Source organism: Podarcis raffonei, chromosome Z (assembly GCF_027172205.1).
Source record: "Podarcis raffonei isolate rPodRaf1 chromosome Z, rPodRaf1.pri, whole genome shotgun sequence".
Lineage (NCBI taxonomy): Eukaryota > Metazoa > Chordata > Lepidosauria > Squamata > Lacertidae > Podarcis > Podarcis raffonei.
The window spans coordinates 19,445,006-19,571,061 of NC_070621.1; the positions used below are offsets into that span (position 1 = coordinate 19,445,006).

Below are 126,056 nucleotides of genomic sequence, written 5' to 3' on the forward strand. Positions count from 1 at the left end.
GGTTGGTGGCAATCACTGCCTCCTGTTGCAGTGAGTTCCCCAGGTTAACTACACACTGTGTGGAGAAGTACTTTCTTTAATCTTCCAACTTTCAACTTCATTGGATGCCCAATACTTCTAATGTTATGAGAGAGGGAGAAAAACTTTTCTCTGTCCACTTTCTCCAAGCCATGCATAATTTTGTAAGCTTCTTTCACCCAACAGCAGGGGGCTTTTGAACCTTTCTGTGGATGCCCCCCCCCCTGCCATCCCACTCCTGAAATGGCCCGGAGACTTGCAATCCCTTCCTCTGAATCAGTCAAGAACTCCTTGACTGAAACTTCACTCCAAACATGCAAGCAAGAGACTGGAGCTCTCCTTAGCAAGGGCTTGATAGTGTTAGACAGATAATTATTGATCTGGCCAGAGTTTATCCCGGCTGCCTAATTTCAATAAATGGTTGTGCTGGGGAATTAGCAAGGGATCTTGGTTGCCCTATTTCTTGGGGATCTGTCACAAACGTGATTTATACATGCTACAAAAAATTCATACTTACTGGTTGGCTGGGCAACTTTAGTTGGCAGAAGCTGCTTAGAAATGTTTTAGCATGTAAATATTTCCTCCTGGCTCTTAACATGCTGAGCAATGCCTTGAATAATGCCAAAGGCTTCTCTGCAAAACACGATCACTGAATTTCAATGTTGTCCCAGCTTTGTTTATACACACACACACACACACACACGCTAAAGGAAGAGAAATTGCCAGGAAAGAAAAAGAAGCATTTCCAGGTTCTCTTCCAGATGGGAAGTCTTCTACTGCAGTTACCAATGCCCCACTGAGAGAGGCCCAGAGGAAGCCACACCATGACTTTTGGCTATTTGAGTTGGGCTCTTCCTTCCAGCAGTTTGACTTGCCAGTAGTTATCAAAGAAACAGAACAATAGAGTTGGAAGGGACTCCAAGGGTCATCTAGTTTGACCTCTTGCATTGCAGGAATCACAACTAAACCATCCCTGACAGGTGGTCATCCAACCTCTGCTTAAAAACCTCCAAGGAAGGAGAGTCCAGCTCCTTCTGAGGGCGTCTATTCCATTGTCAAGCAATGGCTTCTCTTCTCCAGGCTACACATGCCCAACTCCCTCAACATTTCCTCACAAGGCTTGGTTGCTAGACCCTCCATCTTCTTGGTAACCCTCCTCTGCACACCTTCCAGCCTGTCAGTAGCCCTCTTAAAGTGTGGTGCCCAAAAATGGGCACAAAACAGGACATAGGTTAGGAAGTCATAATAGGTGCCAATGTGTACCTTCCCTTCCCAGAGTGACGCTGGGCATCTCTCCAGAACGTGGCAAGCACCCATCTTGGGACTTAATAATTCAGTATCACACAAGAGCGTTCATGGGAGAAAGAAATGCTCCATCAGCTCACAATAACAATGCAATAAGCATCAGGACACCCTTCTTGGTTAACACCTACAGGTGGATCTAGGCTATCCAAATGCCTGTAGAAGTCTCCAAGGAAGGTGGCCTGTATACAAAGTACGTCCAATTGTAGTAAAGGGCTTTGGACCTTACATAATAGATCCAGGCTCAAGGGGTAAGCCTCCCATCGTCTTTAGTTGCCCAAAAGCACTCAGTACCTTTCTGCAGATTTGTGTCTCTGCCTGGAACAAGTCTGTTAAGTAGCCTCTGACAGCCCGACTCACCCTTGAGGGCAACCAAACCCACAGGTGAAACAGGATTCTGGGCTGGAGTGAAGACAACTGCACTTTGGGCTCACACCTCTAGCACACTCCTTGCGGCATCCTGTGAATAAGTGGTGGTAGTGATGCTAATGTTTGCAGGATCCTTCCTTGGAAAAGAGGTCAGTCTTTATTAGCATGATTCACTTGGGGCTATAAGAAACCTTTGCAGAGTCAGGACCACCCAGAGTGAACATTTTGAAGCTGCTTTTGGTTAACAAGACTCTCCTCTGTGATTTAATGGAAGGAGGGCAGCCCTGTTATTACCATGCCCTATTTAAAGCTGTTACGAACGTTTCTTTCTTTTTAATTCTTCTAAAACAGAAAAACACACAAAACCTGTAAAAGGAGCTAAAACCTGAAGAAAATCAGGAGGAGATGCAGGAACCCCATTGCTGGAAATCACGAGCAAATTATTTCCCAGATGAGAGGCCTTTTTGGCGCGGCGGAGATATGGCCCATTTTTCACAGCAGACAAAAACATTTTCCAGCGGATCAATTTAACGTCGCCAAGTCGGCTCTTTTCAACCCACAATCCATCATATTTCCCCTTCTGCAATCTGCCAGTGTCCAAGTGTTTTAAGTTTCAAATGAATTATTTGATCACGCACAAGCAAGGGGTGCCTTTTCTCCCCACCGAAATTAGGACATTGCCGGCTTGCCCCATTCGGGTCACAGGCCATTGGGGGGCTGCGTGGAAGAGCCCCCCACCCACCTAGGGCTTCTGTATTGGCAGCCCCGTTAGCCGGCTCATCTGTCAAAGAGATCCGGCCATCAATCACGGGGCCGCCTGATCAATATGCAGCTTATGCATTCATCGCTCCTTCTGGGAGACTATTAGGATGAAGTTGTCAGTGGAACAGGAGCAAAGGGGGGGAGGGGAATGTGTGTCTGTGTGTCTGTATGTCCACATGTATGTGTGTGAGAGAGTGGTCAGCAGCAGGAAGCATAACCCCAGTGGGAACCCCAAAGTGAGCTGCTTTTTGAGCAAAAGAATTTTTTTGACAGATTTATTCGGAGGCTCCAGAATGCACTGCTGGAGGTGAATCATCCTTCAACAAGGCAGAACTGGGGGTTTTGGGGGGGAAAGGGGGGGAGACCCCACCCTTGATTGGCCTGTCAAGGTGATTTGTGAGCTGCACCAGCTCAGGTAATGGGTGAATCCTAGAATAATATAGTTGGAAGGGATCCCAAGGGTCACCTATTCCAACCTGCTGCAGTGCAAAAATCATAGCTAAAGCATCCAAACCCACCAGTGCAAGGGCACCAGGGGGTGGGGTGGGGGGTGGTATCCAAGGCAGATCAGAGCAAGGGGGCTTGCAAATGAAAGAATCCACCAGTGGAAGAGCGGGGGGCTAGGCTCAGATTCTTACTAGCATCTGACTCCTTCTTTTTAAACACCTTTTATGCTTTGATTTACCAGTGTTAATGAGGAATGGAGCAGGTGCATCCATCAGGATCAGGAGTAGCAGAGGCTGGCAGCTGCAAGACCTGTGGCTACATTTCTAGGGGCTTGCTTCTGTCTGCCTCTGGTGGGCTTGCTTCTGTCTGCCTCTTTTCAGTTCTGGGGGGCTGTCCTGACCACCAAACCAGGTGACGCTCACAGTACCTTTCAGCTCACCTCATCTTTATGTCTAAAAGAGATGCAGCACTTGGTTTGTTTGTATTGTTTGTTTTTATATCCCACCTTTTCTCCAGGGAGCTCAAGGTGGCGTATTTGCCTCTCTTACTCTCTTGTTTTCTCTTCACAACTGCCCTGTGAGGTAGGCTAGGCTGAAAGACTGTGACTAGACCAAGGTTACAGCCAGTGAGCTTCATGGATGACTGGGGATTCGAACCCTGGTGTCCCCAATTATTGGGACAGCATACTATGATGGTGATGATTGGGGAAGCTAGGAGAATACAATACATAACATCTAAACACAAAGCAAGTGTATTTGTTTTCTTTATCATATGCAAATGTATACAGATACAGTCAATTAATTGACTTAAGCTTAATCAATTGAGGCAGTGATGCCAGCAACTCGGATAGTATTAAAAAAGAACTAGACAAATTCACAGAGAGGCTATGCTCTGCCTCCCCAGCTGGAGGCAGCAGAGCTTCTGAATCCCTGTTGCTGGAAACCACATGAGAGGTGCTTGAACCCTACTTGTGGGTTTCCCTTTAGGGCAAGACAATGGACTAGATGGGCTACTGGCCTGATCCAGCAGGCTCTGCTTACATTCTTATGTATGTGTGTGTGTTGGTGGGGGTGTTGTTGAGCCTTGATTCCTGACACTAATCACTTTGACCTCCATGGCTGGCTGCTTAATCCAAGGCTGCTGACCCTGTGACCCCAGGGGCCTTCGATAATGATGCAATAAAAGCTATTGGGTGGGGAATGAGCTTTGCCTTTGCACAGGGAGCCCTGGCATACAATACACCCTTAACTAATTTGGGAGAAACCTGGGAACACATAGACTTATTGCATTAACTTTAATCTCCTCTGTTTACAAGACACGAGTTCCTTCAGAGACCTCATAAAAACATCCCTTCACCTCTGACCTCAGAGGGAAGCCACTGTCCACATGCAGGCCAAGAGCAAAAAACACCTGCACACCCCTCACTGTTCATGGGGTGGACACCATTTTGTCCTTTTCCTCAGGCAGGCAGCAAAACATAATGGGCCAGACCTCAACATGGGCTGCCATTTTGAGCATGCTGGCAAACTCTGTAGAAACTTCTCCATCCACCTGAGATTCTGTTGTTTTTTTTCCTTTTAATTTTGTTTTATTTAAGTGAACTGTGGTACCCACCAGACTTTGAGGGAGAGGTGTCCCCCCCCCCCCGTCCCTCTCTTTTCTCCTGCCCTCCTCTTCTGGGCACTCCAGCTCATGTTACCTCCTCCACCAGGCCATCTGCTCCGCAGGGCCAGGACTTGTGCATAATTCACTAGTGTTGAGCAGTGAAGTCCTCGTGAGCCATTGTAAGCCAGCTATTCATGAGGAAGTTGCCTCTGAGGACCAGATCTGGTGACGGGAAATCAGACACCCTCCATGGCTGACTCCTGATCTCTTGTCCTTTTGCCCTCCTGCGCACATTATGCAAGGGAGAGGCTGAAAGGGAAGGAGGTCGATTGGGCATTGGAGAGGGGGAGGGAGAGGTGGGGTGTCTTCTCCATGCAGGAATCAAACACCTGTGCTAAAATGCAGACACGGAGAAGTACTGGTTTTCGTGACAACTGAGTTAGTGTCGCTGCAACTGCGTGGCCATGATGGGTGCAGTTCAGCCTTAGGACAAACTGTGTCATCTCTTTCCAAAACGTTTTGATAGGAATATCATTCTGAAGGGCCGGCCCTAATGTTAGATGGGGTGAGGAAGCAGCCTCAGGCAGCAGAGGCTGGGGTGCAGGGAGGATGTTGAAGTGTCAGAGGCTGAAGGTGGTATTCCAGCATTGTGGAGGATGCAGGCCCCTTGCCAGACTGGAAGGAAGACATTGAACCCAACCCAGCCATACTCTGTGGGTTAAGTCCAGCATTGCCCTGAGGAACATGTCTGGTTAGTGCAAGCATGCATTGGTGGGTCCTGGGATCATCAGAAGACACCCACACCCACCCACCCACCCACCCACTTTGTCTTGCAGGCATTTGTCTCTTTATGTCACTAAAATGCAGTCTTGGGTAGCTGTTGGGTGTGTGTTTGTCTGATGCCTCCCAGAGGCTGACACAGCCATGTGGCCCCAGGTAACTTGAGGATCTGCCTCCTTTCTCAGTTTCCGCCAGCATTCATTTTTAAAAGATATCCCAGCATGAATATTTAACAGGCACTATTAACAAAAGATCTGTAGCTAACATTTGGCAGGCATCATTTTGGACACAATGGGCAGGGGCAAAAGCTGGGCTTCTGGGGGCGGGAAACAAGGCTGAAATGGAAAAGTCGGTACTATAAGGCTGCCGGCCCATTAAATAATATTAGCTAATTAATCTCTGAATGGAATAAAACCAACTTATTACCAAAACCTCGGGAAGGGTGTGTTTTTGTGGTATAGGTACCTTATAATTCAATAAAACAGAACGTTTTCACATCCTTTTTTTCATCCCAGGTAAAAGCAACACTCAAGAGTCCAAATAAGCAGTCAATGATCAATTATCAAAAACTTTATTGTTGCCTTTTTTATGGGGAGGCTTGTGGTGTATGTAAGTGTGTGTGTGTGTGTGTGTGTGTGTGTGTGTGCAGGTGGTGCTTGGAAGCTGGTCCCCAGCTCTGCATCCTCTCCAAAGACACTAAATAAGTGAGATGGGGGAGGCCTTGGAATTTGCACCTTCTTCTTGGTTGAGGGACCAGGTTCCTATGTTCTCCCTCCATTGTCAGAGGCAGTGATGCTTCTGAATGCCAGTTGCTGGGAACTGCAGGAGGGGAGGGTGCTCTTGTACTCAGGTCCTGCTTGGGGGCTTCCAGTAATTGGCATCTGGTTGGCCATCGTGAGTACAGAATGCTGCACTTGGTGGGCCATTGACCTGATCCAGTAGGTTCTTCTTATGTTCTTATGGAACCTCCATGTCCAGAGGCAGTCTATACTGATTCCTAGGTTTATAGGGGCATTTGGCCATGGTAAGAAGAGGATGCCAGGCAGGATGGGCCCTTTTTGGCCTGATCCTGCAGGTTCTTCTCATGCTCTCATGTTTCAGCACTTAAAATGTCCCAGCAAAAACATTAGAGCTGACCGAACTTAACCCACCCCTGTCCTTTTGCCCCTGTAGTAGAAATGAAAGGACTGAGTGTGAACTGTTCAGATGTTGGCACATTTCCAAGACTGATGCAGTCTAGAAGCAGGTGATCACTTTGCATATTTTCTATCATGACCTTTAAAATAATTAACTTGCAATCATTACAGCGGAAAAAGGGTAAAAAAAACAAAGCAAAGCAGCATTTCCCGCTTTGTCCAACCTTGACCCCAGGAACTCGTTACCAAAACAGTGGCTGGCAGGATTACCCAGTGGAATCGGATTCCCTGACTGAATTGAAACCAGTAGCTCCTTTCCTGCCAAAACTATGTGTGCTAACAAACCCTTAATTGCTCTGCAATCCTACATACAATAGATGGGATTTGGAGGACGGGAAAATTGAAAATTGGAAGCGGGTTAATTTTCAGAACACCTGCAGGACAAGAAGGCAAATTTCCCATTGCTGAAATCTGCTCAAGCTCTCAAATCCAACATCTGCATATTCCATGTTGGTTGTGCAGCCATCTCCCTTCTGTGCAATTAGGACAGGCAGCCATGACATGGTCAGAAGGCAGGAACAGTCACATCAAAGATCCACTTCTCTACGGTTTCCACCACCCGCCCCTGTTCCAGCTAATATCACCTTGCATAGCCCAGGTTCATAAAGAGGCCACTGCTGGATCAAGCCAAAGGGAGCCCACCATGCCCAGCAGTGCCCAACCAGGTGCCCACAAAGGGAAACTCATGAGCAAGCAGAACATGAGTGGAGCAGCTTTATTTCTCATTTATGATCCACAGCAACTGATATTCAGAGGTAGACTGCTTCCGATCCTTCAGGCAGTACATAGCCATCGTGGCTAGTTGCCACAGATAGCCTTCTCTCCATGAATTTGTCCAGTCCTCTTTTAAAGCTGTCTAGGTTGGTGACCAGCACTGCCTTTTGTGGGAGGGAGTTCCACAGTTTAACAATGAATTGGGTGAAGAAGTCCTTCATTATTATTATTATTATTTTCTGTCCAGCATTTCTGTCTGACATTCAGCTTCATTGGACAACCTGGTTGTGTATTAGTGTTATGAAAGAGGGGGGGGGGGAAACTACCTCTCCTCACACCACACTCTATCTTCTTCCCTTCCATCATTATTTTGTCCCTTCCCAGACTACCAGGGAAGAGCAGCCCAATTCCTTGTGGAGCAAAAGGCCTTATAATGGAGCCTCCCAATTGGCTATAATTGTGTAGCCTGAATTTGCTGGATGTGACTGACTTTCCCCAGCAATAGTAAGAGTCTGGAAGCCCACCCCACCCACTCCTTCACCCCCGTGGATGGTGCCCAGCCTTTGGAGACCTTTTGCAAGGAAGGGGTCTTGGGGAAGGCTGTTCTGAGGAGCATCCCATCATCATCACCACCACCACCTGTGCCCATTAATCCAAGATAGCTAGCCAGATTAATGCACACAGTAGTTACAAAATCTCATTCCACTGCCTCTTCTGGGTGAGAAGGATTAATGGCAGGGCTGTCATATCTACATATTTACATAATTACAAAGAGGTGGAGAGAGAGGAGCAGCTCCCAAGGGCTCATTCACAGGCCCTTCTTCTGACCCTGTGACATGGGGAAAGTGTCAAATCACTTTTGTTGGCACCCGGGAGGGGGAGGGTTGCCTTCAATGATTCTCTATCTGGTTTGCTGCAGGAAGATTCCCTCAAATACCTCCTTTTACTACTGGAAGATCTGTGGGCTGACATCAAGTAGCCACGGGCAGGGGTAGGTGAGACACCCAGAGCTTCGCCTGAGACAGATTTCATGGATGCAACAATAGAGAGCATTCTGGTTGACAGTAAGAGCTGTTCAGTGGTGGAACAGACTCCCTTGGGAGGTTCAGATGCTCCTTCAGTGTAGGTTTTTGAACAGAGGTTATGAATGCTTTAGTTGAGATTCCTGCATTGCAGGGGGTTGGACTAGATGTCACTTGGGTTCACTGCCAACTCTACAATTCTATGATTCTATGACTCATTTCTACCCTTTCATAGTTTGTTTAACAAATCTGAAGCTAACCACAAGAAAACCATGACTATGTTCCTTAAAATGTGGAATTACTATCAGTAGCTGTGCTTTTTAGATTTATGTCCAGTCAAAACAATTGTCAGCTGAAGGTCCCTTTGTTGCTGCAACACACATGAGCTAACTTTGCCCCAGTGTGAATTCAGGCAGAGATTTACAAGGAGGCTTTTAACAGATGATCTGTGTTGTGCAAGGTGGATCGATTATTGGCAGCTTTCACTCATTTGGGTGTCAAAATCTAGATTTACCTTTGTTTGGTCACTGGGATTGTGTGCTGTTTGTTGCATGTGTGAGAGGGCCTCTGCATAAATATGGTGGCGTGATCTGAATCTGAGTCCCTCCAAAAGTAGTGCTAAGACCAAGTCTCAAAGGTTTCCCTCTTAAGGTGCCGCAACATTCATTTGGCCCTACTTTCTGGGGATCCCATATTGTGAGCCAAAGTTATTCATCTCCCTCCCTCTCCGCCTTTATTTGGCTGGTAAGATTGACACCCCCTCCTTTGACATAACCACAACCACATCCTCTTTTCATTCCTAGGCATGACCATAAGGCCCCACGAGCCGGCACCATGATGACCCCTGATGGCACCTTTGAAAAGTCCCAGCAAAGATTCCCCCCAAACTCCATAATGCAGAGAAAACTGTTTGCTCTTCCTGCTCAGTTTCACTTCACATTGGCTTGCCCATTTAATGGTCCTTAATATAGATGAGGTTTCCTTAGTTCCTGACCCCCACCCCAATCTTAGTGTAAAGCAGGTTGTGGCTTCTCCTCCTACTTGCCCATGAAGCACACGGCCCAGTGCGTCATCCACTCCCCTGCCCTCTACAGGGCTGTGGCAAATTCAGTGCTTCCCTCCACCCCACATAAAACCCACATTCTCCCCATGCCCTGGTGACCCTTCTCCTGCTTTCTGCTCCAGAGCCAAAGGATTCCCATTTCACTGGGCTTTGTGTGGTGCCTCCTCTTGCTCCCATATAATTCCCTTGAAGAATCTGTGGTGTTCTTAGTAGATTCCATAATCACAAAAGGTAATTAAAACTGCCAGAGTCTAATTAAACCACTTAATTAAACACCCCATTGGCAGCAGCTTGTGACTGCAGAGCCAAATAATCACAACTGCTTGGGTCTCTCCTGCAGAGCCTCCTCCCTCAATTCTTGGGGCAGGAATAGGCCGTAAATCAGAATAAAAGGAATCAATACTCACTCTTTGGGAAAAGATAATCAAGGCCAAGCAATCTGATCACTAAGCATTGCAAGGACCAGCCTTAAACCAGAGTTGGGCAGCCTGCAGCGTGGCTCCATTCCTACCTATACCAGCCCTAGGGGAAGCTGGCATGACTGTGGGATCATGGCTATGGATCATGTGCAGAGTACCTACAGCAGGCCTCTGGTGCTGAGGCAGATGCAGGCATGCAGGATGGCCGACCAACATTATTCTGGTGTGAGATGAATGAGGGTGTGGGGCTTGTCAATAAACTCATAAAGACCCACAGCCCGATAATGGCCATTCAGAAGGGAAAGGCCATCTAGGAAGCAAACAATTGTGACCCTTATTGATAATTGCATTGGCTCCCAAAGCTATTGGCACCTCAAATCAGCTGGGCAAGGCAGGGCCCACTGGGAGCAATGACTGAAGGAGCCAGCAGGATCCTTCCAGAGGGAGGATGGAAGCTTGCCCGCTCCTCACACAGGGCCATTTTGCCAAATGAAAATTGACATTTTGGACTGAACTTTGTGACCTCCCATCATTACGCTAATGGCCTCCTCTGAAGCAGAATCTCTGAGGTTGGGCTTGGGAGTCTATATGGATTCCTTGGGTGGGGAAACAGGCAGCAGCGGGCAACAGAGGCTGTCTACACACACAGCTTAATCCAGGCAGGAGGAGGTTGGAGAGAGAAAGGTGCTTCCTCTCATTCTCACATAGGGTGGCCATTGTTGAAAAATAAAGGGCAGAGATCTGCATAAAATTTGTACGGATGCAAAACACCACCACCACTACTGACCTGTGTTTTGGGGTAGATGAATGAGGGGACTCAAACATCCTCTTGTTTTTTAAAATAATTACCTTGTGCAAATATCACTACACACACACATATATATTGAGATGCGTATAGCTAAATGCACCCCTGCATATACATCACACACATTGTGACACAGTGTTTTGGCTGCAATGTGTAGGTGTGTTGTGCGAGCACTCCCCACGTTCCTCCCAGGACTGGAAAGAGGTTAGTTTAACTTCCAGTTTGCTAGTAAAACTGAATTACTGTGTTGCAAAATGATGCATGTCTAAAAAGTGTGTCACCAACATGGAAAGTTTGGAAAGCTCTAGTCTATAGTGTAGACCAGTGATTCCCAATAAGGGGCCCAGGGACCCCTGGGGATCCAGAGAACATACCCAGGGGGTCCATGACCCCTTTCCTTGCACCCCCCCAACTAATTTTTTGTCATTTTTGCATGGTAATATCACAGATTTTATTGTCTGATTTAGTGCTGTGTGATTTTTCAATATATTTTGCCAAAATCCGTTTTGAAATCACACTGAGTTGATGATTTTGACCTGGCAATATGCAGCAATACATGGCTCCTGACGCAAAGGATAGCAGGGCAGCCAATTCTAAGGCACCATATCTCACGATGATCTCAGCCGATAACAACACTGATCTACCTTCCCCACATGCTGAGGGGAAACAGGGCAGCTGATTGCCCTCACTGCAAGGCACCATAGCACTACCTTCCCCTGGCACTGAGGCGGAGCATCTTTTCTCAGTCAGCAGGAAAGCAACAGCAGCCACAGTGGACATGCATCTTTGCTGGCTGCCATCACTGATAGCGGGTTGATGCACCCAACCCCCACTTCCATTATATTTGCCTGATGTTCTGTGATGATTTGGGTGGTAATTCTGCCAGGAGGCCCTCACAAAAGCAAAAGTATAAAATGTCAAACATGCTTTTGTTTAGCTTTCTCTGCTGATTACCCTGTAAGGACCAAGTTACAAATGTAATAAATGGATCAAAGTCTACTGGCTGCTATTGCTTTGGTATTCTTGGTTGTATTGCCTCTGTCTTTTCTCTGACCATCTAGCAATCTCTTTAACAGGCTCCTGCATCTTCTGTGGTGTGTGGGGATCCCTCAAAGCTCCCTGCCTCATATATATTTTTTCAAAAATCTGGCAACCATGAAGGGGCGACAGCTTCCCCGTTTTGCGAAGTCCACTGGGGTCTGACAATTTAACCAGCACCAGGCCAATTTGCCGAATCGGGTTCAGACCCAAAGGGAAGTTCTGGGCTCTATCTCTGTCCTGTGTCTGCCCAGTCACACCAGTACTGACTGGGGCTCCTCAGATTGGGCATCCAAAGCAAGGGGGCAGGCTCTGTTTCCATCCTCTTTACTATCTCCAGTATAGCCACACCTGTTGCCTGCAATCGCTTCAGGAAGCAAGGGGACCATTCTTTTCCCTGCACTATCATCGGATTGGCCGCACTGACATTGCTAAGGGAGCAAGCATTCATAGAAGGTGGCCCTTGTTTCCTTAGCTTGTAAGAGGCAGAAGGATTGCCAGGGAAACACTCTTCAGTGAGGAAGTGGGAAGAGAGGGACCGGGACACAAACCACCCCAGAAGGCTATAGGTGCAAATAGGAGGGATGGAATCCAGATGGTATCAGGTGGGAGAGCTGTCATGACAAAGGCCATGGTCCCAAAATGTGCCCACATTCTACCACAACTCACTGGAGAGAGATGAAACTTTCTGAAAGTATAAAGAGCTTCTAAGAACGGTGCAACCTGTCTGGGATTTGACATTTCCCAAGGAAGTTCCCAGCTCCATGCCAGCAGGTCAGGAACATGATGGAGGGTTAAAGATGGGTCAAACACCATTGCCTGAGCCATCACAGTTCACCCTGTGTACAATATTGTGACTTTTGGTTGTTGAGTTCCATTCATAAATACACTATTTCATCCATAATTTTGACATTTACATTCATAAAACACAGAGCAAGGTTTGTATATTAATTATTTCTGGAAGGCATGCACTTTTAATTATCAACAGATATGATCAGTTTAGGGCAATGGTTTCCAATCTTTTTGAGTCCACAGCTCCCTTGACCAACCACATCCTTTCTGTGGTTCCTTTGTGGAAACCGCTTACATTGGGGTTCTGTTACAGGACGAGCTAAGTGGAGATTTCCCCATTCTGCCTTGCCCCTTTTCAGCACGATTTTTGGTGCTCGTGTAAGTGGGAGTGCATGTGTTGATGGGAACCCAAGCAGGGCTGAGCTGACACACTCCACATGGCAGCCCCAGCCTACCTTCCCCAAAATGAATGTGCACATGGTGGGGCAGGGATGGAGAGGGCAAAACAAGATGAAGAACAGAAGCAGAAATATTTTGTTACTGCGGTGAAGGAAAGCAAGAAACACACAGCAATGGACACACAGGCAGAGATGGTACTTTCCTGCAACATCCTCCTTGTCCCCATAAAGCTGGGTGACTGTTAAGAGCGAGTTGGGTTGCCTGTGGGGAGAGGAAGAGAAGAAGAGGGGTGGGTGGAGTGTTGAGGGTAGAAGGAGAGAGAAACACACATGACACTCCTCACTTTCAGGGTTATTTGTAAATCCCTCCTTATAGAGCACACACACAGCAAGGCACACATCATCAAGCTACTTTGCTATTTTCTTGCATTTCTCAAGCCCTCTTTGTAACAATAAGGAACTGTTAGTTACTGGAGCTGGGGAGGATTTTTGTTTGGGGGGGGGAGAGATTTTAAGAAAATAAACAGTCATGGAAAAAGTGTTTCCCCACTTTTTGCCGCTGTTTTATTTTGGGAAGATATTGGCTGTAAGTTAAGGAAAGGACAGCGCCCGCCCGCCTGCCGCTCCCCTGAATGCCCCTCAAGTCATCCCAGGGTGCCATGGCCTACTGGCTGAAAACCAATGGTTAGGGCACTTGTCATAGCGCCTCTAGTGGCTGGCCCATTTGACAGCTAGCACACTGACTTAAAGGCCACTTTTTTGTTTGTGAACTCATGTGTGGGTTTCTTTGTTTGTGGATGGGTATTAATGCACTTATGTACATGCACTTATTTCATGTACATATTTCTTATATCACGCTGATGGAGGCAATGTGTTTTGAGCATTTCTGCAGGATATTAATAAGCAAACCTTTAAAGATCGTTCCATCTTATTCCAACCCTATGACTCTATTACTTTATGATCTCACCTTTTTCTCTGAGAAGCACAAGGTGGCATACATGGTTCTATCTCTCTCCTCATTTAATTCCTATGACAACCCTGTGAAGTAGGTTAGGCTGAGAAGCAGTGAGCTTCGTGGCAGAGTGTGTATGTGGGGATTCGAACCTTGGTTTCTTCCAGGTCTTTGTCCAATGCTCTAACCATTACTAGCTACCTATATCCCCCAAATACATTTGGATCTTCTAGGTTGGATGTTGTTGTTGTTTTTAAATTTCTCACTTAGAAGGTTAATATTTGCCATTCTTTCCTGCCACTCTCTGGACATATATGTGGTCCCCAAGCCCACACAGATGTTTCTGAAGCCTGTAATCCTGACAAAGGACTTAACTTAGTGTTAAGGAAAAATGGGTTACATAAAGACGCCTGATCTTCTTAAGAAAGCGAGGGTGCCCCCCCACCCTGCCCTGCGGGCATATTGTACGCCAAACAAGACTAAAAGAGGGGCACGGAGGCACCAAGGCCACTTGGCAGATGTCTCTCCTTGTAAATCCAGTTTTATTTTTTCTGATTTCTTAACGTCTGGTGGAGAAACACCTGCAATATGGACAGGGACTGATTCTCAGAATCACAGCCTTCCTTTTATTTGGAGAGGTCCTTTCCCTTTAAGATGGGAGCCCACATCAGGACTGAGCTCAGATATGTGCCTCTGTCTGTAAAGCCTGAAAAACACACTTCTTGGAGGCTTCCTGTACTAGTGCAGAAAAGGACTCTTCAAGCGCCTGGCAAAACCCCTTTCCTTCTCCCATCGTTTAGTGTAGCTGCACATACACTTTGGAACCCCCTGCCAAAGCAGTTGCCTTTGCTGTACTCTTTTTGTCATCTGCTAAAAACATTCCTGTTTAGATAAGCCTGTCCAGATACTTGGAAAGCTGATGTGAGTTTTAACCTGTTTTCTAGTATTATAACTCCTTTAACTGAGCTGGCCTGTGTAAATTACCCCAAAGAGTCCCACAGTCCCCTGGAGAAGGTGAGGGGTTTGGTTGCTGAAGCAGTCACTCTCGTAGTTTTAATGAAAAGCTTTGATTAAAAACATTGGGAGCCTTAATATAGCTGGTAATTGGTCTTACTTTCTGAAGAAATTCTATTAAAAGAGATTATTATTTCTCATTTTGAGCTGGGCAACTGCTGGGGTAAGGGTGTGTGTGTGTGTGTGTGTGTTATGGCACTGGTGCCTCCCTTGCCTCATCGTGCCATCTTCACAGCCCTTAGTGCTCTCAGGAGCAAAGCAGAAAGCACAAGAATAGTTGTGCAAAGACTACAAAAGTGTCTCACAAATCCATCACCGTGTCTGAAGCTTTTGTGGACTGCATCTCATCAGGCAAATATGGAAAGAGAGGGGAATAAACAATAGCAATTTCCTCAGGGTCCCTGGCCACACCGGTGCCACCTAACAGAGAGGAAGGACACTGTGTACCAACAAGGCCACACAGGGAAGGCTCCAATCATCACATGGCACAATCACCAGGAAGAAGTCTTCCGCCAACCAAGTCATACATAAGAACATAATAAGAGCCCTGCAGGATCAGGCAAATAGCTCATTTAGCCAAATATCCACTTCTCACAGTGGCTACTCATATGCCCTCAGCTGGAAACCCACCAGCAGGACCTGAGCACAAGTGCACCCCTCAATGGCTTCCAGCAACTGATATTCAGAAAGAATACAGAATCCAACTGCGGAGGCAGATCATAGCCATGGTCATTAGTAGCCATTGACAGCTCTTTTTCCTCCATGAATTTGTCTAATCCTCTTTTAAAGCCATCCAGGTTCATGGTCATCACTTCCTCCGGTGGGAGCGAGTTCCACAGTTTAACTATGTGCTGTGTGAATGACTTTGCCCCCTCTGTCCTAAATTTTCCAACATTAAGCTTCATTGGATGTCCACAGATTTTCAGGGTTATGAGAGAAAAACTTCTCTGTCCTTATCATTCATATACTTCTATCTTGTCCCCACTTAAGCATATTTTTTTCTAAATTAAAAAGACCCATTAGGGAATTGCTCCCTAACTTCTTGATCATTTTTGTTTCCTCTTTCTCTGCACTTTGAGGTGTTCATCGCTTGAGTAATTACAAGTTGGTAAGAATGACCTCACACCATTTAAAAACAATGCGAGAGTAGATCCCCACCTTTTAGGAGCAAATTTAATTCTTTTCCTTTTAGCAACCCTATTGGAAGGAGCTATCTTCTTGCTAAGGGCTCCTCCTAATGGCCAAACATCAGAAGCACGCCCAAGAAAGAATTCCTCCGAAAGAGCTCCAGGGAAGGTTTTATGGGGTTGGCACAATGAATGGACCTTACTGTAAACAGGGGAAGATATACTACGAAACTAATGAAGCTCAAGCTTCTGGGCCCCTAATCCTGGAAGGGCCCCAGAAGTGGCCTTAGTCCACATTGCTTAAAAAAATTAAGTCTAGTAGACCCAATTTGAGTCACATGCCTAAAAAACAATAAGACATAAGAATTTTTTATTTACGTTGGTGACTTTGACATGTGACATAATCCAGTAAATTACAGCAATTTTTTAAAATGGACATATAGTACTTTTTTTTAAAGTGATCTGTCGTGGAACAACCCCATTGAAGAAGATAACAGTGGTTACCCAGACCTTGTTACTGGTTGCAAAGGGCCCCTCTTGTAAGAAGTTCAAGCTTCAAGATCCCAAAAATGTAGGTCTGCCACTGACTTTAAAAGCTGTTTTGAAAATAGTTCTGCTTTGTTCCATAAGGGAGCATAGGCAAATAAAACCCAAGAATAAAGGGCTCCTCAACAGTAAGGGCTCTTAGAATACCAGCAGCTGTGAGCAGGTGTGGGTGTGGAAGGTTATTAGTCCTTATTTTGAGCAGGTGTGGGTGTGGAAGGTTATATTAGTCCTTATTTTGAGCACCCCAGTTGCTAGAACACCATTAGTTTCTAGCTCCCTGTAGGTGGAAGAGGGCCTTTTGTTAGACCTTGCTCAGAATAGATCCTCTCTGTGTCTGGACTGCTGTCTTCTGCTGCTGCTCCAGGATCATATTTCGGACTGAGATTGCTTGTGCCTGATTCTGTTTTGCCTCTGACTTTACAGGTTAGACAGTTGTTTTGTAATTTGGTTTGGTACCTCCCCACACATTGTACCAACTGGAGTAGGACTGACCGTCTCCTGGCCTAACCTACTTCACGGGGCTGTGGTGAGAATAAAGGGAGCGGGAAACCACATAAACATCATTGAGACTGATGGTTGTCCCTGGGGATTCTTCCTCTCTAACCTCCCCCTCCCCACACATCCAAGTGGCAAATAGGTGTGCATGAGATGTTTGCCTTTTCCTAAGGCCCATGGCAGTGAGGGAAGGGTTAAATGCTCCCTTCTCAAGTATTACTCTCCCAATTAAATTTAGAGTTCCTGTTTTGAAGATGTAGAGTTGGCATAACTGGTGACAAAATCCTGAGTTATCAGAGGTTCATTCTCTCCTCTCCCACCTCACCCTAGCTTGGGCTCAGGTGTCCAGAAGCCCCTTTCCTGCTATTCTGTGGTTGCTTTGCTAAGCAATGCTGCTCTTATGAATATTCCAGCTGGGTGGATTTTGTTGCTGCTAAGCTGCCACCTATTGGAAAGGTTTGCTCATTATGCTGTCCAGCATTTCTCACTGCAAGTTGTTCCCACCTGCTCTTTCCCTTCTGCCTCTTAGTGTTGAACCCTCTTGTAATTCATCACTCCTGGTGATCCAGTTTATTCTTACTGTTGATTAAATTAGTAAATGCAATCACAATCTGAAGTGATTTAATTGAGAGGATTTATTTGAACATGACAGTTTAATGCATGTTTGATAAACTATTATAAGGTTTAATTTTGATTTTGCATAATTTAACTTTTAAATCTGCACAGGAGGGTCCCCCATCAACTATTAATGACCAAAATAAACTCTTTTAAGATGCATATATTTATAATTTATTTTGAAGACCAGGTTTTTGCCTCCTTAGTGTTGTTCTAGTGACAAAGTGACAAATATATTGAAAATAATATTTGGAGCTCTTCAGCGGTGCTATAAATCTTTAGGAATGCATACAATTTATTAAAAGTTTGGAAAAGAAGTACAAGTTAGCATTTATATGGCAACAAGTGACAAACAAATGTGTGTGTTTGTCTTCCCAGGTGACCATCAAACACCCTGTCCCTTGCCAGCGACCCCTGGGGGCACGGCAGCTCCCTTGTCACAGGTAGCAAAAAGCACAGCACTTCTGCTTATATAAATTCAGCATTAACTTCAGTAAAGGTAATTCCATATATAATCCACAATTATTATTTTTTGCAGTGTGGTGGATACTGCTTGAAGAGGTTCCCTGAACACACGAAAGCAATTTCAGGTAACTATTTGGGCTAATTACAGCCTTCATTTCATTTTTTACACACATGAATGCAGGCCAAAACCTCCCTGGTGATGACTTCATGCCACGAGAATGCAGCAGTTGGTGTGTGTGTGTTATCCATTCATGGCAGGGAAAGAAAATTTCATTGATACAGATGATTGGCTCCAGAAGTGGGTGTTTGCCCACCATGACAATTTATTACTAGATGGCCATGGGCCAGCCCTGGTCTCAATTATTTCATTATGTACATATGTACGGCTACATATTAATACATATGTATTAAACTCAGTAATATACTAACTTCTCTAGCAGGGGTGGGGAATATCGGGCCTGGGGCCAAACAATCTAACCCTTGGCACGCTTGCCAGGACACACATGCCTATGCCAGAGCACCCCCTATCTCCTGAGTGCCCTGCTCTGCACCTTCCTCAAGTGCTTTTGCCAGGCTTAGGGTGGTTCCCAGGAAATTTGCAGGACAAGCAAAATATCCCGGGCAGTGTGGGAAGCCACATATTACCAGCAACTGAATTTATGTGGTTACAGGTAGGTAGCCATGTTGGTCTGCCGTAGTCGAAACAAAATAAAAAAATTCCTTCCAGTAGCACCTTAGAGACCAACTAAGTTTATTATTGGTATGAGCTTTCGTGTGCATACCAATAACAAACTTTGTGTTCAAAGAAGTGTGCGTGCACACGAAAACTCATACCAATAACAAACTTAAAGGTAAAGGGACCCCTGACCATTAGGTCTAGTCATGCCCTACTCTGGGGCTGCAGCGCTCATCTCTTCGTTTTTTGAGTTGCTTCGCAAGACGAATTTTCCTATGGGCTTGCTTCGCAAGACGAAAACGTCTTGCGAGTTTGTTTCCTTTTTCTTAAAACCGTTAATACCCAGGGAATCCGTGCTTTGCAAGACGAAAAATTCGCAAGACGAAAAAACTCGCAGAACGAATTAATTTCGTCTTGCGAGGTACCACTGTACTTGCACTTTGACGTGCTTTTGAACTGCTAGGTTGGCAGGAAATAACTAACTTAGTTGGTCTCTAATGTGCTACTGGATGGAATTTTTTTATTTTGAATTTATGTGGGAGATGGAAATAAAAATCCAGTGCCACAGATAACAGCATAACAAAATAATGGTTGATTTCCCAATCCTATAGAAAAGGGCTTCTTTTACTACAGTTAAACAATCGACAGGGCAGTGAATTTCCCCAATGTGGGAGTTGTTATCAATGGGATTAGTTGCAAAAATCGAGAAAAAAGTGAAAAAAGGAGAGCTTACAAGGGTGAGGAGCATCTGTGCCACTCCAGATGTTGTTTACCCCCAGAGGCTCCCATCAGCATAACCGCTGGAAGGCTAGAGACCCCATCCTGCCTTTCATTTTTCCAACTTTTCCTTTCCAGGCAGGAGAAAGTAAATCAATTGTATGTTCACACTATGCACCGAAAGCGCTGAGAGACCACTTTAAAGAGCCCTGGCTCCCCCCTCCCCGCCCCCGCTCCATGAATCCTGGGATCTGTGAGCTGCAGTTTGCAGAGTGGTTTGGCAATCAATCCCTTTTCGCAAGGAACTCCGGGAATTTTAACTGTAGAGCCTCGTATCCATCTCCAGTACCTTACACAAGCTACATTTCCCAGTATTCTTTTCTTATTGGGGGGGGAGGTGCAGAGCCACGACTGGCTTAAAGCAATATGAAGCCACTTTAATGCATGCCATTGAATGTAGCCCAAGGCCACAGCAAGGCCTTGGACTTTCCTCTCCGTTGCTAGGTAACCGCTTCCCGGTTCGCACTTCCGCCTTGGAGGCCGCGGCGGATTGGCGCCCTGCGATGACGCCATCGGCCCGCGCGGCTCTTTCCTCGCCGCTGCCCCAAAGGAAGGAAGGCAGAAAAGCTGAGGGGACGAGAGAGATCAGTCGTGGTGCCGCCGCCGTCCGTCCGTCCCTTCCTCCCGTCCCTTCCTAGCCATGAATAGTCTCCGCCGCCTCCGCTGGTCCCCGGTGAGTCCACGGAATGCCCCGCGGGTGTGAGGCGGGAGAGCCCCGATAATGCCTGGAAGGGTTGGGAGTGGCAAAGGGCTTCTGGAAGTCCCGACGGCGATGGGGTTCAGCCCCTTGAGGGAGTTCAGGGCGCTGCATGTGGACCCGGTGCCCTCCTCCCCGTAGTTATAATCCCCACAACAGCCCTGCGGAGTAGGCTGGGCGGATTCGTTGGGGCTCGCCCGGCTTCTGCCTGCCGCGCCCCATTCTCCCCCCCCCACCCCCACGCAGCCAAACAAACGGGTGAATGGATGACCGGCCCTTTGGGCAGTCTGGAAGAATTGAGGCCGCCTGCCTTTTGCACGGCAAAAAATGCCCCTGCCTGGCGACTGCTGATGACTGAGCTGCTCTGTGGGACAGCTTCCCAGCGCACCGTCCATGGGGTCACCAGAGCACCAGCCATTCTCCTGCTGTTGCTGAGTTTCCCTCCTTTGCCTTGTTCTCCCCTGTGAATGTGAGGCTTAGGAAAGGCCCTGCAGAGGGTGGCAGGAAAGATCTCTGTTTTGGTTAGTGGTAGAGCGTGGTCTGCAGGTAGCATCTCCCCCAGGTAGGGCTGGAATCTTGCCTGAAGCCCTGGAGAACTGCTGCCAGTCCATGTGGGTGGGCAAGACGGATCAATGGTCTGACCCTGTATTGGTCACCTTCCTATGTGTGATAGTTGACAGGGAAGCAAGAGACATCTTTTATGTTATACTGTCCCGGTAAATTCAGATGGAAGACCTTTGTAGAAATTTGTTGTTGTCGTTTAGTCGTTTAGTCGTGTCCGACTCTTCGTGACCCCATGGACCAGAGCACGCCAGGCACTCCTGTCTTCCACTGCCTCCCGCAGTTTGGTCAAATATGTAGAAATAGACGGTGCTTTTTTCCCCTGGGGATACGCAAAGGTATGCAGTACCAGCACTTTTTTTCCTAGAAGAAAAGCATTGGTTAAAAGTGTGGCATTTACTGTAAAAACTTCATGGTGAGTACCAGCACTTTTTTCTCTAGGTGAAAAGCGCTGCTTATCAATAAACCCACACCTGAGTGAAAGAAATTGCTACATCATAGCAGAAAAGTTGCTTAGTGAGAAATAAGATGCAGACAATATTCACTCATTTGTGCATTAATTGTTTATATTCAGACATGCCACTTGAGTAGAGGTCATATTTGCTTCCTGGGATTTACTTGTGCGGAATAAATCACAGCTTGCATGAGTGGGAAATCTGAGCTGGATTCTTGATCTGAAGCTGTAGTGCGCAAGTGGCAAAAGAGGGTTAGTGACCTTCATGAGAGGTCATCGAGCATGATGATAATAAACTCCCCAAATCCACATCTTGTTCATCTCCACATATAAGGTATAAGCAGAGATTTTAAATTGATGACTGTGTTTCATATTGTAAGTGGCAGGTAGGGGCTATGCTGTGGAGGCAAAGTAGTTTAAGAAATTGTTGTGCTCAGCTGTGGTATCTGGAAGACAGGATACCCTATGCTTTAAGAACAAAGATGCTATTTCAGTGATTTTTAATAAACTAAGAAGGTTCCCCTGGCTCAGCAGAGGAATAATTCCTTTTCCCTTTCTTGGGTCAAGAGTCAAATGCAGATACTTTACAGTGTCCTTGGAGGCAAGGATACTTTTGTAGGAGAGAAGTGCAGTCATAATCTACCACTGACTGGGCTCTTATCTTGTATTTGTATTTGTTGCGTCAGAATGTTTAGGAACATTGTGTGTTTGTCTGGGCAAATTTGTCTCATAGTTAACGTTTTTCAGTTACTTTCCTTTCACTGTTGTCAGATTGGAGCTGTGCATGGCAAGTAGGCAGTGGTCTGGACTCATTGCTGCAGTGTGGATAGTGAGTATTAAACGTGTCTTCTGTGATGAATCCTCTGTGCTCTCAATCAGCTATCTGGAGATCTAGTGGGTGGGATTCGTTGCAGGGGTGTTAGTTAGGCAGGATTGATTGATCACAAAATCAAGCCCTCAAACATCCCCTGGTGTAGCAGTTAAGCCATGGGCTTAAAAAAACTCCTCTCATAAAAAGCCTCATAGCTTGAAGTACTACTGTGTGTTTAAAACATGACAGATGCAGGGGAAATGTTACAGGTAGCCTCTCTGAAAGGGTCCTTCCAGATGCAAATGAATGTACATTTTACATACGTGATGGTGTAATGTATGTGGGCTTTTCCCTGTGCCTGTGACAAAATGTCATATGTAAAATGGCCTTTAAGAATTCTCCTATTACAGAAGAAACCATCCGGGTTCTTGACCAGCCTGTCTATCCACCTTCCCTTTTTTTATCACCCGGATAGAGCTCTTTCTGGTCATACACTCCCTGGCTTTCCATCATCCAAACCAACCTACTTCCTTACCAAAGCTAAACTGCTTTTTGGCATTTTATTGATGACATTCTAGTCTAGTTGCTGAATTTTTTTTTGACTTTGCAGCAACTCAGCCAATGGTTTGGGATTCACCATCCGTCAGTTTTTAACCTACTTATATGGTGTGAGAATTTTGCGTAAGCTGTTCATCTGCGATTCTCTTCCTAATGTATTAAGATCTCCATAGACTTCCCACCAATAGTTGTTCTCTTGCACTTGTTCCATTAGTAATTTTCCAGGCTTGGCGATTGGCTAGGAAAATCTTAGAGTGAGTTGATCAGTTAAAATCTGGAAATGTTTTGGAGCATTCATGGGCCAGGCCAGGTTGACTTTACATATAAGAGAAACCTGCAAGCTGAACTTGAGTGCAACAGCGCTCTCCCCACTTGCAATTCCCAGCAACTGGTACTCAGAGGCATACTGCCTCTGACAGCAGAGGGAAAACATTGCCCTTGTGACCAGTAGCTATTGATAGCCTTGTCCTCCTTCATGACTTTGTCTTGTCTTTATAATACATCCAGGTTGGCCTCCTGTGGGAGCAAGCTATAGTTTGCACTGTGTGACAGGTGGCTCTGGGTGACTCTGCTTTTGGCTGCTGTCTGGGAAGCAGCCTTTTGGCCAGCATGGGTGCAGATGGGCCCTGGTTTGGAGCCAGTCTTCCAGCCCTCCCCATGGTCCTCCTTGCCCTCTCAGGTTTTTTCTCAACCTGACTCTCCTTCTGTTCCTTCCTGCAGGCAGCCTCCATCCCGGCAAGTGCTTGTGCTCCTGGGTCGCCGGTCTTCCCCTCCATCTCCACCTTCACCTTCATGGATGCTGCCTGGGTCCTCCCAAGCAATCCCTGCTCTCTGGCTCTGTAGAAGGTGGGGTGGTGCCTGATGCCTGTCATCCCCATCCCGCGGCGGGTCCGCTCTTTCCATGGCCCCCACACAACATGCCTGCACTCTGCATGTGGGCCGGTCAGGACCACCCACTTGGTGCGCACCAAGTACAACAACTTTGACATCTACCTGAAGTCCCGGTGGATGTACGGCTTCATCCGTTTCTTGCTGTACTTCAGCTGCAGCCTGTTTACCTCCATCCTGTGGGTGGTGCTGTCAGTCTTGTTTTGCCTCCAGTACCTCAGCATCCGGGTCTTTCTCCGTTTCCAGTACAAACTCACCATCTTCCTGCTGTTGCTGGGAAGGAGGCGTGTGGACTTTAGCCTCTTCAACGAACTGCTCATCTATGGCATCCATGTCACCATGCTGTTGGTGGGGGGGCTGGGCTGGTGCTTCATGGTCTTTGTGGATATGTGAATAAATAAAAAACCAGTGCATGCCGGTCAAGGAGGCATGTTGGACTCTTAACTTGGGTTAGGTCTTGTATGTGTGAATGCATCCTCTTCTCCCTCACTTTGTCCTGCTGCTGAGGTTTATAAATTAATGGGTACTCGCTTAGAAGTAAGGATTGGAAGTTGACTTGGAAATTCATTTCTAATTCTTCATTGCCCTTGGTTGGTAATATGTGGAAAACAAATCGTATTTTTATCTGCTTCATTTTTTACCAAAAGCACCTGCCATATGTGGCCAATGGCCCATTTAGTCCAGTGTCCTGTCCTCACAGTGACCAGCCAGATGCCTCATTGGGAAGCCCACAAGCATTGAAGCACAAGAGCCCTCTCCCCTCCTGTGGTTTCCAGAAAATGGTATTTGGAAGCGTTGCTGCCCCCAACTGTGAAGGCAGAGTATAGCCATCATGGTTAGTAGCCTTGTCCTTCATGAATTTGTCTAATCTCTTTTAGATCCATCCATCTCTTTTGGAATCTAATGGTATTTAAGTGGGCCCTGCAACAAATTGTTTCAGTGCATTCCCGCCTCTTTACAGGGACTAGCCAAGATAACCTCCAGGGTACTCCGTTCCATCCTCCCCTTGTTTTCTTTTCCAACTAGCACTAAAAATTAGGTGGCCACTAAGCATGCTGAATCCTCATTCTTTCTTAAAAAGTATTTGATGTACTTCTGCGAACTTTCGGGGGCTCTTTCCTCCTGTTGCTCAGTGGCTGTTCTTCAGTCTTTCCTGAGTTTGCTCTTGGAGGCAGGGATGTGTTGTGTGCTTGCTGACCCCAATGCCATTCTCAGGGTAGCCCCTCAGGATCTCAACGGCCTGTTGCCATTCCACTGCAGAGTTCTTTTGCTCAGACTATTGAAAAAACATATCCTGTATACGGACAGTTGTGCACTTCCATCCCTGTATCTTGGCTGAGGGATGTAAAATACAGAACTCTGAGGAACTGTTTGTTTCAGCACTATCATTTATCTATTTTATTTCAGAATTTATAAACTCCACTGGTGTACAAAAAATATAATATAAACCATAATACAAATCTCAAAACAATGAAAAATGTGAAGCCAACAAGAATTAAAAGGCACAAAAATATAAGTGACCAATTTGGGAAAGCTTGGTGGGAAAAACATTTTTGACAAACATTGGAAACTGAATGGTGTTGGGTCCTGCTTCCCTTCAAGAGGAAGAGAACTCCACAAAGCTAAGAGCATGTGGATTGATGCATTCTTGCCCCACGTTCTGAGATTTCCTCTCACATTAGCCACCCCCAGTTCCTTTCAGGGTTACAATGATTTCCAGATTAAAGCTGAAGATGGACAGGGCTAGTGTAGCCAAGGTGGGCGAATGGTGGAGATACCAACAAGGGTATCCCAGGTTCAGCTCTTGTCTCTGCCATGGGTTGCCAAGCAGCCTTAGGCTAGCCTTGGCCCCCTACAACACTGGTGTAGTACTTGCCTACCTCAAAGGGTTCTTGGTATAAAGTATGGGAAGCACTCTGAAGTGTGTGTTTTTGCCAGTGTTGGGCTGTGTGTGCCTCCATTCTGCAGCAGGAACCAGTTTTGCATTTGCAGAGTGATCCACTGACTCAGAGTCCTGGAGAAGACTAGAAGAAACTTCTGCAGCTCTGGAGAGGGAGGAGGAAGAGAGAGCTTTTCCTTGGTATTCCATTTAAGCAGCAAAAAGGTGGAGGAAAGTTGGTGGAAGAGCCTCTGGGAACATGGACTTCTCTTGGAGGAAAGAGTTGTGGAAGGAATCTCTGCCTTGTGAGGTTTTTTTTTGGGGGGGGGTGAAGGGGCTTCATCTCCTGCTCAGCTTCCTGCTGCCCATGCATTGGACTTTGGTCATATTTTGGGCTAGCCTTTGCTTCCAGTCATAGTTTCAAATGGACGGGCTTTCCCCAGTGGTGGGTCTGCCAGTGTTGCTGTCTGAAAGTCATTTATGTGCAGCAGGATGCCAGGCAGGGATGGCAGATTCCAAATGCTGGTTTGCCAGCTCCCTGGGGCATCTGGGTGGGCCAAGAACATGGAGCCCATTTTATTTTGGAAAAGGAAAGTGAGAGAGACATGTTCCACCTTCTGGGATGTGATTTGTCACTGGGTTTCAGTTCCAGAATCCTGGGCCTTTGCCATCTCTTTCAGCATCTGCCCTTGGTGGCTGTCACTGCCTCCTGTGGAAGCGAGTTCCATGTGCCATGTGAAGAAGTCCTTCCTTTTGTCTGTTCTGAAGTGTTTTGCTTCTGTCTTTTGCTTGGTCAAAGAGTTTCTGTAGTTCTTGGACAGGGTGTGAGTGGGAAGGAGAATAAAGATCTCCTTTCATTTCTTTGTGTGCCAACCCTGTGACTTTGCTTTCTCTCTCTTTCTTTTGCACCAAAGCAAAAGATTCTGCACAGAAAACGACCTACGGATAAAATTATTGCCACAAATCGTATTGCTTTGAATTAATTTCTCTTTGTTTTATTCCGTGTCTGGGGTCTACCTTGATATATAGTTACATGGCAGTTTTAATCCAGGCTACAATTAAGGATTTTTAATTTTTTTTTAGAAGGAGGAGGGTGTTGTTTGTATCGGTAGATCTTGCAGGCCCAGGACCATTGTAACCAGGGAGAGGAAGCTTTTCTGTGGTGTGGGATGCCTGATATAGGGAATATAGCTGCTGGGGGTCTTGAGGTCATGGCTGAGGAGCCAAGAGGAGTGGAGAGTAAACTTTTGCACTTTGGATGCTGGTTTCCCTCCAGCTCATTTTTCTGGAATCCCTTTTATTGAGAGGTTATTTCTGTTGTTGTGAATCAGAACACATTGTAATAAGGAGCGGCTCATTAAAGTGTCCAACACAGAGACTGGACTCCAGCCATCTCCTGAGGCCTTTCCTTGGCCCCAGTCCCTGTCCTGTGACACATCCATGCCCTTCACCCCCACCCTGCTGCTTTGCCCTTTCTATGCTGTAGCTGCAGCACCATAATTCAAGTTATGCAAATGCCATACTGTGCTGCGACGTCCAAGAAGAAACAAATTAAGGCCAGGTGGGGTCAGAAAGAAACTGAGCACTGATTTTCTGTTCCTAGAAATGTGTTCCCTGAAATCTTGAGAGAGGCCAGATAAAAGGGGCCACATGGATGAGTGTTTGGTTTGGGGTTTTTGTGTGTCCGCACAAATTCCTAACCAATTGGTTTATTTTAAACAAGAAAGACCCTGTTAATAGCTGGGAGGGCAATCTGGATTACGCTCTGGGAGACATTATCCTACCCTTCTCCCTGCCTGTTTCCTGCTGAGCTGGAGAAGGGGCAGGACTCTCAAAGCCCCTGGATTCCAACTCCCATCCTCATCATCTCTGACCATTGGCAGCCCAGCAGACTCCTGGGAGTTGCAGTCCAGCAACACCTGCAGGGTTACAGATGCTCCCCAGCTCTCCCGTACCTCCACTTTCTCTCCCTTGTTCAACTTAGGCCGCCTCCTCAAGAATTTGCCTTATTAATGGCTTAGCCATATTCTTTCCAACCTGTGACTTGTTCTCCCTCAACTTCTGCAGTAGCCAGATTAGCTACACAGATGCAAAGGCTCTGTGTGTGCGTATGCGTGGCTTGCCGTCCCAAATGTCTCAGCTGATATACATATATATATTTAGAGTATATTTTTAGGCTACCCAACCCCAAAACATTCTCTGGGCAGCTGGCAGTAAATATTAAACACATCAAATATACAAAATGAGTCTTGAAGCATTAAGAATAAACTTAGCGCTAGAGAGCAAAATCTGTGCTATAAACTCATCCTTCTTAGAAGGGTGTGGCCAGAGGATCCCCACATTGTTATAGGCCAGGGGAAATGCCAGTGGGGGTCTCTGGGGACCCTTTGGGGTCGGTTCTTCTCATTCACAGCATTGGTTGGCTGCTGAACTTGGATCTGGGAAGGAGGTATTCTCCCTCCCCCCATGTCAAGCAGGAGTTGCCCAAAGGAGGCATACAAGGCACCATCCAACCACCTTAGGGACTCCAGATTTGTGTAGGGTTTACTCCATCCTGGCTAATAAAAGCAACCCGGGAAGGTCTGGGCAATGGGCTTTGTGGGGCGGTGAATGCTTCCCTCTGTGAGGGAGCCTTCCCAGACCTGCTGAAAGAGGTGGTCATTAAACTGCTTCTTAAAAAAAATATTTCGACCTGGCCAATATGGCCAACTATTACCCAGTCTCAAATCTTCCATTCTTGGGCAAGGTGATTGAGCGGGTGGTTGCTGAACAACTCTGAGCATGCCTGGAGGATGCAGACCATTTGGATCCCTTCCAGTCGGGATTCAGACCTCATCATGGGACTGAAACTGCCTTGGACGCTCTGGTCAATGATCTCCAGCGGGCTAGGGACAAAGGTGAGAGCTGCTTCCTAGTTCTGCTGGATACCATCAATCATGGCATCCTTCTGGACCACCTTGGGGGGAGGGCCTTCTCGGTAGTGGGGCCCGCCCTGTGGAATGCCCTCCCATCAGATGTCAAAGAAATAAACAACTATATGACATTTAGAAGACATGTGAAAGCAGCCCTGTTTAGGGAAGTTTTTAACGACTGATGTTTTAATGTATTTTTAACCTGTTGGAAGCCGCCCAGGGCAGCTGGGGAAGAAATAAATTATTATTATTATTATTATTATTATTATTATTATTATTATTAATATTAACCTTTTCCTAAAGATGTTCCACAATGCAGCGCCTAAAAGGCGGCATATAAATAATAAATTATGATAACAATTTTTCATTGCACAGAGTTGATAGGTCTGTGGGAGGTGACTCTTCTGGGCTTTGTCCCAGAGGCCAGCAGGCAAAAAGATGATTTGCTTTATTCATTGCATCTATTTACATCCTGCCTTCCAAGGCGGCTTCTAAGTTTCCTGGTGCTGCACTTTGGGCCCTTTTCCAGTTTGGGTTGATGTTTTGATGACCTTGAGGCTCTCCTGTTCTGCTGGCAGCACATGATCTGTGGGGGCAAGGAGGGGGCTGGCACCAGCTCAGAATGTTTGTACAGCATTTGCTGCAGTGAGGCTGAAGATGCAGCAGTAGGAGCAGACTCTGTTGGCGGTGGAGGCGGCTGTTGTTCAGCTCTCCTGGAGCAGCGCCAGGCTCTGTGCTGGGTGGCTGGGGCTGCACTTTGCCCAGTTTAGAGTGCCTCTTTGTTCCTGGCTCCCTTATTGCTGTTGTTTGGCCTCAGGACCTGTGGGCCAAACATTTTGCCTGCCCTCTCCTGGGCATTGGAGCCCTCCCTCTCCCTCTACCCAGGGAGAGAATGGCTTTAAGCAGCTGGGTGGGGTTAGGTGGTATGCTTACTAGGGAAGACTGATATGCCCTGACAGTAAAAGTCCAGGCTGAGAGACTGTACTCCCTTCACTCTGACTGTATTGGCTTAATCCACAACCCAGTGTCCTCTGATAATTTTAGACTACAACTCCCATCAGCCCTAACCCACCTCAAAGTAGACCTATCCTACATGGATTTTGCCATTAGTTGTAGTTTTGGGTTTGGGGTCGGGAACCTCCATGTTGTGGCATAGTCTACCTTTGAGTACCAGACCTTGGATGAAGGCTACACAGGAAGAACCACTGCTGCTTTTGCTCCAAGGCCAGATAATAGACAGACAGCATCAATTATTTGAAAGATTTTGAGATGTTCTCTTCTAATGGCAGGAGCTGTTTGATAGTGAAAAAAGTGGCATTGGAAGGTGGTGGACTGTTCTTAGTCGAAAGTTTCTTTAGCAGAGGTTACATGGCCACGCATCAGGGAGGCCAAGGGGGTGGGTGGGGTGGACTAGATTTGCTTTGGGGGGGCATTCCAACATCATCCTCGGAAACGCACTTCTTTCAGCAGGATGAAAGACTATTGTCAAACTTTGGGGCAAGAGCTGGAAAACCCAGATACTTAAAATGGCTTGTTGGAGTTGGGCATCATACTTTGGGTGCAAGTTAATGAGGTGGGGGGAGGGGAAGGTATTGCTCATTCAGTATTAGTACCAATATCTATACCTGAGCCAATAAGGAATGCAAAAGCTTTGGCTCCCACCCCCCCAAATAGATTTCCGCCTTTTCCTTTTCTTTCTTCCTTAATTTTGTTTGTTCTTTTTGTGACATAGACTACCTGCCTACCTCTGCTTCCCCCCTTTTGTTTGTAATAATAGCATCAGACTTGAAATATGGATGCCTTCTGAAATATTTCCTGTCATGCCATCAATCAGATACATATTTACAGTCATTCATTAAACTAGAGTGTACATTTCATCCCTTCCTCCTTGGAATATTAATGCTGCTTCTGGCTGAAATGCTGTGTGAATATTCAGGTGGGGTTGAGGAATCAATCCCTGCACCAGCAATGATGTCACTCTGAGCTACAATCAAGCATTCTGTTAAAAAAACCAAAACCCAATTGGCATTGCAAATTCCAATGTATATTGATTGCTATAGGGGAAATCTACAAGGAAGAGGAGAGAGAGAGATAGATTTTGGCTTCACTGTTTGTAGTTGAGGGCTGATGCTCTGGTTAACATTCTGGTGTTTTAAAGTAATATGATAACCTTGTAATAAGGCCATATGCTGTGTGTGTGTTGATGGTCTGTGACTCTATCTTCCTGCGACCATGCAGAGCTGAGAGCTGTCTTCAGAGGACTGTCTTTCTATTGAGGAGAGAGCATAGCACAGCAGTCTTTGGCTGCAGTTGGCTTCAATGGCCAAGGCCTACTTCTTAATTGTCTACTTTGCCCCTCCCCACCCAGTAATGGGGCCTCTTCTCCTTCCCCATTTTTTGAATGCTATACAGTGGTACCTTGGGTTACATACGCTTCAGGTTACAAACTCCGCTAACCCAGAAATAGTACCTTGCCTTAAGAACTTTGCTTCAGGATGAGAACAGAAATCGCACGGCGGCGGCACGGCGGTGGCAGGAGGCCCCATTAGCTTAAGTGGTGCTTCAGGTTAAGAACAATTTCAGGTTAAGAACAGACCTCCAGAATGAATTAAGCACGTAACCAGAGGTACCACTGTATTTGCACTCCATGTATGACTCCTGCTGTTGATTGGGAGCCCACCTCAAGTGTTTTTTCTTCATTTTTTGGCACCCATTGCATCAAATGTTTTGGGATGTGTCAGGGTGCTTAATTACAGATTGGAGGCTTGTTAAGTATAAAGAAATTGAGAGTCTGAAGAAGCTCCAGGTCAAGGCAGCAGACAATCTTATCATTGGAGGACCAAATAGTAATCCAAATGCATCTGGAGATCTGCCCTGGATCCACCAGGACCCAAATGTTGCTGTGTTTATAATTAAAATGCCCCCCTGCACGTGTAAAGTACATTTAGGTACCTTGTCAATGTGAATCTAGGGCATGCTCTCTCTACACGTAAATACAAAATCTTTTAAAAATATAATTTTACAGTATATTATTGTGACTCCACACTGTTTCTCTAAATGCTAGGTGTTAATGAAATTCCTCATCCTTTAGCAGTTTTTGAAGCATCACATTATTATTTTTTAAAAATCCTCTAGCATGGCAAGTAGCTTGAAATGCAGAAATGCAGAAATGCCTACACTGTGGAAATTGAGGGAAGAGGCGCTTGGAGGCATCCTCTCCTGAGGAAGACCTTTCAGAGGGGCTGATCTGTACAATTCTTGAAGCAAAACCAGCACTAGATCCATGCTCCACATTTCATTGTCATTAGAACTGAAGCTGCTTTTCCATAGTTAGCAGCACCAGGCTGAGCTAGTGGGCCACACAGTTCATTGTCTTTCTATTTACATTCCAGTCATTTTTATTCTTCATCTTCTATTTGATTTAATTAATAAAATAAACCAAAGCTAAGGAGCATAAATAAATCCTGTAATGGAAGGCTGAAAGCAGCATAAGTTGTACATGATGCTTGAACTTACTGTTCTAAAACATTACAAAAAATGCCTATTTCCCCAAGAACCTGTTAGGCTGGTTTGCATGTATACTTTTTTTGATAAATTAGCTTAGTCATATGAACCAGGTTTTCTTAGTCCATTCAGACATAGTAGGAGATAAGTGTGACCCTCCCCATTTTTAGCTATTATGTTCTTAGCAGTAGTTAAAAGTTTAAACACTATTTATTCATCACTTTCTGAAATAACATATTTTAGATAACCAATCAGAAATATTTTAGGTTCTAAGGGTTTATGATATCCTAATATATCACATATATTATTAGCCTAATCAGATTTCTAGAGTATTTCTATTTGAGAATAATTCCAAAAATGTGTATATAGTCTGCTTTATTTAATCCACATCACCAACATTTATCTGATCGTAACGTAATTATTTCTGAATTTATATCAAGCCATGTACTGTATTTTTCCGTGTATAAGACGCCCCCATGTATAAGACGCCCCGTTTTGGGGGACTCCAAATTAAGAAAACACCTCTCAGCACTACCTGTGTATAAAACGAGCCCCAATTTTAAACCTTTTTTTGGTACAAAAACTTAGTCTTATACAGTGGTACCTCTGGTTATGAACTTAATTCGTTCCGGAGGTCCGTTCTTAACCTGAAACCATTCTTAACCTGAGGTACCATTTTAGCTAATGGAGCCTCCCGCTGCCGCCGCACGATTTCTGTTCTCATCCTAGGGCAAAGTTCTTGACCCAAGGTACTATTTCCAAGTTAGCAGAGTCTGTAACCCGAAGTGTTTGTAACTAGAGGTGTTTGTAACCCGAGATACCACTGTATACAGAAAAATACAGTAAATTACCATGTGCATGTCTACTTTTCTCATTTCTGGCCCTATGCCCAAGTGACCACCCCTGGAGGCTGCCTGGATGGGGCAGGGGACTACCCAGAGGCAGAAAAGGGGCAAAACAATTTTTTGGGGGGTTACAATTGCTGCCTCTTCCTCCTCTGATTTGGAAGCAAAAGATGGGTGATGGTGGTCATAGGATCCACCCCCCTCCTCAAGGCCTTCCTGGTGCAAATCTTGCTATCTTTTTAATGCCAAGTAAGCACTTTCCTTTGACAGAGTGGTGATGGTAGTTATTTATTTATTGCTTTTCTATTCCACCTTTTCTCCAAAGAAATTCTTCAGCTTTTATTATTTTTATTTTACTTTATGGTTTTATATTGTTGTAAATCCATAATTTCCATGACACATCAGTATGTTAACATTTTAATTAATAAATAAAGGTGCTCAAGGGTGCCTATACACTTTTCCCCAATCCTCCATTTTATCCTCACAACAACCCTGTGAGGTAAGTTAGGCGGTGAGTGTGGATTAAATAACTCACTTTATTAATTTCTAGAGGGTCATAAGGTTTTAAGATGATGGAGATAAAGCAACTGTTAAGTTTGGTTTTAAAAGTTGTACCCTGCATGGAAATGTGGCTCTTAATTAATCTGGGATCTGGCTCTACTCTGAGTAGTACTAGCAATGGGTGCATATTCTTCTTCTTCTTAGGTTGGTAACTCCTTGAGGTCTTTCTAGCTAGGATATCCCCCTCACCCCTCTATGTCCAGGCAGTTTTAAAACCCCTTTCTCTTCTATGGCCGGGGCGGGGAGCCCCCCCTCCCCCAGTAACTAACACTGGGTATGTGCCGCCTCCCACCCGCCCCCGTCAGTGTTGTGGGGCTGAGCGGGTAGAGGGCTGGGCGCCCCCCCGCCGCGCCTGCCCCCCCCCTCCTCCACGATCACTTCCTGCCTCCAGCCGGGAGGAGCTGCCGCCGGGGAAGAAGGAAGGAAAGAAGGAGGAGGGGGAGGAGGGCCCCGCCGCCGGCCCCACAGGTAAGCCGTTCGCCTCCAGTCTTACCTTTCCCCAGGAGGGGGGGGGAGGGGGTCTCTCTCTCCCCCCCCCCGCTTCAACCCCGCTTGTTCTCGCGCACCGAGTGGGGAGCGGGCGTCAGCTGCCAACCTCCCCGGCACTGCCCTGCGCCCCCTCTTATGTCACCCGAGTCTTCCCCACGCCCTAGAAGAGGACAGGACAGGATAGTAGAGATTCCCCAGCGACACAGCTGATTTCCTCTTCGCATTCCCCCATATGAAGGGAAATCTGCAAGGGGGGGGCCCAAACTCGAGCACGGCTTGTCCTTTTCCCAAAGTGGTCCAGGACGACTATGTCTGCTGGGAGCCAGGCTGCTGCTCGCGTGGGGGACTCTGGAGGTTGGGGGCTTTCGTGCCCCATTACGGAGAGGGCGTAGCCTGGGGTGCGGGGTGGGGACACCTGAGTGCTGATTGTCCAGGTGCTGCTTCTCCCGCCCTCTCCCCTGGTCGCGGGGGCTGCTGGGAGTTGGAGCGCAGCAGTACCTGCTTCCCCACCTCCCCGACAGTCGCCTTCTATCTCGCCCCTGCTTTTGCGCCCCTCCACACCTGCTCTTTGAAGAGAGGCACCGCAAATTCCCTTCTCTTTTTGTAGGGGGATGGGGGGCAATTTAGGACTCCTTTCCCTGACACCTTCACCTGCCTGCTCTGCCAGCTGAGCACCTCCTTGCCAGTTCAGTGTCAAAGTCTGGGAAGGGAGAGCAGCACCCCCTGTGTCAGGACCCCTGAAAGGACAAGCGGCCCCAGACAGCCCACAACTGGTAAGTGTTCCTCTTGGAGACCATCCCTCAATCCTTTTCTTTGCTGGAAGAAGGGGCACGCAGGCAGAAGGAGCAGCCCTCCATACCTGTTGCATCCCTTTCTGGGGTGAGGGAAGTGGTCCTCATTGGTTCAGGAGTTCTGTTCTGCTTCTCTTCACCTGTGCATGCCCCCCTCCCCCCTGTAAGAATTCTTTGGAGGGTTATGTCTGGTAGATTCTTCTTTGAATACAATTAGCTCAGTGTGTTAATCAAATTAACAGAGCAGCTGGATAATGGGTGCAAGAGATGGTCAGCAAGCAAAAAATGGCTTATTGGCTGTCACTTTGCAGGGCAGGATGGTGTAAGTTTCCAAAGGCTAGAAAGAGCCAGAGGGCTAGTGTATTACATACACACACACACACTTCCTCCTCCTCCTTCACTGTGGTGAGCTGCTTGGATATTTCTTACCTCAGCATTTTGATGGACCTTGCACTTTAAATGCTTTTAGAGAAGGAGGAGGATTTTGGCAGGTGTTGCCAGGACACACCTGGCAAATGCACCCTCAAGGGCAAGACATCTGAGGACTTTGCAGAGGGGTCTGTGCATGGTCTTAGTTCCAAAGATGTACAGATAGAAAGATTCTTAGTGTAAGGAACTGGTGTGTTGTTGGAGGTGGACATGGGGCGACTGGTAGACAGACACTGGTGCTTTTCAAGAAAAGTAACCTTGGTGTTCTGGAAGAATTTGCCTATGTTGCGCAGTTTTAAAAGATTTGTTTCTTTATTGGAAATAATTTGACAATTGGAGTAGAAATACGTTGTTTTTTCATTTCTTAGTCTCCAAATCTCTTTACAGCCTTGGATGGAAGTGACTTCCTCAAAATTTGCCAATGGGCAGCCTGACTGACCAGCAGGTGTGATTCTGCTCCCCTATGGTCAATGTAGATGCCTCATGGGAAAAGGACTTCTCAGAATTTCTTAAGGCTGTTTTGTTTTAATGAATACCTGATTTTAGTTTAGGAGCAGTGGTGCACCATCTGAGAAGATGGTGTGGCACATGTGGAAGTTTGTTTAGGAAGGGCAGAAGGAGAGCTATTAGAATTTGATAGTGTTGTGTATTGTCCCAGTTGATCAAGAATACACTTCCTGACCTCAGCAGACGTGTGTGTGTTTGTGTGTTTTCTTGGATTCCAAGCCAGATAAGTGCCTTTCCCAGCGCTGGTGTGTTCCTGAACATGCTGTGGTTAAAAATGCATTTGGTGCCCCAGGACTCCTCCAAATGGTTCAGCTTCTGTGAAGAGGAGGAGGGGGGCACTGTACTCCAGTACGTGAGTCTCTGTGCTGCGGCAGCAAAGTACAGAAGCACTTAAAAATGACGTGGATCCATTACATGCTGCTCCGTTAATTGGGAGACTGACTTGTGTGTTTCCTCCTCTTTGGGAGGCATTTTGCAGGGCTGTGCGGATTGATGCCCTGGCTGCATGCCCAGGGTTGGTCTTGTGACATGAGGAATTGATGAGCTGGTACACGCTCTTACCTTTTGCTAACTGAAATATTAAAGAGCAGTTGAAGTTGAATTTGGTAAACAGAGTGGAATTTATGGCTGTTCTTTTCCTGTCAAAGCTGCTCCTATGAATTAGTATTCTGCTGCCTGAGCGAAATATTTTCCTGTCATGCAGTTTCTGGGCCTGACTCTTGTGATTTTCACAGCATTCACAGTTTGTGTTTATAGGATGATTTTACCAATTTCCCAAAGTCCTTAACAAACATACCTGGCCTCAACCTGTACAGAGGAGACACTCCTGAGCCCTGAATTGTTGGTTTCAGGAACAATGTGGAGTTTTCTGGCACAAGTTTATAGTTTTTATGGACTTATGGTAGGTCTCCATTAGGGTAATGAAGTGTTATGCAAAGCTTCAAATAAAGGTATACTTCAAATTTCACTTTAAAGGCCTTTAAAGCAGAAATTGTGCCAAATTGTAGTAATGTTTGTAAAGTGTAGAGTGAGGAGAGTTTTCCCAAGCATGACAACTCTCACTTTTATTACTTTCAACATAGTCATATAGAAATCTTTGCTCCTAGCTCTGAAGGAAAGAGAGGGTAGTGATTCCTTCACTGGGGGCTGTTTGGATGTGATGTTTTCCTGGGCTTTTGGCTTTAGATTTGTGTCCAAGCTTGCCATCCAAATATGTTTCTTCATTCTGTGGCTTTTGCTTCTAAATGTTTAGACTCCAGCTGTTGTGTGGTCTCTGGGGGAAATGAAGTTGTACTGCTGGATAAGCATTTAATGGTTATTGTATTTGTATTTGTTTAGAAACCAATAAAATTGTTTTTTCCAGAAATAAAAAGTTGGAGGGGTAGCTTTGGGGTATTGCTCGCAGTTTCAGATGTGAGGAAAATGATACCTGTGCAACAGGGCAAGGGTGGTGCTGATGGTACTACTGGAAGAGATCCCACTCTGGTGCATTTGTTCACTCTTTTGTTCCCTAACCCAGAGTCATCTGAAGCCAGATGAAGTTAAAGAGCAAAGACCTGCACCATTTTTTGCAGGTGCTCAGCCTTCACAATGGATGGGTGTAGCTTCAGAACCCCTGCTGTGTGCCCTGACTCTCCTATCATAACCTTAAATAGCAGTCCTCTCCAGGTGGATCTTGGAGGCCTTAACGGGGCCCAGTGGCAGACATGATCCTATGAAGTATGCTTGGCCCCACTTATCTAGTGGTAGAAATGTGGAGGTGCTAGAAGGAGCATCATTTATGTTCTGGTGCTCCACCCAGTCAAGAGCTAGTGGCTCAGGTCTGCTCCAGTTGTGACTTTGGGGCAGTCATCAAGGGCAGCCTTAAGCAGCACTTGGTGCTGACAGACACCACCAAATATGGGGAATAAAAGGAGGCAGCGATGGGAGGCAGTGAAGGAAATGAAGGGCTGTGCTCTTCCCTTCAACCAGTGGCTTGTACCTCTTGTTATTACTTCTTCCCTTGCCTTGTTTAAGTTCTATGCAACAGCAGATGGCTGCAGAGAGAATTGTACATTTTTGCTAATTCCTCTCTTAAACTCTGCTGGTGCCTCTGAGGCCAGCTGAGAGCATCTTGTGCAAATTGCTGGCTTAACATTTTCCTTGTTGTGAGTTGACTCTTCTTTCTGTGGGGCTTGATCTTGACAGCCCAGTTTATCTCCTGTTTTAGGGGGGCTTGGCTAACAAGACTTGAATGAAGCGATTTCAAATATGAAAATTAAAACATGATTAGTAACCGAGAGAGTGATTGTTCAGCCAGCTAACAAGAGAGCACAAACCTCCCAGGGTCCTTTCCTTCCCCATCTGACCTGCCATTACATCCTAGTGACAAGGCTTTTGATAATCTCTGTGCCAATTTTTTTGTAGCAAATCCAAGGCCAGCCCAGGTTTTTCTTTCCAATGAGATCATTTGCAAAATATGTTTCTCCCTTGCTGCAGGCATATTTCACTGTGTCATTTGCCAGTGCTCATTTGCTGGGAACTGTGATTCATTAGCCAAGGCTGTCTTCTTCTTCATCATCTTCATCTTCATTTTGTTTAATGTTTCAAAGGGAAGTCACAAAAATATATACCTTGGGAAGATTCTTCATAGTGATTACTGTATTTATGTGAATCTAATGCACAATGCACCTCCATTTTCAAAACCTTGAAACCAAAGAAGTATTTGTGGTGAATGTAAATGCGCCATCAAACCTAATGTGCACCCTAATTTTCAAGACTTAGTTTGGCCAAAAAAAGGTGTGCATTACATTTGAGTAAATATGGTAAATCATGTGTAATGTTTTGTTCCATGACCTGGCTTGCTTGCCAGGGGGAAAACTGCCTCCACTCTTGGAACTGTTGTTTCCTGATGTTTGTTGGGACCTGTGATTTGGCCCAAAGTTGGGGCCAGGCCTTCCTAGGCAAGACCACAAACAAGTGACCTTTCACCTCTTGAGCACATGGCTCACTGCCTGCAAAGCGGGATGGAAGTAAGAGCTGCCCATATAAAACATGATCCTGAGGCTTAGTACAGCTGTGATCCAGGTTGCTGTAGGGCTAGGAGCAGCTGCCTTTGGCATTCAGGGGGAGCCTGAAAGCTCCATCTCCAAACAGTGAAGCAATTACTCTTGTGTTTCTTACCTCCCTGGTCTCAAAACCCATAAGTCCTGGAAGCTCACAGATCCTTATCAAGTCCCCCCACCCCTTTATCAATGCACACATTTACTTCAGCCATTTAAGTTTGCCATAGAAGAGAAATTTCTGAAGGAGGGAGAAATCTGAGCAGTGCATTTTCTAGGTCAGCCTGCCTTTTATTTATTCATGCATATTTTCTGCTTCATCCAAAGGGTTTGAAGCTTTTCAATAAAATGCATAAATAATACTCCTCCAGTATTATTAGTCTTGCTATTATTTATTTAATAATAATTATTATTATTAATTTGCTTTTGGGTCACAGAATGAAATCTTCTGAAAATTTCATCCTGTCCCACCTGTCAAGAGCCCCATGAATTGAGAGGAGAGGCAGGCTCCTCCTCTTCATCTTCCTCTTCCTTCTCTGCCTCATGAAGAGAGTCATCGAGGAGGGCAGAGCAGTGTTCAAAATTCACCAGATGCCAGGTGACCAAGTGAAGATGCCCAGGCGCCAAGATGGCTTACATCTCCACCATCTGGAGGTGCATGCCTGGGGATCCTTCGATCTTGCCTGTTTTCACACATTAACAACTAATCCTGTAGAATTCTATCAGTGATATTTTATCTGCACAATCAGAATGAATTTCAGGAACAAAAAGCCGTATTGAAAAATAGAAGTTTCAAGCCGTCTGGCCCCAACATGGCAACTAGACATTCTGTTTTGGTGTCTGTAACCCTGGTTTAAGGAGTTGTTTGGCGCCTAGTTTATATATCTGAGTTTCTAACACTGGTGCAGAGGCCAGATCTCCAGGGATTTCAGGGACAGTTTGCTCCAGTGAATGTCTAAATGGACTTTTTCAGGGTAAGGGATGGGAGCTGCAACCTGCAGAATGGTAGCTTTGCAGTGGCTGTGTTTAGCACTCTGCACATACACACAGGCATAGTCTACTTGCTCTGGGCACAGAGATACCGGGGTCCCCTCTTTATGCTTTCTTAAGAAAGAAGCTGGATTACTTCTTGCTTGCTGCCTGTAAAAAGGACTGAAAAAGAACACACAAACCCTTTTGTGTTGGCGGGGATAGGAGAGAGAGGTGTGGTTTCTGGGACTCACAGTAGCCAGTGAAATCACACAAGGCTCTTTGGGCCTGGTTTTGTGTTCTCAAAACCTGCCCCACCAAAATAACATGAAACTCTTCTAGGGATCATAGCATGGAATCTGCTTTGTGAGCTTTGCAAAGATTCAGCCACTGTTTTGCTTCATGGTCTGCCTGGTTGCCACCCAGGTTCATGACATGCTTTAACTGTAGCCCTGCACCTGGTTACGAAAGAAAAAAAGCAAGGGGGGGGGGAAAGCTGGGAATTGGAGGATATTTCAGCCCCTCTCCTAAATCTTGCACCTTGTTTTAGAATTAGCATGTGGGACAAATGGAGCATTTCTTTCCTTTTGGGTGTGTAAATTGATCTTTTACTGAATATAAGTACACGGCATACAGCTTAATGTCTGAAGTAATAATAAAGCAAAGGAGCCTCTTTGCAGAGCAGCAATGCCCTTGCTTGCTTTTGCATTTTTTTATCCTCCTGCCCACCTGTTCACCAGCAGTGCCCCCAATATGATGCCTTCCCAAATATCCCTAGGCGGACAGAGGAGTCTTCTGCCTGGCAGCTGCTTCTACCCCTTATTATCAGTGAATTCCTCTGCCTACCTGCCATGTTTGCATGTCTACAAAGCGGTGCAGGGTTTCTCCCTATATTTTCCTTCCCAGCAAGCTTGTGGGGTAGGCCAGCCTGAGAGGCAATGACTGGCCTTGAAATCACCCAGTGAGCTCCATAGTTGAATGGGAATTGATCCTGGGGCCCTACCCCATCCCCACTTGACCATAGTCCTCCACTTACAGCATACTTGATCTTCTGAAGTGTTGCCTTTTCCAGAATCTTCATATCTGGAAGCAATTTGATGCCCAGTTTTAATGCATCTCTGCAAGAGAGCAGAGTTAAGGTTGCAACCCTAAATTTGAATTTCCTGATGCTTGCAGAAACGTTTTCTGTTTTTAATGCACCATAGATTACTAGGCTTGTTTCAGTTCTCATTATGGACTTAAATTCTGTTAAACGTTGGAGGGGTTCTTTTGTTCTCAGCAGTTTTCCTCTTGTTGTTTTTTTGAAGACTGTAAAATCATTAGTGTGAAGGAAGATTAAAAAGATGCATAACAATTAAAATGTTAATGCTGCCTGCATTTCTGACTTCTGAAGCTGCTCAAGCATCTTGGACCATCTTCTCTTCCTCCCCGTCTCATCTTAACTGCACAATTTTTATTCTCCACTGACCCCCTGCTGAGTCAGTTATCCTGAAATGGGAACACAGACACACACATTTGGGGAGTGGGGGACTTCAAGGCAACAAGCCCTGGGTCCAGTTGGTCCCCAAGGGACACCTGCCTGCCACCTCCCACTCAGTCCTGCTCTTACAGGTGGCATTACTGGCTCTCAGGATGCATTGGTGCTGCCACAGGCTGGCTGCCCACCAAAGTGCCTTACACTTTGCCCCAATCTCATTAGCAGCTCTCCCTTCTGCAGGGCCAGTGGGAAGACACACCAAGTGCCTCTCTCTAAGCACCAGGTCCAACAACTCCCAGAGTAAGCAATTGGGATCTGCAAGGAGGAGGCGTAAGCTGCCAGCAGGGAAGGAGATTCCCCCCTCCCACCACTGCTGGTTTGTCTTTGGAAGTTGCATTTTTGCCTGAAATATACGGTCTTCCAGATCTGATTGACATCTTGGACTCTTGGAATTGCCTTTGAATAACTTGCTTGGATGTTTGAGTTCCTTTATTTTTATTTTTATGTACAGTATTTAAATTGTTATCCCACTTAACCCCAAAATTGTGTCTCCAGCTGCCAGCCACGTGCAGGGAGACATTCCCAAAACTGTTTTATGGATGTAGAATGACAACATCTGAAACAGCAATCCAAGAATGCCAGTGAATTTGGCCGCAGCCTTTGCTGCTCCTGATTTTATAAATTCCCTCTTTCTCAAATAGTGAAGGAAACAAACTGATCCATCTGTTCTTTGCATTGGTGAAGATCTCATGACAACTGTGCAGCCATTTAGTGGTTATTGCTCGAACCTCTCTTGAAGCAGATATTACATTCATACCTTGGGTTGAAGTAGCTTCGGGTTAAGCATTTTCGAGTTGCGCTCCACAGCGACCTGGAAGTAAAGGAGCACGTTACTTCCAGGTTTCGCTGCTCACGCATGCGCAGGTGCTCAAAATGACGTCACACGCATGTGCAGAAGCGGCAAATCACGACACGCGCAGACGCGGATTGCGTTCACTTCAGGATGCGAACAGGGCTCCGGAACAGATCCCGTTCACATCCAGAGGTACCACTGTAAAAGGTAAAGGGACCCCTGACCATTAGGTCCAGTCGTGACCGACTCTGGGGTTGCGGCGCTCATCTCGCTTTATTGGCCGAGGGAGCCCACTGTACTATCTCACAAAGTCCCATACATAATTTGGGGAAGGGGCCACTAGACACAGGGGGCTCAAAAATCTCTGATGGAATAAGCCAGCCACTTTTGTCCGAGATGCCAGCAGATCTCACATCATAAGAAACTGGTGGTCCTTATGATGCGACAATACTTTTTGCTGTTTTCTGCAACAGAATGGCACAATGACCCTTCAGGAAATTGTCTTTTCTGAGTTTGGCATTCCATGTGAGCTGGAATAATGTTTTAATGAAACATTAAAAATATACAACAAAAATGGAACAATTTTCATATAAATCATAAGATGTATAACAAGGATACAAAAAACCCAACAGCAGCACACACACCCTGCAACAAACTCCCCGAAAACAACACCACAGCCTCAGCTTTAGCAGCTGGAGTCAGTTGGGACCCCACCCTCCTAGGCCAGGTGGAAAAGCATTCTGAAGAGATGTGCAGGATAGCAAAAGCTTTTAGGAAACAGTTGAAAAGTTGCATATATAAAAACAGTCTAAACTTTTGTTGCTTGTGTGTGTATATACATATATATGCCCTCAGTTTAAAACAGTGGCACATGCATCCAGTGGTATAGCGTGGGTTGTCAGCACCCGGGGCAAGGCAAGTAATTTGCGCCCCGTAACCCGTGGATTTGCGCCCCCTAACCCTAACCCCCAGATGTTCCTGCACCCCCACGCTACGCCACTGCATGCATCCAGTCAGCATAACAGCTTCCCCAGTGCAGGAGGCCCAAGGCCGAAGCTGACGCTTCTTTTGCTTCAAGCTTTGTTTTCCCAGAACCTACAATAGCACAGTTCAGAGAAATGCCAAGGCTGGCTGAGGGCCATTTCAGACAAAACAGGGGCAGTGGAGTATGTGTGTCAGATGTAAGGGGCTCAAGGGGCCTCCTAGGAGTGGTGTCCAAAATAGGACTCTGTTTTGTGAGAGATGGAAAACTGTCATAAATGGCAGATTTGTCTCCCCATGACTTCCCCTGATATTTCTGAGCTTGAATGAAAGCCCAGGCCATCACCAACTCAATCACCTTCTTCCTCCCACAATACTTGTTTTTATTAATGCATTAATTAGTGCTCCCCCTTCTCCCTCCCCTTTACCCCCCTGTGCCCATAGAATGGAATCTGCTAAACAAATGGCTCTGAAGATATCCTCTTCCTTATAAGATGTTTGTGTGGCATCATGAATTAGAGGAGCAGGAGGTTTTAATTCAAACACAGTCGCAAGAAGGGATATTTTTCTCCGCTCAGTTTTCTCCTTACATAAATGTTTTCTTTTATAGTGCAAATTACTATGGAGAATGTTTTGACTAAACTTTCCAGGCTTTTCCTGGCACTCTGGAGAAATGACAACTGATTGTTCAGGCTTTGTCAGGGTTCTTGACAAGCCTTTTGCTTCTCCCTCCTGCTCCCAGGGCTGTAGTCACTTGTCTCTCTGACCCCCCTGCCTGCTCCCTCCAGGTATAATTCTCTACTTGGGCTGTGGGGCTTCCTGAAGGGGCTGCAATCTGCCTGCCCCTCAGTGGCCCAATTCATTCTTGCCTCTTTCCAGATACCTAACATTGCAAGGGGTTGAAATAGATGGCCTTTCTGATCCCTTCGAACTTTCGGTCTGTGACTCCATGGGGGAGGCAGCTCTGCAGAATTGGCAGAGTTAGTTTACTGCCCTTGCAATAAATGCATCTTTGATCCCTAAACTAGGGAAGAGTTAATCCTTTTCACATCTACAGTGATACAATTTAAATCTTTTTTCTTCTTTTCTCAGCATGAGAGTAACAGCCAAGAATCTCAATTGGTTATGTAAATTCAAATCAGAGGCATGATTATTCCAACTTAGTTTAATTTGTGAGTGAATATAATAAAAGGTGTTCTGAAAATGAATTATAATGACGCTTGGTTCAGGCTATTCTTGCATAAAATAAGTGTCCCGACTTCTGCCTAGCTGCAGGATGGATGTGTGGGGTACCCCCCCCCCGTTTGCTCTGCTGTCTCCCCTTCAAAATAAAGAAATCAAATTGTGAATTTAATAGATCAGCATGCAAAAGTCCTAGTTTCAACGCCCAATATCTCTAGGTGGGAATGTTCTCTGCCTCAAAACCTGGAAAGTTGTTCCTGCCAGTCAGTGTTGACAGTACTGAGCTAGATGGACCAATAAATCTGACTTGGAAGAAGATGGCTTCCAATGCTCCTAAATGAAGAAGAGCCCTGCAGCTGGACCAAACCAAAGACCATCTAGCCTAGTGTCTGACATCTTGTTGTGGAACAGATTGTTCTAAAGGGCATGAGGCTCTGGGTCCTGTCACTGCTAGTGCTAAGTACCAGTGTCCTCTCTACCTTCTCCTTCTCTTTATCTTGGTGCTTTGGTCACAGTTTCCACCTCTGTTTGCTTTGGGGTCAGGGTGTTCCACTGGGATGGATGCTGCAGAGTCACCTCAGGTTGTAGTGTGGACATGCCACCTGAAGATGGGGGCAGGCTGTTGCTACCCCCACCCCACCCCCGTTGCACCCGCTATTCTTTGGAGCAAATAAATCTACACAAATCCTAATTGCTATTAAAAAAAACCCAGTTGTACCCCAGGCTATTCAAATATATAGCAGAGCTTAAAAGCACTTACTGCCTTTCCCCTTCTTGCCGGAAAAAGATGAAACAAACCCATTTGTAGAAAAGCCTCAAATGCAGAAACCAACTATTCTAATTTCCAGCCCATTCCCTTTATTCTTCCCCCTTTCTAAAATGTAAAAGGAGGGGGGCACAATGCACAGAAGAAATGATTTCCACAAGCAGACCATTTTGGCAGCTAATTTTACCACCACTTACATCTGACTTTATGACTAAGATCTCATGCTAACTATATTAATCCTATCAGGTTTTTGGAGCAAGAAAAAATGAGACTGTATATTTTATGGATGCAGTAACTTCTGAGCCATTAGACATCTATGCTGACATGAAAGTAATCAAATATTACAGGCCACCAGTTTCCCCCATGAAAACCCTGGGTGTTTGAATGTAGGTGGGGGATGTGCAGGTGCAGGTGGGGGATTTGCAGATGACCCTTTGAATATTACTGGTTATAGGTGCGCAGTCTTTCATTTTTCCTTAGTTGTGAAAGAGGCAGGTGTGTCCCACCTTAGTTGCATGATAGCAGAGGCCCTTGGGTCCATTGTAGTGGGAGGGGTGGATTGGTGCTGTTTAGTTTTAATTTAATATTATCTTGTTTTTTGGTGTAGCAGCCATTTATGTAATGCAGCTGATGGCAAAATGTTTTGTTAAGGGTTTTTCAGTTATGTCTGATTCTGGAGAGAATATAATGGTTCTCAGAAACCCAATTAAGAAGCTAGAACATTAATGGGGGCCATAAATCATCAAGTTAGAGGCTTTGGAGGAGCCAGCAAGAGTGGTTCAACTTGCCCTTTTGGCCAGTTTGCTGTTCTGCTGCTCAGTCATTATGAGGGACATGCAGGGAGCTTTGGGGATGCATAGGGGCTCAACTGCTGCCCAAGGATGCCACTTGGCGCAAGGGACTCTGGTTCTTAGGCATCTCCTGGCCCTCTTTGGATGGTGTTCTCTGTGGGGAATCACCCATGCCAAGAGGGACACGATGCTGAGCAATGCCATTCTTGCTATTTAACTAATGTGGCGAGTGAGCTTGAAAGCTGTTTAAACAATTGTTTGTTTCTTAAGAAGAACTTTGTGGTTAAAAATAAAATAAAAGGAGGAGGAAGAGAAAATAACAAGGGAGAGCACAGTCTTATTTGAGCTTGACTGCAAAATTTCCTGTATTTCCCAATTTTGAAGGTTATAACTTCAGCGGTGCAGAATGTGCATTTTTCAGAGCTCTCTCACTGAAGAGACCTGGCTGAAATTCTCTCTTGCTGTGATTCTCATTCTTTCAGCTGGGAAGGGCTCTGTGGGGTCAGTGCATTTACTCCAATGCTGCAACCCTGGACCTGTGTAAAGCATTGTTTTGCTACTTTCCCTGATGACCTAGATGCCTCCTCCCCATTGCCCAGCAATCCATCCTAATCTGGTAGCTACAAATGGAAAGGCAGGAAGAAATTCCAGTTCATGAACAGGACCTGAGCTCCACAGTAGCAACTCTCCATACTTGCAATTACCAGCAACTGGACCATCGTGGCAGGATGTCTCTGAATACCAGTTGCTGGGGGTGGGGTAGTGGTTACTGGTATACTGATCCTCAGGCATGTCCAAAGTCCGATTAGGGGGCCTAATCCGGCCTGCTGGTTGGTTTAATCTGACCCCTGTGGCAGTTTATTCTCTGGGGTAAAATCCTAAAAAAAACCTTAACAACCTCAATCCTAAAAAAAAGCTCAACACAGCCCCCACAGCCCTTCACTTCATCAAATCTGGCTCTCTTTGAAAAAACTTTGGACACCACTGCTCCAAGAGCTTGCTTAATCTTCTTTGTCCAGGAAACTGAGCTAAAGAAGGGGGTGTTTGCTGATGAATGTCCCTGGGTCCTTTTGCCCTTGCTTTGACACTTGCTCAAATGAGGAGTGTTTTACTGGTTCCTGGAGTGCTGCAAAGAACTAATGGGCCCACTCAGTTTTGTTCTGTCCTCTTCTCTGGGTCTTCATCCCCAGCTGCTCCACACACAGGAGTCCCCCCCCCCCATAGGCACTGGTGGGGGGCAGTGGTTGAGTAAGGGGAGAATGGCTGGGAAAGCTATTTCCTATCCCTCAGCAGATGGACAAAACAGCAGCAGAATCATTCCCTGAGTCTTGTCACTTTCCAGGTTCAGGTCACCTGGTGGTTTATGCAGCCCCTCCTCTTCTGCCTCAGAAGGAAGGCAAAGTATAGGAAAAGGACTTGGCTTCATAGGCTGAGCATTTGAATATTTTCACAGGCAAGCAGAGAAAAGCATATTGATCCAGGGAAGCTTCCCAAAATGCTGGTCTTATTTGCAAACCTTGGAAGCACTTCCAGCTTCTGCATAATTATTTTCTTTCCTTTTTTAAAAAAAGGAAGCATACATGAAATACAGTATAATGTCAGGACGATAGTTGATCGTAAGTTGTAGGTGGAGGTTTGCTGCAAAATGAATGAGTGCCCAGATCCAAGGATGGTGGTATTTTGCACCAGGGAGGCCAGGAAAATATCTGCACTGTAGACACCTTTGTGTGTAACAAGCTTTTAGAAGGTTTGTGCCCAATGTCTGCTTGTGGACCTGGAGTGAAGCCACAAGTTAGTTTGCTTGCTGGACTGCAGCTCCATTGCTTTGCTTACAGTTTACAGAAGAGCCAAGGCTGCCTCCGTTTCCTCTCCATTCTTCCAGTCCACCTATGGGACCTCCTATAAGGCAAGGTGGGCAGGGTCACACAGAGGGCTGCTCCCCAAGGCTGCTTGTTCAGGAAAACCTCTGAATTTGTTGACATACTTGAGGAGTGAATCAGCTCCTAATGAGTGCTTTGTGTGGGGTGATCATCTAATGGGGGGGGGGAGTGGGGTCTTGCACTTCCTCCTCCTGCAAGATTTCAAAGGATTCAGGAAGGCAGCGTGGATGTGGAATCCTTGGGCTGTGTGGACACAAGAAGATTGTCAGTTGAGGTGTCTGGTGTGCAGCAGGAGGAGGAGCACCTCATGGTTGTGGGAGTAGAGAAGAGCGCCCCCTACTTTTTAGAAAGGCCTTTCGGTGTCTGGGTTGATAACTGCCAATCAAGGTATACCCCTAACCACCCGCTTCTGGGGAAGGGCAGCAGGTACAGTCCTCGGTGCCATAGCCCCAGGTCTTGAGTTTGGGCTGTCCCTTTCCCACCTTGCCTTGTCCAAAGCAACCTCCTCCAGAACTCCCTCATTGGGGAACTTCAGGTTTTGCTCTGATATGATGTTGGATGGCCACCTGTCAGGGATGCTTTCGTTATGATGCTTTCGCTGCTGGGGGTTGAACCAGATGGCCCTTGTGGGCTCTTCCAGCTCTATGATTCTATGAAGAAATGTGGCACTGGGGTGGAGGTGCAAGGGTGGAAGCAGCTTAAGTTGTAAAGCACTCTGTGTTCTGCAAACGCAAGGCTGGGGACTTGCCCTTGTCTGTATGCCATGGTGTGGGGCAGAGTTGGCCCTCACCAGCTGTGAGTTCTGAGTGCCCCTTCCATTGGAAAGAAAATGGAACATGGGCATTACAGCTTCTTCTGTGGGGGGTGGAGGGTGGTCCAGTGTTTGTGTGTTGCCCCCCTCCTTCTCTCTCCCCACCCCCTGCTGCATTCTCTTGCTTTCTTCCACCTGCTTTCTTCCCTGGTTCAGCCTCTTCCTAGTTGCTCCTTCCAGCCTTCGGCTTAGAGGCTCTCCCAGCCTGGGTGGCTGCTGCCTTGTCTCGCCTTCCCTCCTTCCTTGTAATTCTGTCATGAATCAGAGCAACTTTTAACAAAACAAGATCCTCTCACTGTTGCAAAAGAGCTTTGGGGAAATATGGCTTTTGTGGTTCAGGGTCTTACTCCGATGCACCAGGAAGGCAGGCAACGTTTAGCTTTTATTTGGCCCAGAGGATTCTTACAACATTATCCACATTTCCTTTAATTTGTGGGATTTCTAGTAAATGGGTTTAAAATTAGGTCCGGGCACAAAGCCAAAGAACATCTGAATGGTGCAAAACTGCAAGGCAACAAATGGCGAATTCTGAACAGTTTGCTTTCATTTCTCTCTGGGTGCTGGCAGGATTAACGGAAGAAAGTGTGTAGGGGTGGGGGTTATATTTTTCTCTAAGCCAGCTGGGGAGAGGCATTGCCCAGTCATCCTACCCCACCTGTACGTTTTGTGGATGTATGAATGGGCTTAATTAATGCACATCAGTTAAAGGAGCACATTAAAAGGCATTAATCAGGACTGGTCCCCTACACCTCTGCCTGGCCACTGGGCTCCTTAGGTTGTGGCCCTGCTGAGGGTGCCACGCCTGAGGAGTATGTTTAGTTTGCACTGGAAACTGGGCTTTTAGTGCTGTGGCTCCAGCCTTCTGGAATTAAACAAGTGCCTTGATATTTAGTCACTTTTCTTAAGGAAGCATTCCTTGAAATGGGACCCAGTCATTTGATGGAATAGTAATGGTATAATTGTGTAAGTCAATCTATTGCCTTTATTTTGCTGAGTTTGTCATCTTCACACACTTCATTAACATTTTTGTTGTGAAGATGTTTATGAACCTGCAATCACTCGATTCCCCCAAGGGAAATAAGAGGGAAAAGAGGAAGATGGAGTTCACTTGCTGGGGGTGGTTGTTGTTGTTTAGTCGTTTAGTTGTGTCCGACTCTTCGTGACCCGATGGACCAGAGCATGCCAGGCACTCCTGTCTTCCACTGCCTCCCGCAGTTTGGTCAGACTCATGTTTGTAGCTTCCAGAACACTGTCTAACCATCTCATCCTCTGTCGTCCCCTTCTTCTTGTGCCCTCAGTCTTTCCCAACATCAGGGTCTTTTCCACGGAGTCTTCTCTTCTCATGAGGTGGCCAAAGTATTGGAGCCTCAGCTTCACGATCTGTCCTTCCAGCGAGCACTCAGGGCTGATTTCCTTAAGAATGGATACGTTTGATCTTCTTGCAGTCCATGGGACTCTCAAGAGTCTCCTCCAGCACCATAATTCAAAAGCATCAATACTTCGGCGATCAGCCTTCTTTATGGTCCAGCTCTCACTTCCATACATCACTACTGGGAAAACCATGGCTTTTACTATACTTTGTTGGCAAGGTGATGTCTCTGCTTTTTAAGATGTTGTCTACGTTTGCCATCGCCTTTCTCCCAAGGAGCAGGCGTCCACTGCTGGGGGTGGTAGATACCCTAAAGAAGAAGTGGCTGCCATGTGGGGGCCGGTGATGGACAGAGGTGGTGGTCTCCTGCAAAATGTCCTCCTTTTCAAACCAGAACTCTGTGAGCAGGCGAAAATGTGAGCAGCTGCTGCTCCACGCTCCACTCTTCCAGCTCCTCCACTCCTCCAGGTCTCCTCCAGCCAGCCCCACAATACTTAACCATCCTTACATGTGAAAGGGAACTAATTACTCCCAGGGAGAGTCTTAACCAGCTTAACCAGAAGGCTAATGATTTTGGGGGCAGGGGGATAGATATTGCGATGAGCATCCAAGTCTTAAGGAGATTTCTGAAAGAGGTTGCAGGAGGAGGAGGTGGCTGAGTCAGGCCTTTGGTCACTCCCATCAGCCCTGGTTGGCATGGCCAGAGGCTAAGGGTCATGGTGAGAGTTGGGAGTTCCCATGCTGTAATGGCAGCTCTCTAAGACTTGAGGTAGAAAAAAGGACCTTCCCCAGCCCCACCTGGAGGTGGTGTTTGGGGCTGAACCTGGGAACTTCTGCCCCCTCCCTTCCCTCATCCAGCCTGCTGAGTCCTTCTTAACCATCAGCTGCGTCTTCCTTTGCCTCCCCAGGGGTGGCTGTCATCTGTGACTTGTTCTCTCCCTTGGCCTTTAGCAAAGAGTGGGGAAGTAGCAGCAATGCTTAGAACCCCCAGAAAAAAACACAGGCAGAGAGAAAGTCAAACTGTCTCAATTTTAAAAGTAAAATAACAAATGGGAAGGTCAGGGGAGGTGGGTGGGTGCTGTGGGGCTGCCCACAGGTACCACATTGAGTGTGTGGGTGGGGACCCAGCTTTAAATAACACACATTTGGTTTTCCTGCTGCCTTCTGTGTAGTTTATTATTTTAATGTGATTTTATCTGAAATGTTGTGCTTGCTAGCTGCCTTCTGGACCCAAATTGCACAGGGAGGTGGGATCCCAAAGGACAGCATAGAATTGTAGGGTTGGAAGGGACCCAAAGGGTCATCTACTCCAACTCATCTAGTCCAACCCATAGAACAGAGCAACCTCGGGGGGGGGCCCTTCTCCCTTCCTGCCACCTGTCCTGAACCTCAGTTCCTCTCCTGGGTGCAGGGTGGGTTCCAACCTTATTGTTGTTTCCCAGACAGTTTTTGCAATAAGAGACCTGAATTGCAATACAGCAACTGTAAATCTCTAAGAGATAAAGGATTACATCTGATTTTAAGCACAATTAGAAATGCAAGTGGAACACTTTGTATTTCACCTCATCATCTACTATTTATGGCACGATATGCAAATAAACCAAGCTATGAATATTAAACTTGTAAACTCTTTCTCTGCCTCTTTGAAGGGTGCAGCTGGGGGGGCCCCTTAACCACTGCCTCTGATGGCTCAAGGGGGCCCTGTCCACCCTAGAGCTTCCCTTGTGGCAAGAGGAAGGGAGGGCTAGAAACTACCTAGATGAAATGGGTTCAATCCTTGGGAGATCACAGAATAACAGGATTGTAGGACTGGAAGGGACTCAAGGGTTATCTAGTCCAACCCCTTGCAATGCAGGAATCTCAGCTAAAACATCCCTGACAGATAGCCATTATGAGTCAGTTGATGAATCAGAGGCAAGAGTAAAGGTAAAGGTAAAGGACCCCTGGACAGTTAAGTCCAATCAAAGGCGACTATGGGGTTGCGGTGTTCATATACTTTCAGGCTGCGGGAGCCGGCGTTTGTCCACAGCCAGCTTTCTGGGTCATGTGGCCAGCATGACTAAACTGCTTCTGATGCAACGGAACACCGGGACGGAAACCAGAGCACATGGAAATGTCGTTTACCTTCCCGCCATAGCAGTACCTATTTATCTACTTGCACTGGTGTGCTTTTGAACTGCTAGGTTGGCAGGAGCTGGCACAGAGCAATGAGAGCTCACCCTGTTGCGGGGATTCAAACCTCCAACCTTCTGATCGGCAAGCCCAAGAGGCTCAGTGGTTTAGACCACAGCTCCACCCGCGCTGCCCTTCCAGGAGGCTTTGTAGGACTGGAGATGGTGGAGAACCCTTTGAATAGGGGCTGGACTATATTTTTTGGGGTGGAGAAATGAACGAATTCCTATGCCCCACAAATAAAAAGTCACATTCTTCTCATGTAAAAACATGCTGATTCCCGGACCATCTGTGGGTTGGATTTAGAAGGCAATTGGGCTGGATCCAGTCCCCGGGCCTTAGTTTACCTACCCATGCGCTAGAGACCCCCACCCTGCCCTACTGTGTGGGAGGGAGTATGGAGAAATCTGCCATCCAACCTCCTCTTCCCAGGACAAGCTCCTGTGTGGAGGTTCTTGCTCCAGCTCCCTCTGAGAGAGATAGGGATTCATGGGAAGGGAGGCAGCCTTGTGGGCACATGGCTGCTCTTCCCCAGATTTGTATTGAGATAAGCACCCAATTTGCTTTCTGTTGGTGCAAGTGAAATGCCCATAGTAGCACCCCTGCTTTGTACCTTCCCATCAGCATGCAGAATGGTGGCCCGCAGTGAGACCCAAGGCAGCGAGACCCACTGCTTGCCTTGGAGGCAGTGAGACCTACACTGCTCTTTGACTATGTTGCTCCAGGGCACCACATCCAAATCCTGCTCTTTGAAGTCTAGTCTCTCCTTTGCCTGTTTCTGTTTGATTCTCCAATGTGCTTATGTCGGAGCCCCTCAGCCAAGGCTGGTTATTCTTTGGGACTACTATGTCAAGGTGGCAAATGGCTAATTGTTACATTTTCCCCATTTTGGGGGTGCCGTTTCATGCTTTGTTTTGTGGTCCAGGGCCTCAAGCTGGCTTGGGCCATCTCTGTGCAGCTTTTGTTGCACCGTCTTCCTGAGTAGGGCCCTCCTCCCTCTGCTGATATCTGTCCCGCAGGTGGCATTGTGAAAGGAAATCCCAGATTCTTCCCTGTGGAGCAGCAGCACACATGTGCCCCCTGCCCCCAGAAGGCAGGGCTTGTTCCTGGGTAGAGTCTGGCCTTGCTGGTCACAGAAGCAGGCAGAGTACTTCGATGGCTGCGGGCGTGATGTGTTTGTGTGTGTGTCAGTGTCACAGTCTCCGTGAAGAACAGACATGGCTCATGAATGCAAATGGAAAATATGCCAATCTCAGCATCGTAGTTGCATGTGATAAATACTATTTGCATATCATTTTCCTGACTTTGATGAGCATCTGAATACAGTTTCGCTTATTCTTCAGCTTCATAGCTAGCAGATTGGGAAGGTATGAATGGGGAATGTGTTTCAGCTCTTACAGCAACATAGAGGCCCGAGTCTTTTTTCATGCTGATGTGAAGTTTCAGAACCAAACAAAGAAGGGAGTCATCAGGCTGCCTCCACTTCCAAGCACCTGAAGGACCACTGATTTATTTATTTTTGGCGGGGTGTGTGTGAGCTTATTGTTGGCATCCATCTGTCTCCAGAGACAGTAGAGTGCTCCTTCAGGGATGAAGTTAAACCATTGCATTAGCAGCACCGAAGTGATTTCGCTGGGGAGTAACCAGTGTATATGGAGGTCCAGGCTGTCCATATGGCAAGACCCACCTCTCAGCCTTGCGAATGTGGTTCAAAGAAAAGCAGAGCAATATGTTTGGCATCAGCTTGGCTGCAGGAGTTGTCAGGAGATACTCAAGGCATCTTCCAAGCATCTTAGGGACTCCACTCTGGAATTGTGTAGGGTTTACTCATTAGCCTTTTCTTCTCCCAAAGAAGGCAGCAGAGGTTTAGGATCTGAGTTTTCCATCTCCTAGTTGAGCTTCCTTTACAGGTTGATGAGCTCCATCTGCCCCTCACTTCCCTCTACAGCGTGTTCAGAAACCGCCTTCTTGACCATTGGACCCACTATTAGTCTCTCTTCTCAGTCTGCTGGAGCCTGTCTTCATATGCAGGTGACGTCCCTAACTCACTTAGGTTTTGAGAACCATCGGCTACTCTCACCTGGCTTAGCTAGCCAGTTGAAGCTGTTTCCTGGGGTGTGGCTGCTGTTGCATGTTGACAACTTCTAGGAGCCACAGGTGAGAGCTGAATTCAGGGTGGGGACCCCAAGGTGGACAGATTACCTCAAAAGGAGCATGATGTGTCCCCCACCAGAGGTATTACTCCTCCCCTCACACCCCATACACTCTGGGGAATGAGAAGCCCACATTCATTAATCTTTTTGCATATTTCAATAGGGACTAGCAATGTCTTGTTGCAAAAACCTAGACTCACAGAAACCCAGCATAGGAAAAGAGTTTCAAGGTTGAGGTCATGGGCATCAAACTGAGAGCAGCAGCTGCAGTAGGACCAAAGAGCAACCAAGGATACAGGAACACACCAGGGTGGGCTGAGGAAGACCTTGTGGCTCAAGCAAGGTCCAGCTGAAACAGCAGCCTTTTCAACCCCTTCCTGCCCATGAAGGTCCAGTGGCCAAGTTGGGTGGGGGGCAGAGTGTGTGGCTCGTTGTAGTTCTGTGGCTCACTGCATGGGGCAGCTGCATGCAGGCCCAGCAGCTGCTGAGGGAGTCCAGAGGCTGGGGGGGCATCCAGTTAGCCCCCCTCCCCTAATTTTGAAGGGGGTGGTGCTGCGAAGGTCAGGAGGGGGGAGACTGGGGGAATCCCACCTGAATCTGGCCTAAGGCTGCCTTGTAGCCTTTGGCTGCTAATCCAAATGGGGGACACTATGCTCAGGTTCCTGTCCAGTGTCATGGGAGGCAAGGAGAGAGAAGCGCCTCTGCAGACCCTGCAAAAGTGAGTCCCCCAGCTACTTGCCTGCCAGCCAGCCAGATGGAGGAGTGAGCTGCCTTCTGCCTTTTCCCTTTCCCCTGCCTTAAAAAAAAGGGGGGGAACCCACCCGTCCCCATTGCATCAGAACTAGGCAGCATTCCTGGTGCTCTCATGTCTGTTTCTGCTGACTCACAGAGTAACTTGCTGAAGGGAGAGAAAAAAACAACCACCCAAAGTTCAGGGCTAGACAGCCCATGCCACCATACTAGGCAATGAGCTGAAGCAAGAAACCGCCTGCTAGAGGAGAGAGAGGGTGTGAATGCAAAGAGGTATATTCCTCTTCTGCTTTGCTGTCCTGGTGCTTTAGGGAGGAGGTTTGAGGCCAGCCGGCTAGCCGGGGGCTTCTCAGCAAATGCTGCCTCGGTGGCTCTGCTCCGCATCTGCTACTTTTGTCCTTGTGGTGGTTGCCTGTAGACTTTGGGCATCCAGCCTCCTCTTCCTTCTTTGGGGTTCCTCTTTTTGAACTGGGACCCTTTGGTACGGCATGCCACTTCCCATTCTTTTCATCTTCACCTGAAATCTTGAAATGCCAATGCTTGCCCAGGCACTATTGGCACTGTGAACCACCCCCATCCCTTCTTCTGAATGCTTCTGTACTATGAAGGTGGGGGTAACCCCACCCCACCCCAACTACAGCTCCCCTCCTTGGCCTCAGTATCTTGATCAGCATTCTCTGTAAAGGTAACATTGCTTTGGGGTTGTTTTTGACACCCTCCAGAAAATGGCTGTAGTTTGGGAGGCATATTAGTTGGGAAAGGTGGTTAGAAGGCAGCACTGTCTTTGGTTGCTTTCCTCCTTGTGGAAGCTGTAATCAGTGTGCTGCTCTTTGAGAAGGAGCTGTTGTATGTTTGGGCAACTTGCTCTGTTGGTAGCATGTTACTTAGGAAGCCACCTTATACCAGGTTGGAATATTAGTCCCTGTAGCACAGTGTCGTTTCACTGACAGGAACCAGTGCCTCTCCAGGGTTTCAGGCAGGAGGCAGTCCCAGCCCTTACCTGGAGATGATGCCAGTAGGGCTTCAACCTGGGACCTTCTGCATACAAAGCAGGTGCTCTGTCACTGAGCTATCTGGCAGCAGCTCTTGATAACATCTTTTCCCAACCTTTCTGGGGCTGATGGGGGGGGGAGAGAGACTATAGAGTGCTCTATAGAGTCATAAGAGCCCTGCAGCTGGACCTGCCCAGAGGCATTCTGTTCTCACAGAGGAAAGCCAGATGACTAGTCGGAAGCCCACAAGCAGGACCTGTGTGCAACAGCACCCTAGCTGAACCACCCTGTGATCTTCAGATGAAGAGCAGTACAGTGGTACCTTGGGTTACATACGCTACAGGTTACAGACTCCGCTAACCCAGAAATAGTACCTCGGGTCAAGAACTTTGCTTCAGGATGAGAATAGAAATCGTGCTCTGGCAGCGCGACGGCAGTGGGAGGCCCCATTAGCTAAAGTGGTGCTTCAGGTTAAGAACAGTTTCAGGTTAAGAACGGACCTCCGGAATGAATTAAGTACTTAACCTGAGGTACCACTGTATACAAATTTAATTAATAAATAACAATAAAACTGTCCATTTGACGCTTTGCACAATAGCTAGTAGTGTTTGATAGCCTTGTCCTCTGTTGGAGCCAGTGTTGTCTACTCTGGCTGTCAGTAACTGTTCAAGGTCTCACCCAGCAACTCCTCCCTCTGTTCCTTTTAACTGGAGGTCTCTGCCTTGGGGGACTGAACCCGAGGTCTTCTGCCTGCAGAGCTGCTGCTATGCCACTCAACTGTGGCTTCTTGCCGTGGATGAAAAGTGGCCACTTGTCAGGATTTTGGAGAGGAGTCCTTCAGTGCCTGCAAACCTCATTGATTTCAATAGAACTAGAGCTTCTTAACAGAGTGCAGGATTGCAGTGCATAGGACCCCATCCAGAGAGTGTTATGCACCTTTAAGGTGCAGCCACAATAGTTTCCCCAGGAGGTGGTTGGAAGCCAGGCTCACAGGTCTGGATCTTGCATTGTGCTAAGTGGTGCATCTTCACAACCAGCAGTGTGGGGATTTTAAAGGGTTTGGGCAGCTTTCCCCCTTTCAGCTCAAAAGTGCTGAAAGATAGTCTGGAGGGGGGAAATGGCTTTTTGCACACAAGTGCCACCTGGGGGGCTCTGTGGATTTCCCCTCATACCTGAAAACTGAAGGTAGGCCATACAAGCAATACGGTAGGCTGCTCCTGCTGCTCCTTGAAGTTTTAAAGTCCCTGAGCTGCAATCACCACAGCATCCTTCAGTTCATACTACAGTAGAACCTCCACTTACCACCGCCCCTACTTGCAAACAGTTTGACTCGCAACCATAGCAAACCCGGAAGTAAATACCGGGTTTGCCATGATTCACGCACGCGCACAGAACGGTGCTGCCACTGAATGCACACACAGAATGGCGCTTCTACCAGTGACCCGGATCAACTCACGAACGGACCTCTTGAATGGATTCCGTACGTGAGTAGAGGTTCCACTGTACGTCTGTCTATCTGTCTGTCTGTCTGTCTGTCTGTCTATCTTTGTTAAAATCTCTCTGTCTCAGGAGACAATGGAGGAATGTGCCTTTGGGGTAAAGTCAAACCATTGGAGAGTTACAGTGTCTGCTGTGGCTGTAGAGATTGATGCAGGAGAGACATGTGTTATTGTAGCTAGGGCAGATGAAGGTGTTAGTGATCACTGTTAGAGATGTATCATGGCGTTTCTTCTCTTTGCTCTCCTCCCAGCAATCATTTCTCCTCTGGTCACTGCTATGGATATACGACCTGTCTACAGGCACTGTGGTCATTTGCAAGAGATTATCACACAGCAGGGTTGATGTCACCAGCCATCATGTCTTGTTTGCAGACATCTATGTAACACATGGTTGGTCTGCTAACAGGCCTGGTCCCTGTAGCCAGCTCCCTGTAGAATATGTCCTTGGGGATCCTTCCATCTTCCATTCTGTGGACATGGTCAAGCCAGTGTAGACATCACTGAGACAGGAGTGTGAACATGCTGGGAATTTGGATTTGGGAGAGCATATCTTTGTTTGAGACTCTGTCCTGCCATGTGATGCCCAAAATCTTCCTGACGCAGTACATGTGGAAGGCTTTGAAGCATCACTCCTGACAGCTGTTAGTTGCCCTCTACTCACTTCCATAAAGCAGCATGCTCTAGATGCAAGCCTGGTAGACCTTCATCTAGGTATTGGTCATTAGCATCACATTCTCCGATACCCTTTTGGAGAGGTGAGCCATTGCCAGAGCTGCCTTGCCAATACACTTGTCCAGCTGAGCATCAGTGGAGAGGTTGCTGGTTATGGTGGAGCCCAGAAGCACAAAATTGTCTATAACCTTAAGCGTTTGGTCACCAATGCTGATGCATGGAGTGCTGGCAATGTCCTGCCCCAGGATGTTGGTCTTTGTCAGGATGATGGTAAGGCCGACCTCCCTGCAGGCTTGGGCAAGATGGTTGATAGCCTCTGTAGAGCTTCCTTGGAGTGTGCTGTAAAGGCTGCTTCATCTGCAAACATGTCTCTGATAAGCACCCGCTGCACTTTTGTCTTGGTGCGGAGACATGATCATTTTGTGAAGCTTTGGTGGGTACCACATCTTGTTGAGCAGTGTGAAGAGCCTGTTTTGGCTGATGAGATCAAAGGCTTTTGTCAGGTCTATGAAGTTGATGTACAAGAGGCATCTCTGCTCCTGGCATTTCTCCTTCAGCTGATGCATTGAGAAAATCATGTTGACTGTTGACTTCTGAGCTCTAAAGCCATGTTGTGGCTTGAGATAAACCATGTTGGCGAGTGACTGTAATCTGTTGAGAACTACACAGGTGAAGGCTTTCCCCACAGTAGTGGGGAGATTCCATGTTAGTTGTTACAGCCATGGTGGTCACCTTTGTTTTTGTAGAGGGTCACAATGCTGGAGTCATGCATGTCTTGTGGCATAGATCCTTGTTTCTAACACTGCAAGATAAAGCCATGGAGGTGCATCATGAGGGAGGAATTGAAGCCAGCTTTCAGCACTTCTGTTAGGATTCCATCCTGTCTTGGGGCTTTACCACATGCTTGAGAGTTGGTGGTATTCTTCAGCTTGTCAAGGAAGGGAGCGACATCCCACTCTTCCAAGGCAGGCAGGCAGGACACTGTTGACTGCTGTGTCAGAGACCATGTTTTCCCATGAGTACAGTTCTTGGTAGTGCTCTGTCCATCACTTTGTCTGGTTGCTGCAGTCTCTGATGATCTCTCCTGGCAAAAGTTTTTAGTGGTGCAGTTTTCATGACTGTTGGTCCAAAAGCTTTCTTCATGCCATTATACATTTTGCGAGTGTTGCCAGTGTCAGCAATGAATTGAATGCTGTGACACAGCTTTAGCCAGTAGTTATTGGCACATTATCTGGCAGTGTGCTGGGCATCACTCCTTGCCTTTCTCAGTGTAACAGGTGTCTTTTTGCAGCGCTTGTAGTTCAGAAGAGCCTTGCGCTTTACAGTGATAACAGGCTCCATGTCCTTCATGCCAACCTCAAACCAGTCTGGGAACTGTTGGTCTCTTTTGCCAAAGGAGGATATACCGTATTTTTCGCTCTATAAGACACACTTTTTCGCTCCTAAAAAGTAAGGGAAAATGTGTGTGCGTCTTACGGAGCGAATGCAGGCTGCGCTGCTATCCCAGAAGCCAGAACAGGGAGAGGGAGCGTTGCGCAGTGCTCCCTCTCGCTGTTCTAGTTTCTGGTTTAGCTGCGCAAAGCCTCCGCAGGGCAGCAGGATGAAGGCACCCCACTGCCCTGCAGAGGCTTCATGGGCTGTCCCAGAAGCCAGAACAGCGAGACAGAGCGCTATGCAGCGCTCCGTCTCGCTGTTCTAGCTTCGGGCTTAGCTGCGCAAAGCCTCTGCAGGGCAGCGTGGTGCCTTCATCCCGCTGCCCTCCGGAGGATTCGCAGGCTGTCCCAGAAGCCTCCGCAGGGCATGGGGATGAAGGCTCCCTGTGCCCTGCGGAGGCTTCGCATGAAGCTACAACAGCTAGAAGGAGCGCTGTGCAGTGCTCCCTCTAGCTATTCTGGCTTTTGGAAAGCCCCGCGAAGCCTCTTAGGGCAGTGGGCCGAAGGCTCCCCACTGCCCTGCGGAGGCTTCGTGCAGCTCTTGCGGGAAGTGGGGGGAAGTGACAGAGCGCGCGGCTCTGTCCCTTCCCCCACCTCCCAGAAAAGCCCCCAAGAGCTTCCCTTTAAAGAGCACGCAGCTCTTGTGGGAGATGGGGGAAGGTACAGAGGGCAGCTTACCCACACGCAGACTCTTCCGGGCAGGGGGAGTCTTCATCCCGTTGCCTGGGAGAGGCTTCAGCGGCTATCCCAGAAGCCAGAACAGCAAGAGGCTATCCCAGAAGCCAGATCCCTCTTGCTGTTCTGGCTTCTGGGATTCATAATTTTATTCTTCTTGTTTTCCTCCCCCAAAACTAGGTGCGTCTTATCATCTGGTGCGTCCTATAGAGCGAAAAATATGGTAGCTGTGTTGTAGGTTGCCTCTTTGATGTGTTTCCACCTTACTTCAACACTTGTTTGGCAGAATCACAGAAGCATTCACAAAGTTCAAGTATGATTTTTCTGCCACTGTTGATTCGAAACCACACTTTGTGCTATGGGTCCTCTTTGGCTGGAGATGGATCTTGCTTCCCACCAGGGAGTGATCAGTGTCGCAGTCAGCACTGTGGTAACTTTGTGTGATGCAAACACAGTTCAGTGCCGTTCACCTGGTGATAATCAAGTCCATCTGGTGCTAGTGGCCTGACCTTGGATACTTCCAGGAAATTTGCTGTTTTACCTTGGTAGAGAAGAACAAGTTTGTGATGCAGAGGCTTTGATACAAGCACAGCTCAAGCAGCCTTTGTCTGCTCTCATTAATGCTGCCAGTACCAAAGAGGCAATGGGTAGGCAAACTAAAGCCCAGAGGCCGGATCTGGTCCAATCATCTTCTACATATGGCCCGTGGGCGGTCCAGGAATCAGTGTGTTTTTACATGAGTAGAATGTGTTCTTTTATTTAAAATGCATCTCTGGGTTATTTGTGGGGCATAGGAATTTGTTCATCCCTCCCTCCCAAAAAAATATAGTCCGGCCCACAAGTTCTGAGGGACAGTGGACTGGCCCCCTGCTGAAAAGGTTTGCTGACCCCTGAAAGAGGCCTATGCAGTTGTCCCATGTGTGATGATCACCCCCTATTTTTGCATTGAAACCTCCCAGCAGAAATAGGTGTTCACAGTCTGGGACCCTCCTGACAGCCTGGTCTAGTTGTTTGTAGAACTGGTCCTTGGTTTGTATGTAAGGGAACATAGTGGGAACATAGACACTCAATATGTTAACTGGACCGAAGGTGGTTGAGAGGTGGAGGGAAAGCAAGTGTTCTGAGCCCTCAGCTGGTTCTGTCGCAGACAGAAGAGAGTTCCCCACTGTGAATCCTACGCCATGAACACATGGGTCTTCTGGATGACCTCCTTGCCAGAAAATGGTGTAGTTCTTCTCTCAGAGTCTGCCATTCGAAGCGAGTCTGGTTTCCTGTAGAATGACATGTCAGTGTTTGAATTTTTTCAGATCACAGTCTTCCATGAGTCATTAACTTGCAGCAGTTCAGTGGACGAGCGAAGACACATGGTCTTGACATACCAGCTTGCTACGTGCAAGAGGATTTGTTTCTTTTATTTTTTACCTGGTATAGTAGTTTGGTCTGTTTCTTGATTGATACTCTGAGTTTCAAGCACCCATTGAAGCAGGTGGACAGTGGCAGGCCATCACTTTATTGACCGAGGACTGCCTGGCTTCAGGTGGGCAGTAGCTGACAATCGAGACATGATGATCTCTCCCACTGACAAAAGCTACCCATTGTGCTCGTACCTTACGTCAATCAGACTGAGCTTATAACTCATAACTTCTGCTTCCTGCGTTTTTGCTGCGTTTTGCAGCATTGAAGTGATCAGGGCATAGTCCTGGGCAGTGTGTATGGAGGTCCTGGGCTGCTCAGAAGACAAGACTCTTACTGGCCATACTGATGTGGTGCAAAGGAAAGCAGAGAAATATGTTTGGCACCAGCTTGGCTGCAGGAGTTGCCTGACAGAGGTATATAGTTAGAAGCCAACTGGCCAGACATGTACATGGCTACAGAACTGCTTTTTTACTTGCGAATTTTTACCAGCAAAATGATAAATGTGTTTTAGCATCGGGGCAGCTGAAGCAAACCCCACATTCCTATAGTGATGTTAGTGCTATAATTTAAGTGAGTTTAAAATGTGAAACTGCAATACACAAAGAGTGTTTTGGGTTTTTTTTATTAGGGTTGGTAAACCTCTGTGTTGTATCTAACCATGTTTTTACTCAGAAATTAATGGAATTGATTTTGCTTGGTGTGCCCTGAGCCTGTCTAATGTTGGATGCAACTCTATATTTTGTGCAGAAGCCATCCTGAAGTTTGGGGTGGCAACTGGGGGAGAGGGCAACATGAACTGGGAGATTCTCAACTGCAGCCATCTCAAGAGCCACCCATCTCAAGGCCATTAAGTTCTAGGTCTGAAATTCCCTAGTGCTACGACCACTGAGGCTGGATCTGTCTGGTGCCTATTGCTCCACTTGTGATAAGGAGACAGATCAGGCTCCAGGTCTCTCCCCTTCTGAGGCCTTTAAGTCTCTTTTTAAGGGATAACTAGAATTCAGACAGCTTGTGTGGCAACCATCTGTAATGCAACAAGGCTAAAATCTGAATTAACAGTTGATGAATTAACTGGAGAGAGAAATGGCCCTTTTTGTGGACATTTTTGAAACTCTAGCATCCCTCTCTTTCAAGGAAAGGAAAAAGGAGTAATTTCCTGCTTCTGTGGTTGCTGAGTAATATAAGCAAACACAGACCTTTGAAAAAAGCAAGTCCCAAATTCATGATTGATTGATTTTTCTTTTATTAGTTACCTACCCTTTGTGGCAAGGTGGGTTACATTTTTTAAAAGTGGTATTTATGTGGGGAGGCTCACCTTAAGAGTGTGTGTGATTTTGGGGGCCCGTGCTTGCATGAGAGCATGGTGTCCAAAAGCGTGCGAGATTGCGGTGCCCCAAAATATGTGTTTTTTAGGTGCCATGTTCTTGCATGGGTCATGTGACTTATGCAGGAGTGCGGCCTGGAAAACACGTGTCTTGTTTTGCGCTGGGACATGTTGGAGGGTATGACAGCACCATTCACGTAACAAAAACTACCACAGATAACAACATTTTCAAAAGTAGGGGGTCCATAACTTGGCTTTTGAAAAACAGGGTCCTCAATGCTTAGCTATGTAATTGGGAACCACTGATCTAGAGGCTCTCAAGATGATCCTTATAATTTCTGAGCGGGCAGTATATAAATCCTTTTATATGTGTTAGTAAATAAAAAATGGGGTTTGCTAATACTTCCCACCAATTTTTAAGCAGCCCTTCCCCAAAAGCTTCAACAAACAGCAGATTTAGATTATATTGTAGAAATTAGAAGCTGTGTGTGTATTTGGGAGGTTATGCATCATTGCAAGTTCAACCAGCCAGCCCAGGAGGTTCCCTTTTAGCCCCTTGCTAGCCAAAGTGATCTCTAGGGTCAGGTCAGGTTGCCGCAAATATGTGGGGGGGGGGAGGGAGAGAACATCAGTGGCAGCTGGACTAGTGAGGCCAAGAGAAACCTTAATGCACACTCCCAGAGGGCCCCCCTCCCCAATTTCCAATTGTTTCACTGGAAAATAAAAGTGTTGTGAGAGGCTTTGAGGGGGGGATATGATAGGATGCTTCCCCCTCCCCTCCCTGGAGTTTCTTTTCTACCTAAACCTTCCAGTCCTCCAGCGGAGGACTTGCAGTCTTTGAGCGAATGTGTCTTTCTGGTTGGGAGTGTCTTGTAAGAAGGGGCTCAGGTCTGAGTAATGGTGCAAAGGGAGGAGTGTGGAGTGGGGGTAGAAAGTGGAAGGCAACTGTCTCTGTGACCTGAAACACTTAGTCTTAATAACTTGCACTGTAGAAGGAAAACAGGTCTCTGTCCCAAGGAGATTCCAGTGGTAATAGACCAGGCTTCCTCCAGCAGTTGCTGGGGGATTGCAAGCAGATTCCAGAGCACATAGTGAAAATGACACAGGGGCATGGGGTGGGGACCATGCTGTAAGGTGGGCTTAGAGCCAGCTCCAGCACTGGTATTGCCCCTGGGTCAGGCTCAGGGTTTTGAGGCAGGCTCCAGGGCAGGCCTGTTTTGTGAAGGGTGTGTGTATGTACACCCCCCCATGTGTGCGTACACCCCCTCCTTTTGTGACACCCTGGCCATTGACCTTATCAGGCAGAAGGAGGGGGTAGTAAAAGGTGGGTGGGGGGTATTTTGCCTTTGCCCTGGTTCCTCCTGTCCTTTGTTCCTTCTCACCCTGAGGAGTTAATGGAGAGCCTCCGCTGCGCCAGCTCTGCAGACTGTTTGGAATACTTTAAATGCTTTGACACTCTGGATGTGCTGGATGGGAGAGGAGGCGGTTTGCAGCTTAATTCATATGCAAAACTGTGCCATAAATCCTGAGCCCTGTCTCAGTTGCTGTGGCACCACTAAGCATTTCATCAGCGCCCCATACAGTATTTCTGCCATCTTTGTTTGCATTGCAGTGACTCATCAAAAGTCTGTCTTGTACCAACACCCTGAGCATTCCTCTGGCACTGATCCTTCTCCCCCCCCCTTCTCCTCCCTTCTCTCTCTCTCTCTCTCTCTCTCTCTCTCTCTCTCTCTCTCTCCTCCTTTTCTTTCGAGCTTCAGTTTGAAACTGGCCTCTGCTTCAGGTCTCTCGTCAAAGGGCTCTATTCATTGCAGAGAATGGCCTGAATGTTAAGCTGCATATCCGGCCCTGTTCATTGAGATGCTGCTTTGCGCTGCTCCTGCTGCTCCTGCTGAGGAGGTTTGACTTAGTCTGAAGCTGAAACTCCTCACAGCAGAAGCAAGGAGGACAGGCAGGAGGGGCTGAGGCGGGAAGGACTGAGGCAGGAGGGGGCACTTCCTCATTGTGACCCCCCCTTCCAAGCAGCCTTTGCTGCTGCACTGGAGAGTTGGGTGCTGAAGAGGGGGGTTGAGGAGACCCTTCCAGAAGCAGGTGCTGTGGATTTCACACCACTTAAGGTATGTTCACATGAGGGGGGCACATCCCTGTGCTGAATGCTTGGGCAATGTGATGCAGCTGCAGAATGGGGCTATCCTAGCTGGCAGCTTTGCAGGGGTGGTTGGAGGTAGTGTGTGTGTGTGTGTGTGTGTGAGAGAGAGAGAGAGAGAGAGAGAGAGAACAGAGCAACCCATTGTGTGGTCACTTTTTTAGGAGCAGTCAGTTTGCAGGGAGGAGAGATCTTTTGGAGTCTAGTTCAAGTAGGTGCTGTTGAAGCAACTCAGAATCGGGACCTCCTGTGTGGAGGGGGTGGACTGTGTATGTGTTTTTGTGGGGGGGGGGGAGAGGTCTTAATTGTTCCTGTGTGCCAAGGAAATGAAGGGAGGCGCCATTGAAGTCATGGGGAGTTTCTCCCTCCCTGCCCTCAACCAGCTAAAAGAGGCATAGATTTTGCTGGTTTAAGAGAATTTGTTGGCGTTTCTCCGCATGCTGCCTGTGTTTTGGTGCATGTGGGTGGGGGGAAAGAGGAGGCATCACTGCCATGACATGACGGTTCCCGGAGGATCCTAAAATAGATCCATGGGCTTTGCTGCATTCTTGATGCAAAGGCGAGAGCCCAGGCAGGTGTCTCCTTTGCATGGAGGTCAACATCTCCCCTCCCCCCGAAATTTAGAAAGGGGGTGCCATAGAGGAATGCCTTTGGGAGTCCAACAGTTGAGAAGAGTTTCAGGAACTGGGGAGCCTGTCCGTATCCTGGGCTGCTGCAGTAGACGGCAGCCCCCAGCCCCTCTCCATTCCCTGCATCCAGCACTTTGAATGATGGTGGGGGCAGAGGGACGGACAGCTGCCCGGCCCTTCCTTGGCTCCTCAGCAGCTCCAATGTGCAGGGAAACTTGGAATAATTATGCGCAGAAGTTGCTGCATTTCTGAAGCGTCCACCCATCTCTCTCTCCCCCCTCCTTTCTCCCAAGTTTCCAGCTGTGTCAGCTTTTTCAGGAGCGTGCGCTGCCTGCCCTGATAGTGCCTGTGTTAGAAATCCCATTCCAATACCTTGTTTGGGGGATCATACCTTTTGTGGCGTGTGTACCCCCACCCCCGAAAAAGGGAAAAATCTTTCAGCAGCATCAGCCTGGATTCAGGTTGGTGGAGTCAATGGAGGCAGTTCTCAGCGCCCACCCCCACCCAAGCTGGAATGGGTAGCCATCTTTGCCTGTGTTTCTCTTGCCCTGGACTGGATGTGTTGCACTGGTGGTACACTGAGGGCTCTGTGGGTGGGGTGTAGTTTTTTTGAACTCTGTTATATTGAGTTTCTTCCTCCCCTTGTTAGGGATGCTCTTCACAGGAGGGGGATTTTCCAAACACTGGCAGAATCCCCCTCCCTGGTACTTCCTGATTCTTGTGTTTCTGCCAGATATCCTCTCTCTTCCTTTCTCTTTTTCACGTGCCTGTTTCCTCTCCTCCCACCCACTCCCCTGCCCCGCCTACAGATGTGCCCTCTCTCAGAAGCCCTGGCCTTGAGCGCGTGAGGCAGCCGCTGAGCCATGTCGCAGATGCTGCACATAGAAATCCCCAACTTTGGGAGCACCGTCCTGGGCTCCCTGAATGAGCAGCGCCTCCTGGGTCTCTACTGCGATGTCTCCATCCTGGTCAAGGGCCAGGCCTTCAAGGCTCACCGGGCTGTCTTGGCAGCCAGCAGCCTCTACTTCCGAGACCTCTTCAGTGGCAACAGCAAGAGCGCCTTCGAGCTGCCGGGCTCCGTGCCGCCCGCCTGCTTCCAGCAGATCCTCTCCTTCTGCTACACCGGCAAGCTGACCATGGCTGCCAGCGAGCAGCTGGTGGTGATGTACACAGCAGGCTTCCTCCAGATCCAGCACATCGTGGAGAAGGGGACAGACCTGATGTTCAAAGTGAGCTCCCCTCACTGCGACTCCCAGACGGCCATGACGGAGGAGCCCTGCTCGGGGCCCCAGAGCCCCTGCCACCCCCTGCAGCCGCCCTCCCTGCCCTATGCTGTGTCGCCTTCCGTGCCCCTTCCACTGCTCACCCGCGTCAAGCATGAGACCTTGGAGCCTGCGAAGCGGTCCTTGGAGTGCAGCCTGCGGGAGGCGGCTGGGGGCAGCTCCTCTGCCAGCGCCCCGCTCAAATTGTCGCGCGTCTCCTACTACGGGGTGCCCAGCCTTGCCACCCTCCTCCCCAGCATCCCGCTGGCTCAGTACTGCCAGGGGGAGCGGACGAGCCCTGGGGCCAACAGCCTCCCCACCACCGACAGTCCCACCTCCTACCACAACGAGGAAGATGAGGACGACGACGAAGCCTATGACACCATGGCGGAGGAGCAGTACGGGCAGATGCACATCAAGTCCACAGGCGGCTATGCAGGTAAAAGCCCCCTTTAGCCTCCGCCACTTTCATTCTCATGGGACCGTAAAATGAGAGGCATCTGCAGTCAGGCAGGTGTTCATTTCCCTGCATTTTAGAAAAGTAGTTCAGTAGGTGGAGTGTCTGATTTGCAAGCAGTTGTTTTGATCCCCAGTTGGCATCTCCAGATAGGGCTGGTGGTAAATCCCCTGCTGGAAACCCTGCACAGCCATCACTGCCAGTCAGTGTTGGTAATACGGAGCTGGGCAGACTGATGTCCTCACTTGGAATAAGGAAGCTTCGCACTGATTTAAGACTTGAAAACTTGAATGGGAACAGTGCTGAATGCAGCTTATTTCCATTTCGGGGTGAGGTCTATTATTTCCTTCCCTCCTGCCAGATATAGGTCTCCAGGCTCTGTGAATTTGCTGACAGGGAAGGCATTTCTTAGTAAGGAGTAGTTCATTTTTCAATAAGATGTTTTCTGGCGGGAGGGACTGGATCTCTACATGTGAATCTGCCGAAGGTGCCATTGTTGTCCCTTTGGTTCCTTGCGGAAAGTAATAAGCTCTTAATTTCTGCAAGCTTATTGATGGTGTCTATTTCCTTATTTGGGGTGTGTGTCTGTCTGCATGTTCAGAGTTTCCTCCTCATTTAATGAAACTGGCAGTGCAGCATTACTCTATGGATCAGTTTCCTTGATGCCGACAGATTTTAAGGGTTGCATATTGAGCATAGCAAGATTGTTGAGCTCTTTTTCTTGGACCATTTTCTGTAGCTTAAGGAGCCTGGAAGCCCAGCCCAGGCAGATGTCTCCTCTCCTTCCCAGGAGAAAGAGGCAAGATGCCTTCAGGCAGGATTGGGAATGAGGTGCTGGCTTTGGAGCTGTGTTGAGGTGCTGTGTTCTAAAACCAAAGAAGGGGTGACAGTGTGACTCTTCAGTCCAGGCCACTATGGGTCAGTGTGGTACTCTTGGGGTCATGAAAGAGCTTGTAGGGCAAGAGACATTTTATGGCCAGCCTGGATGCTCCCCACCGACCCACTGGAGAGACACATTTCTAGCCAAGCCAGCAGGATTTTATAGCCAGAGCCCAGCTAGGTTCTATGTCCATTGATCAGCTAAATTTTGTGGGTGGCTGACAGGGTGCTTGGCTGGCAGCATCTCATGTGCCCAAAGTATGTTAGCTCGGGGGTAGGGGTGTTTTTAATTTTAATTTTAATTCTCACTTTGCAGGTGTTTGAAAAAGCTGGGAGTGTCAAAAATGTCAATGTGCTAATTTGACCAGGCTAAAACTTTCCCTGCCTGTACAGATAGTTTTGGTGCTGAGGAGCAGGTGACTCTCAATTTTAGTATATGTGCTGCCGAAGCGATCACGGAGCAGGTGACTCTCCAGGGTCATCTTGTCCAAAGGTGGACCTCCTTTCCCAGGGAGAAACTGAAATCCATCCTTCAAAGCTCACTCAAAACTTAAAACCCTGAGAGAGTGAAGCCAATCTGGTTCACTCAGAGACAGTGATTCCTTGATGTGAGTCGTATGCCAGGGAAACAACAGCCCACCAGGAGCACCTGGAGCACCTAGTCCAGCCCCCCAACAGGTAGCTCAGCGGGAAGGAACCTGTGGGCAACACCTGCTGCCAGCAGCAGCAGCAGCTCTCCCCACTAGCAGTTCCCAGCCACTGGCATTCAGAGGCCTACCAATTACGCACTTCTTTAAAACATTGATCAGCCAGCCATATTAAAGTTTATTTTGTGCAGTGTTACTTATTTGTTTATTTTGTAACTTTTATATACCGCTTGATTGTCAGAAAAATCCTCAAAGCAGTTTACATAAAGTTTTGCTAGTGTTTTGTGTTCCGTTGCGTGCCATGCACCACCCCATCAGTCCCTTAGGAAATGGCGTCATAAATATTTTTACTTATAAATGAACAATAAATTCTGCCTTCGAGAGTGGAGGTAGAACATAACCAGTGTGGCTTGGCTGTAACCATTGGGCCTACTTCCCCAACCCTCTTGTCAGGATCTATTCACATTTCCCACTGCTGCCTCTCCAGAACAGGGGTCATTTGCAGTGGCTGCTTCTGCTTGGCTTCTTGGCCCAAGAGAAAGCGGGGTTCCTGCAGCCTCAGCCATTTGAGATACCCTTACAATCCCTTACAATCCTGGGTAGCTTTTTCATGCCTCCCTCCTTCTCCCCAAGGGCCTCAAGAGAAGCCGGAGCCGGTGCCCCTGGAGAGCCGCTCTTGTGTCCTCATCAGGCGGGACTTGGTTGCCCTCCCTGCCAGCCTTATCAGCCAGATTGGGTATCGCTGCCACCCAAAACTCTACTCAGAAGGAGATCCTGGAGAAAAACTTGAACTCGTGGCAGGTAAGGACCACAGGGGCAGGTTTTCCTTTATGCTTATGGACTTGTTGCAGTAACATGGCTTAAAAATTGTAAAAATTGTAGAACTCTTGCAATTATTTGTTTCATTAACAAGGGATCTTTTAATTTCTGCTTGATTTGGTGGTTTTTTTTAATTTAAAAATCAAATAAATTTAGAAAAGATAAATTGCAGTGAACCAAAATGTAGAAAATTTTGCTTATAAAATTAATCTGACCTAAATTTATTTTGTTTATAAAATTACTTTGTTATTTATGGTAATATTGTAAATGCGATATCTATTTAAGTAGAGTCCCCCCCTTTCTTGTCTTTCACTTCTGAGAACAAATCTAACTTCCTTGGATTCTTATTTCATTTACTTTACATTGTATCTGTGAAAGCTGTGATGTGGTCTTACATTTTTCTAAGCTTTGTTTATGAAATGGACTGGCCACCTTGGTGTCCACCTTCCCTGAGCAACTTCTCAGTATTTAGGTGTGAAGGGAGTTTTAGATAAGAGACCCCAAAGAGCTAATCCAGAGCATTTCCCCCTTGTCAGGCCTTCAGTGGGGGGAAGAAAGGTTGCCTCCCTGAGAGAGCAGGGGCTAGAGGTGGGCAGGGCCAGGGCGCCCTCACCTGGCAGGAAGAGAATGTGCCTTTACTGCTGGCCATTCCAGTAAAGAGTGAAAAGGCCGGATCTTTTGCTGGGGGTGGTGATCCTGAGGGATCTGAGGACCCTCCCTTGGGTTGCCACGCTCAGGTCACAGACAACTCCTTTTCCTGCTGCCCAGGTCACTTCTCTGGGGTATGTCAAAAGTCTTTGATGCTTCAAGATGATCTGAGTCAGTATTAACTGCTTGCATGTTTGTGTCCTGTTGTACACCTTGCAGAGCAGAGCTGGGGGTGTGACTTCTGGACCTCTTACTTGCTGTCTCCTGCATTGCTGGAAGTTGGACATGATGACCCTTGGGGTCCCTTTCAACTCCACAATTTTATGATTCTCTCTCTCCACCCAGGCTCCGGTGTTTACATCACTCGGGGGCAGCTGATGAACTGCCACCTGTGTGCAGGTGTGAAGCACAAAGTTCTCCTGCGGCGCCTGCTGGCCACGTTCTTTGACAGGTAGGACACAAAGGAAGGGCCCGTCCTCCTAGCTCCTCTTGACCCAGCCAGCTTCTGAGCTGCTGCCAGGGAGCCAAGTTTGGAGGGAGCAGGAGCTTTAAGTGATGGAAGGGAGGGAAATTACCCATCACATTTTGCTTAATGGGAATTAAAAGTGTTTTTAATTTGTCTGTCAATGGAGGCCACATGTTTCCTAGCAGAAAACATAAATATGAGGGCGTGGGATTGTGTCCAGTGTTAGTCCTGTTCAGAGTAGACCCACTGAAGTTAGCAGACATGACTAGCTTAAGTTTGTTCATTTCAGCAAGCCTACTCTGGTTAGAGCCCTTCGTGTCTGTCTTTGCCAATTATCAGAAATGGCTAAACCCTGCCCTGGGGACACTACACTGCAACACAAAGGGAAACCAGATTAAGATTAACAACCATGCTGGGTGGAATTTGTGTGTGTGTGTAGATCCTGTGCATTTGCACATGTAAGAGTCTGAGGTGGCTGTACTCAGCGCTGGCATGAAACCTTCAGGAGGTTGGCTAGAGGGGAAAAACAGCCCTCGGGCAGAGAATGTTTTAGCTCCCGCTGGGAGCGGGGAGATCTGGGACCATCAGCATATGGATCCGCAGGTCGAGGGCAGACAGACCACTTTCATTTTGCTGTTCTTTGAAGGAGGTGCAGTGTACACAAATGCTCGTAGGTATAATAAGACATCACAGAGCCTAAATTGGACACTGCCTGTCAATACATTTGGAAATACACATGGTAACAGATTTTGTCCCTTATCCTAGAATCACAGAATGAGATGCAGACGATTCTTCAAATAACTGGTGTGAGCATAAATATGTATGTTTAATAATTCCTTTAAATGGGCTGACGAGTCCACTGGCAAGTGAAAATTCTCTTGCCTCTTCTTAGCAACTAATATTTGCACTACCTACAAAGAAATAGCTTCCAGAAGTTCTTGAAACTGCATGTCTCTGTAGGTCTATGGATTTGGTTTCTTTTGACTAAGAAATGGACATGTAGGTTGATGTCTCCGTTGTGCTTTTCTCCCCCCTGAAAAGCTGAAACTTTGGGGGGTTTATCCAGTGTAAGTAATTTGGAATTGTGTTCAGTATTTATAATACTATGAAATACCATTTTTAAAATTTTGTTCTTTGGCCATGGTGAAGATTCCTTAATTTCTGCTGATTTACAGAGTGAGCCTCAACAAGCCACAACTGATTGGTTTGTATTATCTCCTGTATGAGATTTTTTCTTGGGGGGTGTACCTCTTTGGGCTTCTGCTTCTCCCTCTCTTCTCCCCCCACCCATTCCTCCATGGAAGCTCCTTCAAGGTCTGCTGCCTGAAATGGGCTCTTTCCCATGCTTTGGATCCCAGCTGTGGGTTTTCTTTGAATGTGCTCTTGAGATTCTGCTTCCCACTCCTTCCCGGGACAGGAACACACTGGCCAACAGCTGCGGAACTGGGATTCGGTCTTCCACAAGTGATCCCAGCAGGAAGCCACTGGACAGCCGGGTCCTTAATGCTGTGAAACGTAAGTGTGGAGAGGAGAAGGAGCCTCTGAGGGTAGATGGAGAGCTATTCAGTTTATTTTACATCTTCATTTAGTTGTGACTCCTGCCTTACAGGAGGTTGGACTAGAAGACCTATGGGTCCTCTACAATACTGTAATCTACAATTATAATTAAGAGATTCTTGCTCTACCGACTGAGCTACTCTATTATTCTAAGAGGTCTGGATTCAAATGCTCCTTCTAAAAAGACACCAAAGCTTTAAAATCCTGCATTTTGGCGTCAGAACCCTGTTTACTGCCTTTTTGAAAAACTTTTTTTATTAAAGATTTTATTGGGTTACAAAGGTACATACATTATCTCTGTTTTCAGATCATAAAGTCCTTTCTACAGGGCAGTTCTATTCAATGTGAGACAGTAATGTTGTAGACAGTATAAGGTTGGGGGAGAAGAGGGGGGGGGAATGTTTACTGCCGTTTGTGTGTGCTAACAAAGTTTGTTTTTAAGTCAGGGCATGAGAGGGAAGATCTTTGAGTCATGGGAAGATCTTTGAGAGGGAAGATCTTTGAGTCTGTGGCCACAGCAGATTTTCTCTCTACTAAGCTATTTTGTGGCAGCCCCAATTGGTTGAGCTCCTCCTGTTTCATGAAATGCTCATTGTCTCATGACAGCAATGTGGAAAGAAGCCCCAAACAGGGGACCCTCCTTAGAATGTTGTCCCTGGTTGAAAGGGCAGGCAGAGAGGGGTGTCAGGGAATTTGGACACTGGCGGAGCCAGGCCAAGCCATGTTGGCTGAAAAAAGACTACTGAAAGGTCATGAGCCAGAAGGGGCCAATTGGAAATTCACTTGGGAGGGTGGTGCTGGGAGGCAGAAATTTGCACATCAACTGTATCCTCAAGGCAACTTGCAAGAATTAAATAGTTCCACTAGCAAATTAAAATGCAGCAGCATAAATCTGATAAGGACAAATGAGACCAGATGCATGCAGAGCCAAAGCAGAGGGTATGCTCTAAAGAGTGTGTGCAGTTTTGCTTCGGAAGGTGAGGAGCCTGCCTGGGCTTCTTTAAAAAGAAGGGGAAATTCTGCCACATGAAACTTCTACCACTACAGGTTTATGTCCTTCTGTGCAGCTCTTGAAGGACTTGGAGACTCTCTCAAGGTCTGGACTTGGGAAATCAAGGCCTGAAAAGCAGGGTAGGGTTAGGGTTCGTGACTCTGGCAGCTGCATGACTGGGAGAATTGGCTCTGAAAGGGGGATGAGGAGAGGGAGGCCTTGAGTTGAGCAATGCCAGAGAGGCTCTCAATAAGTACAAGTTGTTTGTCATCCGCAGAGGCTGGGTCTGGTTTTCTCTGTGCTTGCTTGCTAGTTTCCTACCAGCCGGGTGAGGTGTGATTCAAGCTGTTGAATGCAAATCTGGAAGCATTCAATCTTTCTTTCTTAAAATAGTGAATAATTCACTGTCTACTATGGGACCTTCCAGCACTGTCTCCTTATCTGTGCTGGATGTTACGAATCTTGTAAAGGCGCCTTTATGCAATCTGTAATTTTACGGCCATTGTTCCTGATGCTGAAAAAAAAATGTTAAAACTCTTCCTCTGTTGTAGCTAAAACACCCCCTTCTCTTTGCAGTGTATTGCCAGAATTTTGCCCCAAGTTTCAAGGAGAGTGAGATGAACGTCATCGCAGCTGACATGTGCACTAATGCCCGCCGGGTGCGGAAGCGGTGGCTGCCGAAGATCAAATCCATGTTGCCGGAGGGTATGGAGATGTATCGCTCCGTCATGGGCTCCACTACCAGCAGTATCTCCCTGGACCCTGAATTCCAGCCTTCCGCTGCTCAGATGTTCGAACAGCGGATCTATGCGGAGCGGAGGGGGGATTCTGGAACCATTGTGGCACTGAGAACTAACACGGTCACTGTGGATCAGAGCAACAGATCCAGCCAGCTGTTTGAGCCGAATGAGCAGGGGGAGGGAGCCAGTTCTGTCATCCAGGAGTCTGCTGGCCCAGAAGCAATGGCTTTGGAGAGCCACAGCACCACACCGCCTTTCGAGCAGGGCCCATCTGGGTCCACTAGCCGGCCGGAGACTCCGGCAAGACGACCGGAAGGCCCCTACGGAGGAGGAGGAGGAGGGACTTTGTGAAAGAGCCAGGATCATGCTGGGCTTGACCAACGAGGGATCTCTAATACTAAAGCTGCTTGCATGCATTATTAATACAGAAAAAAGAGAAATGTGATCAAACCATTTACCTACTGAACTGCTACTGTTGCCTGAGAAAAATGTGATTTTTATTCTGCTTGTGTTTAAGATGGATGAAGGAAATATCACATTCGTTATACTGTAAGCAACTCTAGGCCTAAGGCAACTTACTTACGGAAAACGGAAATGAAACAAACCCCAGGCTCCTTTAAAATCAAAAATCCCGAGGTTTGTCTAGAAGGCAGTAGGATTTTGTTTCAAAAGAGCTAAGCGATATTCCTCTCCCCCATTCATCCTCCTCCTCCTCCACCACCATCCTCAGCCCTCCTCTTCCTCTTCCTCCTCCTTGTGATGGGGCATGTACAGAGAGGGGAGGGGGCAAGGAGCTGATGGAGGATGAGGAGGAGGCCTTGCTGGGGTTGGCTGCTGTAGGGTGAGGTTTTGGTTTGGTTGCTGCACAATTCCATTGCTTGGACCTTTTGTTTGACTTGTGGACAGGGAGGATTTTTTTCAGGCACAATCCACTAGGAGTATATCCTGTGCAGGTACTGTTGGGACGAAGGGACATTTTTGCCTGGAAACTCCACCGGTGGCCAGTGCTCAGGATATTTGCTGGATGGAAAGCCTTAATTGCCCTTTTTCTTCCCTTGATGGTGGCCCCTGCCTGGTAGTGGCACCAGGGCACCACACTTTCCTTTGTGTCTCCCTCAGGCAATGGCTTCCCCGAGAGTTTCTTTTCTTTTTTTCTTTTTTTTCTTTTTTTTTTTTGGAAAGTGAGCGCAGGGCTCTTTCTGGCACAGCAACACCCTTCGGCTTCTGAAATGATTTGAATCAGGTTGGGCACATGACACCATTTGTGGGTGTCATGGATTTCGTCCTGAGGAGTATTGTGTTTGTGTGGGTGTGTGGCTGCACAAAACATTCCAGAATGACTCCCATGATACTATTTGGCCTGCTCTTAGATACAGGGGCATCTTTGAGCTTCATTTTGTTTAATGCTGAAATTTTGCTGGCAGAGATGGTGAAAGGCAAAAGCTGCTTGGGCTGGGCAGAGGTGCCCCCCAGGGGGCTAATACTGAGGGCCTCACTCTATCCTGATGCATCTCATGGGACCGGGGAGGGAGGTTATTGTTAGCATTGAGTGGTGTGTTGATGGAGGTGGAATATGGTAAGGCTCTACTGGGCCAGAGTGTGGGCTGCAGTTGCTGTTCTTGGCATTTCTGAAGGCATTTCTGAAGGAGCAGACAGGGAAGAGAAAAGAGATCAGAGGGAGAGGTGAGAAGGGAGTCACTAACTTGAGAGTTTTGTGGCACACTTGGCCAGAATGGATGTCTTTGGTGGCTGTCCAACCCTACCCCAAACCCTATTGTTCCTTTTTTAGGATCTGTATTTTCCTATTTGATCCCACTCTTTTTTTTTTTTTTTTTGAGAAGGCTCATGTAAAATATGAGAACAAGTTTTTCAGTTCTGATGGCTTGAGCTGCTTTGTCTGGTAGGGTGTTTCTTAGAGGGGTACAGCTCAACTTTCACATCTGAAAGGTGTTGGGTGCAGAGCGAACTTTGGCCAAAGGAGAACCAGCATGTGTGCAAGAGGCAGAGCAGGTTGGAGTGGGATCTGGGCTGGGGAAGCAGGCAGGCAGCCTAGCTTGCTTTTTGGGTGGTTGTGTGTCAGGGGGAGAGCAGCCTCATTTTTGCTGCACTCAGCACCTCCCCCTAATATATGTCGGACAGGCGTGGCAGAGGAGAGAGTAGGGGGAAGCCACCATGGCCCAACTGGGCTATTTCATAAATGGAAGGGCAAAGAGGCCCCTTCTCTGGTCTCTGGTTGGATGGCCGTTGCAGGGGGTTGCCTAGATTACCCTTGGGGGCCCCTTTCCTCTCCACAGTTCTATAAGGGAAAGGTGCTTTTGCTCTGGGATCTGCCCCTTTTCCAACTCCAAAATGGGTCCTTGGCAGCCATCCCCTTAGGCGTTCTAGAATGGTTTATCCCAAGATTCAGTCACCTTGATTGAAACACAGGAGTTACTGGAAGGCCCCCACCTGGTAACGTGAGAGGAGATGCTTCACCATGAAGGGTGTGCTGCTTAGGAATCTCTCCCCATTCCTAGCCCAAACCCTCCTTGATGTAAGGGTTTGTCTCTGCTTTTCTAGGCAGGATCCCTGTGTGGGTTTCTGGGAAGGGACCACAAAGAGCAGGCTCTTGAGGGGGGAGGGGAGACAGACTGAGTTTGGGGGGATTTTTCAGGTGCAGAAAGCTCAGGACAGTGGGAGCTTCTGAGAGCTCTGCAATGGGTACTTTCTGAGCTCCAGGTAAGGCTCTGCGCTGGAGCCACTGGCACGAGGTGTTGCGGGGGGGGGTATACTCTCTTCCTGGGGGTTCCTCCCTTTGCCATGTGACCATGGAGGCTTTGGAGGGAGTCCTTGCCTTTGGCCAATATTTGAAACTTCATTCTGGGCCCTGAAAGAAAAAAAACTGTGGTCCCTGATCTGTACCAGTGCCACCCCACAAAGGATTAAAACCAGCTGAGCACTGGTGAAGTGGATGGGTGAGGCCTTGAGGAGGGGGAGAAGCACCAGGAGGCTGAGCCAATGTGTCTCCAGGCTTTTTCTGGCCTGGGATGCCTCTGTAGCTGCAGCTCAATCAGGCCATTGGCCTATATAGTCCATTCTAACCTCACAGTGCTCAACCAGTTGCCTTTTACAGGAAACTCGCAAGCACTGCCTTAGTACAAGAGCAGCCCTTTCCCCTCACGCAGTTTCAAGCAACTAGTAGTTGGCATGGTACTCCCACAGGTCCTTGCTACCCTTGCCCTGTGTGCCATAGGGAAGGTAAGGCAAGGCAAGGCTTCATCTGGGATCTGGCATGAAGCCCTGGCAGTTGACTCCACACCTTCAAGGGCCTAATTCTGCATTTGCAGGTGAATGAGAACTTTGTTATCAGAGTGAGCAGTCGAGTAATGATCTGCCCTAGATGGTCCAGTGAGTAGGGGCAGCTCTGTGGGCAGTGACCCCCCCCTTCTGTATCTTTCCCTGAGTCAGTGGTAAAGGGGGATTGGGTCCATGAAATATGATGGTATCAAACTGAAAGGATTACTGCCTTTCTTACCTTGGGTCATTTCCTCTTCCAATTGGATACCCTACCCAAAATAATGGTGGTACAAAGTGCATCCAGGAGCTGTTCCACCTGCCCCTGGCCCCATGATGAAATGACCAGAACATAAAGAAAATACTTGAATGGCTTAGAAAAGAATCTGAAGAGAGTGTCGCATTGCACAGTTAAGATATATTTTTATACCGAGCACAATTTCATGTACATTTTTATTTGGGGTTTCTTTGTTTGTTTTTACTTTCTAGTAAAAGAGAGAGAGAGAGAGCTTTAGGTAAACTTGAAAAAAATGTGAATGGTTTGTTTTTGGGGAGGGGGGCCTTCCTTGTCTTCTTGATGAGGATGAGCATTTGCACTAAACCAGATCCGCATGTGGAGGCTTAAGGGCAGATTTCCAAGACGTATCTGTGGATCGTGATTGTCTCCTCCCTGGTGGGAAGGAAGAATGTCGCAAAATAAAAGAATGTAAAGTGAGAATGAAGCCCAGAATGATCGGGATTTCCTGAGTGCCTTAGCCCTTTTTGGATCACTTGTTTTCCATGCGGAGGGGACAGAGAGGGGGGGAAATGCCAGATCAGAAGGAATGCCCCCCGCCCCGATTTCCCCCTCTTTGTTTACAATAATGCTAGAAATGTCACGAGAGTGTCTGGGAGTTGCTTTCTGACTGTGATGATGCATAATGTGAAATGGAAACGGCATCCCTCTAGATCTTAAAAATAAAAATGGAAGCAGAAGTATTTATGGTATGTCTGCACCTCTATTCTTAATGCTTGACTGTTAGCAATATTACATGTGTATATTATATATATATATATATATAAAAAGTTATATCAAGCACCTTTTTAAAGAGAGAGAAAACCGAGTGAATTTAGTGGTTGCCACATCATAGTATAAGAATTGAACCAACATTCCCACCCCCTCCTTTTCTGCAATGGAAACATCCCCAGATTGCAGTTGCTTTGTAAATTAGCCTGGCTTCTCCAAGGTTTCTTTACCTAACCCTTGCTCAGAAGTGTGCAATTCCAGGGTTTTTTTTTTTCACTCTAAACCAAAATTTGGAGCCAAAAACAAGACTCGGATTTTTTTTTTCCAGAAATCTGATCTCATTGCAAAGGTGAGACCATGTTAAGCCATAAGTCCTGTCCTTTTGTCTGCTCTGAGACTTCCCTGACAGTTATTCTCTTCTTGCTCCAACTGAAATGGCCACTAATTCAACCCTCAAGTTGCCAGAGATGTTTGGCTGTTCCCCACTTTTTCTTACCTGTCCTGGGAATCCAGTTTGGAAATGGGTTTTGCTTAATTGAAGAAATTCTTCTTTCTCATTTTAATTAAGTGCTGGAAAGCATCCTGGCTAGAAAGTTTAGCTTTTTTTGTAGGATGCTGATTTGCCAGGGTGGATAAAAGGTTGTGACTGTTTTCTCACCTGGTGTGGCAACCTTTCCTGGTACTTCCCATCACTGAGGAATTGGGACCCTCTTGGTGACTTCTCTTTCCTGCATCTTCTTCCTTGCAGCATTACATGCAAAGAGAAAAAGCAAATTGGTGCCATCCCCACCTGACAGGGCAGGAGACGGGGGGGAGTCCTAAAAAGGGCACAGCCGTTTGGGCATGGTGCTCTCCGGGGGAAAGGTGCCCGGGGGAGACGGGCTGCTTTACATGTAATCATCTTTGCCTGAGAAGAAGCCCTCTCTGTGATGTTGTCTTCCCTGAGCAGCAGAGTTTCCACAGCTGTCCAAATGATGCAGCCTGTGATATGTGCTGTGCATTTTGACCATATCTCCTGTGGCCATTAAGGGATCCCTAACCAGTCTTAAAGGGCCAGGCCTTTCAGTGTCACTGTTACAGTGCTGCTGTGGCTGCCCATGAAGGGTTGTGGTCAATTCACTGGGTGCCCACCTTGGAGCAAGGCAATCTGTGCCTCTGCCAAAGCTGGCATGAGAGGAGGGAAAGAGGGATCCCATGTGTTGTCCTTGCTGAAGAACTTACAATCTTCTGTTTCTTCCAAACGTCCTTTTTGCACTTTTATGTCTGAGGTGGAGGGGAGGGAGCCCAACCTTGCAATACTATTTTTAAGACTCAAAAATGATAAAGTCATAGCTAAGCAAGAAAATGTATAAATATGTTTAACTTGAACCTTTGGATTGCACTTGATTCAGATTGTGTGCAGATCCTTTTGAACTGCCTGAGAGAAAAGTCTTAAGAGAGCAAAAGGGTTTCTCTTGGAGTCTTTATCAAGAGTACCCAGTAGTACTGTAACTCATGACTGTTAAAAATAAATGAAAAGTTAAAAATCCCAGCGCTAATAGGGGAGATTTTGAAGTGCTTTGGAGTTGTTTCAGCCACGCAAAGTTTTGTTTATTCTCTTTGTTATTTATGTGCCATCCCTCAGCTTGAGACTGTTACAGCCATGGCTAACACTATAGATTCAGAACAGTGTCAGGTGGCTGGGCGGGGGCGGGGGCAACGTGGGGGAGTGGCTTCAAGATGTCTCTTCTTCACAAGCCCCCTTCCAAGAGTTCAAAGTATGGTTGTAGCGCTTTTCATATAATGAAAAATCCATGGAAAAATGTGATCATTAATGATGAAAATGCTTTGTAAAATTCACATTTACAAAATAATAAAGTAAATAAAACCATGTGTCTCTTGTTTCTGCTGCCCTGCTCCCTCATCCATCATTTCTGGAGTGCGATGGGGGTAAGAAGGGGCTGAGGTAGGGTGGGGCGTAGAATGATTCTGGTTTCCTATAAATCTGGTCCTGTCCCCTACATTTTACTGCAATACAGCGCCTGTGAGTATAAGCCCTCTGAATTGTGTTATGTGCCGTTTATTGACAGATAAATAGGTTGTGTTCATATGTAAGTATTGAGGCACAATTGAATCTTCAAAAAAGGGTTATTCCTCATCACTTCTGGGGGTGGCCATGACATTCCTGTTTTGGAGTTCTGTTTGCTTTTAAGACGGGTGAAAGTGCAAGGCAAGTGGAGGAAGAAATAGTGTTTTGCTCGGATAAAGGGGGACTCATTCTACAGAGGAGTTGTGCGGGTGTAGCTGAGACTGCTGAGCTTTTCAGACACCATCTTGGTTGTGAGTCTTGGGGGACCTGCTCCCTGCCTTTCAGATCTTTCTCACCTTGCCTAGGAGGGCTGGGCCCTGACTGACTGCAGCTGAGCTAAGGCAGCTGAACAGACCTTTAGGTTGGGGTATTGTTTAGCTGGTTTCAGTTCTGTTATTTCCCCATTTGTAAAAAATGTTTTAAATTGTTATTAATTCTTTTACCTTGTATGCTTCTAAATCTGAGCTTTTTATGGGATGTGCCTCAGAAAAGAGGAGCTGGAGAGAGCAGGAGAGGTCCCAATCACAGTAGTTCAGGGTAGGGGGAGGTATGGTGTGGGAGGTGGGGCAGACCAGGTAAGGGGCACAAGGCACAGACAGATGGTGGCTGTGCCATGTGCCAGTCCCATCTCCAACCTGGGGAATTGGCTTGAAATCAAGCTTCTTGAAGAAAAGTTGAGTGCTTATGCCAGCAAGCCCCACTTTTGACAGGAAGCCACATCTTCCCTTGCCCCACACGTTAGGAGTAGGACAGGTGGGCACTACTGGCAGGGGAACATGGTCTTGTGGGCCAAGTAAGGGGCCCTGACAGACCTAACTCGAGCAGCTGCTTTTCCTTTCAAAGGCCCTGAGGTTAGTCTCTGTCATTGCCACTTAAAAATGGTCAAGTAATAAGTCATGGAGTGACAACTCTGCCAGCCAGCCAGTTCTCTTTTTTTTTAAAAAAATAATATTTATTAAAGTTTTAAAGATTACAGAAAGAAAAAGTAAAAAACACCATTTTAAACAAAAACAATACAACACATCACAATAAGGAAGAAACAAGAATGAAAAAAAGAAAGAAAAAACAGAAAAATAAAATCCATTAAAAAAAACAAAGAAAAATACGAATCTTCCCAAACCTTATCTTTCATTAGCTTACCGTATTTTTCGTCCTATAGGGCGCACCGGCCCATAGGACGCACCGTTTTTAGGCACCCAAAAAATTTTTATTTCTCTCCCCCCAGCCGCAGCTGCCGCCCCAAGCCTTGCGCACACCTGCCCGAAGCACGGGGCACCCTCCGGAGGGCTCCGCATGCTTCGGGCTGCAGGCTGCCGCTCCAAGTCTTGAGCGCCTGGCGGGACCTCCCGCCGGGCGCGCAAGGCTTGCGAACACTCGCCCGAAGCACGGGGAGCCCTCCGGAGGGCTCCGCGTGCTTCGGGCGACAGGCTGCCGCCCCAAGCCTCACACGCTCGGCAGGACCTCCCACCGGGCGCACAAGGCTTGCAGACACTCGCCCAAAGCACGCGGAGCCCTGCGGAGGGCTCCGCGTGCTTCGGGCGACAGGCTGCCGCCCCAAGCCTCACGCGCTCAGCAGGACCTCCCGCCGGGCGCACAAGGCTTGCGGACCCTCACCCAAAGCACGGGGAGCCCTCCAGAGGGCTCCGCGTGCTTCGGGCGACAGGCTGCCGCCCCAAGCCTCACGCGCCCGTCGGGACCTCCCACCGGGCGTGCAAGGCTTGCGGACACTCGCAGGGGCTGCAGGCTGCTGCCCGCAAGCCTTGTGAGCCCGCGGGAACTCCCGCCGGGCTTGCAAGGCTTGCGGATAGCTTCCTGAAGCCTGGAGAGCGAGAGGGGTCGGTGCGCACCGATGCCTCTCGCTCTCCAGGCTTCAGTGAAAGCCTGCATTCGCCCCATAGGACGCACACACATTTCCCCTTCATTTTTGGAGGGGGAAAAGTGCGTCCTATGGGGCGATAAATACGGTATTTCCTTGACCTCCTCACACCTCCCTTTTTTGTATTCTAGTTCGATTATCTGTTTCAGCAAATCCTTTCCATCTTTTCATATTTTTGTCCTGTAATTTATCTTAATATAATGTAACTTTACTTTCCCTCCTTTCACCAATTAACAGTCAGTTTTTTCTTAATCCTTTATAACATTTCTGCTAAAACCACATAACATCATTCCAACATCCTTCTAACATTCATTAATTTTACAATGTTTCTGTAAATAGTCTTTAAATTTCTTCCAATCTTCCTCCACTAACTCTTCTCCCTGGTCTCAGATTCTGCCAGTCATTTCCGCCAGTTCCATGTAGTCCATCACCTTTGTGACAACCACCTTGGGGTTTTATTTTCAAGCAGATCCTTATATCTTATCCAAACATTAAACAGTGCTTTTCTGACAATATGGTTTTTAAACGCTTTATGTGCTTTGACCTTATCGTACCACAAATATGCATGCCACCCAAATACATTGTTAAAACCTTCTAAATCCAGCACATCAGTGTTTTCAAGAAGCATCCATTCTCTCAGCCAGCACCAAGCCAGTTCTCAACGCTCGGAAAAGCTCAGAGGTGGAGTATCTGTTTTGTTTGCAAAAGGTTCCTGGATTCTCCAAACAAAGCCTGGACCAGGCCCCTTTCTGAAGCTTAGAGAGCCCCTGGATATTAGTGCAGGCCATTTGAGAACTTTGGTCTCTGGAGCCCAATGTGTGTTGCTTTACTTATTTCAAAACATGGTATGCTATCCCTGCTGCATGTGGGAATGGTGGAATGGTGTGGGTGGGTGGCTCGTATTCTGAATCCTAGAGTTCTGCCCCCAGCATCCAATCCTGATGATATCACTGATACGCAGTCTTATCAATTTGATGTATGCCAGCTAGGATTATCACTGAGCAGGGCAAAGATGAGCTGTATTGGGGGGGGGGGCAGTTAGCTCTTAAAGCAACTAAGGACCTAAATTGGAGCTTAGGTACCCTGTTGTATCAAAACATAGTAAGAAAGGATGTTTTCATCACAGGTGTTAGTGCATGAGACTATAGCCACGTAAAAGTGCCACCTAAAGGATCCATGGCTGGTTTGAGCTTTTCTCTTGCAGCCCATTTCCGAGGCCACTGTTCAACATCAAGCATGATAGCTGCAGTAACTGTCAGTTTACTGCCTGTTTACCTAGGCAAATTGACCATTAAAATGCTGCAAAGTTGCATTTTCCTCTAGTTACCTAAAATATATATAAAGCAATTGCTCCCAAACCACAGCCATTTAATTTCTTTCCTATGGATAGGAGGGGCCCCCTAAACCATTGTAATGTAGAATCATAAAACTTCCTACTGTGTTATAGAAGCCATTTCCAAACTGATTTATTCTAAATGAGTTGTTATAATCAGACTTTCCCTTTTCTTGCAGGCATCAGTGTTTTAGGAAAGCCAAAGCCCAGATGCTCCCATACTTCACACTGATTACTTATCAATGCCATTTCCCAAATGAGGTCTTTGGCTTGCAGTATTGTCAGTAGGGGATGGATGGCGGTCGGTTGCAGGAATAAGAAATAGGAATGAATTATTTGCTGCTTCATGACACAGTTCCTACAGTGAAGGAGCCTTTCCAGAAGGAGGCAGCACCAGAGCAAATGCAAAGCTGGAAAAACTGCCTGAGAACAAGTGTGAGGAAGGGTCTGCTGTTTTGGCCTCCCCACCCCAATTGGCAACTTTTGCATTTTAAAAAAAAACCCCAACTGTGTGAATATTTGGTTGCATTTTTTTTCTTTTGGGACTGTGGAACTGTCCCCTAATTGGTGCTGAACAACTGCAGCTACAACTGCTGGTTGGGTGGAATCATGGAACTGGTTACTCATCCTGTTTAATGCCAAATGTGTAGACTGGGAAATGTTGGTTCTTCTTATTATTATTATTTAATTAACTCACCTACATTTTTCCATGTACCTTTCCCTGCTGTTGAAGTGGAGAGAACTCTCTTAAATAAATAAGTGCCCCTACCTTAGAAACACTGCCTAGTGCAGCTCTTCCTCGTAGCCATGGAGCTTTATCTTATTTCCTTTACTGCTAGATTTGCCTGGGAGAAGTGTGAAATCTAAAATGTGTGGGTCCCTTAAATCATATTCATGAAAATCTGGCATAATACTTTTATCCCTGGCCACCGGCCATACTGGCTGCAGGGTCTGAGAAGAGCTAAGAGTCCATCAACATTTGTAGAGCTGTAATAATAATAATAATAATAATAATAATAATAATAATAATAATATAAAAAATAACTTTATTTATATCCCACCCTCCCCAGCCGAAGCCGGGCTCAGGGTGGCTAACAACAATAAAATAGTACAACATAGATATTCCCTAGCCCTGGGTCACAGGGAAACTCAACCTCTTGGTTTCTTAGCACTGGGGATCACTTCTTCCCACCCTGCCATCTCATCTGTGGCAATTGCAACAGCAGTGTACAGAATGGTGGCACTCAAGTGTGATGACTTAATGCTTCCCCACATCATTTTCATAGAATCATAGCTGTGGAGTTGGAAGGGACCTCAAGGATCACCTAATGCAGGCACCCCAAAACTCAGCCCTCCAGATGTTTTGGGACTACAGTTCCCATCATCCCTGACCATTGGTCCTGTTAGCTAGGGATGATGGGAGGTGTAGCCCCAAAACATCTGGATGGCCGAGTTTGGGGATGCCTGACCTAATGCAACCACCTGCAGTGCAGGAATCACAGCTAAAGCATCCCTGACAAATGGCCATTCAACCTCTGTTTAGAAAGCACCAATGAAGGGGAGTCCACCCCCTTCCTAGGAAATCCTTTCCATTGTCAAAGAGCTCTTACCCTAAGAAAGTTCTTCCTTAATGTTTAATCAGAATCAGTTGTGTGCTGTAGGCTCGGGCTGTACATATATTCTGTTAATTGTAAAAACTGTTCTGGAATAGAGGCAGGGCTTCTCCTTCACTTCTTGTCCTCTTCTTCATGGAAGAGTCCATAAACTGGTTTCTAGGGGAGAGAAGGAGAGGTATTTAAAGTTTGCTGACATATTTGGTAGAATGCAGGAAGTCATAAAAAAGAAGTCGTCGTTTGGGAAGCAGCTCTTGAGAGGTGGTACTAATGAACCACATCTCCCAAATCTCTTTTTGAAAACAAAAACGGCAAGAAGTGATCAAGGGAAATTTGTGGGCTTAAGGTGGTTCCCAGGAAATTTGTAGGAGAAGCAAAATAATATGGGTATTGTGGGAAGCCACATATTATCAGCAACTGATTTTATCCCATATTGGTTTTTTTTCTTTGTGTTAGCTGTCCTTGCAGGCTGAAGGTGTGGGGTAAAATTTATGGGGGATTGAAATAAAAACCCAGTTGCACAGTTAACAGCATAACAAAATAATGGTTGACTTCCCAATCCTAAAGAAAATGCCTTGTTTTACTACAGTTAAAAATTCAACAGGGCAATGAATTTGCCCAGTATGGGAATTGTTGATGGACTCAGTTGGGGCCCCCTGAAAAAAAGGGAGGGGAGCTTTATGACAAGGGTGAAGAGCACCAGCGAGCCTCCAAATGTGGCTGGTCTTTGTAGCCCCCATCAGCACTGGCTAGTGTGGCTAGGGGGAAGGGGCGAGGGGATTGGTCAGCCTCCCACAACCACTGGAGGGCCAGAGATCCCATCCTGCCCTCCACTCTTCTAACTTTCCCTTACCAGGCAGGAAAAAGCAAATCAAAGCTACATTCACACTATGCACTGAAAACGTTATGAGACCACTTTAAAGAGCCATGGCGCCCCCCAAACCAAGATTTCTGGGAACTGTAGTTCGGGAGTTAGGATATCGCCCCCCTTCCCCCTTCCCAGGGTTGCAAATTGCAGAGTGGTTTAGCAATCAATCCCTTTTCGCAAGGAACTCCGGGAATTGTAGCTGTAGAGCCTCCTAACCATCCTCAGCATCTTAAACAAATTAAAGTTCTTGTACAGTATTCTTTTCTTTTTCGGGGGAGGGGGGAGCAGAACCAAGATTGGTTTAAATTTTAAAGCAATATGAAAACCAGTTTAACGCATGTCATAGATGTACTCCAAAAGCCCAGCAGGCTTTGGACTTTTCCTCTCCGTTGCTAGGTAACCGCTTCCCGGCTCGCACTTCCGCCTTGGAGGCTGCGGCGGACTGGCGCCCTGAGATGATGCCATCGGCCCGCGCGACTCTTTCCTCGCCGCTGTCTCAAAGTAAGGAAGGCAAGAAGACGGAGCGGACGAGAGTCAGCTAAGTCGTGGTGCCGCCGCCGCCGCCTGTCCCTCCCTCTCCTGAGAGTGTGAGGCGGGAGGATCCCGATAATGCGTGGAGGCGGGGCGGTCCCGACGGCGATGGTGTTTCAGCCCCTTTAGGGAGTTCAGGGCGCTGCACGTGGACCCGCTGCCCTCCTCCCCGTAGTGATAATCCCCACAACAGCCCTGCGGAGTAGGCTGGGCGGATTCGTCGGGGCTCGCCCGGCTTCTGCCTGCCTCGCCCCATTCGCCGCCCCCCCCCCCCACGCAGCCAAACAAACGGGTGAATGGATGACCGGCCCTTTGGGCAGCCTGGAAGAATTGAGGCCGCCTGCCTTTTGCACGGCAAAAAATGCCCCTGCCTGGCTACTGCTGATGACTGAGCTGCTCTGTGGGACAGCTTCCCAGCGCACCGTCCATGGGGTCACCAGAGCACCAGCCATTCTCCTGCTGTTGCTGAGTTTCCCTCCTTTGCCTTGTTCGCCAGTGTGAATGTCGGGCTTAAGGAAGGCCCTGCAGAGGGTGGCAGGAAAGATCTCTGTTTTGGTTAGTGGTAGAGCGTGGTCTGCAGGTAGCATCTCCCCCAGGTAGGGCTGGAATCTTGCCTGAAGCCTGGAGAATTGCTGCCAGTCCATGCAGGTGGGCAAGACGGGTCAATGGTCTGACCGTGTATTGGCCACCTTCCTATGTGTGATAGCTGACAGAGAAGCACGAGACATCGTTTAGGTAAAAATTTTAGGTAAATTCAGATGGAAGACCTTTGTAGGAATAGACGGTGCTTTTTTATAGGGGTACTCAAGAGTACGCAGTACTGGCACCATTTTTTTCTAGAAGAAAAGCATTGGTTAAAAGTGTGGCACTTACTGTAACAACATGGTAAGTACCAGCTTTACATAAAAGGTATAAGAGATTTTAGACTGATGTCTGTGTTTCATAGTGGCAGGCAGGGCCTATCCTGTGGAAGCAAACTAGCTTCAGAAATTGTTTGTTCTCAGCTGTGATGTCTGGAAGAAAGGATGCCCTATGTTTGAAAATTGTTACGATTTCATAGAAGCTGTGTGCTCTATCCCAACAGCATTCATTTCACAATTTAAAAACAGGGAAATGCTACCAGTGCCGTGCCATTTCATGTATTCTTTGCTGCTGCTGCTGCTGCTGCTGCTGTCTGGGCCCCCTCCTTGGCAGGTGGTGGCTGTATGTTGAACAAGCCACAGCTAGACCCATTTGCAGCAGTTGAGAATTCAAATCAAGTTGTGGCTACATGTGAGACTTAGAGGGACTGACTCCAAAACAGATCTCCCTGTCAACTTCGTGAAGCATCCTATTTCATCCCTGAGCTTGCAGCAAATGCATGTTAATGCTAAGCCACTGTGGCTTTAGCAAGCATCTCTGCCCATGTGAATGGTTAATAATATTGTTAATATTAATATTGTCTGTAGTGTCAGGAAAGCCCCAGGAAGGCCCGGAAGACTTTCTTGGGAGCAGTGGGAGCTGTGCTTACAATTCTCTGAAATGGTGCAAGCATTTTCTAGCACAGCCATCAATAATGGCATGAATATGTATGATGTTGCATTAAAATGATGCCCATGAATAAATTAAGCATAGGCAGATGACTTATGAAGGAAATTGTATCAAACTGTAGCAATTGTTAGGCATATTTCTTCCTTGGAGACTTTTGTTTTCTTGGAAGTTCTCAGGTTTCTCTTTGGGAAGAACTTTCCATTACCGGAGGGAGGGGTTCACCACTGAAAAGGTCTTTTCTGCAGGAATCACCCATTGCACCTCACTCAGGTCTCCCTTTGTTTTTAAGGACACCTACATCATAAGACGGGACACAGGTGGCACTGTGGGTTAAACCACAGAGCCTAGGGCTTGCCGATCAGAGGGTCGGCAGTTCAAATCCCCACAACGGGGTGAGCTCCCGTTGCTCTGTCCCTGCTCCTGCCAACCTAGCAGTTCGAAATTATGAAGTGCAAGTAGATGAATAGGTACCGCTCCAGTGGGAAGGTAAATGGCATTTCCGTGTGCTGCTCTGGTTCGCCAGAAGCGGCTAAGTCATGCTGGCCACATGACCCGGAAGCTGTACGCCGGGTCCCTCGGCCAGTAAAGCGAGATGAGCGCTGCAACCCCAGAGTCGTCCGCGACTGGACCTAATGGTCAGGGGTCCCTTTACCTTTACATCATAAGACCAGACCAGCTTCTCAGATTAGAAGCCACAGTCACAGAGTAACAAGGACACATGCTCAGCCAGAGGAACCCCAGCAGTCCGGCTGATGTAGCTGTGATTCCTGCATTGCAGGGGGTTGGACTAGATGGCTCTTTGAATCACTTGCAACACTATAGTTCTGATTCCGTGACTCCTAACTGCACTGAGAACATTTTAAGCTACTTGCTGCTATGCAAAGGTTAACTGGTTGCTGCAGCATTTAGAAATATAGTGGTGGAGAGGAGACGAATGGAGTAGACTGTTTGCAGGCTGGAAATGAATAACTGATTCATTGGTGGTAGTAAATGAGCCTTGATCTGATTTTAAGTGCACTGACAGTAGAATTTATTTTGCATTTAATTGCTTTCTTAAGCTGCTGAGGATGAGGTGGTTTTTAACCAAAAAATTACATAGGTTCCCACCAAATCATCTCAAATGGGCAGAAGACTCAATTATATTTATTGGGTTAAAAAAAAGCAAGCAAACCCATAGAGCACTGTATATAACTGGAATTGGTAGGGCTTTTTTTGTCATTTTTACCATAGCTTATATCACCTCTTTCTCTTCCCACTTCCCATTTTTCAGCAATGGAAGTACAGTAGCTGTGATTCCCATGCCATATAAACCATCTTGATTCGTTATTAAATTCTTTTTATTAATCTAAAGCACTACAAAGAATTTGAATGGCTAAATCAGGTGCTCAATAGTCATTTCCTCTCTGCTGTAGCGCTATAAATATGAGACTCATTTACGAGCCTGAGATGCCAGATGAGAAGGGTTCTGTCGGCCTTCATCTTTATTGCTTTGTGTTACGGCAAAATGGGGAAGAGGGTCCCCCCCCCCGATAAAACATGCCATAATGCACACTCTCTTTCTAGGTTCTTAAGTAAAATGCAACCCCCCTCAGAAAGCTCCCTGCCTCCTCGTGGCATTGGGGAAAACAAGACCTGTCCTTTGTGGGGTTCGGTTGCTGAAAATGGGATCTGGGCAGGAACAGCACAGTCTATTAAGCTGTTTTTAAAATACTTTGAGAGTTAGTCCATCCATGCAGGGACTCCTGAGATTCTGTTCCATAAAGAGGGAGAAGAGGCAGTGCAAAATAGATTCCCCTCTAATAGCCAGCTCAGGTGGTTGGAGGCCAAGAGGAATAGAGCACCAGGTTGAAGAGGAAAGTATCCGCATGCCGAAGTAAGCTGCAAGACATGCAATGGAAAAAAGGGGGCATTGAGGATGGGCCGAAATTCCTGTTTGAAATCCTTACACAATGTGCTAGCAACCTGGGGGGAGGCCATAAGGGCCTGGGGTGCTGTGCAAGAGCTGAACTCTTCTCAGGGGATGAGGATACACTGCACCCTTTTTGTTGCAGGTCCCCTTTCTGCTCATAGTGACACTGACTTTCCCAGTCCAGCTCAGAGTAACTGAGCCCATAGCATCTATCTGCTTATTTAAATTTATGCCACTTGATTGCTTTAAACAAAACAAAAAGCAGTTACCAAAAAGATAAAACATTAAAATCCAGGGGAAAAAATACAACAATACTTTACAACATACAAAAGTTAAAATACAAAAACAGATTAAAATTCACATCAGCTTTCTAAGCATATGGACAGGCTTATCAAAACAGGAATTCTTTTAGCAGTCACCAAAGAAATACCGGGAAAGCACCTGCTTGATATTAAGATACAGGGAGTTCCAAAGTACAGGTGCTTCCACACTAAATGAATGAGTTCTTACAAATGCTGACTGGGTATGGAATTCTGTTCAGGGGTGGGAATCACGAGGGTCCTCTAGTCTGACACGCTGCAATGCAAGGATGTTTTGCCCGATGTGGGGCTCAAACCCATCACCCTCAGATGTCTCATGTTCTATGAACTAAGTTATCTCAGTGGAACAGACTCCCTTGGAAGGTGATGGTCTCTAGTTAACTGGAGGATTTTAATCCGAGATTGAGTGGCCACCTGTCAGGGATGCTTTAGCCACGATTCCTGCATTGCAGGGGGTTGGACTAAATCAGTGTTTCCCAACTCGGGGCCATACGGCCCCCTAGGAGCCCCCAGGATATTCCAAGGGGGCCACAGGTGAAAATGCCATAAATGGGGGTGGGGCACAGCACAAGGCTAGGGGGCCACAGAGGGAAATGAGAAGTAAAGGGGGAAATCTTTTTTTTTTAATCCTGATTGACTGGCTATCTGCTTGGCCAATCACAAGTTGGCAAGAGGGTGGCCAACCAGGTCCTAATGCTCCTTTTTGCCACATGGGTTTTCTTGGAGCAGTCCTGGTTTGTTTCTGGAGGGAGAGGGTGATTGCTGAGCCTCCCATTTTGACCAGTAGAGCCTGCTGTCCAGAACCCCCAGGTCAGGTGAGTGCAGTGGTGGGGCAGCAATTGATAGGGCTGGGCAAGCCGGAGCTGCTTGTTGGTGCTTCCAGTGCTGGATGCGGTGGCAGCCTGGGCCTGACTCTGCAAGGTGCAGGGTGCAATCCACCCCAGCACCTAGTGGATCAGGGCCTTTGGATGTTGCCAAGTGACGCAGGGCCCGTCAGCCTGGCTCTGCAAGGCACCCGGTGAAATCCACCCCAGTGCCTAGCTGAGTGGGGTTGTCTGGTGTTTCTGACTTGCATCTAGTAAATAACTAAAGGTAAAGGTAAAGGTAAAGGTACCCCTGCCCATACGGGCCAGTCTTGCCAGACTCTAGGATTGTGCGCCCATCTCACTCTATAGGCCGGGGGGCCAGCGCTGTCTGCAGACACTTCCGGGTCACGTGGCCAGCGTGACAAGCTGCATCTGGCGAGCCAGCGCAGCACACGGAACGCCGTTTACCTTCCCGCTATAAAGCGGTACCTATTTATCTACTTGCACCCGGGGGTGCTTTCAAACTGCTAGGTTGGCAGGCGCTGGGACCGAGCAACAGGAGCGCACCCCGCCGCGGGGATTCGAACCGCCGACCTTTCGATTGGCAAGTCCTAGGCGCTGAGGCTTTAACCCACAGCGCCACCCGCGTCCCAGTAAATAACTAAGTCTACTCAAAAAAAAGGCACACCGAGTTCAGTGGGCCTTACTCCCAGGTAAGGGTGTGGGGGGCTATAGTGTTTTATCTAGGCAGCCAGGGCTTCTCTGAATGACAAGAGCTTTTTGCACCAAGTCAGCAAGGACCACTTTCTTTTTAAGATTCTCCCATATATACAGAACTCCCTGTGCACCTTTTGGACTGTATCCGTAGGTTTCCACCTCTGTGTCAAATAACTAGGGTCAATTAAGTATTGTTTACTTTTTTTAATACATAGAAGATGGATCTCCCTCAGGAGGTTCTGGACTCAACTTCCTTGGTGGTTTCTAAGCAGAGGTTGGATGGGCATCTGTCATGGATGCTTTAGCAGAGTTTGCTACATTGTAGGGGGTTGCACTAGAAAGATGATTCTATGTTTTTCTGTTTCAACAATGTTTCATTTTGTTTCTATCATTTTATGTAATTGTATTTTGTATAAACTATAAAAAATATAAATATAACATGTTCTATTTACAAATAAAACATTTAAATAGCTAACTTTCTACCAGTAGGAGGGAAGGTAGCATGGGTGTAGCCAGGATTTTTGTTAGGGGGCAGAACCTCAGATTTGTATTGATTTGTTACTTATGGGGGGCAGCTGCTCTCCCCTGCCCCCTTCAGCTATGCCCATGGGGTGGGCCACAGGAAGGAAACCAGGTCGGAAGGGAGCCATGGTCGGAAAAAGGTTGGGGAACACTGGACTAAATAGCCATCAGGATCTCTTCTAGCTCTACAGTTCTGTGATTCTATTCTTCTATGTTCCTTCCTCCTTCCAGAGGCAAACCATCTGTTTATACAACTTTTGTACTAGGACAGTAATGCTTTCTTCAGGTATTTTGAGTACATAGGCTTTAAGCATCTAAATCCAACTTTACCCAGTTAGGGCACGCAGTTAAGCAAAGTAATGGAGCTGGGTCTGTAAAATACTGGAAATCAGGTGACGCTAGCCACCCCATTAAGGAAACCATCAAGGAATAAACGGCACAGCAATAGGGCTTTATGAATATTTGGAAAAGACAAAAAAGAATTAATTATCTCAATCCTCAAGATCATTCAAAGCTCAGTGCAAGGGTGGCTAGAGGTTTGCCTGATGAATCTGGGAGGAGGAGGAGGAGGAGGAGATGATGAAGAAGAAGAAGAAGAAGAAGAAGAAGAAGAAGAAGAAGAAGAATAATTTATTATTTGTACCCCGCCCGTCCGGCTGGGTTTCCCCATCCACTCTGGGCGGCTTCCAACAAAGATTAAAAATACATTAAAATGTCACACATTAAAAACTTCCCTAAACAGGGCTGCCTTCAGATGTTTTCTAAATGTTAGGTAGTTGTTTATCTCTTTGACATCTGATGGGAGGGTGTTCCACAGGGTGGGTGCCACTACCGAGAAGGCCCTCTGCCTGGTTCCCTGTAGATTTGCTTCTCTCAGTGCGAGAACCGCCAGAAGGCCCTTGCCGCTGGACCTCAGTGTCCCGGCAGAATGATGGGGGTGGAGACGCTCCTTCAGGTATACTGGGCTGAGGCCATCGGAGCATAAACCAATCTGGCAGGTTGCATGGGGGAATGGCTTGTTCCCAGGAAAAACCCTCACCCCCACAAAAAAACCCTTCTCACCCTAGAAACATGGGGAAAGAAGTGTTGCAATGTTGAGGTCACATAACACTGTTTAGCAGCCACATTGCAGCACAGGTGAAAATAGCAACACCACATGCATGTCCCAGCAAACAATTTCCAGTGAAGGAAAGTGGTGGAACTGGAGCCCCTTTTCAAACCATCCACAGCATAACTTGTTACCCTCTCCTGCTGCCCCCAAACTTCCTGTGGGGAAAGGGGAGGCCATAAGAATCCCAAGATGAGTCCCCTTCAGGAGTCAGGCTCCAGGTGCTGCCTTGAACTGGCGCGTCTCAACCTGGCAACAAAGTTTTCAGTTCAGATCCCCAAAGCAGGGTGCCAGGAATCAAAATAGAAGTGTCTGGCTTTCTCCCATGGCTGCTGATGTCCCTTTGCTTTCATCAGCCTGGGAAAGGAGTTTTATTTGGCTGGGGAAGAGGGGCGGTCCTGGTCAGGAGCTGGTAGACTGAATTGATGTCAGGGGAGTCTAGGTGTATTCATCTGACTTCTTATTTTCTGCCTGCCTTGGAGTTGTGTGTCTCTTTCTTTGTGCCCACCTTGTACCTTGTATTGCAAGGGAAGTCAAGTTTGAATGAAATTCATTGCTTTAATTTGAAGTAAATAGGTAAAATGCAATAAAAGAAGTGTGTGTTGCACTTTCCAGTTAAGTATTGTTGCTAATGGGAATCCATCAATCACAGCAGATGTTCTAAGCGGCTGCTACCCCCAAGACCCTCTCATTGCAAGGAGTTGGACTACATGACCCTTGGGGTCCCTTCCAACTCTAAAGTTCTGTGATTCTATGCGGTGGAGATGATTCAATCTTTTCTGGCTGGTGCTTCCAGCCCTCCTCTGCCCTCTTGTGGGGCTTTGTCATTTCTAGAGCATCACTAATCCATCACGAAGGATGGCTTTGCCTTTGCCTTTCTGTGCCTTCTAAATCAAATTGTCAAAACCTATTTTGAAAAAACACCTTTGAAATGTTTTCTGTTTCTGGGCGAGAATTGAGACTATGACACGAGTGGGATCCAACCTCCCCACACTCACTTTCTGCGGGTGTTCAAGTCAACCCTCCTTGGAGACACCAGGGAGCAGGGTTAGAAACTCACAGCTAGGTCCCAAATGACTGCTTAAACCAAGGTTGTAGTCACCAAAATGGAATGTTTTGTTGTCATTTTTGGGCAAGATGGCTCTAAAGTCTTATTTTTCAAATGGTGGGCTGACTTTGATTGATTCTCAGTTAAACATCTGGCTAGTTTTGATGACAATCTTGAGCTAGGTTAAAAGCTCTGAGAACTTAAAGAAGAAAATTCACTTCATTCAGGGACAGTTCCTGTATATATTGACCTATTCCAAGCTCTTTTTCTTAGTGGTGACTGTTCCTGCTCAGGCTGCACAGAAAAAGCAATTTGGTTCCAGAAATTCATTCCAATTATGCAGATAAAATATAACTGAAAGAATTCTACAGGATGGGATATTAGTGTATGAAAATAATCCAGATCCAATGAGATATTGAGAATCATCCTGGCCGACTTTATGGGATTGGCAGAAATGACTGGCAGGATCCGAGACCAGGGAGAAGAGTCGGCGGAAGAAGATTGGAAGAAATTCAAGGACTATTTACGGAAATATTGCAAAATTAATGAGTGTTGAATGATGTTGGATAGAAATTAAGGGGTTTAAAGCTGTAATGTGATATGGGGGGGGGAAATAGGGTATGGAAATAGGTTAAATTTATGGATAAGGATTTGCTGAATTAACAATCTGAACTGGAATACAAGAAGGGGAGGTATGAGGAAGTCAGTGAAATATGTTATTGAAAAACAGGTATTGTGAACCTTATGTGTTTTTAAACTTTTTTGCTTTCTTCTTTTTGATTCTTTTTTTATTGTATTAAATTTGAAAACTTTAATAAATATCTATTAAAAAAAAAGAGAGAGAATCATCCTGGCACCCAGGCATCTTCACTTGGTCGCAAGTGGTCAAAATACAGGTGCAAAATGCAACTGGAGCCTGGCTAATTTCGAACACTGCCAGGGAGTCAACCTCAGTGGGCTTACTCTGGAGTAAACCTGGGTAGATATGTGCAGGGCACATGCAAAACTCTGGAGCAGAAAATGGGAATTCTGTGTTTTGGGGAGCAGCTGGTGTTCTGTCTCTCTCTCTCTCTCACCCCCACCCCGGCAGAAAAATACCTTGAGCTTTAGGCAATGTGGTTGCAAAACCAACTTCACCCAGCTCCCACCTCTATCCTGTACAATTTATTACTACTGCTGCTGCTGCTGCTGCTGCTGCTGCTGCTACTACTACTACTAATAAAATCAAGAGACCACTGGGCCTTTTACATATTAAAACATAACATACATAATATAATTGGGGCTTTTTTTCAGCCATAACTCACTGGAACTCAGTTCTGTCACCTCTCAGTTGGATGCCATTGCCATTATAAGAAAACAAGCGAAGCATTCATAGTGAGTTCTGGCATCTCTTTTTCTAGAAAAATAGCACTGAATATGATAATAGTAAAAGTGGGGGAGACAGCACCCATTCCATGCCACTTTCTCAGATGTCTCTGATGCAGGGATGCTACTGCAGGCAGTGGGAATCCTTAACAAACTACTGAGACTTACCTTCTGTAATGAAAAACCAGCAAAACCTTTCTCAAGGAACTGGAGAGGTTTGTCTAGGTACAGCCCCCTTCTTTCTCTCTGAACTACTGTGTAAGCTGTTTTCACTGTCCGATCCCACACCTGCAGTGTGGGAACAGAAACCTTGGCCTACACTGTGAGGTTGTAGGTCTCTTCCCCCCACTTTAAGCTGCAAGCAACTTTTCAACCTCGGAGCCCCACCATCAGCCCCTCGTGTAAAATTACAAAATCGTCCAGTAGCACCTTAGAGACCAACTAAGTTTGATCTCGGTATAAGCTTTTGTATGCATGCACACTTTTTCAGATACACTGAAACAGAAGTCACCAGACCCTTATATATAGTGGAAGGATGGGGTGGGGTTTTTCTCAGAAGGGTAGTAGGATATGGGTGATTGACTCAATGGGTATGGTAAACCTGTGGCTGTTAACGATTGCAGTTAGTCCTACAGGAAAAAGCAAGGGATAGTATGCAGATGACAAAAAATAGCTTTAGCCTATGTAATGAGACAAGAATCCAATATCTCTATTCAGACCAGGTCTCTCCATAGTTTTCAGTTTAGTAACTGAATAGAGATACTGGATTCCTGTCTCATTACATATGCTAAAGCTATTTTTGGACATCTGCATACTATGAGAGCTGTTCTCTCATGTTTGAAAACTGCGCCTGAAAGAGGAGCCTCTTTCCCCAAGGAGTTCCGCGGGAGTCTACTCGGGGTGGAACTACCGGGTTGGGCGGGTTGGAAACGGCCCCCGAGGTTGCCTCTGTCAACCAGGCAATGATCCACTCTACAGCTTTCCTATCTCTATAGAAGAGCGTCGGGTAGTTCCGCGGCGGAGGCTGGGACTGCAGCTCCCGGTATCCCACGGGCGACGGGCTTCCTGCCCCTCCCCTCCCTTCTCTCCGCCCACATCCGGTCTCCTTTCCCGGCCGGCCGTTCGCATCCTTGCGTTCTCCCTGGGCGGCTTCCCGGCGGCGATGCGGCGATGTTTGTGCAGGAGGACAAGATCTTCGCGGCGAAGGTGCTGCGGGTCCGCGTCTGCGCCCTGGACGGCACCGAATGGCTGGAGGAGGTGCCCGAGGACGCGGCCGTGGAACGGCTCAAAGAGCGCTGCCTCAAACGCGTGAGCGGAGGGGAGCAGAGGAGGGAGCGGAGGGGGGCGCTGAATGCGGGGCCTGGCCAGGGGTCCTTATGTGCTCGGAGCGGCCCCGATCCTGCTGGGTTCATCAGCGGGGGGGGGGGGAGGCTTTGCAGGGCCAGCGTTGAAGTGGCGGCTGGTAGACGCGCCCGCCTCCCCGCTTCATAGCTGTCAACGCTTCCCTTTTTTTTAATTCCGAATAGGATTCCTCGCAAGAAAAGGGAGAAGTTGACAGCTATGCCCCACTTGCAGTCGCAGTTGTTGCCTCGAGAAGCTGTCGGATCCGACCCTCGGCCCTCTGGGGTTGGGAGTCAGGGGTGCTGCTATGCCCCCTCCTCCGCGGGGCCTTCTGCAGGCGAAGCTGGTGTTCAGCTGCGGAATTCCAGCCTTCCCTACCTTGCGTTCACTTCCTTCTCTCCCAGGGTTTTTCTGACCGTTTGTGATTTTGCAGAACATAGGGGCTGGGTTTTGTTTTGTTTTGTTGTTGCTGCGATGTACCTTGGAAGCGTTTGGCCCAGGTGGAAAAGGCTTGCGTGCACACACACCCCATCCCCACCCCCAGTTTAGTAGTTTGATTCAGCTTCTGCTTCTTTTTACTTTCCCACCTCAGTGTGCACCCGGCAGCCTGGAGGATCCAAAATGTATAACACACCATAAATTGATACATGCAGCTTCAGAAAAGGTGCTGACCGACACAAAAACGGTCCTGGAGGAAAATATTCAAGACCAAGGTAAGGGAGTGTTGTGATAAGTAACACCCCAGAGAGTATCCAGATACCCAGAATGTGCAATTAGTCTTAAGCAATGGGCAGAAGTGTGCCCATCTGAATTGCTGTCTGGAGGACAACTTTCAGCTTCTTAAGCACTCAGGACACTGAGGGGAATGTGACTGTATCATTTACTGCCATATGCTGTCCTCAGAAATAGTATTAAAGTCATTACTCTGCAGGCAGCCCCCCGTTTATGCACGTTCAATATGTGAACAATTGTGTATACGTGCATCATGCTGAAGCCAGAAGTCACCTGGAAGCATCATGAAAAAAATCACTGAAGCATCACTAAAAGGGGGACCAGGGTGTTGCAGGCTTTTCAATGGGTTTCAATTATATGCGATGGGGGCCTGTATTTCATTTCTCCCTGTGGACTCATCTTCTACTGGTGGGGGCATAACACAGCAGAATACTTTATCTTCCCATACCCCCTTTGCAGAAAATGTGCAAGGAAGGCTTGTTCTCTGACTCCAGACAATTCTTCTCTCTCTAGATGTTTTAGTGCTAGTCAAGAAAAGAGCCCCACCTGCCCCTCCAAAAATGGTGGACATTTCTGCAGAGGAAAAAGTGAGTCCAGGGGCCTTGTGGGGTGGCTTCTTCTGGCCTTTGCCTTGACAAGTTGTAGAAAGATACCTGTGGCTCATCTGGCTTGGATTTCAGGAGAGAGTCCATCTTGTCAGCTTGTAGGAGTATTTCTGCTTCTTTCTTTGCATCCTTTAAGGCACAGTCTGCCTGTGTTTACCCTGTGAGTCTCTCTGTGAGTCTCCCAGCATGGGAGCTACCCAAAGCCAGTGCAGAGCAGATCTCCCAGGGCACTGGGAGAAATTTTAAGAGTGAGGTTTAGGAAGTAGAGCTGTGTGGCTGATTGTGTGCATGTTGGGTGGCAAAGGCAGATCTGGGCAGCAGGTGGGAAGCAGCTGTTCTCTCTCCCCCCCCCAAGCCGTCTTTGAGCTCTATGTCCCTGCAGCCTATTTTGGGCGGTGTGTGCTGATCATTCAAGATCTCCTAGGTTCTATATTTAGCTGCTTGCTGGCAGCCTTCCTATCCTCAGTTGATAAGCAGGGTGTCTGTATGTCCCCAAGAGAGCAGTTATCAATGCACACATCTTGTAAGGCATTTTTTTAAAGGGCCAGGGGATATTTTTTCTCCAACATTTTTGTGGAAGAGATGAAAAGAACTGCAAGGCAAGAGGCATGACTAGCTGGCCAACAAAATGTGCATGTAGGGTGGTTGGGAAAGGGTGGCTGTTGCATCGTCCCCCCACCTGGTGGGCACCATTGGCAGAGAGTGAGAGGGTGCTTCCCTAAAGGATCTAGAAAGGCTCCTCAAGAAATGAAACCCTCATTATAAGAGGAATGGGCATTTCCTTTCTGGAGGAGCTGGTTCTTGTCTCATTGATGCCTGCTTCTTTGAAGGAGATTGCTGCACTATGCAGACAGCATATTTCACTTCTCTTTTAGCGGAAACAGGAACAGAAGGCACCTGACAAGGAGGCAATTCTGAAGGCAACCACCAGCCTCCCATCCCACAGTGTGGACCGCAGTGTGGCTCACCACAGTATGAGGGATGTGAGTACTCTGCTTCTCTTCTGGGCTGCTACAGTCTGGGGCCCATCAGCTCTGCTCAGCGATCTCTAGCAGTCACTACTCTGCTGGCTAGGGATGCAGTTGGTGCTGTGGTCTATACCACTGAGCCTCTTGTGCTTATTGATCGTAAGGTTGGCAGCATGATGGGGTGAGCTCCTGTTGCTCTGTCCCAGCTCATGTCAACCTAGCAGTTTGAAAGCATACCAGCACAAGTAGATCAGTAGGTACCACTGTGGCAGGAAGGTATACTTGTCAGAGTGTTTCGTGCACCAGAAGTGGTTAAGTCTTGCCACATGATCCGGACGATGCGATTAAAGGAATTAAGGTGGGGAGCAAAGCCTATAAATTGAAAGCATTCACAGATGATCTAGTAATCACAGTGGAAGATCCGATAGTTTTGTTATCGGAAGTACAGTGATACCTCGGGTTACAAACACATTGGGTTACAGGCTCCGCTAACCTGGAAGTAGTGCTTCCGGTTAAGAACTTTACCTCAGGATGAGAACAGAAATTGCGTGGTGGCAGCAGTGGGAGGCCCCATTAGCTAAAGTGGTACCTCAGGTTAAGTATGGTTTCAGGTTAAAAATGGACCTCCTGAACGAATTTAAGTTCATAACCAGAGGTACCACTGTATTGAGGGGGAAAAAATGACCTAGTATCAGGTTTTAAATTAAATAAACAAAAACAAAACGTATAGTTAAAAATGTCTCAGGACAAGATAAAATTAAGATAGAAGAGAAGGCAGGTATAAATATTCATAAAAGAGTGAATTCTTTAGGAATTTGGCCAACAGGAAAAATATAAATATTATTAAAGATAATTATGAAAAAACATGGAAAGAGATAAAGAGGAATTTGGAGAAGAATAAATATGTCATTGATAGGAAGAATATCATTGATAAAGATGAATGTGATAATAGAGTACAGTGGTACCTCAGGTTAAGTACTTAATTCATTCTGGAGGTCCGTTCTTAACTTGAAACTGTTCTTAACCTAAAGCACTACTTTAGCTAATGGGGCCTCCTGCTGCCGCTGCGCCACTTTCTGTTCTCATCCTGAAGCAAAGTTCTTAACCTGAAGCACTATTTCTGGGTTAGTGTAGTCTGTGACCTGAAGCGTATGTAACCTGAGGTACCACTGTATTGTCAAGAGTATGTAGCTTGTTGCTTGAATGGGATACTAAGGATGAAGACGTCAAATGTGTAGTGATAAAGTGGGCCAAAGACATGGGACATAATATCCAAATGTCAGATTGGAAAAAATTGTGGGGAAATGATTTGAAATTTACGGCTTGTACATTGTTAAAAGAAAATTATATGAAAATGATGTATATTACGCCAGTAAAATTATCATAAATGTACAAATCATAAGAAATGAAATGTTGGAAATGTAAAGAGGTAGATGGTACATTTTATCATGTGGGGTGACAATGCAAAGTTATAAAGAATTTTTGGGAAAGGATATATAATGAATTGAAAAAAATGCTTAAAATAACTTTTGTTAAAAAGCCAGAAGCCTTTTTATTAAGAATAACAGCAAGGGAAATACCCCAAAAATATAAAAATCTATTTATGTATGCAACCACGGCCGCACGAAAATTGATAACCAAATGCTGGAAAGAGGAAAAACTTTTCACGAAGAAAGATGGGCAAATTAAGTTGATGGAATATACAGAGATGGCAAAATTAACAGGAAGAAATCAGGATGATAACAAATTTAACAATGAATGGGAATTATTATTATTTTTTGCATATATGTCAAAGCATTGTATACAAGTTGATACATCAGGATTCGAAAAACATTTGCAGTATTATGATGATAGATAAGAATTAGATATATACAGATGGAAAATATGACCTGGACATGCTTGATATAACCAAAAATAATGGAACCATGGAGAGGAGAGAGAGAAGTCACAGGATGGGAAAATTCCCACATTGTGATATTGTATCAATGTTTATTTTATATGATGTTCATTATGGAAAAACTACTTTAAAATTTTATTTTTTTAAAAAGAGACGAGCACCACACCCCATAGTCGATTTCAACTGGACTTAACTGTCCAGGGGTCCTTTACCTTTACTCTGTTGGCTATGAGCACCCAGGGACAGCTGCTCCCTCCTGCCCTTCAGGGGCCCAGTTTACAAATTATGGTTCTATTTAGCCATCATTAAAAATAAGTGATGGTTCACTGCAAAGTAGTTGTATGCTTCTGTACTAATGAATCCTTGCTGGGTCCCTACACTGCTTCCTGTTATTGCTACATCAGGGCATAAACAAAGCTGAGTCTGGCTCCCATCTTGCTGGAGTCAGGGCAGCAGAAAAGGTACCCAGTCCAGACAGCACTGGATTCTAGCTATGGCTGCCTGTCTGTCAGTGTCATGTGTGGAAGGTTGGCTGCTTTTGAATCTCAGACCAAAAGGTATTCTCAACCCCTGTGTTAAGCCATTATTTATTTATTAATTTATTTAATTTTACTATATGCAATACTATATACTATTTTACAAAAAAAGGAATAGAAAAAAAGAAATAGAAACAATACATAACCATACATAAAAACAATTTGTCTACACAATTTTTCAGAATGCAGACTAGAAAAGAAGAAAGACAAAAGATAAAAGAAAGAAACAAGAAAAAAATGAAGAGAAAAAATACTTTTCATAATCAATTATTCCAAATTCATACTTCAAACATTACAATATTTAAATCCTAGTTAAAATATTATAAAAGACTTCCACCGCATTCACCACACGTCTCTTGGTTATCTAATTCACCTTTACATCTGTTCTTCAGTCCCTTCCTTTCCTTAAATTCTTTCGGAGTCCATCTAATCTTTGTATTCTCTGTAATCTTCACAAGGTTAGTCTAAGCACAACCAAACTTTCGTGTTTGATGCCTGTTTGTGTAAATACTCATTTAAGCATTCCCATTGTTTCTGTACCATAGTTTTAGATTTATGCCTTATTATATCCGTCAATTTTGCTAACTCCAGATACTCACATAGTTTACTTAACCATTCCTTTTTTTGTTGGGATGTTATTTACTTTCCAGTAACTGGCCACCAACATTCTCGCTGCTGTTGTTGCGTATAGGAATATGTTAATTTTATCTTTGGGGATATCTTTACTCAAAATTCCTAATAAGTACGTTTCTGCCCTTTTGTTATATGAAACCTTTATTATTTTTTTAATTTCTTCATGGATCATTTCCCAGAATTTTTTGATCTCTGAACATGTCCACCACATATGATATAGAGTGCCCTTCATCTTATTGCATCTCCAACATTTATTACTAATCAATCTATTCATTTTTGCTAGTCTGTCTGGTGCCATATACCATCATTTATTTTTAACTATGGTTGAATGTCACTAGCAAACCAGGCCAGTGATTTGGCATCCTCCTTTTCTTGATGGAACTAGTAACTTGTGTGTGTTGGAAAGCAATCAGGTTAATAAGATGTTGTGATCTGATTGACTTTTTGCAAGATTTCATGGATGGTGCTTTTCTAGTATTAGCGTAATATGAGTGTATTCTTAAGCTGCACCTCTTTCCCCGGGCCTTTGACACCTGAGCCCCACAGTGTTTTTCTGATTTGAACATTGTATTGTTATTTTATTGTAACCTACCTATAAACCTTATGGTGAAAAAAAGGTGTTTAAGAAACCCCCCATACCTTCCTCACCCCCTTCATTCTGCACAGTACTCTTTGCCCTCCCTCGCTCCTGGCACAGGAACAAGGGTGGAAGGTGCATGCCTGACAAGTGACCTACAAAATGCCTTGACTGCCTTCCCTCTTTCAGTTCCAGACGGAGCTTCGGAAGATCTTGGTTTCTCTCATAGAAGTTGCCCAGAAGCTGCTAGCTTTGAACCCAGATGCAGTTGAGCTCTTTAAGAAAGCAAATGGTACGATGGGGTGTTTTCTGACCTTCTTCCTAGGACTTACATCCTGAGGTGTGTTTGGTCCACTGGTCATACAGAGGGGCTGACATGGCTCCTGCCATGGACTGCAAGCACTGTTTTGGAGATTGGGAAGGTCTGGGGAAGTTTAAGTGTGGTGGGGAGCAAGTGCCCCCCTGCTTTCGTGAGTAGAGATTGATGCCCCAAGCACACATGGACCTGCTTTTCCGCAGCACTGGTAGAGCTGAGGTGTGAACTGACCTTGCCATTCTTGTCCCTAGCCATGCTGGATGAAGATGAGGACGACCGAGTGGATGAGATTGCCTTGCGCCAACTGACAGAAATGGGCTTCCCAGAAAGCAGAGCGGTCAAAGCCCTTCGCTTGAACCAGTAGGTGTCCCTGGCAATTGAGCCTCCCCTTGAGATGGGTCCCCGCCCCCCACAAAAGACTGTAAGTGAAGACTCATAGAATTGTAGAGCTGGAAGGAACCCTGAGGGCCATCTAGTCCAACCCCCTGCAATGCAGGAATCTCAACTAAAGCATTGATGGCAGATGTCCATCCAGCCTCTGCTTAAAAACCTCCAAGGAAGGAGAGTCCACCACCTTCCAAGGGAGTCCATTCCACTGTTGAACAGTTCTTACTGTCAGAAAAGTTCTTCCCAGTGTTTAGTTGGAATCTCCTTTCTTGTAACTTGAATCCATTAGTTCGGAACCTACTCTCCAAAGCAGGAGAAAGCAAGCTTGCCACATCTTCCATGGGACAACCATTGAGATATTTGAAGATAGCTATCATATCTCCTCTCATTGTCCTCTTATTGTCCTCTTCTCCTGCCTAAACATACTCAATTCCCTCAACTATTAAGACTTGGTTTCCATATCCTTGATTATTTTGGTTGCCCTCCTCTACACACCTTCCAGCTTGTCCATATCCACAGCACTCGTTGAAATTAACCAACATGACAACAGGAGCTATAACCCTTTATATTGAACTTGTGCTTTGCTTCTGAGGATGAGCTGTTCCCTTTATTAAGCATTATATATATATTAAGTGATGGTCTGATGACTTGATACCAGTAAATGAATCCGAATTGGAGAGGCTCCTTCTCCCATGATTACATTGCTATTTGGGAATGCTATGTATAGGTATGCTTAATTTTTTTTAAAAAAGAAAGGTTCCAGGGAGAGCCACCATGTGATTTCTCTCCCTGTTCCCTTTCCAACATATTCCCCAAGCATATTATAGGTGTTATGAGCCAGGGGAATGGCGGGGGGGGGCTGTTGCTGGTAGACAGAACTGCAAGTGAGTGTGAAGAGGTGGTTGGCTGCCTGTTTTCAAGTGACAGGAGCAAGTAGAGTTCGCCACTTGCTGCCTCTTCAGTTTTGTGAATACACAGAATATACAGAAGTTGTAGCTTTCTGCTGCTCTTGAGGGAATTGGTGGTGAATAGTGAATGCTCGAGCTTAGAATGGGAGGCCCAGCCAAGTTTCCAGGCTGAATTAGCCAGTTGGCGTTGAGTTCTGTGAGCACTTGCCATAGTTCCTGCCCCTCTATGGCTTGCTAAAGGTCCCCAGCAACACCCAGGTCTCTGTGTTCCAGGTGTGCAGTTCCACAGAGTTTCAGCTGTCCTTCATTTCCTCCAGCTTGTTTCTGGTGCACACGCATAATGCTCTTTCTCTCCCAGGCTCTCTTGTCTCATAGAATCATAAAACTGTAGAGTTGGAAGGGACCCTGTGGGTCATCCAGCCCAACCCCTTCAGTGCAGGAAGCTCAGCTAAAGCCACCCAACCTCTGCTTAAAAACCTCCAGTGAAGGAGAGCTCACCACTTTGCAAGGGAGTCCGTTCCACTGAAGTACAAAAGTGTGGCTGGTAGTCACTGTGGTTTGCAGGGCCACTGGCAAAAGTGGCAGGAGCCAAAGTCCACTGAGAATCGGCAAAGGGTAAACCCCCACCCCCACCCCAGTTTGTTTCTGCCCCAATGTTGTTGGTGCTGCTTCCTTACTTGTCAACTTTTTCACCCAGCATGTCTGTGACTCAGGCCATGGAGTGGCTGATTGAACACACGGATGACCCCACCGTTGATGCCCCCCTGCCAGGTCAGTTCTCTCTGGAAAATGCCTCAGTGGAAGGAGTGGCAGCCCCCCCTGCCCAGGCGCTCGAGGGGCCCAACCAAGAAGTCGGGAGAGAAGAGCCAAAAGATGAGCTGACAGAAATATTCAAGAAGATCCGCAGGAAAAGAGAGTTCCGGCCTGATCCGCGGGTATGCTTTCTGTATGTGCACATGTGTTCTTTTGGATTTTGGTGTGAGAGTCTGCTGATGCCACTGGAAATGGTCCATAAATTCTCAGTCCACAGTGTGTCAGATTCCCAAAATGGACATTTTATTCTATACAATGGGGGTATTTTGTGGTAACTGCTTTTTTAATCTGAAAGCTGTGGCCGTCTGTTTTTTTCCCCAAAAGCCAACATGATAAAAATGCTTTTGGGTAGGATGGTAACCATTTAGAAATTCTTCAGCTTCCCACCTTGTCCCCTGGGCTGTTGCAGGCATCTCTAGTGCTGCTGCTGTCAAAACACCCACTTCAAATTTTCCAGCACTGACACCAAAAGAGCCCAATCTAGCCTGTGATATATTTTTGCATCTCTTGCATCTCAGAGAGTGGTGACAAGTGGGGCTCATCAAAATCAATGCATACCCTTTTACAGACAGGCTTGTGTTTTACAATCTCCTTGCTCCTAGAAACTTGACCTCTCTCCTCCTCTTCTGCCACGTACTTGGGTATGGCCGTCACCTCCTGGCCCTTGTATGTTGTAGACCTTTGGAAGGGCTTTGCCCTTGTCCCTGACATAAGCTCTGTGGTTCTGCTTTCAGGCTGTTATCGCCTTGATGGAGATGGGCTTTGATGAGAGAGAGGTGGTGGATGCCCTCCGAGTGAACAACAACCAGCAGAACGCAGCAGTGAGTACCTGTACCATCATGCCTGGGGCTCTGCCTGTTCTCTTTTGCCTCCCAAACCATCACATGCACCTTGTGGGTGCCTTTGGGTGATGAGCCTCATGATGTGGGTGAATTCTTTCAAGGTCCCTTCTGTGGGGAATGTTTAGCAGATGGCATGGCTTTTTCCTAGATGCACCAAGAATGGATCCTTGCATTTGAGAATGTGGTGGAGATGCATGTAATTCTCCCTCTTTAAAAACCCTGGGCCACCCCAGTGCAATTGAATTGGCGCAATCCTTGATCCTTGCCATCAAATGCAGTAATTCCTGCTTAGTGGAGTATTTTATAAAGCTGCAGCTTATTTCAGCTCATCCTGTTAGGACTCCTTTGGGCTTGGGAGTTGGAAGCCACATGTGAGGAGCTAGTGTTAAGCGGGATAGCACATAGAAGTTGTACTTTGCAGTGGGTGGCAAATGCCAAGCCTTATACTGGAAAGGACCATTGCTGGGCTGGGGTGGTAGTAGTAGAGAGGGGTTAGAGCAGGTAGCCTGCTTCTGTGTGAAATCTCCATTGGCTTCCATGGAGCTTGTGTTTGTCTGCCATGCTCTTGTTTCCCTCATCAGAAAACAAATGTTGTTAGAAGATGGGTGCTCTGTAAAAGCAAGCGAGGAGTGAGGCTGTTGCACTGGGGGGCTTTTCTTTAGTTCATCTGGTTGGCCACTGTGAGGACAGGATGCTGGGCTGGGTGGGTCTTCTGTTTCATCTGGCCACCAGATTCTCTAGAAAATGCTTGAAAAGCAGGTCTGTGTAGCAGGAGAAATTGTCTCCTTCCTGGGTGAGATTCTGCTGCTTTCAGTTAATCTCTTAAGAAACTTTGTCTGTGTCTGAATTGTAACCCTTGTTTTTGTGCGGAAACTGTACTAAGACTTCCAAACTAAGCATTAAAAAGCAGAGCCATGCGTGAATTGTGTTTACAGGGAAAGGGAAGTACAGTGGTACCTCAGGTTACATATGCTTCAGGTTACAGACTCCGCTAACCCAGAAATATTACCTCGGGTTAAGAACTTTGCTTCGGGATGAGAACAGAAATCGTGTGGTGGCGGCGCAGCGGCAGTGGGAGGCCCCTTTAGCTAAAGTAGTGCTTCAGGTTAAGAACAGTTTCAGGTTAAGTATGGACCTCCGGAACGAATTAAGTACTTAACCCAAGGTACCACTGTAAAAGGATTTGCTGCCTTAACATATTTCCTTCTGATTTGCTCTGCAGTGTGAGTGGCTGTTGGGAGACCGGAAGCCCACCCCAGAAGACTTAGACAAGGGGATAGATCCTGCCAGCCCCCTCTTCCAAGCCATCCTAGAAAACCCAGTGGTACAGTTGGGACTCACGAATCCTAAAACACTACTCGGTTAGTACTCTTGTGCCATGGGAAATCTGTGTGGGCTGAATTAGTATAACTCTTTGTAAAGGGACCCCTGACCATTAGATCCAGTCGTGGCCGACTCTGGGGTTGCGGTGCTCATCTCGCTTTATTGGCCGAGGGAGCCGGTGTACAGCTTCCGGGTCATGTGGCCAGCATGACTAAGACGCTTCTGGCAAACCAGAGCAGCACACGGAAACACTGTTTACCTTCCCGCTGGAGTGGTACCTATTTATCTACTTGCACTTTGATGTGCTTTCAAACTGCTAGATTGGCAGGAACAGGGACCGAGCAACAGGAGCTCAGCCCGTCTTGGGGATTCGAACCGCCGACCTTCTGATCGGCAAGCCCTAGGCTCTGTGGTTTAACACACAGCGCCACCCGCGTCCCTTTGTGTTAAGCAACCTCAAATCCTGCAGTATCCCAGGAGGCTTACAAAAAATGGTATTGCATTTCAGATAAGAACCTAAAGACGGCAACAAAATGGAATCTGCAGCAATTAAACTGCAAAAGTAGTTCAGCCTATTGGAGCAGTTACTTTTTGTAAGGGAATTTTCAGTCTCTCCAGTTGATGCTTGTTTTGGGCTGCTTAACTGGACTCAGAGTCCAGGTTGGAAACTGAGATGGGGAAATGCATAAAATGTTGTAGTTTATCTTGTATCTTATAAATTGAACATCCCCACCCTCCTTTCTTTGGCAGCCTTTGAAGACATGCTTGAAAACCCTTTAAACAGCACTCAGTGGATGAATGATCCAGAAACAGGGCCAGTCATGTTACAGATTTCCCGAATCTTCCAGACGCTGAATCGCACATAGGAGGAAGAGGAGGAGGAAGAAGAAGATGATGAAGAACAAGAAGAAGGGGGGAGGAGTAAACATCCTTGCTTGTATGGTCATTTTGGACTCTTTTTGGCCCCGAGTTTCCAGAAGAACAAAAAGGGCAAATTGTTTACCAGGAGAGAGCAGAAGTAGTGTGTTGGGTGTTCACTCTTTGCATTTTGGGGTTGCTGTGTCACCCACTTTTTTGTTTGCAGTTCTGGCTTACATACTGTGTGATTATTATTATTATTCCACACACACACACCCCGTGTTAGTGGAAGATGGTTTGAAGACTTAGGTGTTTGTTTTCTTTCAAGTGTTTCTATAGAAACAGGAAATTATACATCTAAATACATGAAAAGGTGTTCACAGTTATCTCAGAATGTGTTTATTGAAGAAATGAAAAGATAATTCATGTTTTTAATGTTCAGACTGAGTGCAGAGGCTTCTTCCTGACTGGCCCCACAGTGTCAGCTCCAGAATGTTTGTTTCTCCTCATACAGTTACCTCTGCACTGAGATAACGAACACCATTCTGGCATTCTGTTTTTTGTCATTGTGGAATAGAGAGACCCTGGAAGTAACCTTCCTCACCCCATCTGAAGGAGCTGGCATTAAGAACATAAGAATTGGTCACCCCCAGCTTTTTCTTTCTGTCTGAAGCCCTTCTGAGGCTGGGTCTGTTTTTGGTCAGGGTTCCTTCGCAGAGAATAAAACACATCTTGCATGTGGCTGTCTGTGCTAGTTGTTTCTTGAGGGCAGCATGACCGGGTGGGGGTGAGACCAAGTGCTGTTAGACCTCTGGGAACAGGGTTGGTTTGTGCCTACCCTAAGAGCAGATTTGGTGTAACCAAGAAAAGCTGATTTGGTGGCTAGGAACAGGGTAACTGAATCAAGGCCATTACATATATCTTCAGGAACATGTCAACGCAAGTGTTCAGGAAGGGTAGCGAAGAAGGATAAATCCTGGCATTAAGCGACTAATATCATGTACCTTTGGCCCTGTGGGAGAGGGGAGAAGTGTGCCGTTGTGTTAATGTTCCCTCATACTCAACTAGCAGAGAAATATTTAACTTTGCACTCTCCCTAAGGTGCAACTAAACACCCTAGGCCAAATGAACCTATGAATTGGATATGGAGGAAGCAGAACAAAACCAGTGTGAATGTACCTATGCATGCAGAGGAATCCTGGTTCAATGCCCAGATACAGCTAGGAAAGACTCCCTGCTTGAAACTCTTGAGAGCGGCTGCCAGCCAGTGTAGGCAATACTGAGATGGATGTGACCAACATGATTCAGTATAAGGCAGTTGCTGCATGTGTTCTGTGAAATCTGTGAGCTTGGATTTCACAGAAGCCTTTCCAAGCATACTTGGACAATATAACATTTCCACACATACAACAATTGCTATGGACCAGAGGAACTACTGTCATAATTTTAAAACCAAATTATTATTATCATTATCATTATTATTATTATAATATAGTTTATACCCCGCCCATCTGGCTGGGTTTCCCCAGCCACTCTGTGTGGCGTCCAGCAAAATACAAAAAATAATAAAATGTCAGACATTAAAAACTTCCCTGAACAGGGCTGCCTTCAAATGTTTTCTAAAAGTTGTGTAAATCTTTATCTCCCTGACATCTGCTGGGAGGGCATTCCACAGCCACTGCTGAGAAGGTCCTCTGCCTCTTTTCCAATGCAGATTGGAAAGGGATCTGCACTCTCAGCAGCAGTAGATTTTGGATGGCCTTGTCTGTTTTCAGACCCTCTTTGGACAGTTTCTAGCTTGAATGCAGTTCATGCAAAGTTGGAAAAATTAAGCTCAGCAAAACAAGATTACTGAATTTTTCAGAGTATAAGTATAATACAATGTTTCTTGCTAAAAAAAGTTTGTCAAAAATTGGGGGCCGTCCTTATACATGGATGGTGAATGCACAGGAGTTTGGGCTCTGGCGTGGGTGGCTCAGGTTCTAGTTCTGGTTCAGGCAGTCCAGGCTCGGGTTGGGTTCTGGCATGGATGTTTAAAATATTGATTTCTTAATTTGGGGTTCAGAAAAATAGAGGCCATCTTATATGTTGGGGTGTCTTATACACAGTACTACCCTTGTTTAGAGGTGGAAGCTTTTCTTTTGTCAATTAATTGACCCTTAGCTTGAAAGGAACTTTATACATTCAGAAAAGAGCATAGAGGAAGGAAGAATCCTTGCACACTGAAAAGTAGCAGTCATTTTTAGGAGGAGGTTCAAACCCTTCTCCTTGACACACTAGCTTTCTTAGCATGAGGTTCCTGACTAGGCAAATGATTCATCCTAGCCATCCTTTCCTTGCATCCTGAAGTCATACAGTTCCATGATGGCTACATAATGGGTTTTTTGTAAATAGGTCCCAAATAACAGAACAGGGAGTTGGAACTGTTGACCAGAAATAATACTACAGATTAAAACTGTTGCATACACAGGAAAGAGGGCAGGTTTCCTAAAGTGAAAAGGTGGGATGAAATTGGCTATCTGCAGGTGTTAATAGATGTGTGTTTCAATCTCTACTTGTCCTGTGGTTTATTGCTGTAGACCAAGCATGTCCAACAGGTAGATTGTGATCCTGGTAGATTTGGCCCCTCAGTGATCTCCTCCCCCATCCCCAAAAGGAAAAAAAAAACCACTGTGGCTTCCTGAAAATAGCTTAGCAACTTTGCCTTTCCCAAAAAAGCTCAACAACTCTAAAAAATGCTGAACAACTTTGGACCATCCAACGACAATGGGTAGATCACTGCCAGTTTTCCTATACTGTGAGTAGATCACAGTCTGTAGACTATTGCATAGGTATGACAGGAGACCTTCCACAATGAACTCTGCTGATCTTACTCTTGGTACAAGTCTGATCGCCAAATGTGTCCCGAAGGCATTCAGGAAACATCACGAGTTCCTCACACCTTGCATAAAGGTCAGCATGTGTACATTTTGTTGCTAGTTGTCTTCTTCTTTGGTGATCACTCGTAGCCGAGTAAGATTCCATGAACATGGCCTTAAGAGTGAGTCCGTAAGTGACTGTGGAGGCCAATTCTGGATCCACACGTCCTTCCACAGTGGGGATGTAGGTTTCCAGGCAGGAGTTGATCACAGTGAGGGTTTGCCAAATGTACTTTCCTCTTAGCATGTTTCTCCCTTTTGTCCTGAGTTTGAGCATCTTCACAGTCCATGACACCTTTGGTAAAGGCTGTTCTCCAACTGGAGCGCTCGCAGGCCAGTGTTTCCCAGCTGTCAGTGTTTATACTACATTTTTAAAGATTTGCCTTGAGGGTCTTCATCCTACATTTTTTGAAGATTTGCCTTGAGAGAGTCTTCGTTGACAACCAGCATTATGCTTTCCATTTTAAAGAATAGAGTAGTTGCTTTGGAAGATGATAATCAGGAATCCGAATAACATGACCAGTCCAACGAAGTTAATGTTGAAGAATCATTGCTTCAACATTGGTAATCTTTGCTTCTTCCAGTACACTGGCATTAGTTTACCTGTCTTCCCAAGTAATGTGTAAAAAATTTCAGTGACGCTGTAGATGGAATTTTTCAAGGAGTTGGAGATGGCGCTTATAAATGGTCCAAGTTTCACAAGGATACAGTAAGGTTGGTAGTACAATAGCTTTGTAAACAAGCATTTTGGTTTCCCTGCAAATGTCCTGGTCCTCAAACACTCTGCACTTCATTTGGGAGAAAGCTGCATGCGCAGAGCTCAGGCGGTGCTGGATTTTGGCATCAATGTTGGCCCTTGTGGAAAGATAACTATGCAGGGCGGAGAAGTGATTAACACTTTCCAACATTACACCATTGAGTTGGATTTGTGGCGCTGCAGAGTTGTTGTTTTGTGCTTGTTGGTGTAGCACTTTGGTTTTTTGGATGTTGAGTGATAGGCCAGGCTTTTCATAAGCTTCTGTGAAGATATTTTAGATGGTTTGGAGGTCATTCTCTGAGTGTAACAGAAGTTACAGTAACTTTACTCTTTGTTTTCAGCCTACTCAGATTGAAGAGCTTTCCATCTGTTCGATACATGATTTCTTCTCCAGTGGGCAGTTCCCTTCGCCAAAGTGTAGGATCATGGCAATGAAAATAATAAATAGAGTTGGGGTTGTTTAACACCTGATCCCATTGTGAATGATTCGCTTTGAGAGCCATTGTTATCTGCTGGTTGTTGCTGTCATATTATCATGGAGGAGCCGAATGATGTTTACACATTTATCTGGGCAGCCAATTTTCAGAAGGACAGTCCACAGAGCATTACGATTTACAGTGCCGAAGGCCTTAGGTCAATAAACACCATATACAGGGGTTGGCTTTGCTCTCTGCATTTTTCTTGAAGTTGTTGAGTAGTGAAAATCATGTCCACTGACCCCCCTGAAGTCCTAAAACCATTTTGGGATTCAGGAAGGGTAACCTCGGATATTGTTAGGTTTGCTAAGATCCTTGCAATAATTTTGCTGGCTGCAGCTAATAAAGAGATGTCTTGATAGTTTCTGCAATCCGTTCTATCACTTTTTTAAAAAGAAATTGATAATTTTGGCATCCCTAAAATCTGCTGGAATCTCCTCTCCCAGATTTTTTCGATGAGCTTGTGAAGTTGTGTAAGTTCAATTCTTCCCATTTTGAAGACTTCAGCAGGTATCTCATCAGGTCCTCTGGCTTTGTTGTTTTCTCATTTGGTTAATAGCTGTACACAACTCTCCCAGATTTGGAGATACTATGCTGATCTCTAATTTGTTTTTGTGGAATTTGTAACCTCAGCAATTATGGGGGAGCTGCAGTTAAGTAGATGCTGGTAATATTCTTTCCAGTGCAATGCAATAGCTTATTTGTCTTTTAGAAGTGTGGTACCATCTGTTGAGCGTAGGGGGCGTATGCCATGACTTATTGGCCCATAGATGGTCTTTGTGGCAAAGCCTATTCCATGTATTTAACGTTCTTATTCTGGTGGGCCTTTCCAGAAGAATATGTAGCCTCCTTTTTGTTCCTTCAGTTGTCACTCTCCTGCTCTTGAAACTCATTCTTGAAGCGCTGCCATAACAATGTTAAAACGTCGCAACTCTCTTGCTTTTTTTTTATAGGGATATTTCAGGTTCTACTTTGGCCAGCAGGGGGTACCAGAGCCTCGAGAACAAAATCTAGTTCCCTTCCCTTCCAGGTGTGGAGTAAGGTGGGATTCTGACTGCTGGGGTAAGGAAACTGGTGTGACTCGAGTCTTACCAAACACAGCCTTTTGCTCAGGTGCAAGTCCAGGGAAGGTGGAGGGTGTGTGTGGAAAAAACAAAGGAAGAGCAGTGCCTATTGAAACCACTGTGGAGCCAGCCTGGGCACAACTGTGCATTAGGTAGTTCCTTCTTTAGTTTATGTGGGACACGGGTGGCGCTGTGGGTTAAACCACAGAGCCTAGGACTTGCCGGTCAGAAGGTTGGCGGTTCGAATCCCAGCAACGGGGTGAGCTCCCGTTGCTCGGTCCTTGCTCCTGCCAACCTAGCAGTTTGAAAGCACGTCAAAGTGCAAGTAGATAAATAGGTACCACTCCGGAGGGAAGGTAAACGGCGTTTCCGTGTGCTGCTCTGGTTTGCTGGCCACGTGACCTGGAAGCCGTACGCTGGCTCCCTCGGCCAATAAAGCAAGATGAGCGCCGCAACCCCAGAGTCGGTCAAGACTGGACCTAATAGTCAGGGGTCCCTTTACCTTTACCTTTTCTTTAGTTTATACCCCTCTGGGGGGAACAGTCTCTTAAGTGCCAAGACAGACAGAGCCCAGATTGAGACCCACAACTAGTGATGTTAAATTCTCGAGAATAGTCTTTAAATATACACACCTCATTAATCAAGAATATTCTCCAGAATATTCTCTATTAATGAGGTGTGTACATTTAAAGCAGCTGTATAGATGACACAGAATTTACAGTTTGTGGATGATATTCTCCGGAGAATTTTCTAGCAGAGAATATTCTCACCTCACATCACTACCCACAACTGCCTCTAGGCACAGCAGGATCCTGGATGCTGTGGAAGGGGTTTATCCAGGGGTTTCCCTTACCATTTCACCCCCTGAGATGAAACGAGAATATGCTGCACTGTGCGTGCACTGCACCCCTACCTCTTTGCCAAAGCCTCACTTACTGGGGTCATGCAACTGCGGCTTCCAGGTTCTGGAGAGAACTTGCAAGAGTCCTATGAGATTGTGAGAACCTTGGGAGATTGTCAAGATGCATCTCTACAATCTTGAGGGGCTCTTGCATGATCTCGCTGGATTCTGGAAGCTGCAGCAGCCACTTCTCCATGCTTCTCTTCTGGTGGTGGCAGGAAACAACTGTGTAGCAGAGATTGCGAAGTAAAAGCTAGCACACACCATGCACTCCCAGTAATTACATTGGCTACAAGTTGTCCACTCTCTGAACCCAGAGAGAGTTCTTTGCTCTCAAAATCCTTGTTGTGCCAAAGTCCACAAGGTACGTGCTAAGTCTAGCTGCTTTCAAGGTCCTGCAACTTTCAGAGTTCTCTGAGTCCAGACATCTTTTAAGTTGTCCAACTTCTTTCTGGTGAACGCTTCTGTTCACAAAGTTTTCTAAGTATTTCCAACAAATTCTCCTACAGGGAAATGCCGTAACTTGAGCCCTTTACATACCCAGCTCTATGTGCTTATCTGCACAGCAACACAGTAAAGACAAGAGTTACAAGAGTCTGCAGCTGCACCTGCACCGTGTGGGGGGAATCATTTCTGCCCACTCAAGTGAAATTAACATTTTTTTACTTTCCCCCTCTCTCCCTTCTTGAAAGGAGCCTTTCCCCACCTAAACTGCACCTGGTGCATGTGTGCAGCTCTTCCTTGAAAGTGCTGATGGGGTAACAGGCTTTGCTTAGTGTGCTTTTGGGAATTGCTAGTGATCATGAAAGTGCTCATGTCTGCCAACTGCTTCTTTCCCCTGGACCAAATGCAGAGGTTGTACGCTTTGGGCTTTCTTTGACACTGCCTGCATGATCTCTAAACATCCAGAAGTGGAACATTGCTCCAGGATTGGCCAAATCAGGAGGTGTGCCTGGGGATTCTGCTGTGGTAACTGCTGCCACTACTGCTGAGCATTGGCCCTCAAGCCTGATAATCATGTGATCCTCTAAGCTGATCTGAGAATCATAGGATGGCTTACAATATAAAAACACAAAAATATGTACCATAACAGAGGAGGCACATGAAGAAGGGCCTCAGATGATAATCAACAGCTTAAAAACTCTACTTAAAAACTCCCAAGGAGCGAGAATCCACAACATCCCAAGGGAGTCCATTCCACTGTTGAACAGCTCTTATCATTAGAAAGTTCTTCCTGATGTTTATTCAGAATCTCCTTTCTTGTAATGTGAAGCCATTGCTTTGGTCCTATCCTACCCTCCAGATCAGGAGAAAACAAGCTAGCTCAGTCTCCCATTTGACAGATTTAAAATGGATTTTAACCCATCCATTACCAATGATGTCACTGGATCCTTACATTGGGCTGGGGTGAGGCCCTGGGTGGGACCCTCTGGCAGAAAGGAAAGCTTAGCTAGGAGGGGGATTCTAGTCCAGAGCCATTTCCCTTTCCCACCGGAATGTCTCAATGGCTGGAAATAAATTACCATGAACCATGCTGCTTTAATCACCCATCCCTACTCCCATGGCATTGCTAATCACAAACCAGTGAAATGTTGAACTTCGTTTGGGAAAACAGTAGTGGAGAGATGGAATTGGTCAAATGCCGCAAGTGTAAAGCTGCAGAGAAGGGGAAATCCCCACCTTTCCAGGGCATGCTAATGAGGAGGAGATTGTGGAATCGGGTTGTGCTGCTCCTGTCCCTGCAGTCCTGTTAATCTGGAGCTGGAGAGTGTGTGATCTTTTGACTAAGCACAGTGCTTGCGAGTTGTGGAATATCTGCTCCTCTGAATGGGGACATTGAGCTGGGTATCTGACTTCTAGCCAGGCAAGGAGAGCTGGGGGTCTCCTTGAGTTGAGCTGTAGATTGGTTACTATGGAGACTGGCTAATGAAGCCCTTGGCAGCAGCTGCCTTTGACGATGAGCGCATCCCCTGATTCAGAAGCAAAAAGCAATTACAGCTGTGTGTGTTTGCACGCGCGTGCGCATGCACGTATGGGCAGGAGGAAGATGAGCTCCAAGCTGATGCAGCTCTTTTGTGGTGGGAGGGGGCAATGCTCAGTGAGTCAGAGGTCTCCCTCAGCATGTCAGAGGCCTTGCCAGGCCCCACCACAGGCAAAAGAAAAGGCAGGATTTTGCATCTCTGATAGAGAGCCGGAGTCGGCTGTAAAGAGATCACAACAATGGAACCATACTTCGCTATGCACATGGCTTCCCGAATCCCCCCTGCAATATAAATTTTAAGCCTCTCCTGGCACTCCTGCCAGTACAGAGCTGCTGTTACTGCACACGTTGGCAGCCTCCTCACCACTCTTTCAGAGCTGTGCTTTTGTGCCTTTATTAAATGGGTCACCATAAAACATCCAGGTGCCAAAGGTCCTTGGCTTCTTCAATGCTTGGATGATTTCCTTTACAGGCTGAGAAGAAAAATGACCCCTCAGAACCACTGGCCTTTTGTCTTGTTTCCTTACAACCATATGCTTCTTAAGAGATCCATGGGGCTGGCCATCAAGCAAGGGCCACAGTCAGCCGTAGGTAACCATCAGACTTGATTCCAGTGCCGTAGCGTGGGTTGCCAGTGTCCGGGGCCACATGGAGGGATGGGGTAGGTGGGAGGGAGGGAAACAGGTGGAATACTCATACACATTCAACTGCCTAAGGGCATCCATGTTACCCAGGAGATTGCAGCTGCAGAGATACGAAGTCATTCCATGGTCTGAAGAGATCACTTCTTGATTTGCATGGAGAAGCCATTTTCAACGGAGACCAGCAACGGAAGCATGCAGCTGTATTGAGGCAGCACCACGTGTTGAAATTTTGTGCCCCTAACAATTTTGCACCTGGGGCAAATGCCCCTGTGGTCCCTTCCCATGATTTGTCACTGCTTGATCCAAAGCTTTGACTTTTGCACAATTGCCCCTTCAGCAATTTCATTTCATTCATTCTGCCAGAAAAGCCAGTGGTAAGCAAAAGTGTAATGTAAGAAGAGCCCTGCTGGATCAGGCCAATAACACATCTAGCCCAGCATCCTGGTCTCACAGTGGCCAACTGGATGCCCGAAAGAGAAACACACAAGCAGGAACTAAGCACAAGAGAACTCCCCCCCCCTCGGTATTCAGAAACATTACTGCCTCTAGAAGTAAGACTTTTCCTTTATTGTTTATTTATTTGATTTCACAAAATCTATGCACCACTTGATTGTAATTTAAATACACACACATACCAAAGCAGTTTCCAAAAGCAATAAAATCATCACAAAGAAAAAGGAACAATAATTTAAGACTATTGAAAAGTTAAAATGACAATAGACTGAAAACAGATTAAAAACCTTTTCTCCCTACCACGCTTAATTTTATACACTTCTACCAAGTTGACATATAAAACTCTAGAACTGATTAAGAACATGCCAGATTCCTCCATAGACTCATGCAGTTGTTTAAGCAACCACATTCATCCCTATGATGCCAGGCACATTCATCACTGTGGCTGCTGTGGGGGGGGGGGATGGAGCAGCCATGGAAATGTCTCTGGACTCCCTTCTTTCCGACAGTCCCTCATACACACATGTATGAGCATGTGAATAAATTTGTCAGGGTGACCTGGCTCTGAGAGAGCAAACAGTTCAAGCTGTTTCAAAAAGGAATCCATACAAATAAGAAGGCAAGCCAAGGAAATGCCACGTGGGTGGCTGAAATCAGATGTCAGACGAGCCAGGAGCCTTTGTGTAGCAGAGAACGGCACTGAAGAATGTATCCCAAGTGATGTAGCCTTGATGAAAGGGCAAAGGCCTTCTTGTGTGTGGGAGGATGTTCAGCCAAAATCACGAATGCATGATTATTAGTCACAAACAGGGGCAATGGCACCATGGAGTTTCAGAACCTGTATAGAGAAGACCTTTATAGTGGGGATATCATAGTCATATACCCCCAAACCTAGGGGTGGGAACAGACAATGCACTAATCCACACCTCTTCCTACCTGTCATTACTCACCCTTTTCCTTACCTGCAATGAGGTCTGATGTCTGTAAACTCTCCTCCAGATCGCACATGCCATTTTGAACTGGACTACGGACTTTTATAAAGTTTAAGAATTATTGCCTGCCTGATTTTCATGTTGAATTCTGGCAAGACTTTACTGATATGATGAACCTTTTTGTTTTCTTGTTTTACTTAAAGAGGCTGACATTGATTGCTTGGTTAAGAGGGAAACCTAAAAAGGGAGAAGATAATCCAAGTCCGCCTAATGCAACATTGGATATCTAGAAGGCTATGCAAATTTGCCCTAATAGCTTCTACAGATAAGCTGAGCATGGGTGGTGATTTTTGTGGGACATTATTGCAGTCAAACCAGCAATTCATGTTTTGCCAGATGCACACATGAAGAGGCTGAGGCTCGTAGAGGTTTTCTGAAAGAACAACAACAACAACAACAACAACAACAACAACAACAACAAACTGCTGGAGAGAACTCTGTGAGATCACTTCCTGTGCCTTCCTTGGCAAGAAGTTGTGACACTACAGCCTGCCTGCCTGCCTGCCTTCCCCTCTCTGTCTCTTTCTTCATCATGCTTCCAAACTGACCAGCTCCGACACCATCTTTGAACTTACATCTTGTTTTTCCTTTTACTTTACAAAGTTATTATTGTACTTTGCCAGATCTTAACCTATTACAGTATTTGTAAGAATGGATTCCAAATACAGTGGTACCTCAGGTTAAGAACTTAATTCATTCTGGAGGTCCGTTCTTCACCTGAAACTGTTCTTGACCTGAGGTACCACTTTAGCTAATGGGGCCTCCCACTGCCACCACGCGATTTCTGTTCTCATCCTGAAGCAAAGTTCTTTTTTTAAAAAAACATTTTTATTAGCAATCTCAACATAACAAATTATCAAACCATATAATCACATACATTATTTTCCCCCTCCCCTCCCCTCCCCCACCAAGGACTTCCCTCAGCTCCTCTCTCTGATTTCTCAGCACATATTATTCTCTGCGTGTTATAAAATTTTAGATATCCTTACATTATCTATCTAACATGTTATCAACCAATAAATTTGTGCATGTTTATTCAAAACCTGCCAAGGAGTCCAGTACATTTTGTTGTCATTTTAAATAATTTGTAAAACGCTCCCATTCTTCCTTAAAGCCATGGTTGTCCTTATTCCGCAATTTATATGTCAGTTTAGCCAACTCTGCATAACTCATCAGTTTTTCTTGCCACTGTTCTTTCATTGGGGTTTCCTCATACTTCCATCCTTGTGCTATCAAGACTCTTGCCGCTGTTGTAGCATACATAAATAAATTCTTTGTTTTTCTTGGCAGGACTTGTCCTACAATCCCTAACAAAAATGCTTCTGGTTTCTTTACAAATGTCATTTTAAACATTTTTCCAATTCATTATACAGTGGTACCTCTGGTTGCGAATGGGATCCGTTCCAGAGGCCTGTTCGCAACCTGAAAAGAACATAACCTGCGCCTGCATGTCTGCGCATGTGTGGGTCATGATTCACCACTTCTGTGCATGCGTGTGATGTCATTTTGCCTGTCTGCACATGCACAAGTGGTGAAACCTGGAAGTAAGCCGTTCTGGTACTTCCAGGTCGCCGCGGGATACAACCTGAAAATGCTCAACCTGAAGCAAATGTAACATGAGGTATGACTATATATCATTTCCCTTTTTAAAAAAAATTTATCTGCATTCCCACCACATATGATAAAAGGTCCCTACTTTTTCTTTACATTTCCAACATATATTTGACCCGGTTTTATACATTTTTTGCGATCTGTACTGGTGTAATACACCATCTATACATCATTTTCATGTAATTTTCTTTCAAGAGAGAACAATCTGTAAATTTCAAGTTTACTTTCCACAATTTTTCCTAGTCTTCAAATTGTATATTATGTCCTATATCCTGTGCCCATGTGATCATAACCGATTTGAGCTCCTCATCTTTGGTTTCCCATTCTAGCAAAATATTATATGCTTTCTTCAACAGCTTCACTTCTTCTATAACTTCCTTTTGAAATCTAGAAGTTGTATAACTAAACCCTTTCTTATTATCCTCCTTGTACATCTCATGTAGTTGTCTGTAATGTAACCAACTCTGAAAATGATCTTTAATTTCCCAGTAATCTTTTAGCTTCCATCTCCCTTCTTGATCCTTCAGCAAATCTCTGTATGTAGGCCACTTCCCTTTTTTGCCAAGCAGTTTGAGTAATGAAGCGTCAATTGGTGATAACCGCCATGGTGTTTTTTTGTTCTATTAAGTCTTTATATCTCCCCCACACCCTTATTAGTGATCTCCTAATTATATGATTGTAGAATCCTTTGTGGACTTTCACTTTCCCATACCATAAGTATGCATGCCATCCAAATCTGTTGTTATGTCCTTCCAAATCTAATGCTTCCTCCTTTTCCAGTTTTAACCAGTCCCTAATCCATACCAAACATGCAGCCTCGTAGTATAATTTGAGGTCTGGGAGGGCAAACCCACCTCTTTCTTTTATATCTGTAAGTATCTTATGTTTAATCCTTGGCCTTTGCCCCCTCCCTCCCAGACAAACTTTGAAATATCCTTCTGCCATTTTTTGAGGCAGTCATCTTTCACCATTACTGGGACTGTCTGGAACAGAAAAAGCATTTTTGGCAATACATTCATTTTTACCGCTGCTATTTTCCCTAAATTTCTAAATTCCTTTTTATCTCAGACCACACTTTTTCATAATTGTCTTTGTAAACATTTATGTTTTTTGCTGTTAACCATATCCCTAAATATTTTACTTTTTAATGAACTTCTATCTCAATGCTTTGCATCAACTCTTTTTTCTCTTCTTCCTTCAAATTTTATACTAATAGCTTAGTATTATTTCTGTTTAATTTAAATCCTGCCACTTCCCCAAATTCTTGAATCTTTTCTATCACTCTACTGAAGCAAAGTTGTTAACCCAAGGTACTATTTCTGGGTTAGTGGAGTCTGTAACCTGAAGTGTCTGTAACCCGAGGTACCACTGTATCATTGAATTTTTCCATTGCAAGTCTGCGTTTATGTGCAAGTTGTTCATATGTTGCAAGTTTGTATAAGTTTCCAATCCAATCATAGAAGTGAGCCGCATTTTTCTTTTTCCAATTCATCAGTATCAGTCTTTTTGCTGTGGTAGGGGCACAGAGAGTCCACTCATATTGTCCTTTTGTAAGGTTCTACCTTGTACTTTTGTAACATAGATAGTAGATTTAAACTTTCCTTCATTTTGCTACTGTAACTACTGCTTCAAGACCTAGATTAGGTAAATTAACACTACTTTTATTCACAAAGCAATGTTGTTTTTTTAAGGGGGAGAAAAGGGGTAATACCAGGAAAATCCAGTCTGCCTTACAGCATCCTGGGTTCTTGTTTGCAGAAGGTTAAATCAACCTTGTCTTAGCTTCCAAGTTTAAGCAGCAAAGGATGGTATTCTGCTGATCTCACAAACATGAGAAAGGAAGGATAATAACTAAGCAATATAACCTCTCCTAGTGTCAAAACCCATTCCTACAATTTTTACTGTGCTTAAATAGGTATTTGCATTCTCACACAAGTGAGAAGAGGAAGGATAATTAATAAATAAAATATCTTCTCCTATTCAACCAAATCCATCCAACAAAGAGCAAGGCAGGGAGAAGCTGGAAGTAGAAGAGGGAAAAGTGGGAGTGTGGACTTTGGTGGTAAAAGGAAAGTTAAGTCCAGTCAAAGGCAACTTTGGGGTGGGCACTCATCTCGCTTCAGGCCGAGGGAGTTTGTCCACAGACAGCTTTCCGGGTCATGTGGCCAGCATGACAAAATCACTTCTGGTGCAATGGAACACCGTGACAGAACTCAGAATGCACAGAAACACCATTTACCTTCCTACCGCAGCGATACCTATTTCTCTTGCACTGGTGTGCTTTCAAACTGATAGGTTGGCAGAAGCTGGGACAGAGCAATGGGAGCTCACCCTGTCACAGGGATTCGAACCACCGACCTTCTGTTTGGCAAGCCCAAGAGACTCAGTGGTTTCTCTGAACTTCAGGTGGTGCTAGAATCAGAGATGGAAGGAAGGATCCCCAAGGAGAGCTTGCCCAGCAACTCTCCTTATCCACCAAGATAAAACTATGTAGAACAGAAAACAAAGGAGAGATCTATCTATGGCTACTAGAAATGATGACTATGCTCTGCTCTCCACAGTTGGAAGCAGCAGGCAGCAATGCTTCTGAACAGCAGTTGCCTTAAACCACAGGACAAGTGAGTGCTCTTGTGCCCAGGTCCTGATTGCTGGTTTCCCACAGGTATCTGGCTGGGCACGGTGAGAACAGAATGCTGGACTAGATAGGCCATTGGCCTGATCCAGCAGGCTCTTCTTATGATTGCTGCAAACCAAGGGCAAGCTGGTGGCTGAGGTTTACAGGATGCCCCATGAGAGAGGAGCCAGGACCACCTTTGTGGCCTCCATGCCAGGGAAAAGTCAAACATGCTCTCCTGTGTTCTAACCAAACTACAAGTCTCTGAACTGACCCAAATTTCCAACACTTGGGTGTGAATGTTCTGAGAGGTTATTTTTAAAACAATCTGCTAATTAGTTGCTGAATGCTGCTTAAGAAAAAGTAGTGAAAACAAGTCCAGACTGTGTGTCATATTGAGACCTGCTTGTCTAAAAAAGGTGTTGGTGACATAAAGGCAAGAGGCACCTGCTGTGTCACCTATGAGTTTGCTCTTTTCTGTAGAGGTCCCAGTGCCAGCCCAGCCCCTGCTATGATCGTGTGATGGCAGACAGAACCACTATGGGGAGGACCCTGTCCCAGATGATGCAGCCACAAGCAAGCCCATGGATTTCACTGGGAAGGGCCCCATAGCACTATCTGGGGTTCTGACATTATTTCATGGGTGGCTCTCACATGGTTTACAAATCTAAGATTTGTCTTCCCCATGTATGTGGAACATTGTCCTTGATCCCATAGTGGCAGCCAGCTATCCAGCCAGCTGTGGAGTTCTGAGGAGCTGTTCCACCCAGAAGAAATCTCCATTGCCCACAACCCAGCCATGGCCCACAACCCAAGGGGGTGCAAAGAGCAGGAAAGTCACTGGCACATTCCTGGGCCAAGGGGAACTAGGAGCACAGCTTGCATCATCTACTGGCCTGGGACTCTGTCTTGTTTCCTCTCAATAGAAGCAGAAAATCTGAAGCAGTTTTGTTGGATGATTTGGACAAGGTGCTTTACCTGTAGGCTCAAGCCTTTCCACCACCATTGCTAATTTTATCTAGCAGGGAAGGAATGTCAATCTGGGTCTAGGTGGCTCTCTGTAAATGTTTCTCTGAGAGAGTGGGGGTGTCCCACTGTCTGTAAGTAAAAAAAGAAAAAGACCACTCCTGAAAAAAATGAGACCTGTCCCTAGAAAAAATGGAAAGCTATAGGCTTTTTATGATCCCTGCAAGGAAATAGGATCCCCACCCACCCCTACCCTGAACCCCACAGACCTTTAGGGAAAGGATTGGGGCGGGGGGTTAATCTGCTCCTTGGGACAAATCTATCCTTTGCCCCATGGGTACACTTATGGGAACTGATAATGTGGAACAGGATATATGCAATATAATTCAAATGGAGGGATTTCCTTGCAATTCCCCATCCCAATTCTTTCCAGTCCCAGCTTAGGCATAGCTATGGGGCTGAGTTTGGTGCCTTTGGCTGCACTGCATGATTTGGGCCAGGTGCTTCTTCCCCCTGCCACCACTGCTGCTTCCAGAGGAGCCCTGCATTGTGTGTGCGCACGCTGCTATTTTCCCTTATGGGCCCTGCTCAGTTTCTCATGGCCTATGGTAACCCCAGGAGACTGTTATCCTGCAGAAACCTGCACATGGCAAAGCTGACCTCAGAGGCTGTTGCCTCCAAGAGGTTTTCCAGTGCTGCTGTGCTCAACTTCAGTAGCATCTATCTCTGGGCCCAGGGGAGAGCTTGACCCTTGCATCTGCACTGCTGGCCCCTTGGGGACTGGCACAGATGCTGTGATGAGTCTCCTGTGCCTTGCATCTGCCAAGGAAAGGCAATTATTTTGCAGTTGATTGGAGAGCATTTCAGGGGAGGCAGCAGGAGTGCACCTAGGGACCATCTGTGGCAAAGACTACATTCAGCCAAGAGAGGGGTGTGCACAGCCAAGCATATTTAAAGTCCCCACTTCCCACACCTGGCAGGAAAGCAGGATGGGTGACTGACAAAAGCCTTTGCTGTTTTTTTGCATTCTCAGGGGTGGAGGGCTTTCCATACCCCAAGATCCAAATACATTTCCACATGGGGTGGAGAAGGACATACTTCTACCCAAGCAGAGGACACTGGATGACAGACAGATAGAGGGATCTGGGGCTGGTCAGTGAGGCCCATTTAACATTTTTGGATCCCTAAACCAACTCTGATCTTTTTTTTGCCATTATGTAGAGAAGTTGCAGTTTCTGTTTCTGTTCAATCTGACACTTAATCTGTTGTGGATGGATGGAAATCCACTAGGTGCTCAAGGGACACAGCAGGTGGCCAGGCTAAAAAGTACCCCCTCCCAAAGAGGTCACTGAGCACCATTCATTGCTCCCCTCTGTGACCATATTTATGTTCAGGCTGGTTATCCCAATGCTGTCATCAAACCAAACACCCTGGGAAGACTCCTAGTGATCATCCTCCAGGAACCCAAGATAGAGCCTGGTTTTAATGCTGCACTGGATATTTTTATTACTGTGGGATTTCACGTTTGAGTTCTTTAAGGGCTCAACTCTTGAACAAATGTCAGTGATCCAGGCATCCAACTCTGCCTAGTTTGCTGATGCCTTGTTCTTTGCCATCTCCCTGTTTTGGTTCTGCTGAGGTGGGAAACCCATGTGGAAATGACTGAGGTGTGGCTCAGCTCCTTCTGTGGGGAAGGAGCTGAGGCAGGAGAGGGGAACCTTCCTTTCCCATCGGTATCAGCATTAACATAAGTCCACTTTCCTCATTCCCCCAACATCTTCTGTGTCTGATATGGTTAAGATATTTTTAGTTGTTGCTTTTTACAGCAAAGTCATTTGAAATTTCTTTCTTAGGCTGCCTTATTTCAGGTTCCATTAAGTTTTGCTGATTTCAGGAAAGAGCAATTAGGGTGGATGAAGCCTTAGTGCATGTCATGGTCGACTTGGTGCTGCTGTGAGCCCCTATGGGCAGCCTTTTTATGCTTTTCCTTCTGCTTCTGCTCTGTTTTTACATTCAGCAGCCTCTCTCTAGCAATTCCATTGTTTGGAGTTAAACATGACTGATGGGGCCATCTTCCCACCCATGTAAACATTGACATCTAACAATGTGCTGACTGTTGCCAAGCTCTGCCTATGATAAGCTCTGAAGCTTCTCCTTTGGTTGGCTCTCACAACTCCTTAAGAACACAAGAAGAACCATGAGTCAGATCAAAGGGGGTCCATTTAAGTCCAGCACCCAGACCTCACACTAGCCAGCCATGTGTCCCAGTGTGAAGCCCATGAGGATATGAGTACAATTCTCCACTGCTGCTCTTGATCTT

The 126,056-nt window shown here is 46.4% G+C and overlaps 3 protein-coding genes and 1 long non-coding RNA gene across 13 annotated transcripts; 3 read left to right on the top strand and 1 right to left on the bottom strand.

Annotated features, from left to right (window-relative positions):
• Positions 1-19,979: 19,979 nt before the first annotated feature.
• On the top strand, positions 19,980-23,810 carry TMEM250 (transmembrane protein 250). 5 transcript variants are annotated; one of them, XM_053373397.1, is made up of 3 exons: positions 19,980-20,094; positions 21,881-21,938; positions 23,199-23,810. In XM_053373397.1, the coding sequence occupies exon 3, from the start codon at positions 23,340-23,342 to the stop codon at positions 23,757-23,759; it is 420 nt and encodes a 139-aa protein (XP_053229372.1). In that variant the 5' UTR covers positions 19,980-20,094; positions 21,881-21,938; positions 23,199-23,339; the 3' UTR covers positions 23,760-23,810. The 5 variants fall into 5 exon arrangements, with proteins under 5 accessions (XP_053229372.1, XP_053229373.1, XP_053229374.1 ...); XM_053373399.1 differs by having other exon boundaries at positions 19,981-20,070; XM_053373400.1 differs by lacking the exon at positions 19,980-20,094 and adding an exon at positions 20,131-20,993.
• NACC2 (NACC family member 2) lies at positions 19,980-75,571 on the top strand. Of its 5 annotated transcripts, none has more exons than XM_053373392.1 (6): positions 19,980-20,094; positions 66,074-66,965; positions 69,143-69,310; positions 70,322-70,427; positions 71,860-71,957; positions 73,567-75,571. In XM_053373392.1, the coding sequence occupies exons 2-6, from the start codon at positions 66,128-66,130 to the stop codon at positions 74,079-74,081; spliced, it is 1,725 nt and encodes a 574-aa protein (XP_053229367.1). In that variant the 5' UTR covers positions 19,980-20,094; positions 66,074-66,127; the 3' UTR covers positions 74,082-75,571. The 5 variants fall into 5 exon arrangements, with proteins under 5 accessions (XP_053229367.1, XP_053229371.1, XP_053229369.1 ...); XM_053373396.1 differs by having other exon boundaries at positions 19,986-20,070; XM_053373394.1 differs by lacking the exon at positions 19,980-20,094 and adding an exon at positions 33,417-33,535.
• LOC128406230 (uncharacterized) lies at positions 75,547-79,909 on the bottom strand. Its single transcript, XR_008328446.1, has 2 exons — positions 77,022-79,909; positions 75,547-76,792 (listed from the first exon to the last, which is right to left on the bottom strand). It is a non-coding gene; the product is annotated as an uncharacterized LOC128406230 (long non-coding RNA).
• A 16,794-nt stretch (positions 79,910-96,703) lies between these two features.
• UBAC1 (UBA domain containing 1) lies at positions 96,704-109,100 on the top strand. 2 transcript variants are annotated; one of them, XM_053374593.1, is made up of 10 exons: positions 96,705-96,931; positions 97,557-97,677; positions 98,210-98,283; positions 99,177-99,284; positions 103,102-103,204; positions 103,480-103,588; positions 105,221-105,458; positions 106,071-106,157; positions 107,401-107,539; positions 108,252-109,100. In XM_053374593.1, the coding sequence occupies exons 1-10, from the start codon at positions 96,794-96,796 to the stop codon at positions 108,365-108,367; spliced, it is 1,233 nt and encodes a 410-aa protein (XP_053230568.1). In that variant the 5' UTR covers positions 96,705-96,793; the 3' UTR covers positions 108,368-109,100. The 2 variants fall into 2 exon arrangements, with proteins under 2 accessions (XP_053230569.1, XP_053230568.1); XM_053374594.1 differs by lacking the exon at positions 99,177-99,284 and having other exon boundaries at positions 96,704-96,931.
• The last annotated feature ends 16,956 nt before the right edge of the window (positions 109,101-126,056 follow it).

Coding starts and splice junctions, on each gene's coding strand:
- TMEM250 (XM_053373397.1), top strand. CDS start 23,340: ATGCCTGTCATCCCCATCCCGCGGCGGGTCCGCTCTTTCCATGGCCCC.
- NACC2 (XM_053373392.1), top strand. CDS start 66,128: ATGTCGCAGATGCTGCACATAGAAATCCCCAACTTTGGGAGCACCGTC. Junction 69,311..70,321: donor AAAACTTGAACTCGTGGCAG/GTAAGGACCACA, acceptor CTCTCCACCCAG/GCTCCGGTGTTTACATCACT. Junction 70,428..71,859: donor CTGGCCACGTTCTTTGACAG/GTAGGACACAAA, acceptor TTCCCGGGACAG/GAACACACTGGCCAACAGCT.
- UBAC1 (XM_053374593.1), top strand. CDS start 96,794: ATGTTTGTGCAGGAGGACAAGATCTTCGCGGCGAAGGTGCTGCGGGTC. Junction 99,285..103,101: donor CTCACCACAGTATGAGGGAT/GTGAGTACTCTG, acceptor TCCCTCTTTCAG/TTCCAGACGGAGCTTCGGAA. Junction 103,589..105,220: donor AAAGCCCTTCGCTTGAACCA/GTAGGTGTCCCT, acceptor TTTTTCACCCAG/CATGTCTGTGACTCAGGCCA.